Source organism: Saimiri boliviensis, chromosome 11 (assembly GCF_048565385.1).
Source record: "Saimiri boliviensis isolate mSaiBol1 chromosome 11, mSaiBol1.pri, whole genome shotgun sequence".
Lineage (NCBI taxonomy): Eukaryota > Metazoa > Chordata > Mammalia > Primates > Cebidae > Saimiri > Saimiri boliviensis.
This window is the reverse complement of record NC_133459.1, coordinates 90,177,423-90,321,601: the sequence shown is the minus strand read 5'-3', so window position 1 is coordinate 90,321,601 and position 144,179 is coordinate 90,177,423. Positions and strand designations below refer to the sequence as shown.

General features: G+C 44.3%; 2 protein-coding genes, 1 non-coding gene and 3 pseudogenes across 6 annotated transcripts; 2 read left to right on the top strand and 4 right to left on the bottom strand.

The window, feature by feature from the left end:
- Positions 1-34,963: 34,963 nt before the first annotated feature.
- On the bottom strand, positions 34,964-91,543 carry LOC141579894 (tripartite motif-containing protein 64-like). Of its 4 annotated transcripts, XM_074381164.1 has the most exons (8): positions 91,370-91,543; positions 86,855-87,125; positions 84,192-84,399; positions 83,667-83,780; positions 78,838-78,948; positions 72,721-72,808; positions 36,121-36,533; positions 34,964-35,209 (listed from the first exon to the last, which is right to left on the bottom strand). In XM_074381164.1, exons 5-8 carry the CDS (start codon positions 78,930-78,932, stop codon positions 35,137-35,139), a joined length of 669 nt encoding a protein of 222 aa, XP_074237265.1. In that variant the 5' UTR covers positions 78,933-78,948; positions 83,667-83,780; positions 84,192-84,399; positions 86,855-87,125; positions 91,370-91,543; the 3' UTR covers positions 34,964-35,136. The 4 variants fall into 4 exon arrangements, 3 of the variants coding, with proteins under 3 accessions (XP_074237265.1, XP_074237266.1, XP_074237264.1); XM_074381165.1 differs by lacking the exon at positions 84,192-84,399 and having other exon boundaries at positions 73,827-78,948; XM_074381163.1 differs by lacking the exon at positions 84,192-84,399.
- On the bottom strand, positions 44,017-45,048 carry LOC141580417 (E3 ubiquitin-protein ligase RNF126-like; annotated as a pseudogene).
- LOC141580298 (tripartite motif-containing protein 43-like) lies at positions 53,095-61,914 on the top strand. Its single transcript, XM_074381162.1, has 7 exons — positions 53,095-53,281; positions 55,252-55,666; positions 56,255-56,350; positions 58,451-58,681; positions 59,675-59,697; positions 60,227-60,324; positions 61,412-61,914. Exons 2-7 carry the CDS (start codon positions 55,256-55,258, stop codon positions 61,903-61,905), a joined length of 1,353 nt encoding a protein of 450 aa, XP_074237263.1. The 5' UTR covers positions 53,095-53,281; positions 55,252-55,255; the 3' UTR covers positions 61,906-61,914.
- Positions 91,544-92,937: 1,394 nt separating the features above from the next.
- LOC141580416 (Krueppel-like factor 4 pseudogene) lies at positions 92,938-94,786 on the top strand (annotated as a pseudogene).
- A 4,117-nt stretch (positions 94,787-98,903) lies between these two features.
- LOC141580457 (telomeric repeat-binding factor 1 pseudogene) lies at positions 98,904-100,428 on the bottom strand (annotated as a pseudogene).
- A 4,520-nt stretch (positions 100,429-104,948) lies between these two features.
- Positions 104,949-105,055, bottom strand: LOC141580492 (U6 spliceosomal RNA). The gene has a single exon (XR_012512660.1). It is a non-coding gene; the product is annotated as a U6 spliceosomal RNA (small nuclear RNA).
- Between the last annotated feature and the right edge of the window lie 39,124 nt (positions 105,056-144,179).

Below are 144,179 nucleotides of genomic sequence, written 5' to 3'. Positions count from 1 at the left end.
ACGATAAAGGGGATATCACCACAGATTCCACAGAAATCCAAACCATCATCAGAGATTATTACAAACAACTCTATGCACATAAACAAGTAAACCTGGAAGAAATAGATAAATTCCTGGACACCTGCATCCTCCAAAGCCTAAACCTGGAAGAAGCTGAAACTCTGAATAGACCAATAACAAGGTCTGAAGTCGAGGCAGCAATTAAGAGCCTACCACCCAAAAAAAGCCCAGGTCCAGATGGGTTCACAGCTGAATTCTACCAGACATACAAAGAGGAGCTGATACCATTCCTTCTGAAACTATTCCAGACAATCCAAAAAGAGGGAATCTTTCCCAAATCATTTTATGAGACAAACATCATCCTGATGCCAAAACCCGGCAGAGACTCAACAAAAAAAGAAAATTTCAGGCCAATATCCATGATGAACATAGATGCAAAAATCTTCAATAAAATACTGGCAAACCAATTGCAGCAGCATATCAAAAAGCTCAACCGCCATGATCAAGTAGGATTCATCCCGGGGATGCAAGGCTGGTTCAACATACGCAAGTCCATAAACGTAATTCACCACATAAACAGAACCAAAGACAAAAACCACATGATTATCTCAATTGATGCAGAGAAGGCCTTTGACAAAATTCAACAGCCCTTTATGCTAAAAACCCTCAATAAACTAGGTATTGATGGAACGTCTCTCAAAACAATAAAAGCTATTTACGACAAACCAACAGCCAATATCATACTGAATGGGCAAACACTGGAAGCATTCCCTTTGAAATCTGGCACTAGACAAGGATGCCCTCTCTCACCACTCCTATTCAATATAGTACTGGAAGTTCTAGCCAGAGCAATCAGGCAAGAAAAAGAAATAAAGGGTATTCAAATTGGAAAGGAGGAAATCAAATTGTCTCTATTTGCAGATGACATGATTGTTTATCTAAAAAACCCCATCATCTCAGCCCAAAATCTCCTGAAACTGATAAACAACTTCAGCAAAGTCTCAGGATACAAAATCAACGTGCAAAAATCACAAGCATTCCTATACACCAGTAACAGACTTAAAGAGAGCCAAATCAAGAATGAAATGCCATTCGCAATTGCTACAAAGAGAATAAAATACCTAGGAATACAACTAACAAGGAACGTAAAGGACATCTTCAAGGAGAACTACAAGCCATTGCTCAACGAAATAAGAGAGGACACAAACAGATGGAGAAACATTCCATGTTCATGATTAGGAAGAATCAACATCGTGAAAATGGCCATACTGCCCAAAGTAATTTACTGATTCAACGCTATTCCCATCAAACTACCAATGACCTTCTTCACAGAACTGGAAAAAAACACCTAAACTTCATATGGAACCAAAAGAGAGCCCGCATAGCCAAGTCAATTCTAAGGAAAAAGAACAAAGCAGGAGGCATCACACTACCGGACTTCAAACTATACTACAAGGCTACAGTAATCAAAACAGCATGGTACTGGTACCAAAACAGAGATATAGACCAATGGAACATAACAGAGGCCTCAGAGGAAAGACAACATACCCACAACCATCTGAACTTTGACAAGCCTGACAAAAACTATTAATGGGGAAAGGACTCCCTGTTTAATAAATGGTGTTGGGAAAACTGGCTAGCCATGTGCAGAAAGCAGAAACAGGACCCCTTCCTGACACCTTACACCAAAATTAACTCCAGATGGATTAAAGACTTAAACATCAGACCTAACACCATAAAAACCCTAGAAGAAAATCTAGGCAAAACCATTCAGGACATAGGTGTAGGCAAGGACTTCATGGCCAAAACGCCAAAAGCAATGGCAACAAAAGCCAAAATAGACAACTGGGACCTAATCAAACTCCACAGCTTCTGCACGGCAAAAGAAACAGTCAGTAGAGTGAATCGGCAACCAACAGAATGGGAAAAAATTTTTGCAGTCTACCCATCTGACAAGGGGCTGATATCCAGAATTTACAAAGAACTAAAGTAGATCTACAAGAAAAAAACAAACAAGCCCATTCAAAAATGGGCGAAGGATATGAACAGATACTTTACAAAAGAAGACATACAGGAGGCCAACAAACTTATGAAAAAATGCTCATCATCACTGGTCATTAGAGAAATGCAAATCAAAACCACATTGAGATACCATCTCACACCAGTTAGAATGGTGATCATTAAAAAATCTGGAAACAACAGATGCTGGAGAGGATGTGGAGAAATAGGAGCACTTTTACATGTTGGTGGGAATGTAAACTAATTCAACCATTGTGGAAGACAGTGTGGCGATTCCTCAAGGACCTAAAAATAGAAATCCCATTTGACCCAGCAATCCCATTACTGGGTATATATCCAAAGGATTATAAATCATTCTACTATAAGGACACGTGCACACGAATGTTCATTGCAGCATTGTTTACAATAGCAAAGACCTGGAACCAACCCAAATGCCCAACGATGATAGACTGGATAGGGAAAATGTGGTACATAGACACCATGGAATATTATGCAGCCATCAAAAACGAGGAGTTCACGTCCTTTGTAGGGACATGGATGAACCTGGAAACCATCATTCTCAGCAAACTGACACAAGAGCAGAAAATCAAACACCACATATTCTCACTCATAGGCGGGCATTGAACAATGAGAACACATGGACACAGGGAGAGGAGCACTACACACCGGGGTCCGTTGGGGGGAAATTGGGGAGGGATGGGGTTGGGGAGGTGGGAAGAGATAGCATGGGGAGAAATAACAGATACAGGTGAGGGGACGGAAGGCAGCAAAGCACACTGCCATGTGTGTACCTATGCAACAATCTTGCATGTTCTTCACATGTACCCCAAAACCTAAAATGCAATTAAATAAATAAATACATACATAAAATAAAACTGGAAAATATGAGTCTTCAAACTGTATTCTTCTTTTTCAAGACCTTTTTTGCTAATATGGGACTCTTGCCTTTCCATATGAATGTTAGGATCGTTAGTTAATTTTTGCAAATAAGGCAGCTAACATTTTGAGAGAGACTTTGTTGAATTTACATATCAATTTGGTGAGTATTGTCAAGTTAACAATATTAAGTATTTTAATCTATGACATGACTGTCTGCTTAGAAAATCACAAGGATTTTTTAAAAAGACTCCTAGAACAATAAGTGAGTTTGCAAGGTCACAGGACATACAAAAATCAGTTGTATTTCTAGATACTAGCAATGAACACATGAGCATCTAAATTCAAAATACAGTACCATTTACAAACACTCCAAAGAAAATGAATACTTAGATGTAAATTGAAAGAAAAAGAAACAAGCACAGGAATTGTGTGAAAGGAAAATAAATCTCAGAACCCAAAAACCACAAAGCCAAAGGGAAGGTCAACCTGGGAACAGTGTCAGGCAAACCTGCCTTTCATTTTCATCCTAAATAAGACAGCTACAAAGATTTTAAAAAGTGACATACCTCCTCACCATTTTCCCACAAGGAAATTCCTTGTGGACCAAGGACAGAGGACTCAAAGTCCTCCCTCTGTTCATGGAGACAAATGCATGTCTGATGGCTTCCTCTGGCCTATTGTTTTTCTAAGCCAAACTAAGGAACAAGTGGCTGCTCCTCAACTCCACCACACATGTGTTTTTGGTGAAAGGCTGGCTGATCAGAGACTCAAAAGAATGCAAACATTTGTCTCTTGCCTACCTCTGACCTAGAAGCCCCTTTCCCAGCTTTGAGCGGTCCTGCCTTTCCAGACCGAATCCATGTACACTCTATACATATAGATTAATATCTCATGTCTCCCCAAAATGTACAAAACCAAGCTGTACCCAGACCACCTTGGGAACATGTCATGAGGATCTCCTGAAGCTGTGTCATGGGTGTGTCCTTATCTTGGCAAAATAATCTTTCTTAATTGATTGCAATCTGTCTCAGATACTTTTAGGCTCACACCTGTATCCTGAAAACTACACAGCACTGCTTTAAAGGGTAAGAAGAACTAGAAGAAGAAGAAGAAGAAGAAGAAGAAGAAGAAGAAGAAGAAGAAGAAGAAGAAGAAGGAGGAGGAGGAGGAGGAGGAGGAGGAGGAGGAGGAGGAGGAGGAGGAGGAGGAGGAGGAGGAGGAGGAGGAGGAGGAGGAGGAGAAGAAGAAGGAGAAGAAGAAGAGGAAGGGATAAGTAAATAAAATATTTTTTAAAAAGAGAAACAAAACACTGCTTAAAGAAATCAAAGGAATTCTTAATAAATGAAGAGATGTGACCAACTCATAGACTGAAATACTCAAAAAGGATGTCAATTCTCTCCAAATCCTGCCAAAATCCCAGGAAAATTTTTCTGAAGACAGACAAAATTATTCTAAAATTTATACAGAAAAGCAAAGGGCAAGAATAGCTTAAGATAATTTTGAAAAAGAATAAAGTGGGAGAAGCAGGAGTAATTACCCAATTTTACTGCTTGTAAAGCTGTAGCAATCAAGACTATATGGTTTTCTTAGAACAAACACACAGATTAATAGAACAGAGTAGAGAACTTAGACACACACATATTTGCCAAACTGGTTTTTGACAAAGGTGCAAAAGCAGTTTAATAAGGGAAAGATAGGCTCTTCAAAAATGGTGCTGGAGCAATTGGACATTCATAGTAAAAAGAAAATAGACTAGACCCTGGATGTAAGTACCTAAGTCTTATACATGAAGAAGAAACAATATTAAAGCGGAATGTAATTTTAAATGCTAAATGTAAAGCAACTATAAAAATGTGAGAAAATATTTCTTAAAATAAAAATTGATTAATTTGACTTAACCACAATTAAAACTTTTTGCTCTGTGAGAAACCCTGTTAAAAAAAAGGAACACACAAGTTTTAGAAGGTAAAAAAAATTCAGCTAGACACAAAAAATTCTCAAAACTATAAAGTAAAAGACAATAACAATCAAATTAGACACAAAGAGACATTTTACCAAAGAGGATATATATCTGATATTAGAAAAATAGAAATTTAAAAAGATATATAGAAATTTAATCAATCAAATCCACAACCAAAAAGAAAACCCCAGGGACATGGATGAATTAGGAAGCCATCATTCTCAACAGAATAACACAGGAACAGAAAACAAAACACCGCATGTCCTCACTCATAACTGGTACTTAAACAATGAGAACACATGGACCCAGGGAGGGGAACATCACACACCAGGGCCTGTCAGGGGTGGGGACAAGGGGAGAGAGATCATTAGGACAAATATCTAATGTGTACAGGGCTTAAAACCTAGATAATGGGTGATAGGTTCAGCAAACCACCATGGCACCTGTATACCTATGTAACAAACCTGCATGTCCCGTACATGTATCCCAAAATGTAGACTAAAATAAAAGGAAAAAGGAAAAAAGAAAACACCAGGCCCTGTAAATTCAACCAAACATTTAAGGAAGAAATCATGGCAATCGTATGTTTGTCTAGAAATCATGCCAATGATATACAAGCTCTTCTAAAGAAAACAAATATAAAATGATTATTAAGGAGCATAAAATGGCCTCAATTCATTTTTGAGACTAGAATTACCCTGAAACTAAAACCTGACAAAGTAACTCTCAGTCATCAGCATAGACACAAAAATTCTAATTAAAAGATCATAAACAGAATTCAGCATGACCTAATCAGGTATATGAACAGAAATGTCAGTGTATTAGTCCATTCTGACACTTCTATAAGACATATCTAGACTGGGTAACTTATAAAGAAAAGAGGTTTAATGACTCACAGTTCTGCACAGCCGGGGAGGCCTCAGGAAGCTTACAATGGCAGAAGGCAAGTCTTCATAGGGCAGCAAGATAAAGAAATGAGAGCAGAGTGAAGGGGTGTGACCCTTGTAAGCCATCAGATCTCCCAAGATTTCACTCATCATTATAAGAACAGCATGGGAGAAACCATGCCCATGAGTCAATATCTTCACGTGGTCCCACCCTTGACACATGGGGATTATTACAATTCAAGGTGGGTGGGTCACAGAGCCAAACCATATCAATCAGGTTGCTTTGACTTCAGAAAACAATAAATATAATTAGGATAATTAGCATTTTTTTCTTTAATAGAAAAATGTATGAGCATTTCAAGAGATACCAAAAAACCATAAAGTTCAAAAGCCATTCAAGTTAAAGATAGCTAGGCAAGCTAGTAGTGCAAGGGAAGCCTTTTTTTTTTTTTTTTTAGAAAAAGTCTTGCTCCATGGCCAGGCCAGAGTGCGGTGGCACAATCCTGGCTCACTGCAACCTCTCACTCCCTGGTTCCAGGGTTCCAGTGATTTTCCTGCCTTAGCCTCTTGTGTAGTTGGGATTACAGGCATGTGCCACCAGTTTCAGCTAATTTTTGTATTTTTAGTAGAGACAGGATTTCACCATGTGGGCCACAATGGTCTCAATCTCCTGACCTCGTGAACCACCCACTACAGCCTCCCAAAGTGCTGAGATTACAGGCATGAGCCACCACACCTGGCAGGGAACTTTCTTTTAACAGACACCAGATAGCCACAAAAAATGACAGAAAATATCTTACATGTCTCAATGCTTGAAATACTGAAAGCTTTCCTTTTCTATAAGAAGCAAGCCCATGGTCCCACTGTCACCACTGCTGCCCTACATTGACTATGAAGTCCCAGGCAGGTTAGCAAGACACAGACAAGCAACAAAAGGTATAAGCATCAAAAAGGGAGAAATTTTCACATATCACCTTTCACAGATGATAAAATGGCATAGGCAGAAAACCTGAAATAATCAAACGTAAATTATTCCCAGCAGCTAAACATTAAGAAACATATAATTCCAGCACTTTGGGAGGCCGAGGCAGGCAGATCACCTGAGGTCAGGAGTTTGAGACCTGCCTGAAAACCTGGAGAAACCCCATCTCTACTAAAAATACAAAATTAGCTGGGCACTCAGGAGGCTAAAGCAGGAAAATCATTTGAACGCAGGAGGCAGAGTTTGTGGTAAGCTGCATTGCACTCCAGCCTGGGCAACAAAAGTGAAACTCCTTCTTAAGAAAAAAGAAAGATGTTATCTCATTCATACAAAATCTAATGTGAGTTGGTGAAAACCCCTTCAGTTCTAGACATCCTTCAAGCTGTTGACCATCGCCTCACTGGTGGCCTCCGAGATCACCACAATGAAAGACAGATTGTTAGAGAAACACATCAACTTTTAAACATTTGGCCCAGAAGTGATCCATGACACTTCCACTCACATTTCATTTGCTAAAACTAGTCACATGGCCCCACCTAACTACCAGGAATTAGGAAGTGTTAACTTTCTCTGTGTCCCACTGGTCATTCTTTTACCCATATGCAGAACATACTTTCACTTTCTCAAGAGAGAAAATCTGACTTCTGTAAGTCAGCAAATCCAGCTTGAAATTGAGGGTATTCTTAGGCTGGGTTCAGTGGCTCACATCTGTAATTCCAACACTTTGGGAGACCAGGGCAGTGAATCACCTGAGGTCGGGAGTTTGATATGAGCTTGACCAATATGATGAAACCCCAACTCTAAAAAATAAAAGAAAGGAAAGAAGAAAAAAAGAAATAGACAAAGAGAGAGAGAAAGAGAGAGAAAGAAAGAAGAAAGAAGAAAGAAAGAGAAAGGAAGAAAGAAGAAAGAAAGAGAAAGAAAGAAGAAAGAAAGAGAGAAGAAAGAGAAAGAAGGAAATAAAGAAAGAAAAAGAAAGAAAGAGAGAGAAAGAAAGAAAAAGAAGAGAAAAAGAAATTGAGGGTCTTCAAGTGAACTGCTTTGTGCTCTCCATCAGGTTTATACCCGCCTCTTCTTGTTCTAGAGATTTCTAAACTAGAAGAGACATATTACTTGCCTCCTATACAGACCCAATACTCAATGATAGAGTAGGGTTAGGACAACTGCAATAAACACTTTTACTTTTAAATGGAGAGAATGAAGACAGGAAGGGGTAACAATTTTGAAATTCTTCTGAATAGGCATTGTGAAAGTTCCCACTCTCGTTAGAGAAAGTTTCTTGATTAAGCTTCTCTAGGAAGAAGTGCTTTGTTCCTTGCTCTCCCTGGCCCTTCTGTCATTCCATCACCCTCCTTGGCCACATCTCAAATGGATGTGGTAGAATATGCTGTGCTTAGGACTGTGAAACTCAGCTGCTGTTGGCCCATGGAAAATTGAGGAGCCATAGCTTGTTATAAGTCATTAATAGTCTGTGCCTTTTTTAGTTAAAACTGTGGGTTTCTTTTGTAATACGTCCTTAAAAACTTAGTCTGTTTTTGATTTGTTTCCAAAGGGTTCCCTGTACCATCACTCCCCAAAAGTTCTTTCTGAGATGTAGACCTCAACTTCTTTATCCTCTTGTCTACCTACCCATCACTGTCACACACAATATCATGACATTGTGAGTCTATCTGGATATTTTCAATCTGCGTTTTGCATGGAAATAGTTTGGGTCTTTGTTGCTCAATGGTGGTGTCAATCCTGTATCAAGTTAGTTGGCATCTGGAAGCAGTCCACTTTTTAATTTTGCTAAGCCCTAACTTTTTGGACTTTATTTCTTTTATTACTGCTCACAAACTAGGCACTTATTTCTTGAGTTTATGTCTTTCTTGTAAGACTTTGTTGAATAGCACCAACAGCCAAGATATGCTTATGATAGCCTTCTTTCTTAGCTTTCTTAATGCAAGTATGCCATTTAACAAATGTGGTACCATTAATAGCACAGATTGCCATGCCCCAGCCTCCAGCATCAGTGTCCTTGGCACCCACCACTGGCCACTAAACCAATGCTGTATATTTTGGCTTTTTGATACAGCAGCATCAATGATTAATCAGGATAGTATTGGCTATGCTGAGGTAAAAAACGAAGGGTTGTGTATTGCTCACACAAAGATGATGCAATCAGGCAAAGCTCCAGGGAAGAAACTCTCTTCCATAAAGTGATCAGGGATCCAACTGCTTTCATGTTATGTCTCCACAATTTTAACACAAAGGCTCCCTGCAGTGAATGTCATGGAAAGGAAAACAGAAAATAAAGGAGGCACTCTTCATGACCTCATCCCAGAAATAGTGTTATATATTACCTTCCTAAAACTCCCCACATTAAAACATGCTACAAAAACACTATGACCAAATTGACATGTCATTAGCATAAGAATGACAGATTAGAATATAAAGTATATGTGAATATGTAATAATTGAATATAACAAAAGTAGCATTTCAATATAGTGGGGAATTATTATTCAATACGTAACTATTTTGTTTTTCACTAAACCACAAACATTTAAATGGCATAACATGCTACCTATCCAGAAACGAAATAAAACTGGACTCTTGTTCTAACCATATACAAAGATAAGATTTATATTAAAGGCTTAAATGGAACAATAAAAATTCAGCAAGAAATTCTGAAGAGTTATATGAACACTCTCAACATAGGGGCAGGTTCCTAGGTTCTAGACCACATACCTGGAAGCTATAGAAGAAATTATAAACATTTGGTAATGCAAAAATTAATTTTTGTATGACGAAATATGATGTAAAGTCAATATATAAATGAGATTTGGAACACAGAGCCATGTGTAAGCCTTAATTTTAATATTCAGAAAACATCCACAAATTCACAGGGAGGGAACAAATAACCCAAAAGAAAAACCAAGAAATAAGTCACAAAAAGAGGCTAAATGGCACCCAATATGTGAGAAGACCCTCAGACTTACTGAAATGGTGGAGGGAAGCCAGTTGAAATAATGAGATACCATTTTATGCCTATCAGACTGGCAAAAAAATAAATCTACAAATCTACTCTTGGCAGCTATGTGAGAAAAGGGTATTCTTATGTACCACTGCTAGAAATGAGAATTATAACTTCTGTTGAAAGTGATCTGAAAATATCTGGTAAAATTTAAAATGCACATAGCTTTGAACCCAGCATGAATAAAATGGAATTCAATGGTAGAATAGAAACAAAATGATGTTTTTCAACAGCAGACAGACTTAGAGGTGTGCTACAGAAGAAAAATGCATATATATATATATATATATATATATATATATATACACATATATCATATATATGCACATATCATATATATGCATACATATATTTCACATATACACATGTCTATATTTATTATAAAATTTATTAACACTAAAAGATCTGTGGCACAAAATTAACAAATAATAATATATGATACTCTGTATTACAAAATGTATATACTCAACTGATCCTCACAGAATGCTTTTTTGATTCTGCCAAAATCTTGTATCTGCAGCCAACTGATAGCTGCAACCAATAACATAATAAATATAACATAATGTTACCCACAGACAGTTCAGTCAACCTGGAAGAAAAACCCTCTTGGGGGTTGCCACTGAGGGTTTCACTGGGTTCTCATCCCAGGGAAATGAAAACTCTGTGCTACATGATGAAGTGCTTGGACCATTGTGGTCCTTTGTGTTTCCAAAGACAATCACCACAATATTTCCCATACCACATTCACTGTTGTGATGTTATATTGCCACTTCCATCAAAAGGTGAATGTTGTATCTCCTCCCCCTGAATCTGAGAGGACCCTGTCATCGCTGTGGTCAATAGAGTATGATGGAAATGATGGAGCTCCAGCTTTTGCCTCTTGGAGTGCTTCTTAGAACTCAGTCACCATGCTGTGAGGAAGCCCAAGCAGCCATGTAGAGAGGTCCACATAGAGGAGAGTTGAGGTACCCCCCGCCGATAGGCCCAACTGGGCTCCCAGCTTGCAGCAATCACCAACCCTCAACCACGTGAGGGAGGTTATGTTGAACCTGGGGCCCACGGCAGGGAGCGAGCAACTGCCATGTTGCAGGTCGGGTCCCGGAAGCGGGTGCCACTCCCGCCTCCCACTCCAGGCTGCTGAAGCTTGGTCACAGCTCCTCATTCACGTTTGGGGCCCGGCTCCTGCACTCCAAGCACAATCAAGGCACTGTCTTGGGCCCAGCTCAGCACTGGGGCTCCTCCATGGAGAACCTTGCAGTTGTCCCTCTGGCGGACCAGTGACCCCAGTCACGCCACACAGCAGTGGCTCCTAGGGCAGCAGGTCCCGGGACTGTTTGCCTCAGTCAGCATCGGTGCTAGAGGACCCACAGCCTCTGCCGGCACCATGGCAGCTGCCGCTTTGGACAAGCTGCCACTGCCATCATGGATGCTGGCAAGTCTCACTCCAAAGGAAGCAGGGACCAGGACATGTGACTGCCCAGTCCTGCTTTGTGGAGTCCAAAGCATGGGAAATCCTGTGGCTCCCAGAAAAGTGTGGGGGCACCCTCCCTCTGGTCCTTGAGTCAGCTCTGAAGAGCACTCATGGCAGCGCTGATGGCACAGCTCTGGAGTTCAGCGGCCTGGGCTGGGAGCTAGCCCTTCTCCTAGGGCAGCTGTGTATCCAGGGGCTTCCATCTCCTCTACTGCAAGATGAGGCAGCACAGCACCCAGCTTACAGATCCATGGTGACAAATGAGGGTCCTCAATCACAACCAGCATGTCCCTGAGTGCACAGAGACCCTGGGGAGGAAGGCAGAGAGGACAGGAAAGGCAACAGGAGGAAGCAGTGGTCTGTACATCCATCTGCCTTTTGTGGAATCAGCGACAACACAGGCACAAAAAGTCAGGCCTACAGCCTCCCACCCATCTAACCAGAACCATGGGCCCAGGGCCACTTGAGGAGCATTTCTCTGGTCTGGGACAGCAAAGCAACAGCTTCTGAAGCTCTGTCCAAGCTCTGGGGCCTCCAGCCTAACTGTGATAACAGGCACAGGCCCTGCCCCGTCCCTGCATGTCCCTCCCAGCACGCCCCTCCCAATGCACCCCTCCCAGTGCATCCACTCCCATCTCTCTTCCAGTTCACCTCTCCCAGCACACCTCCTACTAAACCCCTTCTAATGAACCCCACACAACACACCACATTCCAACTCACCCCTTCAAGGATACCCCTCCCAGCTCCCTCTGAACCCACCCCAGCCAGCCACCTCCCAGCACTCCCCTTCCTAGAGCACCCTTGCTGATTCAGGGCCCTGAGATCAGGGTTTCTCCTGGCTTTCCTGGGGGGAGGGTCACCACAGTGTCAGCAGGCGAGGTGCAAGTGGCATGGTGGCCTGGCCACTCCCAGGGCCCATCCTGTCAATGTCAGCTGCACCTTGGCCCAGTGCTGGAGAGTGTGTGAGTGTGTGTGGTCATGTGCAGGTGTGCATGCAGTGTGGGAGTGTGCAAGGGTGTGCATGGGCATAAGGGAGTGTGTGCGCTTGTGTGGCAGCCTGCACTGGCATGCGAGGTTGTGTGGGAGTGTGCATGGGCATGCATGTGAGTGTGGGAGCATGCTTGGGGGTGTGGAAGCATCCATGGGCATTCAAGGGCGTGTGGGAGTGTGCAGGGGGGTAGAAAAGTGTGTGTGGAAGTGGGAGTGTGTGAAGGCAAGTGCAGGTGTGAGTCTGTGGCAGCATGTGCAGGTGTGAAGGAGTGTGCGTGGGAGTGTGCTGGCATGTGCGAGTGTTCACCAGTGTGGGGGGTGTGCAGGAGTGTCTGTGGGCATGTGTGGTGGTGGTCATATGTGGGAGGGTGTGCAAGCGTGAGAGTGTGTCATGGCATTCATGGGATAGTTGTGTGGGATTGTGCACGGGCATGTGGGAGTGGGTGTAGATGTGCCAGGGCATGTGCGCATGTTGCAGTGTATGCGGGCATGTGGGAGCATGCATGTGTGTGTAGGAGTGTGTGCGGGCATGTGAGAGTGTGCATGTGTGTAGTAGTGTGCATGCATGGGAGTTCGTGCAAGCATGTGGGAGTGTGCATGTACGTGTGAGTGTGTGGGTGGGCATGCCAAGGTGTGTCTGTATGTGGGAGTGTGCAAGGCAGGTGGCATGGTGGTCCAGGTCAATCTCACAGAAACCCTCCACTCCCAGGGCCAGTCCTGCGAATGAAGGCTGGACCTTGGCCAGGTGCTGGAGAGCTCCTGGGACACCACAGGGAGCGAGGCCTAAGCTGCAGCGAAGGCTCTGCAGCCGGGAGCTTGTCCTGCCAGTGCAAGGGTGGAGGTGGTACAGTCGACTGCCTTGGGAACATGGGGACAAGGGACCCATTACTGCCATGGCTACTCCCACGGCGCCCCTGCTGCCCTCTCTGCCACTTTGCAGCCTGGGGCAGGGCTCCAAACCCTTGCTGGGCAAGGGCTGGTGTCTGGGAAGGGGACAACATTGCCACGAGTTCCCCACTGCTGCCCGGTGCTCCCCCTTACCTCGCTGGCAACCCTGCCAGGTAGCACCTCTGGGAATGGATTAGCACCTGGACCTGGCCATCCCACTCCAATGCTGGGTGGATCCTGGGGATGCAGTCTCAGGCCCCGTGCTGAGCCTACAGCCTGGGAGCAGCAACATGGTGCCCATGGCAATGAAGGCATAGCAGTGAACAAGTAAGTCAGAAGAGCCTGAAGGTGGGACCCTGAAAGATGAATGTGATGCTGACTTTGATAGTACTTCAGAAAATGGGTTCTCTCATTACAAAAATAGATATGAAAAGATAAGCACAACCTGGAAGAATGAATGTATCTCCCTGGGTTACGTAAGTCCTTGGGAGAATCTGACTTAGTTTCCTAATTTAAACACACAAAAAAGGCAGAAGTCAGCCCAAATCACTGTATGAAGTCTTTTTCAGCTTTGGGTTGCTATTGCTCTATTTGAAATTACAATGTATACTGAACTGAACACTAAAGAACACTAAAGAACTGCCTACTGAACACTAAAGAACAGAACTTTCTTCAGTATAGTCATTGATTTTCCACATCTGTAATTCTGATGCAAGACCCGGTACTAACAGATCAATTATAATTTCTCAGATGTGTAATAGAGAACAAGTTTTCTTTTTATTCTCTTCTTCTAAATACAAGTTTTTAAAGCAGATCAATGAAAAAAGGCATATTCATGCTGAGAGGACATTAATAGCTAGTAAATTAGTTTGTTCTTCAGATCTGAAAGAACAGTATTTCAGCACTTTCCATTTAATTGGATTTTCTCTAATTAGATCATAAGTATTATTACTTATAAAGAAATTGAGAATTTTAATTTTAAATAGAAATATTCCATATAAAAAAATAACCAAAATAATTGTGCATGAATGACTCCCAAGAAATCTTCAAATAAAGAACCTATGATCAAAAAGAAAGAAAGAAAGAAAGAAAGAAAGAAAGAAAGAAAGAAAGAAAGAAAAAAAGAAGGAAAAGATCAGCACAAGCCAGTAGTGAACCAGGCATAGGGATATAAAAGGTGAAAACATAAATGCCACTGTGGGTAAATCAGGGACAGAGAGAACAGGTGGGAGAATGGAAAAAGAAAGGAGAGGTACCCACTGATGACAACAACATTTGTCATGGAGAATGTGAAATTAAGTTAATAGTTCTTCATAATGCCCTGGCCATCCATGTGAGGACTGATTGATGTTTTTGAGGTAGGACTTCCTCCCAGCCCAGACTCTCTTTCTCTTCCCTTGCTGTCTAGGTGAAGGGGTTGTCCAAGTCCACATTCAATGAGGAGCTCAAAAGTGTTACTCTTTCTAGTTTGACCATTTTCCGTTGAAGGTCAAGACTTCTCTCTGTCCTCATAGGGTGAAATTTGCCATGCAAATTACTTCAGATTGCAGGGCTTAATATAACAATCATGTCTCCTCTCCCAGCTCTGGAGGCCAGAAGTCTGAGATCAAGATGTCTGCAGGGCTGGGCTTCCTCCAGAGACTCCAGGGTGAGGGTCCTTGCTGCCTCTCCCAGTTCTGGGGGCTCCAGGAGTGTTTGGCTTGTGGCTGTTTCACTCCAGTCTCTGCCTCCAGCTCCACACGGCCATATCCTCTCCTCTGAGTCTCTAAATCTCTCCTTCTTGTTTTTGTTTGTTTTGAGACAGAGTCATGCTCTGTCATCCAAGCTGGAGTCCAGTGGTACCATGTTGGCTCATTGCAACCTCTATCTCTTGGGTTCAAGCAATTCTTGTTCCTCAGTCATCCAAATAGCTGGGAATACAGGCATGCACCACAATGCCCAGATAATTTTTGTATTTTTGATAGAGATGGTGTTTCACCTCGTTGGCCAGGCTGGTCTCAAACCCCTGGCCTCAGGCAATCCTCCCACCTTGGCCTCCCAAAGTTCTGGGTTTATAGGCATGAGCCACCAAACCCAGCCTATGTCTCTCCTTCTTAAAAGGACACCAGTGATTAGATTTAAGGCTCACCCTACAAACAGGATGTTGATTTCATGCCAAGATCCCCATCATCTTTCAACTGCAGAGACCCTCCCTATCTCTGAGAAGGTCACTTAACTTCTGGGACGACGTGAACTTTTGGGGGACACTATACAACCCACTGCATTCAAGCATTCAATACACATTCTATTTCTTTACTCTCTTTCTCTTTCTTTCATTCCTTTCTTTCCTGTCTTTTCTCTCTCTCTCTCTCTCTCTCTCTCTCTCTCTCTCTCTCTCTTTCTTTCTTCCTCTCTTTTCTTTCTTTCTTTCTTGTAGCTTTTTTCAGAATTTCACTCTTGTTGCCCAGGCTGGAGTGCAGTGGTGCAATTTCAGCTCACTGCAACCTCTGCCTCCCAGGTTCAAGCAATTCTTCTGCCTCAGCCTCCCGAGTAACTGGGATTACAGGCATGCGCCACCATGCCAAGCCAATTTTGTATTTTTAGTAGAGATGTGGTTTCTCCATGTTAGTCAGCCTCATCTCAAACTCCTGACCTCAGGTGATCTGCCCACCTCAGCCTCCCAAAGTGCTTGGATGACAGGCATGAGCCACTAAGCCTGGACTTCTTTTCCTTGAGTTGAAAATTACCTACACTTAGAATGAACAGGAACAAGCCCTTACACATGCAATCAACATTCTCATTGACTAATTATCCTTTGGTTTTTCCCTGCAGTTTCCCCCACCCCACCCAAATCCCACCTCCATCATTTCCTCCGTTCCTTGATTTGCAGTGTTGCTGTTTTGTTTGCACATGTATGAGCTTCAAATCCTCTCTGGACCAAGGAAGATGGGTGGGAAGGTTTAAATAACTTGACCATTGACAATTAGGCTAAAAATTCATACTTAAAATGGGCCCACTAAAGGGTTCAAAAGTATGATCTAGGTTGGGCCTGATGGCTCCTGCCTGTCGTCCCAGAACTTTGGGAGGCTGAGGTGGGTGGATTACTTGAGGTCAGGAATTCAAGACCAGCCTGGACAACATGGTGAAACACCATTTCTACTAAAAAGTCCAAAATTAGCCAGGCATCATGGTGCACACTTGTAGTCCCAGCTGCTAGGGAGGCTGAAGCAGGAGAATCACTTGGACCTGGGAGTCCAAACTTGCAGTGAGCTGAGATCTCACCATTGCACTCTGGCCTGGGTGACAGAAATAAAATCCTATCTCAAAACAAAAAAAAAAATGTGTGACCTCAATAATACTTGGGAGTGGTCCTCTTGGGATCCTGAGTAGAGTGTGGGGACATTTCTGGTTGTCACGACTAGGGGGAGGTCCCAGCATGGAGTGGGTAGAGGCCAGGGATCCTGCTAAGCATTCAGCAGTGCTGAGGATAGTCCCACCCCAGAGAAGCATACAGCACCAATAATGTCCAGAGCACAAAGCTGGGGAGATCTGTGTTCTTTACTGGAAAAATATCAAATCTGGCCAGGCACGGTGGCTCACACCTATACTCCCAGCACTTTGGGAAGCTGAGGCAGATGGATCATGAGGTCAGGAGTTTGAGACCAGGCTGGCCAAGATGGTGAAACCCCATCTCTACTAAAAATACAAAAATTCTCTGGGTGCAGTGGCAAATGCCTCTGATTCCAGCTACTTGGGAGTCTGAGGCAGGAGAATGACTTGAACCCGGCAGGTGGAGGTTGCAGTGAGCTGAGATTGTGCCACTGCACTCCAGCCTGGGCAACAGAATAAGACTCCACCTCAAAAAAAAAAAATTGAATCTGTCCCTTGCTCACACTGGACACCAGAATAAACTCCTGATGAGGCGGATGGTGTAAACCAGGGAACCCCAGCTCCCGTGACTCTCTTTCTCTCTCCCTCCTCACTCAGGGCGTGGATTTCAATGTGTGCAGCCTCCTGGAACCTCAGCAGGGCAGAGGATCATGGGACGCAGAGTCTCTTGGGGGTCTGTGGAATCCCCTAAGATTCCAGTGTACCCTGGGAGCAATTCTGCACCCCCCCCACCAGGGTACACTAAGTAATGTCTCGGGACATCTGCTCCTGGCATGGAGTGGGTGGAGGTCAGGAATGCTGCTCAGTTCCCTGCAGTGCCCAGGACAGCCCCATCCCAGAGAAGGATCCAGCCCCAATGTCCACAGTGCATGGGGGGAAATCCTTATTGCAGGAATTGAAGATGAGTGTAGCTTTCAGCTGAACAGAAATCATGAGTATTCATCATTTAAAAGGAAATAAAAGGGAGGGGTGCAGTGGCTCACAACTGTAATCCCAGTATCTTGAGTGGTTGAGGTGGGTGGTTCATCTGAGGTCAGGAGTTCCAGACCAGCCTGGCCAACATGGGGAAACCATGTCTCTACTAAAAATACAAAAAGTAGCCAAGTATGGTGGTGGGCACCTGCAATCCCAGCTACTCGGGAGGCTGAGGCAGGGGAATTCCTAGAACCTGAGAGGCGGAGGTTGCAGTAAGTTGAGATCGTACCACTGCAGTCTAGCTTGGCCACAGAGCAAGACTCTGTCTCAAAAAAAAGAAAGAAAGAAAGAAAGAAAGAAAGAAAGAAAGAAAGAAAGAAAGAAAGAAAGAAAGGAAAAAGAAAGAGAAAGAGAGAAAGAAAAGAAAAAGAAAGAAGAAAGAGAAAGAAAGAAAAAAAGAAAGAAAGAAAGAAGAAAGAAAGAAAGAAAGAAAGAAAGAAAGAAAGAAAGAAAGAAAGAAAAAGAGAGAAAGAAGAAGGAAAGAAAGAAAAAAAGGAAGGAAGAAGGAAGGAAGGAAGGAGAAAGAAAGAAAAGAAAAAGAAACCCTCTGTAGATGTGTGTTCCTGGGGTTGAGCAGGTGTTCCTGGGACTGAGCAGGTGGGGACCCTGGCAGCTCCTGGGCTGCAGTGAGTCAGGGCCCAGCCTCTGTGTGAACCTGAGGATCCCAAGGGTGTCATTGCAAACACCTGAGTGGGTAGAGGGTGTAAATCCCTGCCCCGGATGCTGATTTCTTTCTGAGAAGTGGAATGTAGAGAAACTTCTAGGAGAAATATTGGAGGAAGGGGATTCCCCACAGGTCTTCCAGAAGAGCCTTTGGTGAAGCTCAAAAGCAAGGCTTCCTGTTTCTTGGGCTGCCCTGGGGAAGCTGCCGCTGCTGGGCACTTTGCTCTCAGATGCTTTTCAGAATGCAAAGAAGAGAAAGAAGCCAATGTAATTTCTGTCCTTCTGAGAGAGGCTCTTGTGGGCATTGTGTGTCCAAGAGCACTGAGAGGGCCAGGCTGGGTGGCTCACACCTGGAATCCCAGCACTTTGGGAGGCCAAGGCGGGTAGATCACTTGAGGTCAGGAGTTCAAGAGCAGCCTGACCAACATGGAGAAACCCTTCTCTACTAAAAATACAAAAATTAGCCAGGCATGGTGGTGCGTGCCTGTAATCCCAGGTACTCAGGGGGCTGAGGCAGGAGAATTGCTTGAACCTGGGAGGTGGAGGTTGCTGTGAGCCAATATCATGCAATTGCACTCCAGCCTGAGCATCAAGAGTAAAACTCCATCTCAAAAAAAGTGTGCTGAGAGCCAGTAGGGTCAAGGACTCAGGCCAGGGTGCAGAGAGGAAGGGACAAGGGGAGGGCAGGGCCCCTCCTGGGCACAGAAGGGCAGTGGTGCTGTTGGAACATGTCACAACTGTGACATGCCCTTACCAGGGTCTCCCTGGGGCACCGTGGACACTGGGGCCTGGCTCATTCTCTGGGCACTGCAGGGTGCTGAGCAGCATCCCTGGCCTCCACCCACTCCATGCCAGGGGCACCCCCAGTCATGACAACTGCAGATGTCCAAAGACATTGACCAGTGTTCCCTGGGAGCAGAACCACCCTAGTTGAGACCCCCTGGGTCAGGGGATTCCACAGACCCCCAAGAGACTCTGCGTCCCATGATCCTCTGCCCTGGTGAGGTCCCAGGAGGCTTCACAGATTGAAATCCACACCCTGAGTGGGGAGGGAGACAAGAGGTGAACCCAGGACATTGGGGTCCCCTTGTTTACACCATCTGCATTGGGAGCTTATTCTGGTGCCTACTGTGAGCAGAAATTGAACTCAATTGTTTTTCCAAATCATTTTTTTGAGGCGGAGTCTTACTTTGTTGCCAGGCTGGAGTGCAGTGGTGCCATCTCAGGTCACTGCAACCTCCACCTCCCAGGTTCAAGTGATTCTCCTACTTCAGCCTCCTGAGTAGCTGGGATTATAGGCACCCACCACCACGCCCAGATAATTTTTGTGTTTTTGGTAAACCTGGGGCCTCACTGTGTTGTCCAGGCTGGTCTCAAACTCCTGATCTCAGGTGATTCACCCACCTCAGTCTCCCAAAGTGCTGATATGACAGCTGTGAGCCACCACATCTGGCCTTTTCCCAAATAATGAGTTCAGGGGACCCCCTGGGCCTTGTGCACATCAGGGCTGGAATCTTCTCTGCAGTAGGGCCATCCTGGGCACCACAGCGTCCCTGGCTTCAGCCCACCCAGGAGCACCCTCAAGTTGTGACAACCACAATGTCTCCAGCTGCTGTCCAGGGTCCCCTGGGGGCCAGGTCACCCACAGATGAGAATCACTGCCCCAAGGGAAGGACTATGTAGGACACAGAAATAAAATGTGGGAGTTCAGCGGTCCTGCTTGGGCCCCTAAGGAGGGCCAGACCTCCTCTCCTGAGGATCAACCCTGGGGGTTGGTGGGAGACAGACCTGTGGCATGGGGTGATGTGTGATCTGAGGTGGTCCCTTCCTTCCTGCCCTGAGCACACTGAAGAGACACAAGGCAGGAGAATCACTTGAGCCCAGGAGATTGAGGCTGCAGTGAGCTGATTTGTGCCACTGCACTCCAGGGTGGGTATGTGCTCTAGTCCCCCTCATCAATCACGGAGTTTGTATTTGCAAATTCACCTACTTGATGGTATTTGTGAACCCCAAGTCAATGCCTGGAGCACTTTCCCTGTCATGCTGGGACACGCTCAGAGGGAAAGAAATTAGTCATGGCCAGGTGTGGTGGCTCACACTTGTCATCCCAGCACTTTGGGAGTCTAAGGCGGGTGGATCACCAAAGGTTAGGAGTTTGAGACCAGTCTGACCAACATGGAGAAACCCCATCTCTACTAAAAATACAAAATTAGCTAGGTGTGGTGGCGGGCACCTGTAATCCCACCTACTCGAGAAGCTGAGGCAGGAGAGTTGCCTGAACCCAGGAGGCGGAGGTTGAAGTGAGCCAAGATTGCACCATTGTACTCCAGCCTGGGCAACAAGAGGAAAAATCCACTTTTAAAAAATCAGCGGGGCGTGGTGGCGGATGCCTGTATTCCCAGCTACTCTGGATGCCAAGGCAGGAGAATCACTTGAGCCCAGGAGATTGAGGTGCAGTGAGCTGAGATCTGTGCAACTGCACTCCAGCCGGGGCAACAGAGTGAGATCCTGTCTCAGTTAAAATAAAAAAAAAAAAAAAAAAGAGGCCGGGCGCGGTGGCTCAAGCTTGTAATCCCAGCACTTTGGGAGGCCGAGGTGGGTGGATCACGAGGTCGAGAGATCGAGACCATCCTGGTCAACATGGTGAAACCCCATCTCTACTAAAAATACAAAAAATTAGCTGGGCATGGTGGCACGTGCCTGTAATCCCAGCTACTCAGGAGGCTGAGGCAGGAGAATTGCCTGAACCCAGGAGGCGGAGGTTGCGGTGAGCCGAGATCGCGCCATTGCACTCCAGCCTGGGTAACAAGAGCGAAACTCTGTCTCAAAAAAAAAAAGAAAGAAAAAAAGAAAAAGAAACAAATACAGAACAAGGTCACATATTGATCAGATAAAGCAAAGGAAAGTTTTGAAAGTTCTGAAACTCAAAGGAAACTAACCTAGCAAGAATATTCTCTAGGGGCAATAATTCAGTATTCACCAACTCAGCTTTTGTGATGATTTCACAGAAGAAAACTACCACAAATAATGAGAATTAAATATATCAAAATATATATCTTCTTTGTGACTATGAAAAGAATATAACTGGCCAGGTGTGGTGGCTCACACCTGTAATCCCAGCACTTTGGGAAGCTGAAGTGGGTGGATTACCTGAGGTCAGGAGTTTGAGACCAGCCTGGCCAACATGGTGAAACCTGGTCTCTACTAAAAATACAAAAAATAGCTGGGTGTGGTTGTGTGCACTTGTAGTCCCAGCTACTTGTGAAGCTGAGGCAGAAGAATCACTTGAACACTGAAGGTGGAGTTTGCAGTGAGGCAAGATCATGTCACTGCAGTCCAGCCTGGGTGACAGAGGGAGACTCTGTCTCAAAAAACAAAATTGATGTTCTACACAAGGTTTGTTCATCTGCCTTTAAAACCTTTTAGCTGGCCAGGTGCAGTGGCACACAGCTGCCATTTCAGCACTTTGGGAGGCCAAAGTGGGAGGATTGCTTGAGCCCAGAAGTCTGAGAACAGCCTGGAACATGGCAAAACCCCATCTCTACAAGAATAAAAATTAGCTGGGAGTGGTGGCATGCACCTGTAGTCTCTGCTACCCAGGGGGCTGAGGAGGGAGGATCTCTTAATCCCAGAAGTTGAGGCTGCAGTGAGCTGTGATCACACCACTGCACTCCAGCCTGGGTGACAGACCCTGTCTCAAAAAAAAAAAAAAAAAAAAAAGACACGGTGCCCATCAATGGCAAGGATGATGAAAAGAATAGTGTGCTGATGAAAAGTGATATTTTCAGCCACCTAAAAGCAAGCCTGAGAAAGAAATGCACCAAGCCACCCCATCAGAATGAGGAGCTGTGGTTCCCTGGTCAAGGGCCATGGCCTGGGGTGGGGTCAAAATCCTATTGGTTCTGTGGCTGACCCAGGGATGCAGGTGAGGTGACTCCATCATCCTCAGTCACTGTCCTGATTCTATCGATCAGGAGCTGAGGTCACACAGGGCTGGCCTGAGGACATCACACTTATTCACAGTTTGTGATGGCTCAGAAGTCTAATTTTCCTTCCTTCTCTACTGCAGTCCTGGAACGCTGCTATGATCCATTCACTGACCCAGCCAGGGAGGGCCTCTGAGTCTTCTGTAGTCCAGGTGCCTTCAGGCAAGAGGGAGGAAAATCCCAGAAGCCTCTAGTGTCTTGAGTCTGTGCATGTTCACTAGTGGCGCCCTGCTTTAGAGGCAGGACTGGGTGGAGGCTGTCTCTCCTGCGTGTATCTGTGTGTGCGTGCACATGTGTGTGTCATGTGTGGATATGTGTACCTGTCTGTGCACTGTGTGCACGTGTGTGGCTGTGTGCATGTGTGTGTCTGTATGCATGCAAGCGTGTGTGTCTATGCATGCACGTGTGTATCTTGTGTGTGCACATGTATATCTCTGTGTTCAGGTGTACATGTGTCTGTGTGTGTCTGCATGTGTGTGTCTGTGTGTCTTCAGACAAGTGTATTAAAACTGCCTTGGATACAAGGGGCCCTATCACTTGTAAAACTTGTCGAATTTCATAAATAATGATTGAAAATTAGAAAATTACACAGAAAACACCCTTTAGTAAATTGACCTTTAAAATAATCTGAAATGAGGTTCTCTAAAGGGAGCCTTTTAGACAGTGCTTTCTATGTGTTCTGATTTCTGGGGGGGCCTGGGGCGAATACACGTGTCTCCCCCAGCCTCCTCCTGGGAGCAGCCTGGACAGACAGCTTGGAGACGTCCTTGGCCCCGTGGTCCTGGGAGCTGCAGTGGCGCGATGTGCAGCTGGGCCGCCTCCCACTCGGTGCCCAGCCCCGCGGCCTCGCCCTGGCCCCTGACCCCGCAGTGCCCACTAGGGCCCTCACGACGTCTTCTTCCAGGGCGGCAGGTGCCTCTCCTTCTGCGCCTTGGCCTGATGCCTCTTTATAGCCTCCCTCTCAGCCTCCTCCGCCTTCCGTTTCTCCTGCCTACTTGTAAGGTCACTTGGGGATCCGCCCGTGGCCGCTGTCCTTGGTGCTGCCCTTCCGCGCTGGTCTCTCGGGCTGGAAGGTGGGCGCAGGCGCCTGGCTGAGGCGGACCCCGCGCACCACCAGGCTGGGCCGGGCGCTGCTCCCCCAGCAGGCACTGCAGGTGCAGGAGGCTGGCCTTCCGCGTGGCGGGGTGGCGGGACCCCGAGACCCGGCAGAGGGGCAGGCAGGAGGCTGGCTCTCTAGGAAACCTCCCGGGAGCCCTCGCTGCCTCCTGCACCTGGGGGCCCCCGCGCCGCCGCGCCGCCAGGATTTCCTGCACCGCCAGGCCACTGACAAGTCTGACTGCCAGCCGCTCTGCAGCAGGCACTGCAGGGGCAGGAGGCTGGCCTTCTGCGGGGCGAGCGGCGGGATCCTGGGACCCAGGGTCCCCCATGCCGCCCACGCCACCAGTATTTCCTGCACCACCAGCCGCCTCTTCCCCCACTCACTGGGGGCTCTAGGGGCACACGGTCTGGCACACGATGGCCACGGTGGGGCTGCTAGAGGCTCCTGGTCATCCTGCCCATGTGGTCCAGGGCGCCCCTGTCCTCCGGACCCCACACAGAGCATGGCATCAGCACGGGAAGCACACAGTCCTGGAGCCTCTGCAGGAAGTTCTTGGAGCCGGCGGGCCTCCGCGCTGTGTTGCGGGGTGGAGGCAGCTCTGGCGCCTACTTTTCCCGGAACTGCTCCAGGCAGTGGTGCTCCAGCAGCCTATGCATGAGGCGGACATGTGAGTGCCCCACTCCTGCGGCGACGTCCCATGGCGGGGTCCCTCACGTGGACATGCACCCTGCTAGCATCAGGTCTGGGATGCAATCCGTTTGACCCTGCGTGGCAGCTTTCATCAGGGTGGTGAACCCCAACGCATCCCTGCTTTCAAGGTCAATACAGGGGACATAGTTCAACAAGTAGTCCATGATGATAGCGTGCCCTGATTGGGTCTGAACAGCTTCTTCAGTAAAACAGCACAGGAAAGTCATGAACAGATGCTCCGCTGCTTTCTTCATTTTCACTTTAATTCCGCGATGCCTCTGTGCCCGTCTGACATCTCCCCTGGGGTCTGAGGCTCTGCTGCTCTTCGATGTCCACTGGTTGGGGGGTGCTGGCAGTCATCAGGCATGAAAACCTCCAAGCCCGCCATCCTGACCATGGGGTCCCTGGGCCAGGGCATCAGCCACACCTGGAAATCTGTGGATCTGCTCATTCTTGGGCCCCACCCCAGGTCTATTCAAAGACTCCAGGGGCAGGGCCTGGCAGCCTGTGTTTCCACCAGATCTGTGTTAAAGCTCAAATGAAACAGCCCACGCGATGCTGATGTGGGAAGTGTAAGGTTGAGAGCCAGTGTCTAATGCACCTGTGCCCGTGGGGCGGGGCAGCCCCTGCCTGCGCAGCTGTGATCAGGGCTGTGTTCCTCTTGCTGTCCTGTGGTTGACGTCAACATGGGGGCACTCAGCTAAAACCATTACGGGATCCACAAAGCCGTGGTAGCAGGCAACAATAACGCTGGTCTGGCCACTGTGATCAGTCTCCTGTGCCTCCTTGATGCTCACCCACGCGGCCCCAGCATCTGCAGCAGGCACCCGCCTCCGGAATGCTCTCCAGGACACTCTCCGCACTCTGGACGCCCTGCTCCTCCTTTTCCTGGAAAGAGTAAAAAGAGTCATCCAAGGCGATGCTGCTGCAGGCGTAGGGCCGATTCCAGAAGTCCTGGAACTCTTCTTAGCCAGCGCTGCCCTCGATCTTCACACCATGAGGTGGGCATGGCGGTGGTGGGGTCATGCTGCACCTCCTGCTGCCCTCTGGCGAGGTCCAGGTCAGCAGCACCATGCAGGCTTGGGCCGGGGGCAGGCAGGGAGAGGGGGGTGAGGAGCGCAGGCCTACTTTTTGCTTCTGTGTCCCCAGAGAAGACATGGCTTATGTGCTCCAACCCGAGGGAAACCTACCTTCTTTCACATTATTGTTTCGTCTTTTAATTTTCTAAGGACATTGATAAAAATTACTTCTGATTTTGAGATTAAAAATTAAATAATTTTCTATTTTATGCTTTTAAACTTTTCACAATTCATTTTAACGCTTTTATTCTCCTGTAAATTTTAATTATTGTAATTTATATCCTCAATTCTTATGTAAAATTTTTATAAAACTCTTTTTTTCCCTATCCAGTCTATCATCGTTGGGCATTTGGGTTGGTTCCAGGTCTTTACTATTGTAAACAGTGCTGCAATGAACATTCGTGTGCACGTGTCCTTGTAGTAGAATGATTTATAATCCTTTGGATAGGGAAAATGTGGTACATATACACCATGGAATATTATGCAGCCATCAAAAACGAGGAGTTCACGTCCTTTGTAGGGACATGGATGAACCTGGAAACCATCATTCTCAGCAAACTGACACAAGAGCAGAAAATCAAACACCGTATACTCTCGCTCATAGGCGGGTGTTGAACAATGAGAACACATGGACACAGGGAGGGGAGCACTACACACTGGGGTCCGTTGGGGGGAAATGGGGGAGGGGCGGGGGGTGGGGAGGTGGGAAGAGATAGCATGTGGAGAAATGACAGATACAGGTGAGGGGACGGAAGGCAGCAAAGCACACTGCCGTGTGTGTACCTATGCAACAATCTTGCATGTTCATCACATGTACCCCAAAACCTAAAATGCAATTAAAAAAACCTCTTTTTTACATAATAAAGATTAATATATAAACTTTTATTCTTTTCTCTATCTCAAATGTCAACTTAAACTCTAATATTTGAGAACACTTTATGTTTTGAGACTTGTTACTTATTTGACATTATAACTATTATTCTTCACTCTTCTAGTGAATTTTTAATGTCATTCAAAAGGTACATCTTTCTATACTGAGAATTAACATAGTTCTCAAGAGAATTCTATTTAGAAGCTCATTCGCAGTATTCCACCTCCCACTGGCATGTTAAGTATGTTCTCCTTTCCTTCCGATGGATATTTTTCCCCCAAACGTCCCATGCTATACTCCTTATTCACCCTCCATTCAAGATATGATTTTTTTTTATTTATTAATGAAACAGAGTCTCACTCAGTCTGTCACCCAGGCTAGAGTGCAGTGGCATGATCTTGCATCACTGCAATCTTTGCCTGCAGGGAAAAGTGATTCTCCTGCTTCAGCCTCCTGAGTAGCTGAGATTGCAGGCATTTGCCACCACACCTCACTAATTTTTGTATTTTAAGTAGAAACAAACTTTTACCATGTTGGTAAGGCTAGTCTTAAACTCCTAACCTCAAATGATCTGCCTGCCTAGGCCTCCAAAATGCTGGGATTTCAAAAACAACAAATAAATCCCAGAATGATGACTGGGAACTTGCCTCTTCAGTAAAACAACACAGAAAAGCCATCAACAGATGCTCAGCTGCTTTCTGCAATGATTACCCTCCTTATAACAAAGCAGAAAGCCTTTCTCAGAATTATCTGGGCTGTCATCACTCATTGCCCAGGCCTGTTAACAGAATCCTGAAACCCAGTGCTGTGAGGTTCAAATGTGCTCCTGCAAAAATGCAGTAGAAGGCCCGAGATTCAACATAATAGTATCCTTGAGTCCCTGGAGATGTTTAAGGCTCCAGAATGTATAGATTCTATGAACTTTATGTTTTCTAAAATCTCAGATTATGGTGGTATCCACCATTGAGACAGACAACCAGTCTAAAAAATTATAATACCAAGGTCCAGAATGAAAAAAAAAAGTTTTCCTTAGAGCCTCCTTATAACTGCCTGATTTTTCTGTAGATATAAGAACTAGAGGTCAAGCTCTGCCTGATGTAACTGACGTAGGCATACGTAGATTTATTAATTGTAGAATGATATCTTTAAGGTAAAATGGCTCCATAAATTATTGAGTTGCTGTTTTTGAGACAAGTTCTCACTCTGTCAACCAGGCTGGAGTGCAATGGCACAATCACAGCTCACTGCAGTCTCAAACTCCTGGACTCAAGCAATCCTCCCAACTCAGTCTCCTGAGAGCTGGGACAACAGGTGCACACCACCACACAAGGCTAATTTTCTTTTTCTTTTTGGTAGAGATAAGGCCTTTGTATGTTGCCCATGCTGATCTCAAACTCCTGGCCTCAAGTGATTTTTCTGCCTTGGCCTCCCAAAGCACTGGGATTATAAGTATGGCCACTGTAGTCAGCCTTAGATCACATTTTTTCATACACATAGCTTTCCAACTAAAAATATTTTATTAGAATCCTCTTATTTCAGCAAAGCAATGTTATTATTGACCCAATCTTCACTTAATTTCAGCTTACATACAGGAATAAAATTACCTTTATTTTTTAAATTATGTTTTGTTTTATATTTTTAGGTGCATATGTTGTTTGAGAAGCAAATCCATAATGAAACGATTACTAAACCCAGGCAGATTAACGAATTCCTCATATCACTTAGCCATGCTTTTTTTTTTAATGATAAGAGCGCCAAAAATCTAGTCCCTCAGAATATTTTCCAAACACAGTACAATATTATGAAAAATACCTACAGGCTGCACATCAGACTCATCCTACAAGACTGTGCCTTTACAACGACTGCCCTTCATCTACCTATGTTCTTCCAACCGCTCTAACTAACGTCACTTTTCTACTCTCTGGTTTTATGTATTCAACTTTTAAAACTAGATTTCAAATATGAGTGAGACCATAAAGTATTTTTCTTCCTGTATCTTATTTCACTTAGGAAAACTACCATTTCCATATCTCCTAAATTTAGTACAGAAACATAGTGCTAGCCAAGAATGTGCTCAGTTTTGTTAAATTATTTTTTCCAGGTTATTCTCTTTATCAATTTTTTCTTTCTGTACTAGAAAAGAATCAAAATTCTTGAATTAAAAAAATCTGTAACCTGGCTATTGATAAATAACTTCTTTTAGGGATATAAAACAGGAAGTTCAAGATTTCTAGATTAATGATTGACAACGTTCTTAGCAGTGTCTTTGATTTATTTCAATTGTAAGTAAGTCTTGGAGATAGTCTAACATAAATTCTGGAAGGTGAAGAGAATAAATAAATTATGTATCTCTAGGAGCATCAGTAGAATAAAATTCTCTTGGCTAAATGGCTAAGAAAATATGCTAAATAGATACAGTACCTTTTTTATCTTCCAAAATCAGAGTCAAATACTAAATGATTTTAATGTCACTAATTCTCTACTTCTGTAAAAGTAAATCTTAGCTAAGTTAGAGGAATGTCAGGAATAAATTTTTTCTTGAAAACTAGGAAAAAATAAGAAAATTAAATTAGGAGTCATTGACTGTTTCATAGAGAGTTTTAGCATCAACAGAAAAGCTCAGGAAACACAGGTGAAAATCAGAAAGGAGTGCTGGGTTGAAGTTCTAAGGGTAATAATTTCATCATCCCAATCACTTGGAAAAAAAAGCAGCAAGTCCAAAAGAAGCCAGTGATCAGCTTTCTCTCTGCTAACTCCTAATGTGCTGCATGAAATATGTAGAGGGAGAAGAGAGACAATTAATATAGAATCTGTATGGTACGGAGTGAAAGAATCGGAGACCATTTCGGGTAAGTATTTTCAACATTTGGAGAATTATTCCTATCTAAATCATCCACTTAAGGGACTAAAATACAAGTAAGATGTTTCCTGCCACCTAACCCTCAGCTAACCAGGCTCTGACAGGAAAGCAACGGACACCCTGACAGTTGTAAAAAGCAAGGTTAACCCACTCTTGAATACTAAGACCTGGTGCTAACCTTAAGCAACACCTTATCTGTTTTGTTGAGGTCCTGCTTTGTCTCACTGAACCAATCTCTTGGGTTATTGTCTGTTGTGCCAGTCATTTAATTTTTTTCTGAACCAAATGATAAAAATAAGTATCTTTTGTGTGTAGACAGGATTCCCAGATATACCTCACAACTTCGTGTGCCACATGTCTAATTTTGAAACTACAGGATGGGAACAAAAGTGTTGTGAAAAACATCAGATCATTTCCTTAAAGACAAGTACTCTTGTCCTTCCTGCTTTTCTTTCAGCTTTTCTGTGCATGGGGCATGGCATAAATGGCAGCTTCTTCCACACAGAGATAAAATTCAGTTGTTGAAGATGTCAGTCTTCTTCTTGACTAACTCCTACATTGGCCCAAACAGGTGAGAGAAATGCACCCTCTCAATCATTTCAAATTTGAGGTCTTTGTTAGAGCAGACAAGCTGGTGCCCTAGGAGACATAGCTATTACATTCCATTATACAAGGTTCCACTCTATATCTGGATTCTTATTTGAAACGTAAATTAATTTTGTTCTTTCTACTGCATAAAGAGGTTCATACCACTTTATGCTTAGTAAGTAATTAAATGTATATGTCAGTTGGAATAATGACAGTCTCTATTATTCTAAGTCCTGTTCCTGTTCCCCATCATTTTATATAGGAAACTTCATCTTTCACTAGTTCATATTAAAAAGCCTAAGACAATTGAAATCAACTTTATAGAAAAAAATTATGCTATAATTATTTTGAACTCTAACATAATAGTATTATCTTTGACTATAAATCTAAAAATTGATCTGTTGTCTTTTGATAGCTATTCATTAGCATGCTCTATCCTGTTTTGTTACTTACATTTTGGAAAAGTTTTCCAATGTTAGAATAATACTTGTACATATTAACACCCCTACTTATCCATTTACGCATCTTATTTATTGTGTATTCTAAAAATTGCATTGATAATATGTTAACAAAGAAGGCAAATACTGCTTTTGCCTCCTTGAAATTTCCAATCTGGTAGTAATAAGAGTTTTCTGAATATTATAATCTGATATAATGTACTCAGAGAGGATGAAATAGTACAGCCACCCAGCACTGAAAAACTATTGTATGAGCTGAAATGTGATTAATAATTAGGATTATAAGAAGTAAAAAAGTCTGTGAGATCAACTTAATTTGGTCAGATGTAAAAAGAAAATAAGCCTTCTTCTTTATTATTTGTAAGATAAGATATCCAGCACTTCATTTTTTTACCCCAGCCTGGTTCAAATACACAAGTAAGACAAATGGTTTGCAATGTGTACAAACTTTGAAAACACACTCTGAAAAAATATCAGATTTTAAAAAACCCTCATATAGTATGTTTTTTTTAACTGAATGCACAAATTGAAAAGCAGATTAAGTGTTATGAAGAAATGGTGGAGGGTGAATGGAGAATAAATGTTAATGGTTATTGGGATTCTTCTGGAAGTGATAAAAATGTCCAGGCAGTAGGTAGTTCTGATGGCTGCACAAGTGTGATATACTAACAACCTCTGAATTAAATACATTAGAACAGGACTTTCGTGGTAAGGGAATGGATCTCAATAAACCTGTTACAAAAAAAAAAAAAAAAAAGCTATAATTGATGTTCTAGTAAAAATTACACAATAATTTATTAAAATAACTTAATTAACAAAGGTATACAATCAAGGTGGTTATTTCATTTATAACCATAAAGTAATTACATTCCATGAAGTTACAATGAGCTCACAGGCTCCCACACATAGGCCTCTTTCCTCACATAAGGTATCAGAACACTATTTGCCTCATTTATGGGGGGAGGTCACAATAAATCATCATGAAACCAAATTTTCATGTGGAACCAAAACAAAAGAAAGGCCTCAGAGGGGAAGAGAAGGAGGAAAACCAAAGATAAGAGAAGCTTTATAAACATCAAAGAAACTCACAGCTCCATTCTCATAATCCAGAAACACCCCGACCCAATCCCGAGGCCTTTGCACATAATGAATTATAGGTGGAGAGTCTATAGTGATTGCTACTCTTTGGGGAAAATTTAAAAACAAAACAAAACAAAACAAAACAACCTTTCATCAGAACCAATAATGATATTGGTATCTGCTGTCCTGGAATCTTTGCAGACTCCCAGAATGCAGCTGGGGAGTAGGTCACATCCACTTCCCAGTAATGCCTGCAGGAGGAGAATGCTTGAGCTCCCCACGGCACAAATCTCTCCACTCCTGGGGGATCCATGACTGCACTGCGATGGTCAACTCCAAATATCACTTGTCTCATGTCCTCAGAAAGGCTTATAGAGCAAGGAACCATTTCTGTACTCAGAGAATTACCCACTGCCAAAGAAAAAATACTGCCAAGCACTCAGTGAGTGCTACGAGGGGCAGGGGCTCTGTGGTCCATTTATTCACTTCATTTGATCTTCTTCTAAGAAAATGCAGAATGAAAGAAGCCAAAAGAATTCAGCCCCATGCATCCATGAAGATGAAATGTTACTACAACTCTACAGCACATACAATTATGTATTATTCTGTAAATGACAGAGAAAAAAATGTGACCATATCACTGGGTGGAGTAATGATTTAATATGTATCTCTACATAGTTTGTTTCAGGACATATCTAAAAATTTTTTTAGTAGAAAATTCTTGTTTTGTCTTTAAGATCACCAACAGGTAGACATCACTTTATTGTGATGCATTTATTGGAATGAAAATTATCAAATATTTGGTAGAAATTAACACATGTAAAGTTTAGAAGTTTCTGAAAATAATATTCTGGCTTTACATTATCTGTTTAGCCCCTGATTCAATCTACTCTGGGTTCCTGCCCTTTGCTACCTAGACCTGCTCTCTTGAATGGACCTAACATGGTTAGGCCATGTTCACAATTCCTCACCTTTCAGTGATTATGAGAAGTATCTGATGGTATCAGAATTGTCCTGATTATGGATATGTTAGTCATTTTCTATGTTGATCAAAACTTTCTGATTTTATAAATAATAAAGGTGCTTGTAGAATGTATATAAATGTACTTAGGATGGAACCAATTAAAAGCCATTGTTCCAAATCTAAGGCTTCAAAATTGAATTATTATGAATAAACATGAAATATTGATGCCACCATGAGAACTAATGTCTTCATAACTATATAAGTGGAATATTCTTTGCCCTCTTATTCTGCAGATACAGTATGTATCTCATTTTACATTTTCTTCAAACTGTAAGTCGGGAAATTGAGTTTTGATCATTGTAATATTACTATGCATGTAAGGAAGATGCAGATGTTTTAGTAAACTCTGTATTACCTGCATGTTAGAAATAATGAAACAAGCTAGGCGCGGTGGCTCAAGCCTGTAATCCCAGCACTTTGGGAGGCCGAGGAGGGTGGATCACGAGGTCAAGAGATCAAGACCATCCTGGTCAACATGGTGAAACCCCATCTCTACCAAAAATACAAAAAAATAGCTGGGCATGGTGGCATGTGCCTATAATCCCAGCTACTCAGGAGGCTGAGGCAGGAGAATTGCTTGAACCCAGGAGGTGGAGGTTGCGGTGAGCTGAGATCACGCCATTGCACTCCAGCCTGGGTAACAAGAGTGAAACTCTGTCTTACTACAGGCCCAGAGCTAATCACACGGTTGTACAAAGATACCATATGTTCATGCAAGATGTTTCCTCAGAATTTTGCCAGTTTTGTTTAACTGCATATACATTTTATTCTATTCTCTTGGGGACATGAGGATGTTACTTTTTCTAAATTTTACTTGCACAAAAACTCACTTTCTCCAGATATATTATTCTCAGACATGACACAATTTCTAAAGGCATTAAAAGTCATTGCCTCCCTCTGCCCATCACACCCCCTGGGAATATACAGAAATTCTGGAAATATTACAGAGAGCAGAAAACTCAGACCAAAACATTTGTGACATCAGCCTGCAGTTGTCACTAATGCTAGTCAGTGTCTAACAGAGAATGTTCCATGAGACAAAGGACTTCATCTTTTGTGCAAAACAAAGGAGTCTAATTCCAGCCTGAAAGCCCTGCTGCTGAGGGTCCTGGGGTGACCATCTTCCCGAGGTCTTTCCTACAACTGTGTGTCTTGTGATGGAGCAGGTCTGGGATGCTTTTGGGAACAAACCTCCTTCCTCAGCCCATCCTTAGGGAATCTCCCTCCTACCTCTGTCTTTTTTACCTCCCACCCCTCTAGAATAGAAGACATCGCTATGATTCCTCAGAATAATTTTTTATAAAGATCTGTGGGTTAGAGCTGGGCAGGATGGATGAATTGGGAAGAACAAACTTCAGAATGGCAAATCGTTTTTAAATATATTTGAATTCATACAAATTTTAAAATGAAAACTTTCCAGACCAAAGAGAAAAAGACGTCAGGGCCTCTTTTGAAACAAAATAAAAAATAGCCACTGAGGATGATTTTAGTAGCTCAAAATGTATACATACACTTCATTAACAAGAGAATGACCTGTTCAGAAATAACATTATTTTAGTGCAAACTCGCCTTTTGAATACATTTCCCACATCCTGCAAATAATTAAAAGATATGTTAATTGTGAAAGTATTTTCCTTCTGCACATTTTCCCATACTTTTGTGTCTTTTTGGTTCAGTGTTTTAATAATGTATATTTTCTTATTCCCCTCTAAGGAATCATTCCAGGCTATGTTAATAATAGAACCTCAACTAAACTATGAAACACTTCATCGGCAGACATTAAGAGCAAAGGAGCTCAGCAAGAGATTGTGGAGTAAATCAAGGATACCTGGGTTTCCAGGGTCATTAGTTTCCTAATCTTATTCCCATGGAAAGTTCTGACCGCATATGACAGCTATTAAGACAAAACAGAGAACTATACGAGAAACAGAGTATGCTGACACTGATGAACAACTTTTACAAACCTTGCCCAGGCAAGGGGAAAAGCCTCAATAGCTTCAGTAAATCACTGTTGTATGGGACATCAGAGAGTGGGGAGGAACCAGGGCACATAAATGGAGTATTAGTAACCTTCCCCTCACCTGGGGTTCTGTTGACCTTGGATAACCTCTCTGTGTGGATAGTACTCCTAATTATATTGAAGAGAATGTTTTCCTATGTTAGGTACTAAAATGGCAAAAACTTCCCAAAGATTACCAAAGTATGCAGTAATAAATGACTGGACAAATGTAATGATGGGTGTCAGACAGCAGTTGTTACTTAGCAAACAGTAGTGACCTATGCAGGTGACATACCATATCCTGGCAGCATTGGCCAGCAAAGGCTTCCTGTCTCTTAGGATGGACCCTCCCTCCTCACCTGGGGCAGCTCCATGCCAGGCATGTGGCTCAGCTCCCACAGCTCTCTGTACATGTCTTTCATCCTTTCTAAATGCTGGGTCATTCTCACTTGACTGTTTGGGAGTGGTTGGAAAATCTCTTCTCTGTCCAGTGCCTGTAGATGAAGTTGCTCCTCCTCTTCAAGAAATGGATGCATCTTTTGATATTGAATATTGGTTATCACCTGCCTTAAATCCACATAGTCCTGCAGAGACATTTGGTTAAAATGATTACATGTTGTCACTCTCAACAGAAAACTGCAAATAATTATATTCTGGGTGTAATCAAGCAATTTGATAAATTTTCTGCCTACTCTTGCAAAGAGTCTTGAGTATTTGCCATTTCTTCTATCATTTAAAAAAAAATGTTCCTATTCTCTTTCCCTGTTTAAATCGAAACCTATATAAAGACTCCTCATTTCTCTCCCTGTGATGCTTCTTCACAGTTCTTATCAAGTCAGTTATTTCCCCTATTAATCTTCTGCCTTTTAGGTTTTTTCCATGCCTGATTCACTTAAATGTTAAAAAACATTTTAGCCATACACCATATTATGCATACAGGTTTTTTTTTACTGTATTTTTCCTTTACATACTATTCTATTTATTTCCTCTTCCTCACACCCAACCTTAGTAAAATATTGTCTCATTTCCAGTGTCTGAAAATGTTTATACCAACCTTCGAATTTGAGCTAGGAGACATAATATTCCATTTATCCAATATATTAAAATTACTTGGCTAGCTTGTGTGGGCTTCTCTATTTGTGAATCCTATTATATCAATTGAAATCATTATATTTTTATGGGACGAAACCACTATCTTTTAAGTGGTAGTTTGAATTTAGCTAAAAATTATAAGCCAACATTGTGTTTATTTGCATAAAAACAAAAGGAAACATTTTCATTCTTACCACTATCAAACGAGTGTTGCTAGTTTCCTGATTTAGATTGTTTTCTGTTTCTTGATTGATTTTCCATAGTCCATTTCCTTTGTGAGTTTCTTCTGCATCATAAACAAGAAGCTTAACAATAATGAGGACAGTATAGGAGATTTCATCCCATTACTGATTTTTTTAAAAGGCTGTATTTGAAAGAATCATGAATTTAAGTTAGAGTGCAGTGGTCAGATTTTTCCATGTTAAACAAATTTGTTTCCAATAATTTGGAAGTGAAAAGTAATAGAAGCATAATAGAGTGTTTTAAGGGCAGATAATAGCATTAATTTTCTGAGAAACTGGCTTTTATATAATCTGACTTTGAAAAGTGTTTTGCTGCTGGCCGCCTGCTTCACAGCTCCATACCACATATTTGAACAATGTTTCTAAGGAAATCTGCTTTAGTGAAGGCTCAACACAGCTTTGATTAGAGTGTCAAATTAGTCAGCAACATTGAAATGACACATTTCTTTTTTTATTGCATTTTAGGTTTTGGGGTACATGTGAAGAACATGCAAGACTGTTGCATAGGTACACACATGGCAGTGTGATTTGCTGCCTTCCTCCCCTTCACCTATATCCGGCATTTCTCCCCATGCTATCTCTCCCCAACTTCCCACCCCCCACTGTCCCTCCCTTATTTCCCGCCAACAGACCCCAGTGTGCAGTGCTACCCTCCCTGTGTCCATGTGTTCTCATTGTTCAACACCGACCTATGAGTGAGAACATGTGGTGTTTGATTTTCTGTTCTTGTGTCAGTTTGCTGAGAATGATGGTTTCCAGGTTCTTCCATGTCCCTACAAAGGACATGAACTTATCATTTTTTATGGCTGCATAAGGACACATTTCTGCTTTATGATTGCCGTGGAGTAATCACCACCGCCACCATCTGCATTCCCATCACCGTCATTAGCATAGGCCCTCATCTTTGTGATTTAAGATTCTGTAGATTTCAAACTGCCTTAGAGGCATCCTGTACCTGCAATCCTCAGCAGCCCATCCTATTGGGCTGTGGCTGTGAGCCATGAGCTCTGGTGACTCAGAGCTGAGCGCACAGAGCAATCTCCTGTCAGCCTCGCCAAAGAGCTCCTTAGTCTCCTCATGTCGCACACAGATCTTGTCTGAGCTGTTGATGTTTCTCTGAGGTCTGGTCTGTCTGGCAAGGAAAGCCAGCTTTTTGAGGGCCACACTGGTTTTGAATTTGGACTTCTCTGAGATTTTTCTGCACACAGGGCAGTGCATTGGTGCTCTGCCTTCTTCCCAGCGGAGGCAGAGGCAGGGCCTGCAAAAGTTGTGCCCACAGGCAATGGTGACTCGGTCTATGAAGCAGGTCATGCATATGGTGCAGGTGACCTCATTCTGGAAGGCCTGCAGGCTGCTGAATCCAGGTTTCTGAAAATAAAAAAAAAATTCTGAGAATTTCTCTCTATTTTATTTGTATTTTCCCCTATAATAGGGGGAAAAAAGGCTGATAGACAATTTTCCTTGTTTACTTGACTTCTGTCCAATCTATTCAATAACTTAGCTCCAGTACAAACTGAGACATAGTAAATTAGCAAACATGCTGAATTTATGAAGTTTTTCCTCAGTAGCCACTAGAGATTGGGTCCAGGGCTCCCTGAGATACCACAATCCTAAGATGTTCAAGTCTCTTTTTAGAAAATGGTGTAGGATTTGCATGTAACCTAATCTACCCTCCTGAATACTTAATCTTTAGATGACTTTGAATACCTAATATAATGTAAATGCTGTATAAATACTTGTAATGCCATACAGTTTAGGAACAGCGAGAAGATTGTTTAGGAACAGCAAGAAGATTGTTAAAAATATGTACATGTTTGGCTGGGTGCAGTTGCTCAAGCTTCTAATCCCAGCACTTTGGGAGGCTGAGGTTGGCAGACCATGAGGTCAGTAGACTGAGACCATCCTAGCTAACATGGTGAAACCTAGTCTCCACTAAAAATACAACAAAATTAACTGGGCATGTTGGCATATGCCTGTAGTCCCAGCTACTCTGGAGGCTGAGGCAGGGGAATCGCCTGAACCCAGGAGGCAGAGGTTGCAGTGAGCCAAGATCTGGCCACTGCACTCCAGCATGGTGACAGAGCAAGACTGTCTCAAAAAATGCATGTACAGCTGCTTTTTCTTCCTGCAAATATTTTTTATCTGAGATTAGTTGAATCCATGGGTATGAAACCCATGGATATGAAGATTCAATTGTGATTCAAATGGGAAAATGAGACGAGAGTCCTCATGGTATTGTTGTTAAACAAGCAGTGCTCTCAATCATTCCCAATTACTTAGACAAGCTTAAATCCTGGGAAGAGGGTCAATGTGGGGATGCTTTCCGAGTCACTTATATAAGCTGATTAATGAAGAAGCACATTCTGAATCTCTTCCTGTCTCTGTCATTCTATCTCTCTCAATGATTCCATGATGATAATATACGAAAGACACTTAGTATCTACGCTATTATTCTATACTCCCTGCCTCCAAACTCACCTGTGAAGTTTTCTTAGACAACTATGAATAGGTTTTATCTAAGATTGATTAATCAATCAAAGTGGACTTCAACTGTCGACTCCCAAAATTATCATTCATTGAATTAGTCCTTTTAGCTTTAACATCAAAACTCTTCCTTTCAATAAATTAAATGTAAATAATGTCTTAATTTAGAAACTTTTCCATAGTCAATTCAGATGATCAAAGAGAACGCTTTCACATTCTGAAATAGTATTTAAACTATAATAGCAAGAATTCATACAGAACTAATAAATTATCTTCTAAAATAACAAAAAAGTGAAGACATGCTTTAGGTTTTCTGTGCTCAACTAGAAAATTCAGAAATGCAGTTAATGGAAGTGTAGCCCCCAATTCTTCTTCCTTCCTTCCTTCCTTCCTTCCTTCCTTCCTTCCTTCCCTCCTTTTTTGTTGCAACCTTACTGCAACCTCCAGCTTTCAGATTTAAGCAATTCTCCTGCCTAAGCCTCCCAATTAGCTGGTATTACAGGCACCCACCACCATGCCAGGATAATTTTTTCATGTTTTCAGCAGAGACGGTTTTCCACCATTTTGGCCAGGCTAGTTTCTAACTCCTGACCTCAAGAGATCTCCCAGCCTCGGCCTCCCAGAGTGCTAGGACTACAAGCATGAGCCAGCACACTAGGCCAGTTAGATCTATTTTTAACAGCTTTCAAGTGTAGTCTGCAAACTGAAAATTGTGAAGAGACAGCAAATAGGACTTTTCCAACAAGAATTTTCAAAGCAATTCAACATTTTTAACTTTTACTGTGGTGAACATAATAACCATTACTACATTCCCACATTTCAGTGAACATTTTAGGTATTTGATGGGTTCTATCACTGCATGAAACCCTGGAAAGATATCTTTTCATACCTAAAAAATCCAACAATACAGAAAATAGTCACATTAAAAAAATCAAATAGCAAGGGTACAAAAATGCTGTTACAAATAAAAGACACTTTATCTTGATTCGATGTAAAATCACTAGGACAGCTACTTGTTTGCTTAGAAAAGACCCAAGCATTCTGTCAGGTAAATTTAAAGTATTTTTAAGAGAAAAAGTAAGCATGATGGGTTTACTGTAAATTTGATACTCACAAGACTACTATGAATGGTCTCTTTCTAGAAGCTCTGTCGATAACCAGATTAGAAGGAACTCCTGGTGCTCCAAAGCCCAAAAGCCAGAAATCCAGTGGGTCCTCACTGAAGGAGAGGTCTGTGGATGGGCATCCTTTTAGTGTGTAAGGGCCCACACAAGACCACACCCACTTCCTGAAACTGATTAGATTGCACAGGAAGGGGTAAATTGGCTGATTAGATTTATATAGTACAGAAAACCACACTTGGGGGCTCAAAGCTTAACAGACAAGTTTGGGATGCAAGAAAGTTGACTTTATACAACTTGTTCAAAGAAATATTTTATGTAAAACAATTATTTCATTAAATATGTTTTTATTTTGCACATGCTAACTTTTATTTATTTATTTTTGAGACAGTGTCTCATTCTGTTGCTCTGGTTGGAGTGCAATGGCTGAATCTTGGCTCACTGCAACCTCCCCCTACCTGGTTCAAGTAATTCTTCTCCTGCCTCAGCCTACCAAGTAGCTGAGATTACAGGTGCCCATCATTATACCCAGCTAATTTATGTATTTTTAGGAGAGAAAGGATTTAACCATGTTGGTCAGGCTGGTCTGGAACTCCTGACCTCAGTTGATCCTCCCACCTCAGCCTCCCAAAGTGCTGGGATTACAGGCATGAGCCACCATGCCCAGCCACACGCTAACTTTTAAAATTTTATTTCTTACTGTGAGTTTTAAAATTATAATTGCTTAAGTGCCTAGCCATTATTTATCAGAATATGTCCAAAGATAAAACATTAACTGGGATTACAACACATCTGTACTGTGTAACTCTCTTGTTTAAAAAAGTGTTGGAGGAACTCAATTGTGTTTCATATAATTGTATATATAATGCTTAGTGGAATTAGTTGTATTAAGCTTTTTTTCTTATTTTTACTATTTTATGACCATTTCATAATGATTGTTTTATATAATAATAAAATATTTTTTCAATTCGTATACCTTTTTGAATAATTTCACAACAGATACTTTACATATATGTACATAAATATCTAAAGCAATGTATGTATTCATATTTTTTAAATTATATAATAGTTATTTACAGAATAATAATCATTAGTATTACCTTTTTTTGAGACGGAGTCTCCCTCTGTCACCCAGGCTGGAGTGCAATGGCATGATCTCAGCTCACTGCAACTTCTGCCTCCCAGATTCAAGCAATTCTCCTGCCTCAGTCTCCCAAGCGGCTGGGGTTACAGGTGTCTGCCACCATTCCTGGCTAAGTTTTGTAATTTTAGTAGAGATGGGGGTTTCACCATGTTGGCCAAGCTGGTCTCAAACTGCTGACCTCAGGTGATCTATCTGCCTCCAACTCCCAAAGTGTTGGAATTTCAGGCCTTAGCCAAGGCACCCAGCTGCTATTTACAGAATAATTATATGCATAATTATCTTTAATAGTGTATAAAAGATATTTTTTAACACAGTCGCCATACTAGCAGATTTTGTCGTTGTTTACCATGATTTAATAAATCACCAATGTTTACACATACTTGTATTAACAGATTATCTAAAGTTTGCGGATTTTGGTCATTTCTATAAACTAAAAATTAACAAACCTTGCTAGAAACTGAAAAAGTAAAAATCTAAATAAAAGTCACCATTTACATATTAACAGACATTAAAACAATTATAAACCTTATAAAAGCATGTCCTAGTAAAAGATGCAGTGGCTGTCTTTTTAATCAATCCATGGCATTGCAAATTAGTATGTTTTCTGAGGTGTCATTTGATCAGCATTATGCTTCAAAAGATAGATCCAAAAAAGTTAGAAAAGGTAATCATAGATACATATATGCAGAGTCTTCCATAAATGTTGCTTTTTGAAAACTGCTTCAAACACTTCTTAAAATGTTGTATATTATCTACCTAAGTGTAGAAAAGAAAGGCTTTCTACTACTCTCACTTTTCAGTAAAAATTCAATGCTGTGTTGTGTAGAATGCCCTGAATTAGACAGAAATAAACAATGAGCACTTATGAGATGCATAAAAAAGAATGAGCAATCGTTGCAAACTTTAGTGCTAGAGGCTGAAGTTACCATCTATTATACTACAACTGTGTCATCACGCAGAATAGGTAAGAGAGAAAAAGCAGTATTTCATTACCCAACTAAAAAATACTGTCATTCAAATGAAAATATCAGACATTTATTAATTACAAATTATATGCTAAAAACTGTTCTAAGTACTAGCTTACTTAATTCTTACAGCAACCCCATGAGATAAATAATATTTCATACTCATTTAAAGATTAATAAATGTAAGAACAGAAAACTTCAATAATTTGAATAGTTATATTCAAATTAAGTAGGGTTTGAACCCAGGCAGTCTGTCTCTGAAAACTGTTTTTCTCTCAGTGATATTAAATATGTTGCCAAAGTATGTTCCTAAGCCACAGAACTGCATACAATATTTTGCGGGAAATGCTTCTTGCATGCTGGCAGAATTGATTGGAAGTTTACACAGCTTTCAAGTATTGTGCAGGTTTTGGTGCATTTTATAGAATAATAATATTCACCTTGTCCCACATCTATAACACTGTCCAACTCTCTATCAATGACATCACAAAAAGTCTGTTGGCATGCTCAGCCAAACCCCATAACAAAGGCATTGTGCAATTCCTACAATGCAGTGTAGCTCTTCCGTTCAAAGCCCAGAATGTCTCAGAGGATCTCATGTGTGCACTTCTCTGGTTACTCACAAAATGAGTGTCTACTATGGACTCTCCATATTGGTAGGGATTGGAGCCAAAATAGTAACAAACCTACATGTTCTGCACAAGTCCCGAAAATTAAATTTTTTAAAAAATTTAAAAAATGAAAACTCAATCCTTAAGGAGCTCATGGTCTAGTAGGTGATACAAAGGAAGGGACAGTCATCCTGAAAGTCTTCCTAAGAGAAGTAACACCTAAACTGAAATCCAACAGATGAGGGTAGTCTTATCTTTTCTGAGGGTAAAGTTTACGTGACAGCAGTTGCCATGAGAAAAGATTTTAGGACCTGGAATAGTGGCTCATGCCTGTAATTCCAGCACTTTGGGAGGCCTGGATAGATAGACTAGTCAAGCCGAGAAGTTCAAGACCAGCCTGGGCAACCTGGTGAAACTCCATCTCCACAAAACATACACACACACATACACACACACACACACACAAATTAGACAGGCATGATGGTGCACGCCTGTAATCTTACCTACTTGGGAGTCTTAAATTGGATGATTGCCTGAGCCCAAATGACAGAGGTTGCACTGAGCTGGGGTTGTGCCACTGACTCTAGTCTGGGCGACAGAGTGAGACTGTTTTTCACACACACACACACACACACACACACACACACACACACACATTAGTTCTGTTCTCTTGCTGGGTTGAAGCCCTTCTATTTCATCTAGGCCAGAATGCTTTCTGAAATATAAATGTGCCTATATTCCTACCTGCTTAACCTTATTACGGGATTTTGATAAACTACAAGAAAGTAGTTACACTCCTCTGGATGTCTTCCAAAACTTATTTGAAGTATTTGATGCTCAATGTATAAATTGTTCTTCCTTCAAATCCCTTGGATTTTATTTTATTTATTTATTTTTTGAGGCAGAGTTTCGCTCCTTACCCAGGCTGGAGTGCAATGGTGCGATCTTGGCTCACCACAACCTCTGCTTCCTGGGTTCAGGCAATTCTCCTGCCTCAGCCTCCTGAGTAGCTGGGATTACAGGCATGCGCCACCATGCCCAGCTAATTTTTTTGTATTTTTAGTAGAGACGGGGTTTCACCATGTTGACCAGGATGGTCTCAATCTCTTGACCTCATGATCTACCCGCCTCGGCTTCCCAAAGTGCTGGGATTACAGGCGTGAGCCACTGCGCCCCTTGGATTTTAATAAGAGTGAGTTATTTATATTTCTTTAACTTGCCACAATCAACCATACTTCTATTATTTTTATGTAATATGATTACCCTGTTAGTAGAAATATAAATGAAATCACTTTAAAACAGTAAGTGGCATTGCTCAGTAGAATTGACAATCCACAAATTTTATAACCCAGATATTCCACCTATCGGAAGATGCTGTCAGGAAAGAGAATCTCTTGATTATTTGCATGAGCAGACATGCTCACAAAACCAAAATACAAAAATAAATCCAATGTACAACAGCAAAAATGAATAAATTTATTATGCACCATTTATCCAAACTTGGGTTATCCACTACAAACTCGCTCTTGATTATTTACATAAATAGATCTAGACCCTTTATATATATATATATATAGTCAAGTGTTAAGATGTCAGTCTTTTTTAGTAGAAGACATTGGAGAGAATTCCAAAAACGTGCTTCCAGTCTGCTTTGGAAATGACATCTCCGGTATCTGGCCCAGATGGTATGCAGGGTTACACCAGTTCCCAGATTCTGTAGTTAAGGCTGCTGCTATAGCACTCACTTCTTCAAGTTCATGGTGACCAGGAGAGCTCAGCAGCCAAGAGCTTCTTCTGATACTGGCCTTTTTTCAAATTTGCAGTGGAGCACCTCAGAGATGACGTTTCTACCTAAACAGCTTTACAAGTGGCCCAGAAGGCAAGTTTCCAGGGAGGGCTGAAGTGTGGATTGAAACCAAGTTTGTTTTTTTTTTTTCCTTTGTAAGCGGTGCATTTTAAATAACTTTCAAGATACACATATTTTTTCCTTTAAAAAAGTCTGCTGTAGCAGTTTTGTTCTTGAATTTTGCTGGTCATCCTCATGGTCCCGAGCCCCCAAACTCTGGGTTGTGGAGGCAGCCGAGGCAGAGGCTGGGGGGCCCACACGGCCTGTCCTGGCGGTGCTCGCAGCACTGGTGGAGCAGCTGGGTCCCATCTTGCCACAGCTCATGCATGGCCAGCATGTGAGTGAAAACGTCCATTTATTTCAAAGCAGTAATAATTTAAAATTATAAAAATCTTTCCGCCACTGAACGTTTAGAAGGTGCGGTTAGACAGAGAGGACAGGGAGGCTGGGGTGCCCCAGCAGGGGGCCGTATGACCCATGCCTTCCCAAGCCAGGGGGCCCGTGGGCCAGGCTCGGGTCTTGCCCTGGTACAGGCCGGGCCTGCGGTGCTGACCAGCCAAGGGCGGCGCCGCTGGCCCACACGGTCTGCGAGGGCCACGTGGAGCCGGCTGAGGGTAGGGGGCAGAGGCCCCACACTTTCCCCAGAGCCTCGGGTCCCCCGGGCAGGAGTGGGTGCGGACAGGGGTGGGTGCCGGCAGACGCGGGCTCAGGAGTTACTTGCGGCGTTCTCGTTGCCGGGCGAGCTGGAGGCGGAGGAGGACGAGGAGACGCTTACCCCCGCCAGGCCCAGGGGGTTCGTGGCCGAGTTCTGTCCCGTGAGGCTTTTCCGGCAGACGGGGCAGCCGTCGTGCTTTGTGGGGACAGAGGCGAGGGCGGGAGAAGGGGCAGGTTGGGGCTGGCGGGCGGGTGGGCACTGCCCTGCTCCCGCCAGGGCACCACGCGGCCGTCGCGGACCATGGGGTGCAGGGCAGCCGCCGCCCGCGCTGGCCCGGCGCACAGTCGTCCTTGCACACGGGCACTCCCGCCCGGAGCCTAGTGCTCCTCGGGGCCGGGACGGTGGGGAGGGCCTGGGTCTTCTCTGTCTGCCGGTGGGGGGCCCGCGTTTTCAAACGGATTGAGTTGAGCGGCTGTGTGAGGATGGCGTCCAGGCCGCAGTCCACGGGGTTGGAGGGCAGAGCTCCCCAGGGACCGAGGCTGGGGATGGCGGCGGGCGTGATGTGCCGTCAGCGCCAGACGATCCCCTCCAGCGTGGGGGCGCCTTCGTGTCGGCCGGTGGCCCACCGCGTGGGGAGGCGGCGCGGGGCTGCCAGGGGCGGGTGCCGGGACTGGGGCTCTCGCTCCCCCCGGCTCTCGGGGTCCCTGCCGTCGTCAGCCTGCGCCCCCGGAGGGAGCGTGGGGATCTCGAAGCTGTCGTCAACGATGCCGAAAGCAAACTGTAGCCCTGAGGTCCTGAGGAACTGGTCCACGTTCTCCAAAGGCAGCCGGTTCCAGTCCGTGAGGGCTGCGGAGGGGGCAGAACCATCTTCTGTGCTCCTGGTCTCTTCTGGAAGCTCCTCGATGAAACCAGACTCGCATCTTGGGCAGATATAATCCGGCAGGCGTGGGACGATCTCCACGGAGCAGCAGTGGCAGAAGCACCGTCCGGGCTGTGGCGACGCCTCGGCCATGGCCTACTCTGTGCCACCCACCCCCAGTACTTCAAGTCCAGGAAAGTAGACATATGAGCCACAAAAGGCTAGATTACCAATAATTACACATTTTCTCTCGCAGTAATAAGAAAGTTCTCCTAGCCCAGACACTTTTTAGAGTGATTGTGCTTAACGAAGACTAGAGTTGATGAATGAAGGTTCTGTGTATTGATTTAAAGGAAAAAATAAGTCCTTTGCTTCCTCTTTTTCAGAAAATTTCTGATGGTTGTTCACCGATTTGTCTCTCTCTTTCTCAAGTCGTTCAATCTCCAGAGACAGCTTATACATCTCCATGACCATTTTCACATCATCTGGGCTTGGCAGGCACTGCATGAGCTTTCTACCTGTGAGCACCTGCTCGCAACCTACGGATACCTCCCAGTCACATCCGGGCACTTCTGGGTACCAGGTACCAGGTTCTTTCCTCTGAGCAAGTGATACTTTTCAGACTGACCAAAAGTTTTTCACGTGCAACACCACAGCAACTTTCAACATTCAGTGAGGGCAAGATGTGAGGGGACTCTTCATTGGCTTCTCAAACTTCACCCTGGAAACAATGGCAATTCCTTATATGTGCTCATCACATATTATTTAGACTTCTCCTTACATTTTACTAGACAATATTTCATTGCTCAAATTCTCTTATAATTAATCATTCTTTATATTAATTTTCCTTATTCACATTATTATGTATTTTTTCTGTCTTGATGGTCCATGAATCTTATTTTCATTTGAATAAATGCTATCTATCTATCTGAACACTTAAAAACCTGTGGAAAAAAATCAAGTACCATAAAAATATACATGGCATGATTGCATTTATAAAAAATAGTAAACTACATAAAACACAAACATAAAACATGTAAAGAATAAAGCCATGTATGATAAAATCATAAAGAATAACAGGAAATAAACATAACAATTCAAGAAAGTGAAAAAGCACAACTGTCATGAATACATGGGGGACCCAAAGATATTGAAAATATTATTTTCTTAATATAGCTAGTAGGTTCACAAATGTTCACTTCATTACTATTTTTCTCTACCTTGTGTGTTATATGATAGTGTTTTATATAAATAAAATACTTTTAATAAAAAATTATTTCTTATGCTATAGAGTGATTACATTTACTAAAAGTGTAATTTAATTAGTTTCTCAACCATGTGCTGAGCTAGTGATCCTCTGAGCCCTGGGGGGCCAGGCAGGGCGTGAGGCCTCCGCCTTGGAGCAGTTGTGCATGTTCCCCAGTGCGCTCTAGGACACACTGATGCTTTCCTATGTGTGAAGTGACATGAACAGATTAGACTTGATTCCCTGATAATGCCAGATGAGAGTTTTACCATATTTACCCATTCCCCTTGGATGTTTTACTGAGTTTGATTCTTCCATTTCAGAATAATTATTATTTTTTTGCCTGATTTTTTTTATTTTTAGTCCATAACAAGGAAATAAAAGAAAAATATATACACAGATAAATATATGAACACTCACATGACTGTATATAATGTCTAGCTTTATTTCTAATATATTCCTTTAAACTTCACCAATATACCCATCATAAGCCTTTCTGAATGATATACCACAAAAATCTCTATGGATTCTCTAAAGAACCCTCTCAGGCTGCTTCTTTCAAAGCCTCTGCAGCTGCCTGCACTGTGAAGGCTGCAACAGCAGTCTTTCTCTTCACTTCTCCCTTAGTTTTGCAAAGATCCACTTTGGTTTCAATATCAAACAGAGCATCAGAAATTCCTGAAAATGACTCCCTTGAATACTTGCTGTGGCTGCTTGAAGCATGGATGACATGCCTGTTGATAAAACAGTATGGTCTTTATTAGTTGCCTAAATGTTACAGAAGAGAAACACAAGAGCATGCTACCATTTTAACATTGAATATTTCTAATTTAACAATTTGAACAAGTCACTTGTCAACTGAACTTCCACATTCAATCATCTCTAAAGACTAGTCTGGCCAGGGAAGGTAGTACAAGCCTGTAATCCCAGCCGCTTGGGAGCCAGAGGTGGGCTGATCACAAGGTCAGGGGTGCGAGACTAGCCTGGAAAGCATGATGAAACCCCGACTACTAAAAATACAAAAAGTTAGCCAGGCATGGTGGCGCATGCCTGTAGACCCAGCTACTCAGGAGGAGGGAGAATTGCTTGAACCCGGCAGGCAGAGGTTGCAGTGAGCTGATTATGCCACTGAACTCCAGCCTGACCTATAGAGAGAGACTGTCTCAAAAAAAAAAAAAAAAAAAAAAAAAAAAAAAAAAAAAAAGATAGTCTGTGAAATACATATTAATTAATTATATTTTCACTTTGAGCAAAAACTTAAAGTGGTAAGTGGTTCAGTGCTACAACAGTAACAATATAGAAAACACAGCAATCATTCTTGATAAGAGTATTTAGTTACAATTTTCCAAATTCTTCAAAATAAATTACACACAGTTTGTATTAGTATTTCACAGAGAAGAAAACTGAGGTCTGAGAAATCAAGTGACTGAAGTATCTGTCTCAAGGCACATTACAAATAAGTCCTGATTTTTTAATGCATTATAATAAGTTATAGCACAACAGTGATCATTAAAGTCTTGTTTGTGATTAGCCAAAATTTTATTTTTTTGTTCTTTTTTAAAAAGTCACACTATCATGTTAGAATATGTGACATAAAACATGAAGAATCATCAGAAACAATTTTGTAATGTTTCACATGACCACGGCAGAAGAATATTTTACAGTAGGAGCTAAGATAGTTCATGCAATAGACCGGGAAGAGAAGAACAAACTCTGACGTAAATAAATAAGCTCCAGAGCAGTGGCTCATGCTTTTAATCTCATAAATTTGGGAGGCTGAGGTGGGAGGACTGCTTGAGGCCAGGAGTTGGAGACCATCCTGAGCAACATAGGGACACCCTATCTCAACAAATAAAAGTACAAATGTTAGCTGAGCATTGTGGCACGTGACTAGTCCTAGTGATTTTGGAGCCTGAGGTGGGAAGATTGATTGAGCACAGGTGTTTGAGGCTGCAGTGAGCTAAGATTCCACCACTGACCTCCAGCTTGGGAGACAGTGTGAGAACCTGTAGCTTAAGAACAACAACAAAATAAGTGGGGCAATGGGTAAGTTAAAAATATGCTGCCATTGCCCAACCAATCAAACTTTCTAAAACATCCTCTTATTCCTGAGCCCAACTCTTTGATAATCCCTGGACAGAAAGACAGAGTCATTTCTGGCTGTCCAATGACCTAACCCCTTCTGCGATACATATAAGATCAACCTGGAGATGGTCAATGTTTGGTAGAAAAAATTGTGATAGTCAAGATGTAGGAGGAAAAGCACCTCTAAATACCAAACATAGAAAAAATATATATATATATGTTTATTATATACATTACATATAGAAGGATTTACTGGGTTTTGTGTATACATAAACAAAAATATATTTAAAATAGGAAAGGGGCCAGAATTGTACACATAAGAATATAATCCTTTTATGATTTTTCTGATGGAACTAGAGAGATGTTTAATTTCTGCCGTGGCTTTCTTGATCTTTACATTTTCTAAAATAAACATATATTCTTTTAAAATAAGAAACAGAAAAATTCTGAAAATAAAGATACGCAAAAATTATATTACGTTGCATGAGAATATATTATATTTATCATTTACTACATATATTTTGAAATGTTCTAATGGCTTACAAGAAATCAACTATGATATTTTTCCACAGGACAAAAAAGAGGAAAATTGATATTGTAAGAGGGAGTCATTTTTTCTTTTCCTACCTATAAAAAAGTCTATCTGGTAACCCTAAAGATCAATAAATGCTCATTACAGAAACATCAGGTGATCATTAATCATTCTCAAAAATATTGGAAAGCAAAATAAAACGAATATAGTTTTAGTTTCATGAAAATGTATTTCCATACACAAAATAAAATTTCAGAACAAAACTGATTTTAATCAGTCATCTATGGGGATTGGGTCCAGGACTTGGATAAATATCAAAATTTGTGCATACTCAAGTCCTGCAGAAAAGACATGCATATATAAAAAGTTGTCCCTCTTCTGTGGAATTAACAGGCTGACGGTGAACAAACCACTCAACAAATCAAATTGATATATCAGTATAATAATCCAGATGGTAGTGAAAATTATTTAATATTTCATCTTTTCGAGTGATTTTCAGAATAATTTAAGTACAGCATTCACAGAGCCAGATAAGATGTTCTGGATCACCTTCCCGTGCCTCAGTGAGGAAATGTAGCTGAGTATGTGGAATCTGAAGCCACATCTCGTCCCCTTGGGCTAACTAGCATAATATAACTCTCACCACATGCTTCATGCCCTTTGACATCCTGATCTTCACATTGTTAAGACAGTGAAGTAGGCAATAATATAAAACAGAAAATAATTCCAAAAATCATGTCTAAGAGTCCAAATGGAATGTATCAGTTCTGCTTTATTTTTTTTGTTTGTTTTTAGAAACACATTCATAATTCTCTTATCTTATATTTTTTGTTAGTTCTTTATTAGCTACATCTGAGCTTCTCAGATTCAGGCTCGTGTCCTGAGTATCATTCTGTGATGAAAGTTGTAACATAACAAAGCTAAATGAAAAATGATTGTTGAGATTTGTTCCACAGAAATAAAGTCACTCACTTTAGAGCCTTTTTACTGGATTTGTGTCTTTTCTACTTTGTGATATTTTTAGCAAAATCATTTTCTGTATGCAATACTAATATTTAAAAATATGTTTGAAAACAAAAAAATAATTTGGCAAGTTATAGTTCACCATCTTTTTTTTTTTTTTTTTGAGACGGAGTTTCGCTCTTGTTACCCAGGCTGGATTGCAATGGCGCGATCTCGGCTCACCGCAACCTCTGCCTCCTGGGTTCAGGCAATTCTCCTGCCTCAGCCTCCTGAGTAGCTGGGATTACAGGCACGCACCACCATGCCCAGCTAATTTTTTGTATTTTTAGTAGAGACGGGGTTTCACCATGTTGACCAGGATGGTCTCGATCTCTTGACCTTGTGATCCACCCGCCTCGGCCTCCCAAAGTGCTGGGATTACAGGCTTGAGCCACCGCACCCGGCTAGTTCACCATCTTTAAAAGTAAAATGTTGGCCATTCACATATGTGGTTCCTTGCTTTCAATACTGTATTGTATTCTGTTTTCTTAAAGAGATAGATCTCTCACCAGGCTGGATTGCAGAGGCTTGCTCACACCTCACTACAGCCTCAAACTCCTGGGCTCAAGCAATCCTCCTTTCTCGATTTCCTAAGTACCTGGGATTACAGTGAATAATACTGTATTTTCTATCCACCCTTACTTGCTGATGCAAAATATACAGATAGAAAGGGCTGACTGTATTTATTTTTAATAAATAATGTGCTTAAGTAGACCTGTACAATTCAAGTCACTATTTTGCAAGCATTAAATGTATATTTTAACATCCTATTATAGGCAAATTAAGAACGATAGCATACACAGGTACCATATTTTTAAGTCTTACGAAACACTATTGTGCTGAGGCTTTTAAAAGCACAGAAACAGCTGCATATGCCAATGGGAAAAATGATAGTGATTATTATTTATGCCAGAATAATAAATAACTGATAACCCCAGATATGCAAATACTGACAAGACTTTCTTCACCTAGGTATCCTAGTAATCTACTCACAGAAGTAATATCAATATTAAAATAAGACAACCTACTAATGTTTAGTAAGATGCCTGACAAATTGTAAGTATTTACCAAATGTTAACTAATAATATTCTTATTTTTAAAGCTAAACCTGTTAGGAACATGCAACATAGCATTTATTTCAGTCTTTCTACAATATTTGGCTGCCTGCTGTGATTTAAACACTTTCACAGAACTCACATTCCAAAAGGAGTGATGGGGTTGCTATTGCCATAAGAGTGATTCAACATAACTGAAAGTGTGTCAACATGCCCTGAGTAGATGAACTCTGAGTCACTGAATTCAACATACCAATTCCGTCACAACTTAATTAACCAATGAGAAGCAATCATTCCATTAAGAAAGGATTAATTATGTTATTCATTAATTTAGCACTTTCATTTTGTAATTTAGTTTTACTAACAGTTAGCATTTACAACTGGCTGATCATTTTCTATGAGCCAATTATTGTATTGAATATTTACACAATATGTGATTTTTAATCTTCAGAGCAATTCTGCAAGTTGGGCAGGGCAGAAGCCCCATTTCGTAGCTGAGACAAAAAAAAGATCAGGAGTTAAGTAACTTGCCTAAATCAGTACTAGTTTTAGAATGAAATAGGAGGTCCATATTGTTATTTCAGTTGTACCCTGTTGACAAAGGAAAAATATAAATAACTAAAACCCCCATAATTTGAATTTTGGCTATGTTCAATATTTATGAATTTAGTATCATGAACTCACATTTTGTAATAGTATATGGTAAATGAAACACAGAATCCCTGTTAGCAGCTCCCATAAACAGATGAGACAATCAAATGAAACATAATTTTAATAAAATGCTATGGGCTTCTGAATCAAAATTACAAGGCATTGCTACAAATACAAAAATTGATGTGGTTACCATATGTAAAGCATGTACACATATAAAACACACACACACACACACACACACAAATTCTCTTTCTCTGTATCTTGTGTTAACACGCTGTATCCTTTGTTACAGGGGAAAGAAATGATAGAAGAAAAGAAGGATGAAGACACAGTTCTTCCTTTGGTTTCAAAGGTTTGGATGGAAATTCAACATTTAGCTTAATTTACTTAGTGAGAAATTATTATGTGCAATGCACTGCTCAGTTGTTTCAGGAATTGTAAACATCAAATAGAGACACAGACTGGATCTTTACTATTATTTGGAGAAAATGAAACAAATATAGAAATAAGGAAGAAAAAGCTATGTGTCCTAAACAAACCATGTTTCTAATGATGAGGCATTTTGTCAAGGAGGGAAAACATCATTTTTCTTTTCAAGTTAGAAAATCAGCTTCATGGAATACACCGTGTTTGAAATCTACTAAAAGTGTTATTCTCGTTATTGACTTCTTACCCACAAAAAAAAATTGGGAAGAATTATAAACAATAAGAAAACAATTCTCCCAATATTTCCCTAAAGATAACACAATTATTATACTAATTGATTGAATCCCTTTAATTTTTTCTATATTTGTTAAAGTAATCAAATTCTATTTACAATTTTATATGCTTTCTGCTTACTTTATATTTTGTCATAAATATCTTAGTATATTGTATTCCTAATCATCAATTTTTTTATATTTATTTATTGATTTATGTGTTTTGGAGACAGAAACTCACTATATCATTGCAGTGGCATGATCTCGGCTCACTGCGACCTCCACCTCCCAGGCACAAGCGATTCTTCCGCCTCAGCCTCCATAGTAGCTGGGACTACAGGTGCCTGCCACTGCACCTGGCTAGAGCTTTCTAGACTTTCTCCCTATTCCCCTTGAGCTGGGATGAGCAGAGCCAGGTAATATAGGAGGGAATCATATGTCCCACGGCTGCTGAGAGGCCCTTGGAAGGCTTCATCTGTAGCACAAGGAGAAGGAGAAATATTCCTTCTGGAGTGGGGAGGCCAGGAGTATCCTTAGATTAAATTCTTACATTACCATGAAAGTGAATTGCTGGGGGCTGTGGCTCGGGCTGCAATTCCAGCACTTTTGTAGTCCAAGGCAGGCAGATCACTTGAGATCAGGAATTCCAGATAAATCTAGCCAACATAGTGAAACCCCCTCCTACTAAAAATGCAAAAAAAAAGTTAGCCAGGCCTGGCAGCGGGCACCTGTAATCCCAGCTACTTGGGAGGCTGAGGCAGGAGAATTGCTTGAACTTCAGAGGCGGAGGTTTCAGTGAACTGCGATAGCTTCACGGCACTCCAGCCTGGGCAACACAGGAATTAAGGAAAACACGTCATTAAGGGAAAAAAAAAAAAAAAAAAAAACCTTTTGTTTTGAAGAAACTTAATCAACTATGTTAAGACCCACCTACGCCCTCTGAAATCCAATTAGAGGAAAGGGGTGTGGTCTTCAGAGACGTATAAAAGGACACCGCAGGAGCCAAGCTCATTCTTCTCCAGCACCCACAGAGTGGCTTTGCAACTGGCCTTGGAGACTTCCAAAAGCTACCGCCACTGCGCTGTGAGACCCTGATCCCTGAGCTGACTTCATCTTTTTGGACAGCAAGCTTTGGTGAGAACGTATATCTATTTCTGAGGTAAGTGTACACTTTCCAGAGTAGGAGCTGCTATTAGGTTACAAACCAAAACAAACAAAATTTGGGGACTTTATCTGCAAACTTAGGTTTTTTTTTTTTTTTAGATGAAATGATATCATTTTCTGAGTTTTAAAAACAGCTCCATTTCTTTTTTTAAATTATTTTAAACATAACCCATAGGTTTACAAGCTCCATTTAACCTATTTACAAATTAAACATTTTTGTCATCTGTCTTGCTGCATGATTCTCAAATTAATGTTATGATTAATTTTTTACTTAACGTATTTTTTAGTTGTTTTATAGATTATAATCATTTTGCAGTAGTTTCCAAATATCTAGTAAATCTTCAATCTCTGAAGACTCTGTAAATGGGTTAGGAGTGTTGTAATCTATGTGTATAAATGTGTTATATTCTACTCTACTAGGGAAAATGTGCCTATGTTGCAATGTATGCCTGTACATAGGTAGAGTGCTTTGAATGATTTGGGCAAACATTTTTTTCTAAAACACGGTAAAAGTCTCTTCAGAAACCTCAGTTCCTCTGTGGAAGAAAGTCAGAAATGGCTATCCATGTAGGAAAGTCTCACTGGCAACTATGCAGAAATATCAGAAATAGAGGGTTTCTGTATTTATACTGTGTAGAAACCAGGATTTTAGATTTTTCCTTTCTTTGTCTCTTTCTTTGTTTTAGACAGGGACACACAGCCTAGAGTGCAGTGGTGGAAATAATCCTCACTACTGGCTCTACTTAATACCTCAAGCAATTCTTCAGCCTCATCCCCCAAAGTAGATGGGACTACAGGCATGGACCACCATGTTGGGCTTTACATATATAATCTATATAGTGTGTGTGTGTGTGTGTGTGTGTGTGTGTGTTTAAAGATGGGGTTTCACCATGTTGGTCAGGCTGGTCTTGAACTCCCGACCTCAAGTGATCCACCTGCCTTGGCCTCCAAAGTGCTTGGATTACAGGCATAAACCACCAGGCCCGGCTGTGTGTGTGTGTGTTTAGAGACAGGCTGATCTAGACACTTTGCCATCATGTCGCCCAGTCTAGAACTCCTGAGCTCAAAAAATCTGCCTGATTTGGTCTCCCAAAATGCTAGGATTACAAGTTTGAGCTACCTTGCCTGGCCTACGTTTTCTTCCCCCCCCACCCCTTCCATTTAAAGCACCACCTTACTGTCTAGTGCCTTTCATTATTGCATGATACTGAGTATTTTTCTGACTGTGTGAAAGAGTAATGACAATGCTTCCAAAGGGCTTAGAAAACATTTCTATCCTCTGTATACCCTTCTATATTTTATCAATGTATCCCCAAACTAACAGACAGTCCAGGAATAGTAAACATACCACAAAGTTTTTGTTGATTGAATGAACACAGCAGCCTAAAAAATGATTGTTTGTTCTATCTTGGAGAAGTACCTATACCTTGGTTTGTTTTGCCTTGGAGTGTAAAGGCTAGCTTTGCCTGATTTTGGACAAAGAATGACTTCTGCTTTATTTTCAAGCAGGGGCCCTCTGGACAACTCTGAGGGATCCTTGTTACAGTTAAATCAAACAATGAGAGTAGAAGAGCTTAGTTAGCATCCCTTCTCCAAACCAGTCCCTGGCAATTTAGAGTGTAACTACCCCATGAGTTGATAGCTTGATTAAATCCTAGAAGCCCAAGCAACTTGGTGGACACTAACACCTCAAAAAACTGACATTCTTCTGTGCAAAAGAGTAGGGTTCGGAAAGCTGGTTGTGCGTTGATTGGAGAACAATCACATTTTTCTACAGAGGTTGATGGCTCTTAGTGCCTCAGTTTTCTATTTGTCCTATCTCGGTCATTGCAAATGAAAGCCAATTCTTCTCTAGGAAAAAAAATAAAAAAAAGATGTTATTTGATCACAACCTGATTGAAACTTTGCTTGGATCTTTGTCTCTCCAAGGCAGAAGATTAAATTCTTGTGGTTTTCTTCCCTCAGGAAAATGGACTCAGACTTCCCACAGGCCTTCCAGAAGGAACTCACCTGTGTCATCTGCCTGAACTACCTGGTAGACCCTGTCACCATAGGCTGTGGGCACAGCTTCTGTAGACCCTGCCTCTGCCTTTACTGGGAAGAAGCCCAAAGTCCTGCCAACTGCCCTGCGTGCAGGGAACCATCACACCAAAAGGATTTCAAAACTAACATTTTTCTGAAGAATTTAGTGACGATTGCCAGGAAAGCCAGTGTCTGGCAATTCCTGAGCTCTGAGACACAAGTATGTGGGACCCATAGGGAAACAAAGAAGATGTTCTGTGCCACGGACAAGAGTCTGCTCTGCTCACTGTGCTCTAACTCTCAGGAGCACGGGGCTCACAAACACTGTCCCATTGAAGGGGCAGCTGAAGAACACCGGGTAAGACACAGTGCTGGGATCACCTGCAGGCTGGAGGGTGGAGGAGTTAAAGAGATGAGAAGGGAGATGAGAACCATTGTGGTGATCACTCCATCCTTTACTGAGTGCCAGGTGCTTTTGGAGGTACCAATGATGAAATTTTGAATTCAATATGCAACTATACCTGCCTTCACAAAGCCTGCACCCAAAAAGAGGGTGATTAAGTGAATGTCACTATTACTTTGACTCTACAGTATAACACTAAAGGCATCGAAAAGCTACCAAAACTACAAGAACAAAGAAAATACATTTTGGAAATATATTTAATATTACTGGACAAATGACAAAAGCAGGCGGCCAGCATAGTGGAAGGGTGTTTCACTGATCATTACCTAGGTTACAAGAAATCTTCACTCACCAGTTCCCTAAACTGTTATACATCTGAAACCTCAGATTTGAAAATACTGAGGATGAGCAGTGAAAAAACTTGGTTTATTTTCCTCTCTCTAGTCTGTTCATACATTTTAACCCTTGCCTGCGTATCTCACTCAGAGTATGGAATCTATGGTATTTGATTTTCTGTTGCTCACCCTCATAATTCTTTTGCAGGAGAAGCTCTTAAAGCAAATGAGGATTTTATGGGAAAAAATTCAAGAAAATCAGAGAAATCTAAGTGAGGAGGAAAAAACAAGCATCCTCTGGAGTGTAAGTATGAGATCATGTGTCTTCAGGACATGTTTGAGACAGGCATGCCGAGAACATTTATATTAGCAACTTGAGTTGAAATTCTCATATGCCAGATTTTGTCATATGTTTATTTATAGCCTGGAAAACAACCTGACTGTTCAACATAACAATTGTTCAGGTGTTCTGGAAATGTTTTTCAGATAAGTAAATATATATATATATACATATATATGTAAATTCTGAGAGGCCAGTATGTGCTTAAAATTAATCAGTATTTCAGGCAGAGGTTTCTGTATGAGATGAATTATGTAATACTGATTAAATAATACATAAATGAGAAATAAAGGCATTTAGCAGTAAATATGATGCTGCTCCTAGGGAAAAAAGTGGGTGGAAACAGTAATTTAAGAACTATGCCCGTGCTAGTGAAATCTGATAGCAAAGGACCCAGACCATGATGGCTGTTTGAGTAGGCGAAAATGTAACATGATGAAAAGCTGAGGAGAAGAAATGAAAATGACTAGGGGAGTGAGAGAATAGTTTGTCAATATTGGGAGGAGAAACACAATGGAATGGAGATTCATGTTCTTAGAATGGTGAGGTAAGACTGTAGCTTTAGACAGAAGAAGGGAGGAGACAGAGCAGAGGTAGTCAGTTTCAGAGATGGGGGCTACAATGTTTATTGAGATCGTTTTTGTGTGATGGCTTCTGACCCTGATTAGAATATACTGACAACATTTACTAAGAATGACTGTTTAGGCTGTGAAGTACAAAGATTTGAGGCTACAGACTAATTGAGTAACAAATATATATATTGTTGATGATGATGTAACAATCAATGATAAATTTTACTTGTTTTCTAGTGGTATTTCAGATTTGAGAGGACATATATTTAAACATTTAAATCTAAAGGGCTTTTATGCAGGTGTTCAAGAATTGATGAATTATAAACATTTTGAAGGAAGGTCTTTTTTTAGGTTCTGGGGTACATGTGCAGGTCGTGGAAGATTGTTGCAAAGGTACATTCATGGCAAGGTGGTTTGTTGCCCCCATCCCCCATCACCTATAACTGACATTTCTCCCCACGTTATCCCTCCTACCTTCCCTCCCACTATTCCCCCCAGCACCCACAATGGACCTCAGTGTGTGATGCTCCCATCTCTGTGTCCACATATTCTCATTGTTCAACATCCACCTATGAGTGAGAACATGTGGTGTTTGATTTTCTGTTCTTGTGTCAGTTTTTTGAGAATGATGGTTTCCAGGTTCATCCATGTCCCAACAAAGGACACAAACTCATCATTTTTAATAGCTGCATAGTATTCCATGGTGTATATGTGCTACATTTTCTTTGTCCAGTCTATCATCAATGGGCATTTGGGTTGGTTTCAGGTCTTTGCTATTGTACACAGGGCTGCAATGAACACATGTGTGCATGTGTCTTTATAATAGAATGATTTCTAGTCCTTTAGGTATACACCGAGTAATGAGATTGCTAGGTCAAGTGGAATTTCTATTTCTAGATCCTTGAGGAATGGCCACACTGTCTTCCACAATGGTTGAACTAATTTACACTCCCATCAACAGTGTAAAAGCATTTCTATTTCTCCACATCCTCTCCAGCATCTGTTGTCTCCTGATTTTTTAATGATCGCCATTCTAACTGATGTGAGGTGGTATCTCAATGTGGTTTTGGTTTGCATTTCTCTAATGCCCAGTGATGATGAGCATTTTTCATGTTTCTTGGCCTCACATATATCTTCTTTTGAAATGTATCTGTTCATATCCTTTGCCCACTGTTGGATGGGTTTGTTGGTTTTTTTTTCTGTAAATCTGTTTTAGTTCTTTGTAGATTCTGGATATTAGCCCTTTGTCAGATGGGTGGACTGTGGATATCACTCTGGTTCTGTGTCTCACTCAGTGGGAGCTGCACTCCAGAGAAGCTTCCTTTCAACCATCCTGGTCTCCCCTAAGGAAGATCTTTTTTGTTTTACAAACACTATCCTAGTGTTTGTAAAGAATGAAAATTAAACGAAGGAAAGGTCAGGATGAATTAGTGGGTTCTGTGAGGTGGATGTAGACCTGGGTATGTAACCTACAAAATCCATGTCTCTCCAGGTCTATGCACTTCTTCGTGCACAGATGATCAGGGTTGAGTATATGAAGCTGCATCCAGTTATTCATAAGGAAGAAAAACAACATTTAGAGAGACTGTGCAAGGAACACCAAGAGATATTTTCACAACTCCAGAGAAGTTGCATCAACATGCATCAAAAGAAGCAGCACTTGAAAAAAATGTATCGGGAACTAATGGAAATGTGTCATAAACCAGATGTGGAGCTGCTCCAGGTAAGAACTGAGGATGTCCCTTGAGACACTTCATATTAGCTGACATTTACATCTTTGCTTTTCATTGGGTACCAAAGACATACTTCATCTCCTGCATTGATGGTGATAGACATTCCCACCTAGTTATAGAGATAAACTACAACTCCTAACCTAATCATAGAAACAAAGCTTTATGGAGCTGTGCAGATAGATTTCCACAGAACATTTTCCACCTCAAGCTTTCTTCTCCAGTTCATTTCATTAAAACTCTGGAAGAGAAAACATTCATGTGAAAATAATATTTTTGTCTATGTTGGATGATACATAGAAATTATGAAGAAACTAACATTTCCTTCTTCCTTTTTTTGGGCAGTCCTAGGTTTGAAATGCCCTTGACTTGAGCCACATTACCCCTCAGGAACTAGCCCTGAAAAAGACCACATTGTAGACAGCTGCAGCAATGCACAGTCACTACTCAACCTTTCTCTCTCACTCAGATCCAGGGTCCTGAATTTATCAGAAACAGATTCTGTCAATTGGTCTTACTGGTATTAATGTGAGAAATGAGAATACATTTTAAAAGACCTGCAGTGATAGTATGTAGTACTTCGAAAGTTTTCAAAACCTAAAGACTAGACAGGTAGAATCTAACAACTTGTGTGTTCATTTGCTTCCTTCTTTTGAGACAGAGTGTTGTTCTGTCACCCAGTCTGAGTGCAGTGGCCTAATCTCAACTCACTGCAACCTCTACCTCCTGTGTTCAAGCAATTCTCCTGCCACACCCTCCCCAGTAGCTGGAACTACAGGCATGCACCATGACACCCAGTTAATTTTTTTGTATTTTTATCAGAGATGAGGTTTTGCCATGTTGGCCAGGCTAGTCAGGATCTCCTGTCCTCAGGTGATCCATTCACCTTGGCCTCCCAAAGCGTTGGAAATACAGATATGAGCCACTACACCCAGCCAGAATAACAACTTTCTAAAGAAGTATCTTTTTTCTCTCTCTCTTTACAGGATTTGGGAGACATCATGGCAAGGTATGTTTTTGGTCATCATTGCAGGCCGAAGCACAAGGTGTGCTATGAAAAACATCAAGCTGTTTTCAACAAAGTGAAAACATAATTTGTTAACATAATGTGTCAGTGTGATTGTGTGTGTATGTGTGTGTACTCAGGTGTCTGTGTGTTATGTTGAATGTTTTCTTATGCCCTGTATCAGATTTTAATCTTTTCTTACTTTCCCAAGTGACTCAGGGGGTAATGTTTTGAAGAGTTCAATGCAGAAGTTACTAGGATATAGTTGCCTAATTTTAAGATTCAGAATCATAATTAGAAACAAACTATTTGGTGGCAGATAGAGAGAGAGGCAATTATCTTTCAGTGGTAGTAGGTTAGAAATGGAGTGAATCCTTAGAAAGATTCCCTAAGAGAGCCATAAACCCATCCTAGGATTGTGGAGTTACATGACAATATCAGAAGTGGGTTTGAATGAAGGATTTCCTGTTGGAATCTATTTCTTAAACACAGACACCAGAAAGGTTAACCAACTGCACCTGCTTCCTTGCAGGAGCGAGTCCGTGCTGCTGCACATGCCCCAGCCTGTGAATCCAGAGTTAACTGCAGGGCCCATCACTGGACTGGTGCACAGGCTCAACCGCTTCCGAGGTGAGTGTCGCCGTCTTGCTGGGATAAACATGTAATGTCTTCAAGTATGGTTTCTATGGGCAGTTTTCCTAGTGTAATGATATTTCATCTGGAAGAAACTAGTTTGTGAATATGTCTTTATATTTATAGTTTCACTATCATCAAAGAGACTAAACTAAAAGCTGGTAAAATGTAATAAGAATCAGCCATATAACAAATTACTTAGAAAAACATAAAACATGCAGAATGGCTCCTTAGGACTTAGAAACATTCTCTGACAAAATTTCATGTATACAAGTATTACATGAGGTATACAGAACTGAGTTAATTCAGGACATTTCAACTTCAAATTAAGTGCTGTTAATGATTGTGATTTGGTGACAGTGTTTTTTTTTTTAAGTAAACTTCAGGTGAAGTTTCATAGCATTTGTAATTTTAATCAACCAAAACACCCATGAGTAACTTAAATAACAATGCAAATCTGAGAATCTGCAAACAATAGGAAAGTGATTTGGTGGTTGATGAGCCCTTAGATAGAACTCCAGGACAGATCATGATCAATCAGGCAGATAAAAGAAGTCTGTGCTGAAATCCAGCATGAAAGTCAGATAATTCCTGCAAGGAATCTGCACTTTCCAGAAGATGGATTCAGATTTTCTCTTTAAGTATGAATTTGCTTACTTAAGTGGCAGATCATATTTCTGGCAAAGTGATAATTTATTTAGGTGTAAGAATGGCTCTCCACCTCATCTCCTGTCCCCAGCCTCCTGCTCTTCCCTGACAGGGAAGAGGAAATGCACATATATTTTATTGCCATGGACTTGGATGCAGTGCAAGAGCTTCCAGTTTTTCAGTTGTTATAAGAAGTAGCTGACTAGACTTAGGCATGACAAACCTCCCCTTATATTTTTGAGTTTATAGAAATTGTGGTCCTTGTAGTTTAGCCATGTACTTATGCAGATATCCTAATACCCTCTGATTCCAACATTTTTCCAGACAAAAGTTGCCTTTTAATCTTGACCTGTGGTTTCTAGTGAGAGTCTCTTTCTTATCTGAACCTAAGAATGTAGAAGCTGCTTTTCGCTGGAACGTTCTCTTTTTTCTACAGTGGAAATTTCCTTCAATTATGAAGTAAGCAATCACAGTATCAGCCTGTTTGAGGATGCGAGAAGTTGGATGTTTAGACCTGAACGGGAAGGTGGATCTGTGAATTCTGACAGACCTGACTATTTTGCTGCATGGGGAGCCCAGGCCTTCTCCTCTGGGAAACACTATTGGGAGCTGGATGTGGACGACTCTTGGGACTGGGCTCTGGGTGTCTGTAAGGACTCCCAGACAAGGAAGAATGGCACCATGATTACATCTGTGGACATATTTCTTCTTTTGTGTGTGAAGGTGAATCATCATTTCCATCTCTTGACCAGCTCTCCAATGCTTCCTCACTATGTAGAGAAACCTCTGGGCCGGGTTGGTGTGTTTCTGGATTTTGAAAGTGGAAGTCTGAGTTTTTTGAATGTAGCCAAGAATTCCCTCATATGGCGTTACCCGGCTGGCTCCTTAAAATTCCCTGTCAGGCCTTTCCTTTACACTGGCCACAGATGATCAAGATAAAGAAAGCTGACTGTTTGGGAACTGCATGTACAAGGGAGTCCTTCACTGTTCAAGCAAAGGAATCATACTGTTCGGGCTTTTTTTCTGTTTTAGTGTCACTTTATTACAGTTAAATAAAAAATACGTAAAATGCAAAATATTTTTGTATGCTTTTCTACAATTAAAATAATCTCTGATGGCCCATTACCTAAAATGTATATTGTGATTTTCAACTGCTTTGTGAATTTATTGGATGGAATTCTGGAAATATGTGGGTGTGTGATTCCAGCTGAATGATCTCAGGCAGGAACATAATTTGCACATCATGGACAGACAGGATTTTGTACAATGCATTTGCAAGTGTGGGAGCTCCCTCCTATTGATACAATAAAGTCTGCACCTCATCACTTTAGGGGGAACATTTATTTTACACCTAAATTGTCACTGAATCTTTGGGCAAAAATGAGGATTTAACAGGCATGTTTCCTATGGTGACAAAAACACATTCTGAGAAATGCATTATTAAGTGATTTTTATCACTGTGTGAACATCAGAGTGAACTTACAAAAACCTAGATAGAACAGCCATCTGCAGACATGGGCCAAATGGTGCAGCCTGAGGAGCCTTGCTTCTCTGAGAACTTGCCAGCAATGCCTGAGCTAGAACCCAAAAGGTTTAACCCACATTGACTTCTGTAGCTGTTTAAAAAAGCAAACAGCATCACCCAGGAGAAAATAGACAGAGGAGCAGACTGTCTGCTTTAACATGTGTTTATACTTAAAATTCACACAGATTGTGAATTCTCACTGATAACCTAGACCTGAGACATCATCACCTCATGTTACAGTGGGAACACATTAGTGTCAGGAAAAAAGAAAACAAGACAAAACAAGCAAAACCCAGTTCTGATAAGAACCCAGATTCTAGTGAGTCAATTGAGTCTGTCTATCTACCAAATGGTCATTTTCATGATCACCAATTAAATAATGGCAACAGATGTTCTCCCAGTCTAGAAGATGATCCTGACTGATGTCTGGGGTTCCTCAGTTGGGGCTGTTACCTCGAATATATTCAAAGGGCCTCTTCAGGTAGCCACTTGGGCTTGCTCACAGCATGTTAGTTACCTTTCCACAGTGAAGATTCCCACAGAGTCAGGAGAAGTGTTATTATGCTAGAGTAAAACATCAGCTATAGTCACAACACTACACAAAGTAAAGGGACTAGAACATTCAACAGTAGCAGTCTTGAAGTTACATCATAGGAAGAGAATGTGGGATGGAATGTATCTTTAAGAAGTGGACATTGAGGATCTACATCCAGAGACTGTGGTGCTATAAAACATGAGATCTAAGAAGCCCCTTAGATCTGCCCCAGATTCGTGTAAAAGGGCAATTGACATATGAGACCAAAAAAGAATTAAATATTCTTTTGGAATTTTTTCTCAAGATTTAGTATCAACTGGACAATCATTATGAAAACAACATGGCAAAACCATTGAGGAGGATGCACAGGATGCTGAAGTAGAGGGAGGGAAGGATGATCCACCTCCTTCAAGATGACCAGAGTCAGACCCACTAACTCTAGGACAGTGAGATGAAAAAGGTCAGTGCACCCTTGGCAGGAACCCCTCTGATGTCTCTAAGTGGCTGGAAACTATTAATGTAGGCCTTCTGAGTGCCTTGTACTTTTCAAGATTTCTTGATGATAAGAGCCACTAACCAGATTCCATAATACATAGAATACCTTCAGCATAGAGGGTGAGAAAGTCTTTCCTTCAAAAGCCAGAAGTTCAGAAACTTGTAGCCACGGCATCCAATGGACCTTACTGTAAGTGTGGACTAAAGAGAGAGAAACATTGGCTTTAACCTCAGATACAAGCTGTTCCATTCTCACTGCCCTGTGACTCCCATACTCACAAGGGAAGGTGAGGTTAGGTGCTGTGGCTATTCCTTCTTCTGGACTGTAGAAATTTTTGATGCTGACTCAGAGATATGTTCTCTGTTTATTAAAATCTAATGCCTATTAACATTCTGCTGTGAAGGAGATAGGCTGTGTCCTGTCACAGGCCTCTCACCCTGTGCCCATATGTTCCACTCCTCTGGCCCTTAGTGATCCATGATGCCTGCCAGAATCACTGAGATTCTTCTCCACCTCCATCAGTCTTCTGGCCCAGGTCTCGGAACACAGGTCCCTGTCTATCCATTTCTCATTATCTGCCCTTGTCCTTCAAATTCACAACATAAGAAAAGTCGGTCATCAAAATATCCTGGAATGGGAAACAAGGGTTTCCTCTTTGGCCTGAGACCCAGCAATGCAGATGCAGGATTCAAAGGCAGGAGGAGGAAGCAAAAGTGGATGCCCTTGAAACTACTCAGTCACATCCTTGTGACATCTGAAAAGGTAAAAGGTATTTGGGGTTAAACAATTGGAACGGAGAAAGAGGACAGTCACGTTCAGGTGTATATGGAGAAAGAGAGATTCTGTCAGTGCCTTACACAAAGTAAAACTCTCTTACTTTAATGGGATGTACGCATGCATGTGTCAGAAAAGTAATCCTAGGTGAGAAAAAGCAAAGTCATAGTAAAGAAGGGATCCAGATAAAGAAGGGAACAGGCAACATTTCCTGCACATTTCAAAATGATCATTTCCCGGAATTAGCATGAAGTGTCTGTTGTATATCAGTATCCAAAGTGAAAAAGACAGCTGAGAGTAATATGGTGTCATGGTTTAGAGCAATGTCTTGAAGTTAAACTGCCTCACTTTGATTCCCACACCCACTGCTTATAAGCCTCATTCCCAGAACAAAGTGCCTTTCTCAAAGCAATGTGTGTGGATGTGGACTGCATGGGTGTGTTATGCATATATTTACATAATATAGTGTTGATATATACACAGTAATTGTGTATACACACACACACACACACACACACACACACACACACACACACACACATCCTGTACCTATATAAAATAATTGTATCAGTACCTTGCAAAATGGTTAAAATTTACTTAAACAAACAGCTATAAGACAGATAAACTGTAAAGGTAGTTCAGCCAAAAAAAAAAGCAAATAAATGGGAATAAGAGAAATAATAGAAACTTATGAGGAGGCAAGGAAAAAAAGAGCAAATCATTGAGAGAGAACCCAAATTTAAGATAGCAGTAAGTGAAAGTGCCAGAAAAAGCATTTTAAAACCCAAAGAACTATAAATCGTTCTACTATAAAGACACATGCACATGTGTATTCATTGCTGCCCTGTGTACAATAGCAAAGACCTGGAACCAACCCAAATGCTCATCAATGATAGACTGGACAAAGAAAATGTGGCACATATGCACCATGGAATACCACACTGCCATGAAAAACAATGAGTTCATGTCCTTTGTAGGGACTTGGATGAATCTAGAAACCATCATTCTTAGCAAATTGACACAAGAACAGAAAACGAAACACCACATGTTCTCACTCACAGGCGGGTGTTGAACAATGCAAACATGTAACTCAGGGAGAGGAGCATCACACACTGGGGGCAGTTGGGGGAGGCTAGGGGAGGGACAGCAGGAGGTAGGGAGTGTGGGGAGGGATAACATGGGGGAGAAATGCCACATATAGTATGCACCTATGCAACAACACTGCATGATCTGCACATGTACCCTAGAACCTAAAGTAAAATTTTAAAAAATTAAAAAAAATTAACAAAGTGCTTTAAAACTTCTAACATTTGCATTAGAAGATTGATTAGAGAAAGAACACATTTGCATATCATCTGGGATGGAGGTTTCATCTGGTTCTCACACTCAGGGTTCTAAGATGCCATGATCATGACATGCAGCAGTCACAGATCTCAAGGATCACTGGAGCTCTCCATCCTGCCTCAAAAGAAAGCAGAAAATGCTGAAGGTCTCGGCTAAGGGATTCACAATCTAGGACTTGGGCTTTAGCCTGTGAATCACCTTCCTGTATGTTGTCCTCAATTTGTAGAGTTGTGACACAATGCTACTTTTCAGCTCCCAGAACATCTCAAATGACACCACAGGCTGCTCCCCCAGGCTCCTAAGCCTTGCTGTGTCTCCTAGTCTTAGTTTGGAGAGCCATGGTGGTTCTCAGTCACCCTCAGAGTATGTGAGGCAGACACCCCAGCCAGTTTATAGTGGAGCCACAGAAAAATGGGAGACTTAATGAGGCTGTGTGAGGACACTGGGAAGATGAAGTATAAAGGACTGAACCCCTATGTTCTGGCTTCAACATTTTTCCCAATCACCCAGGTGTACACCCACTCAGGACTCAACTTTCCTTTTGTTCGGTGATGCCTGTCAAATAAGCTTTAAATAAGCTTCCATAGATTAGGGAGATCTAGCTCTTAGCTTAACAGGTTCAATGAAAGACTTCACATGACTGATTATCTGTGAGAAATGAACCCTGATTTCCTGGGGTTGAGAATATTATAGATTTTATAATGTCTTCACATTTCAGTCCACATTTATTTTATGAATATGCTCCAAAATTTGATTCACTTTCTTTTTTTTTTTGAAGATGTGTTCATATTTCAGTCCACCTTTATTCTGCAAACTATGCTGAAAATTATTTTACTACTTTCTAACTCTCTCTCTCTCTCTTTCTCTTTTTCTGAGACATGGGTATCTCATTTTACTATAAAAATCTGCATTCTCTATCTACTATTCTTTCAAATGTAAATAGATTTTGTACTATCCATTCCATAAGTAATTTATACTGCCTTTTACTTTGTAATTTACTATATACATTGGTTTATTACACTTTGTGTTTCTATAACAGAATTCCTGAGGTTAGGTATTTTGTAATAGAAAGAAGTCAATGCCCACAATCCTGGCTACTGAAAGTCTAAGACTGGGCAGATGGACCTGGTGAGGGACTCTGGTAGAGTTCATTTATTCCAGGAAGTGGAGAAGAAGCAGGCAGGTTCAAAGACATTACGTGGTGAGATAGGAAGCAAGAGAGAGAAACCAGGAAGACAGATTTTTTTTAAAACAACTTGCTCTCTCAGAAACATATTCATTCCTGCTGAAGCTAAACTTCACAACCCCATCTCACCCCAAAAACATGAAGGCATTCCCATGACCCAAATACCTCGGAGTAGGCCCTACCTCTCAACACTGATAAATTGGCAATCATCAGCTTCAACATGGGATTTCACAGAAAGGAGTCAAACCATAGAACATATGATAGTTTAAACGATGGCAGCCTCCTCATTTTAAGTTTTATTTTCTCCTTCCCTATCACTTTATCTTTTTTTAATAAATTGAAGATCCAGGCAAAGTTTCAAAATCAGCACTATGAAATAAAATTTTGTTGTAATTATTTAAAACCTAAACATAATGATATTTTCTTAGACTGTGAATCTGGCATTCAGTCTATTTCTTGATTTTGTTGGCATTCGTCACTTAGAATTTTCATTCATTATGTTCTTGGAAACTTCAATGCAATTATTTATTTATGTTAGGTCTTTTATTTGTTCATATATTTGTTAGCTGCACATGTAGTATGTATTATGTTCTAAGAATTGCATTAGAAAGTGAGAATATAGTGGCAAATAAGACCAATTCTGGCCTTACCATTTTAGAATGTACAGTTTCATAGTAATATCTACAAATTGAATGAGAATTTGTTGGATATTATGAGGAGCTAGCATAATATTCTTAGAGTGTGTAATAATAACTGTCTGGTCTACAGGTGGTGGAAGGAATTTCCTAAAATGCTTTTGTTTGAGGTTTTCTGAAAAGTAATGAATGATTAGGATTTAGAGACATAATTTGCCAGATACTTGGATCCACCCATCTAGATCAGACTTCAAGAGAAAACTAAGAGCTCTAGTGAGTTCAGTAACTGAGATATTCAGCACTTTATTCTTCTACCCCAACTTAGTTTAAATAGGTGAGTAAAACACATTGTTTACAATAGGAATGGCTTGGATAAATTATGTGAAATGCCAGAAACAAGACACAAAGAACCACATATTGTATCATTTGATTTGCACAAAATGTCTACAATGCACAAATCCATAAAGATCTAAGGTATATATACTTATTTGTAGCTCTAACTCTCACTATGCATATAAAAAGAGACAGTTATAAACAAGAGACAAGAATAACACAGAAGAGATAATTCTCAGATTTTTCTCAAGAACAAAAACAAAGGTTCTCTAATGACAATTATATATATGGACTGCAATTCTTTATTTTTCAGATATGGTTGAGCTTCCTTGAAGAGACTACATAGTTAAGTGTGTTGATTAATACCCTGCAATGGAGATTGTATTGCTTAGGTAGAGTATCTTTAAGGTCCCATGTAATTGTTTTAAAAGGTATAAACCTTAAAAACTATTTTGAGTTTGTTTCATTTTGTCTTTTAGCCACTCAATAATAAATTTTCTGTGTATTCTTTTCCCAGTGTCGTAGAGACTAGAAGCCCAGAACATCTATTTCTTCATAATTCCTGTCAGCAGAATTTTAGACTGTATTCCACAAATACAAGGCATTAACAAAAGCATTGGAGAGGATAACAGAAGCAAGTATCATTCCTGTTCACGTGGATGCAGCAAAGAATCACATGGGACAGGACATGCATATGACAGACATAAGGTTTTGCTAGTGACTGTGGACATTGTCTATCAAAATACTCCCACTAGTGCTGCAGCAGTCTGAGAAAACCAATGACTACTTCCCATGTTAACTAAAAAATTTTGATCTTCTAGAAGTCACTGGCAGATTTCCTTGGCTTTTTCTTCCTCAGCTTTTCTATAAAACAGCTGTTTTATAAGAGCTGTTTCTAAATTCCTTTATTAAATATCTTTCTGTTTGCTATAGCTACAGTGCTTTCTGTCTTCATGGTCATAGCAAGACTTGTTGAGAAAAAATGTGCAAATGACATACCAATAATACAACATGTTTATAAACAGCAACTTTTAATATAATATGCTATATTTTAATTTCTTATTGGTATCATCATTGATGCCATGTTCTACTTCACATGTCAAAAATATTTTAAATTGGCTATAAATATATATGCTTATATTTAATCTGTGAGAAAAAAATGAAATCATTAGCTTAAGAGCATGAATTATTGTCACTTCTAGGAATCACTTAAGGAATAACCATAATAGATTGTTGTAATAATTATGTTTTTTTAATTCACAGGTAGCCTTACTTAAGCATATTCTGATTTTGTTTTCAATGGGCTAAACAAACAAAATTTTATGTCTTGATTTTCTCACTTTCAGTTTGTAATACATATTTAATTTCCATAGTCACTGGGTAACTATAACATGGAAAACACAATATTTCTAAAATTAGCTATTTGTGTTTAATATCATTCATTAAATAAAATGTAGTTTTTAAAAGAATTGCCTCTGATGGCAGTGGTGGCCTATCTGGAGCAGCCTCTGTGGGGGTGCCAGCTGCAGTCGGAGAGGCACAGCCAGGGCTGCACACTCCATGGAGCCAGCGGGAGCCGCCAGGAACAGGTGGGAACCCTGCTCCCTGCTGAGTTGGTGAAGCAGAAGAGCTAGGCTCAGGGACACAGCTGCAGCTATCCAGCTGCAGCTCCAGACTCAGAATCCCTGCACTCTTGGGGACCAGGAAGCACCTCTCCCCCAAGTGGCTCAGATGTCTCTGTTCTTACTCCCTGGACTCTGCCTTTCCCTTGGCACCTGCAATAATTTTGGAGGAAAGCTGTGGTCAAGCCCGAGTGCTGTTGCAACCTAGCCAGTTGTGCACATACTAAAGACAGCACTGACAATATCCTCCACCACTGCCTTGGTGTCTTCCAGATTTTGGGTGCCAAGGAGCACAGGAGGGAGACTGGAAGGGGCTAATGGCAGCTTGGCACAGGGTTGCAAGTTCTCCTCTGTGAAAACAGAGTGGGTTGAGTTGTACTGAATGCAGATGGTAGCAGGCAGACAGGTTCTTGGGCACAAAGGGTGGGTCCCTGTTGAAACTCAACCTTCAAGCCAGGGATGGGTTACCAGTTCCAGGTGGAGTCTGTGGCTTGGAGTGAGAACTTACGGTGCTTTTTTTGGCTCATCCATGGCCACCTATTGATCAATCAGCACTCAATTCCTCCCTTCTGAGCATATAAAAACCCCAGACTCAGCCAGACTCACACAGACATCGGTACTACCAGCTGCAAGAAAGAGTTACTCACTTTGGATCTCTGATGAGCTGTTTTGTTGCTCAGTGAAGCTTCTCTCTGTCATGCTCACCTTCCAGTTTTCCACTCATTCTACTTGGACGTTGAACAAAAACTCAGGACCAGACAAATGATGGGACTGAAAGAGCTATAACACAAACGGGGATGAAACATGCCCCCTACTCATCACTAAAAGGAGAGAAGAGAGAAGAGCAGTGGCCCTTTTGGAAGCCTAGACCTAGGTGCTCCCCAAGCCAGGGCTGACACTCTTTGAGGCTCTGCAGTTTCTGGTGTCTCCAAGCTGCCTGGCACCCACAGTGGAAGCTAATTTTAATACACCTGGTCCAGCCACAGCCTCACTGGGTGCCAGCACCTGTGCCAGGGCCTAGAGCTGCCCACTCTGCCACAGCTGGCACACCTGGCTGTGAGCAGTGGCCAGAACCCACACTGGCTTACACACACCTCACTGCTCTATGCCTTGCTCACCCTTGGCAGGCACGGAATCTGAGCTGCTAGCATGAGCCAGGCACAGCCTGCTGGGCCTAGTGGATGGAACCAGCCCCGTGACCTGAAAAGAGCTCAAGCAAAGATGCTACCAGCTGCAGATGGAAAAGTGGCTGGTTCTGAGCTGGAAAAGTGACACCCTAAGGATCCTGTGACCCTTCCATCATATTTCCTACTTTGAACTCAAGAAAAAATATGTAAAATTAAAAGTCCAGTATTAAAGGTAACTGATTCCATATTTCTGTTAATATCTACAACTGTTATTTAAAATCTGTTCTAAATTTTTAAATTATACCTTGACATTGTTCAATTTTGTGTTTATAATTAGGATATGCTTTATTTACTTTGGGTTTCAAGGAAATTTAAATATTACACAGAAATGTGACACTAATAAAAAACAAATATGCTTTCAGAGCAGTTTGATTATTTAGGACACAGGACTATTTAATTATTATAGTCTCCTAGATAGCAGCTCAATATATTTTTCATACTTTACTGCACCATTCTGTGATACATAAAATGTAAAACTAAAGATATATATTAAATTGTATTTGAGACTATTTTATTTCATTTGATGCATTAATAAAAATTCAGGTTAGTGTATACATGACTATTTTAAGCAACATGAATATGTTTCCATTGTTAATGTTTTTGCAATATAATACATAAAGTGTATAGTTCTCTATGTGAACAGATATAAGTTCAATGTGAGCATTAAACGTCAAATTGTATTTTATTTAACTCATATAATTAAATTTCATGGTAAGGTGTTGAGGTATTATCTGATGATAAATATTAAAATAAATATTAAAATATTAATGAAACAAATTTTCTTTGAAAAGTGTTTAAATAATTTTTAAAAATAGCATGCTCTTCTTGTCTGTAAATGCTATGGAATTTAAAGTTATCTTTTTATGTCTAAATGTTCAAAGACCCTCAAATTAACAACCAATTTAAAATTTGTAGTTTTCTTGAAGGTTTTAGTAGCATGCAACTTTTATAAAATGCAGAATGTGAATTGAAGATTTATGGGTCTGTAAAACTCATTATGGAAATAGGTTCATAGTGTTCCATCAGAAAACAGCACCTGCTTTTGTTTAAGTTCTATTTTGTGAGAAAACAAATTTAATCTATTGCAGAACTAATCCAGTTACATGCATTTTGTGAAATATAATACATAAAAACAAATAATAGAAAATTTTGACTCAGATATTCCTGTTTCTGTAAAGCTTTGCCTTTCATTCTCAACCAAATATGTTGCTGATATCATGCTTATCAAAAAACATGTTTCATGAAGTTTGTATCTTAAAAAGAAACTTTACAATTGTTTTTTTTTTTTACTTTTATTTTGAAAACACTTTATAAACTTAAGGAGATGATAATCTGAATGTAATTTACAGGATAATGCACCACATTAAAAGTAGAGGGAAGAAAGTGAAAAATATATTCAATAAACCAACTTGCAATTCTGGATTGTTCCTAAATATAGTAAGCTTTTATAGCCAAATAAAAATTGAAGGACATAACTTTTTTTTAAATCAAACCCTACTTCTATATAGAAATCTGAGGTTTTAGAGACTAGAGAAAACCATATATAACAGACAGAATTTTAAAGAATAAATGAGACATTCTCTTTGCGTGGCCTGAGCTATATTTAGTGTTTAAAATATGCATATGTAATATTTTCTCTTAAATTATTAATTTTCACATAGACATATACATGATACAAAAATAGGTTCAAGTTTGATTTGATAATCAAATGTTTTTCTCAATTTAAATGAAGGACTTTTTAGGGCTAGAATAATATTTTAGATTAAATCATTGATATCTTTCTAATGACAGCATGTCATACTGGTTCATTTTTTGCGTTTTGCAAACACGTTCTTTTAAAAATTTTCCAAATGCACATATGAAGTAGAGATTACAATGAACCTCCATGCAACAATTTCCCAACTATCAGTGCTTTCTTCTGTAGTAACATATGATCTACTAATCTCATCTTAACATCTCTATATTAGCTTTGACACTCATTCTGACACCACAACGTGGGATAAAGTTTCCATCTCAGTTTTGAAGCAGATGTTGGAGAAAAGCATGGCCAAACCACCATGAAGCTCTTCAAGTTTCTCTGCAAAATGGTACAAATCAATTTTTCTTACTTTTTTTGGCCAAAGCCGGTTGCCAAAGGTGGCCAGGTTCAGCTCAGTAGGCGTGGAAGTCTTGTCCCTCAGTGAAGCACTGCAAGTCCTGTGGCAATGGTTGGGATGTATTAATTATTTTCCAGCGAGCATAGTGAATAAATTATAAATTTGTCAGTTGACTTGAACAAGAGTAACATTATTTTTTGGAGTCTTCCTATCCAAGGGTATAACATTTATTTTCAATTTGTTCAAATCCACTTTGTGTGTCTTGGGAAGTTTTCTTATTTATGTAGCAAAACAACAACAACAACAACAACAACAAAAACGCTTTTGTTACATACACTATTTAGATAACTTCTCATTATTATTATTATTATTATTATTATTTTGTTTTTTTGAGACAGAGTTTCACTCTTGTTACCCAGGCTGGAGTGCAATGGCATGATCTCGGCTCACTGAAACCTCTGCCTCCTGGGTTTAAGCAATTCTCCTGCCTCAGCCTCCTGAGTAGCTGGGACTACAGGCTGTGCCACCATGTCCAGCTAATTTTTGTATTTTTAGTAGAGATGGGTTTTTACCATTTTGACCAGGATGATCTTGATCTCTTGACCTCGTGATCCACCCGCCTCAGCCTCCCAAAGTGCTGGGATTATAGGCATGAGCCACTGCACCTGGCCTCCTTTTTATTATGTCAGATAGAACTTATGATTGTCTTTTGAATTTAAACCATTTTTATTTTATTGTTTGTATTAACTTTTTAATTGCAGCAAATTTTTTATAAACAACAAGCAGTGTGAGAGGCAATATAAAATGTGCAAATAAGTAAATATGTGTTCATGTTCTTAAGCAGCTCATAATTACAAAAGACATAAGATATATCTAGTTAGTGACACTTTTAATACTACTTAAAATAGTAGGTAACAAATATATAAAATGGTTTGACTATGAATGTGATTGATTTAGACATATGTTCCTCTGTGGAGCAATGTATTTAATTGAGCTAAGTAGATTAACAGTGTGTGGCTCTTTATTATTCCCTAAATACCTCTCATGAACTACAAAATAGTATTCAATAATATAAATACATATGTGAAAAACATTTTTCTGACCAGTGGCATACTTACAGAGTTTTAAATAAATATGAGATATATACAGGATGCTGTGGAACAATAAAAATTTGATTAAATTCTTTTGTCATCGAGGCTAAAGTTTAGTGCTAAATATTTTATTTTAAATTATCTGAAGATAAGAATTTAATAATATTGGACACTGTTAGAGTAGATCTCAATCACTGGCACTAAAATACTTACCTCTGTCTGTTGAACTCTGAAATCTTACCAGTATTCCTTTTCTTGTAAGGTGCAGCTTAGGGAAGATTGGCCCCATTGCCATGCAAAGAGATGTAAAGTGGATTCTACTCAAAGCAACCTTGAATTTGAAACTGGGTCTTCCACTGTTTCAAAGCTGAACTGCAGGTCCAAATGTGTACATATTTGGACCTCATTATCTTCATCAGAATCCTCAGGCATGTGTCCTCAAGGACTTGTGTGTCAGCAGTACTCAGCATAAAGTTATTTCTCATTATGGCAAATTATAATTAATTTGCCAGTATATAATTCATTATCAAGATAAAGTTATTTATCATTATGGCAAGGACAAATTTAGAAGACTTACTAAATTTACTTCTTTGTTTCCCCAGCTGGAAACAGTCAATAGCTACTGATATCACCAGTGTGATACCTTGGCTGAATACCTTGGCTGTGTTAACTGCTTTGACTCAACATGGAGCAGAGGTATTGGTGTACTGCACCTCGAGATGCTGAAATATGGCTGAAGTCCAGGGTCACTGGCCCAGGCCATGCACTGAGGTCATCCCATGCGGCATCAGCCACTGGTTCCGATGAACCCACCATCACTACACTTCTCATCAGTCACCAGTCACTAGACTGAGAATTGTGTGAAAGCTGGGATCCTATTTTACTCACCTCTGTGGTCATGGTTCTTAGCTAAGGGCCCAGCACAGAGAGGCCTCTCAGCAGTGTTCATCCATGACTGAATAAAATTGATTAGAAACTTCCGACTCTTTCACCTACATTTCTGTCCCCTATGTCTTGTAAGGATGCTCTTTCTCTCAGAATGCTGCAAATCCCCTTCCCTAAAGAGGCGCCTGTCCTACACCATCACTGCCCCAGGATCCTCTCCTGTGGGAGCTTGAAGGAAGACAAGCCTGTTCTGAATTTTTTTTTTTTTTTTTTTTTGGAGGTGGAGTGTCGCTCTTGTTACCCAGGCTTGAGTGCAATGGCATGATCTCAGCTCACTGCAACCTCTGCCTCCTGGGTTCAAGCAATTCTCCTGCCTCAGCCTCCCGAGTAGCTGGGACTACAGGCACACAGCACAATACCCAGCTAATTTTTTTGTATTTTCAGTAGAAATGGGATTTCCATTTCTACTGAAATGGTCTACCATTTCATGTTGACCAGGATAGTCTCAATCTCTTGATCTTGTGATCCACCCACCTCGGCCTCACAAAGTGCTCAGATTATAGGCGTGAGCCACTGCACCCAGCCAATCTGAAAAAATGTTCTCTTACACCTCCCCCTGTCATTAGGAGCAATGTCCTCTGACATACCCTCCCATCTTCCAGGCTGCCACAACACCTCAGTTGGGTAGAACTACCGTATCTTGTTGAAATGATCTGTGTGTGTTCTTCCACTCACTGGCTTGTGTTTTTTTAGAGACATTAAATACCTGAATCACAAGTGCTTAGCAAAGTATAAAGAAAAGTAAATAATAAATATTTATGGGAAACTTCCCTCAACTGAAGATGCAGAAGAATAGTATAAGTATCACTGCTTCATATACAAGCAAGGGACACTTACTCTGGCACCTGACCTAGGACAGAGCTGTTTGATTAAGAATGAACATCTCCAACCTTTCTCCAAGCACGGTTATTCCCTCTAACCCACACTGACCTGAAGAGCATCCACTGCTACGGCAGCCCTGAGGTCGAGGCTCCTGGGTCTGGGGTGAGGGCTCATGGTCACATCCTCCCGCTCCTGGAGTTGAAGCTGCCCCTCACTATAAACCAGCTCTGATCTACCCTATGCCTCTCTGGACAGACGTAGGAGATTCCTGTGGAGTAAGTTTCCCAGTCCCCACTGCTCAGCTCATGCTGCTCCTTGAGAATTTAAATTATCACAGGCAATGCCCATTTCCCTTCAGGCTTCTGTCCCAGTTTTCCCTTATTCTCCCATTCTTTGGTTTTCATCTACCAATGGCTTGTCCTTTGGGGATTATTCTCATCCCCTAAACCTGCTGTTTCTTTATTCCACCTGTTCCCTGATCTCTGGGATTCCAGTGTGTAGACTCAGCTCAGCCTTCTGCAGGAGACACACAGAGTCAGGTCTCAGCTGAAGGTCCCAGGCAGTATTGAAAACCATCTCAATTCCTCAGAGATGCAGAGAAAACAGAGCAGGAAGTGACCTCGGAGAGGTACAAAAAGCCCCTACCTTGCCGATGAGGAACCTGAAGCCCAGAAAGACTGAGACTCTCCCAGGCTTCCTCCTTCACCACTTGGTGGCAGCAGATCCCACACACAAGCCTTGGCCTAAGCCTCCCTGCGCAGAGCAGGTAACTCACCCTCTAGAAGCTCGCTGCTGCCTTTCAGAAACTTTAGATGAAAAACAGCAATGTCCACTGTGATAACAAAAAGAGTAAAAGCCCCTTCCATTGGACAAACCCTTTATCACAGTTGTATAGTCCTGGTGTTTATACTCGGTCAGCTGTCATTCACTAGCTGCTAGATTGGGGCAGGGAGCACATAGGATTAAATAGCATTTCACACAACCCTGCTTTCCCGGCCTGGGCTCTCAGCTCCTCCATTCTTCTTCAAAAACTTTCTTCTGCTCTAACTGCTGGAGAGTCCAGGCCCTCATGTGAGTCATTTCTCCATGAAGATCCCTGTTATTTTCTTCCTCTCCTGGAGATAGAGAGGGCAGAGATTTGTTCTGGGACTCCATAGTCTTAGGTTTTCTCCTAAGCCAGCCAGGGCAGTTGAAAGGAATCATGACTGCGAGAGGTCAGGACAGTGAAGAGGAGCATGGGCTCACAAGGACAGCCCCTCGTGAAGATGGTCAGGACCATGCCACCGGCAATATCTGACCAATTCTGCTGGGATGATGCAACAAGGATTAAGTGGACGATGCCGCCATGAGAAAGGGGAAGAACCAAAAGAGTGGGGGAAGAAGAAAAATAAAATGTTTTCAATAACGATAGAAAAATATGCAGAGCCCAGAGGCAAAGCCCCCTGTCACAGAGGGTTAGTTCCAGGCTGAGGAGCCCAATCAAGAAATCCCTGCTGGACATTGCTCAGCTCCATTTCAAAATGGTTTTGGATCAGTGACTTTGTTCCCTCCACTTTCCCTCTTTTTGAACAAGAATCACTAGCGTCGTTATTCTGTGACTGTCCCACCAGTGCACATTGAGGACAGATAAGCTGTTTGTTCAGTTTCACAGGTCAACAGAGGTAAGGGAATTATATCAAGGATCTGTATTTGGGCCAGGCACGGTGGCTCATGCCTGTAATCCTAGCACTTTGAGAGGCCTAGGGGGATGGATCCCCTGAGGTCAGGAGTTTCAGACTAGCCTGGTTAACAGGGCAAAACCCCTTCTCTACTAAAAATACAAAACAATTAGCTGAATCCAGTGGTGCATGCCTGTAATCTCAGCTACTCAAGAGGCTGAGGCAGGAGAATCGCTTGAACCCAGGAGGCAGAAGTTGCAGTGAGCCAAGATCACACCCCTGCACTCCAGCATGGGTCACAGACCAAGACTCACTTTCAAAAACAAAAACAAAAAAGAATCCGTACTTAATGGACACCCTCAGAAGCCTCATTCACACTTGGTGTAGATGATTTAAATGAGATTTTAAACTTTTGATCAGATTAGAGCTACATGACATTTTTCACTTTGAACTAATGCATTCATGACACGAAACTTGGAAACCTTAGGTGAAAGGGTGAATGTATTTTGCATCTGTGAGGGATGTGAATGTCTGGGGAATAGAAGTTAAACTGTGATAGGTGGAATTTCTAAAATGGTCTCCAAACATGCTGTACCCTTATCTCTGGAACCTGTTAAGCTGATAAGATATTCCTGTGATTACATTGTTACATGGCAGTCATATGACTTTAAAGAGTGATATGGTTTGGCTCTGTGTCCCCACCGAAATCTCATGTTGAATTATAATCCTGAGTGTTAGAGGTGGGGCCTGGCAGGAGGTTATTGGATCATGGGGAAGGTTTCTAATGGCTCAGCACCATCCCCCAAGTGCCATCGCATGAGAGTTTCCATGAGATCTAGTTGCTTAAAAGTATGTAGCACCTCCCCCCGCTCCTCTCTCTCTCTCTCTCCTGTTGGCCATGTGAAGATCGTGCCTGCTTCCACTTCCACCATGATTGTAAGTTTCCTGAGGCCTCCCCAGAAGCAGAAGCCTGCACAGCCCACAGAACCATGATCTGATTAAACTTCTTTCTTTATAAATCACCCAGGTCATTAATTATACACTGCAAGAACAGACTAATACAAAGGTTGTGCCTTCCTGAGTGCACTGGATCTAATCACATCACTCCCTCAGTGTCAGAGATTTCTCTAGTGGGTAGGAAAAGAAAAAGTCAGAGAGAGGATAGGAGCTGGAGAAGAATTCCATGGGCTGTTGTTGGTTGGAAGATGGGAAAAGTGAGAAAGAATGCAGGTGGCCTCTGGAGTCAGGGTGTCTCCTGGCTGAGATCCAGGAGCACTGAAAAAGGGATCTCAGTCCTCCACCCACAAGAAGAGAAATTCTGCCGATACATCTGTAGTAAACTTGGAAGAGTAGCCTGATCTCTGGATGAAAAACACAGGCAGCCCATAAATGGATTTCAGCCTCCTAAGACCCCGATCAGAGAACCCAATCTTTCCTGATTTCTGTGGTTTCAAACCACTAACTTGTTATAATGCGTTAATAGGTAGCAACAGAAAACTAGTTACAGGTGCCTATCTGTACTCTTTTTATATTTTCACATACATGTATGCTAATCCCTATAGGCACAAAAAAGAAAAAAAAAGCAAGGGACTACATTAAAATGTTATACTTACCTTTGTGGGAGCACTGTAAGGGCTGTTCCAGAGCCCTTGCAACTAGAAGAAGATAACGAAGGGCATTTCAGGCAGGTGAGAAGTGTCTCTTCCATGTTACCAATCCAAATTCTGAAAGAAAAAAAAAGATGTTAAAATATTTAACTCCCAGCCAGGTGTGGTGGCTCATGCATGTAATTCCAGTACTTTGGGAGGCTAAGGTGCGTGGATCACCTGAGGTTTGTACTTGGAGAGCAGCCTGACCAACATGGAGAAACTCTTTGTCTACTAAAAATACAAAATTAGCCGGGCGTGGTGCTGCATGCCTGTAATCCCAGCCAACTCGAAAGGCTGAGGCACAAGAATCACTTGCACCCTAGAGGTAGAAGTTGCAGTTAGCTGAGATTGCACATAGCACTCCAGCATGGAGGCTCATGCCTCTAATCCCAACACTTTGGGAGGCTGAGGAGGGCAGATCACCTGAGGTTGGGAGTTCAAGACCAGCCTTACCGACATGGAGAAACCCTGTCTCCACTAAAAACAGAAAATTAGCTTGGCATGGTGCTGCATGCCTGTAATCCCAGGTACTCGGGAGGCTGAGGCAGGAGCATTGCTTGAACCCAGGAGGCAGAGGTTGCAGTGAGCCGAGATCGTGCCATTGCACTCCAGCCAGCACAACAAGAGTGAAACTCCGGCTCAAAAACAAACAAACGTAACTCTGCATAACATTATCTGCAAATTCATCATCTACATTTCTAATAGAAGGATTTATTTTTTTAGCGCTTTCACTTGTGCCCACCGGACAAGGTTTGATTGCAACTATCTGCTACCAGCATAGACGAACCAATTCAAGGAGAGCAATAAATGGGACTAACTACTAAGTTCCCATAAAGAAAGTCCTTAAGAATAAAATATTTCCTCTAGTTGACACAAGATTAAGACAATGGTCCATTACATAAAATCCCAATCTAATAAAAGCTGAAATGTAATGTTGTCTGTTTCCCAAATTTTAATTTTGTTCAGGCTCTGTCATGATGACCAGGGATTGGAAAATGACTGCAAAGAGCCTCTGGGGAATCTGGGGAGGGAAGAAAGGTAGTCTGTATTCTAAGAGGGGACTGAGGTGATGGCTACAAAATTCTACATATCTACGGAAATTATTCAATTCTACATTTGTGATTACTGACTTTCATTACAAGTAACTTGTTCAGTAAAATTTCTGGTTTCTACTCCAACCTGCAAGGAGCCAGGACGTCACCACTTGTCCTCACAACAAGAAAAAAGCTGAACAAACTGAAAATTATCAAATCTTATTAGAGGGCCTAGAAGAGAGGTCACAGGGCAAATTGCCATGCTGAAAACAAGACAGATAGGCAAATACAAGGAACAGAAGCTGCTGAAGCCAGCACTTAAATGGTACTGACAGATTACTAGAAGCTGAGGGTGGCCTGCCTTGAGCATTCAAAACTCCTTGGGGCCCAGATTTAGTGGGGATCTCACATTTTTCTAAGTTTTACCACCTGGAGCCCAACCAGGTTCTCATAGTGAAGATCAGAAGAAAAATGCCCACAGAACTGACACTGCTGACTTCAGCACTAATTATAAAGCTACAGTAACCAAACAACGTGGAAATTGGTGAAGAAAGAAAAAAAGCAGACAAATAGGTCACTAGAAAAGAATACAGAGCTCGGAAATAGACTAACCTTTGAGAAAGGCACAAAGGCAATTTAACAGGCAAAGGATAGTCTTTTCAACAAATGGTGCTAGGATGACTAGATATCCACATGTAAAAAATATATAAATCTAGACACAGATTTTACACCTTTCACAAAATGGATCTTACACTTCAATGCAAGGTACAAAACTGTAAGGCTCCTAGAGGATAACATAGGGGAACATCTAGGTGACCTTGGGTATAGCGATGACTTCTCAGATACAATGTCAAAAGCACAACCCAGGAAAGAAAAAATTGATCAGTTGGACTTCATTAAAATTAAAAACTTCTGCTCTGGGAAAGACACTGTTAAGAAAATGAATAAACAAGTGATAAACTGGGAAAAAATATTGGCAAAATATAGCTCTGATGAAAGACTGGTGTCCAAAATACATAAAGGACTCTTAAAACTCAATAATAATAAAGCAAACAACCCAATTTAAAAATGGGCAGAAGATCTGGATACTTCACCAGAAAAGACATATGGATGGCAAATAAGCATATGAAAAAGATGCTCAAAATCATGTGTCACTAGGAAATTGCATATTAAACCAAAGAGATGCCACTACACTATAATATATACCTAATAGAATGGCTCAAATCCAAACAAGTGACAATACCAAAGGCTGCCAAAGTTGCAGAGCAGCGGGAACTCTCATTCACTGCTAGTGGAAATGCAAAATGCTAGTCACTTTGGAAAACAGTTTGGCAGGTGTTTTTGTTTTGTTTTGTTTTGTTTTTGTTTTTGTTTTTTGCAAAGCTAAAAATAGCCTTGCCACATAATCCTGCAAATAGCAGTTTTAGGTATTTACCACGGTAATGTGAAAACATGTTCACTCAAAAACTTGCATCCAGGTATTTACAACAGTTTTGCTCATACTTGTCAAAAACTGGAAATAACCAAAATGTCCTTTACTAAGTTAATGGCTAAACAAACTGTGGTATATCTGTGCAACAGAATATGATTCCGTTATAAAAAGAAATGAGCTATCAGGCCATGAAAAGACATGGAGGAACTTTAAATACATAATGCTAGGAAGAAACTAGTCTAAAGACTCTACACACTTATGATTCCAACACTAGGACATTCCAGGAGAGTCAAAATGGTAGAGATAGTGAAATGATCAGTGATTGCCAAGCGTGGAGGAGGGATGAATTGGTTGAACACAAGGAGGTTTTCAGTAGTGAAACTCTTCTGTGTGATACTGTACTGAGGATTCATGACACTAGGTAATTGTGAAAACCCACAGAACTATAAAACTCAAAGAATGAACCCTAACGTAAACTATGGAGTTTAGTTAATAATAACATATCAATATTGATTGATCAATTGTAAACATCTATCACACTAATGCAAGATACTAATGATAGAGGAAATTGTGTTCCAGAGGACAAGAGAGAATAGGGGAATTCCCTGTGCTTTCAGCTCAATTTATCTGTAAACCTAAAAGTACTCTAAAAAATAATATCTATTAAATTTTATTAAAATTCTGACATGACAGCCTCAAATCAAAATGTTGGTGGTATCCTGTTACTGTGTGGTTAATAATGGGCATTGGGGTGGATCAACCTGGAGTCAGAACGGTCGGAGATAGCAATGCCTGTGCCTTCAACCTCTGGCTCTGCGGGTGTCCCTGGAATCCAGAGAGCAGATCAGTTGGCTTGAGACAGCCTCAGTGCTCCAGATAGTGCAGGCTTCTGGTAAGGACAGGGAGAAATCATCTCAGGGCAGTAATATGGCTGATATAGATTTTATTTTGGACGTGGGTGAATCTTGAAGTCTAAAAAGTATATAACTTAGAAGACAGATACTCTCTGCTCATGACGTTAAGAACAAATTTAGAATTGTTGTTAACCTTACATCTTTATTTCCCTAGCTGGCCAGGACCTCATCAGTAGCTACTGATGTCTCTAGTGTCCTCTGATCACCTTGGCAGTGATAACTGTTTTGACCTAACAGAAAACTGAGGTGTTGCTTGTACCTAAGATGCTGACAGCTGGCAGAAATCCAGGGTCACTGTCCCAGAGCAAGTCAGCCAGCTGTTGATAACAACCAGAAGGGGGACCTGGTCATCCACTGAGGTCATCTCCATGCAGCATGAGCCACTTGCTCTAATGAAGCCACCATCACTACATTTCTCATAACTCGCTATTCACTAGACTGAGAGTTCTGTGAAAGCTGAGATCATATCTATTCATCTCTGTGTTCATGATTCCCAGCTTAGGGTCTGGCACTAAGGAAGGTCTCAGCAGTGTTCACTGAAGATAGGATAAAACTGACTATAGATATCCAATCCAATCACCAACATTCCTCTCCAAAATGTCCTACCAGGGATGCTATAATTTCTCCCAAGATGCAGCAAGCCCCCTTCCTACACCTGTAGACCCCTGCTCTACACCAGTCACATCCCAGGATCTTCTGTGGGACACTGGAGGAAAAACGGGACTACTCTGAAGAATTCCTCTTATGGTTCCCCTTGTCATTAGGAGCAATGTCTTCACCTACACTCCCATCCTCTGGGCTGCCATGACACCCCACTTTCAGAGAACTACTATATTTTCTTGAAATCATGTCATTGTGTTCTTTCTCTCAGGAGCTTGAGTTGCTTGGGGAAACACTACTATTTGAACCCCAAGTACACCCAGTAAATACTCATATCATATAGAGACCTTCCTCAACTGAAAGTGCAGAGGAATAGTGTAAGTATCACTGCTTCATATACTGGCAAGAAACACTTACTCTGGCACCTGACCTAGGGCAGAGCTGCTTAATGTAAGAATAGACATCTCCAACCCTTCTCCAAGCATGGTTCTTCTCTCTAACCCACACTGACCTGAACAGCATCCACTGCTATGGCAGCCCCGAGGTCGAGGCTCCTAGGTCTGGGGTGGCGCTCAGGGTCAAATCCTCTCCCTCTTGGAGTTGGTGCTGCCTCTCACTATAAACCAGCTCTGATCCCCCCTTTGGCTCTTCCTCACCAGGGTCAGGAGACTCCTGTGGATTAAGTGTCTTGCCCAGTCCCCGCTGCTCAGCTTGCGCTGCTCCTCGAGTGGTCGAATGATCACAGGCCCATTGCCCATTTTCCCTGAGGCTCTGGCCCAGTTTGTCCTTATTCTCCCCTTCTTTGTTTCTCACCTGTTCTAGCATTGACTTGTCCTTTACAGGTTCTTCTCTTTTTCAAAACCTGCTGACTTTCTTCCATCTGTTCCCTCAGTTCTCAGCTTCCCAGGTGTGAACTCAGCTCAGGCTCTGAAGGAGAAACACAGGGGTCAGAGTCAGGAGTCAGACCCAGAGAGGTCAGAGGCAGGTTACAGGTCCAGGCACTGTTAAAGACCATCTCAGTCCCTCAAGGACTCAGAGAAAACTGAGCAGGAAGGGACCTCAGAGAGGTACAATTAGCACCTACTTTACTGATGAGAAAACTCAAGTCCAGAAAGACTAAGACTCTCCCAGGCTCCCTCATCACCCAGTGGCAGCAGATATACCATGAAAGGCTTGGCCTCACCCTCCCTGTGCAAAGCAGGTAACTAATCCTCCAGAAACTCGCTGCTGCCTTTCAGAAAACTTTAGATCAAATACAGCAATTTCACCTTGCAAACAGAGTAAAAGGGTCTTTCCTTGGACAATTCTTTATTATGGTTCTATAGGCCTATTACTTACTCCCAGTCCGTTGTCATTCACTGGCTAGTAGTTTGGGGCAGGGAGCATGTGAGGATTAAACAGTGGTTAACACAACCCTGCTTTCCCAGTCTGGGCGTTCAGCTACTCCATGCTTCCTCAGGGAGTTTCCTCTGCTGTAACTGCTGGAGAGTCCAGGCCCTCACGTGGGTCATTTCTCCATGAAGATCCCTGTTATAGTCTTCCTCTCCTGGAGATAGAGAGGGCAGAGAATGGCTCTAGGACTCCATAGTCTTAGGTTTTCTCCTAAGCTAGCCAGATCAGCTGAAAGCAATCATGACTGAGAGAGGTTAGGACAGTGAAGACGATCTCAGAGGAGCATGGGCTCACAAGGACAGCCCCTTGTGGACACAGTCAGGACTGTGACACGGGCACTATCTGACCAATCCTGCTGGGGGTGATGGACCAAGGATTAAGCAGAGGATGCTGCCATGAGGAGAAAGGGGAAGAACCAAAGGAGTAGGGGAAAATAAGATAGACAATAATGGTTTCAAGAAATGCAGAGCAAAGATCCCAGAAGCAAAGTCCCACAGGATGGAGGGTCAGTCCCAGGCTGTGGATCCTACTTAAGTACCTCCTGCTGGATTTTGCCCAGCTCCATTTCCAAACTATTTTGGATCAGTGACTTTTTTCTCCCTTCCATGTTCCTTCTTTTTGAACTAGAATCACTGTAATTGTTATTCTGTGCCTGTCCCGCCATTCCACATTAGGAGCAGATAAGCAGTTTGTTCAGTTTCACAGGTCGACAGAAGTAAGGCAATTATGTCAATAATCTGTACTTAATGGACACCCTCAGAAGCCTCATTGACACCTGGTTTTAGATAAGATTTTAAACTTTGGATCTGATGTGGCCTATGTGACATTTTTCATGTTGAACTAATGCTTTAATGACATGAAATTTGGAAACTTTAGAGGAGAGGATGAATGTATTTTGCAGATGGGGGAATGTGAGTGTCCAACTGTGGTAGATGGAATTTCTGAAATGGTCCCCAAACATGCCATACCCTTGTCTCTGAAGCCTGTTAAGGTGATGAGACACCACTCCTGTGATTATGTTGTTATGTAACAGTTATATGACCTGAAGATGATGAGGTTACCTGCATGAAGTGGACTGAATCACATCACTCCATACATGACAGAGCTTTCTGTGGCTGGTTGGAGAAGATGAAGTCAGAGAAGGAAGGAGCTTGAGAAGGACTCCATGAGTTGTGATTGGTTGAAAGATAGAAAAGACACGTAAAGAGGAAAGCAGGTGGCATCTGAAGTCAGAGTATATCCTGGCTGACAGCCAGCACAGAAAAAGGGCCCTCAGTCCCCCACAAACAAGAATAGAAACATTTTCCAATATCTGCAGTGAACTTGGAATAAAAGCTTGAGCTCTAGAGAAAAAGCATAGCTAGCCCATTTCTGGATTTTAGCCTCACATGACCCTGATCAGAAAACCCAGGAAGGAAGGAAAAGAAGGAAAGAAGGGAGGGATAGGGGAACAGACAAACTTACATGAAGATGAGGAGATCCAAGGAAACTTACACCACCGATATTTTCAATTAACAGGAACACGCTAACTAGTTATTAGAGAGACACACTACTATAAATCCATATACTGTTTCCATGGCAGACAATCCTTCCTGCTTCTCTGAAACACTTTCTGTCTCTGCCTTGCTGTTGTTAGAGACACTGAGTCTTCCCTTTGGACAAGTTCTGGCACCCACAGAAATGAGATGAGACAGTGAACCCCAGAACACCAAGCCACAATGTTCCCTTGTCCACTCCAGAAGCTGCCCAGCTGCAGGGGAATGTGAGCCTCAGCTCCTGGGTCTGACATCATCCCTTTGCCTTTCTCACTGGGCTTCTCTCCTTGCACTGGCTCCCACTCCCCCAGGACCTGGCAGGTGACCACGTGAAAAGAACACAAACAGGCCACGCCCCTTTCTTTCTCCTCTCAATGCGTGCAGTGGTGGGTTCCATGGGGTAGTGATATGACATTTACTCATTATGGTGCCCCTAGCCCAGAGCAGGGCCTGGCACCTAATAGCCACCATGTGAATGCTCAGTGAAAGAAGGTGACCACCACAAGGTCATGAGGAACCAAGAATTCTACTGTGGCCCATCAATTTTAAGTCCTACAGAATTCTAGAATGGGAAATGTGAAAGGCCTTCAAAAGTGGCCACTCTCTGAAACCATTATACTGGCAGCTGAGCCATGTTTCCCTATCCTGGACACATCTAGAGGGCACCACCTAAATCCAGACACATCTCCCCACACAGGACAGCTCAGGGGCCTTAGCCTGGGAAATGTGGGTGGACAGGGAGTGGGGAATCATGAAAGTTGAAGAGGTGAAAGCGGGTGAAAGGGAACAGCAAGGTGGAAACAGAGAGAGAGATGGGGATGGAGACTGGGGGATGAGAGGGGAAGAGAGAGGAGAGGGACGCAGATCCAGCCACTGAGGAAAAGGACTGAAGAGAACACTGTCCTCTCCTGAAGTCAAATAAATTCCACCTGACCATGCACTGCAGCTCGTGGGTGGCACATGCGGGTCATGCTGCAATGTTTAGGGCCTATGGAATCTTCCCTTCTCATCTGAATCGTAATGGAGAGAGGACTCTCTGACCCCATCCAGCTGGCAGTGCCTCGTGATTTTTACCTGTTAGATCTGGCAGCTCTTCATGTCAGCCCACACCGCATGAGGCTGCTCTTGGTGAACCGAATGGGGAAGATTCTACATCAGTGCCTCGGAGAGTCCACTGGAAGCCCTGGACAGCAGGAGTCAGTGGTGCCCCAGCATGGAGGCCAAGAGCACACAGCACTGAAGCTCCAGACACCCTCAGGAGGACAGTAAAGGACGATGTGCTGGTGAGAGCCCGGGTCAGCAGGAACCTCCGCCTGGGTCTGAACATGATTGGCCTTCATACGAGCTATGACGTAAAAGAGAGAAATCAAGGTTAACATTAAGATTTGGGGCTTGGGGAACTTGAAGGATGGAACTGCCATTTGTTGAGACTGGGAAGACTGAGAAGGGAGCAGATTGAAAGGCGGTGAGGAACTAGAATTGGCTGGGTTTCTGTCATATGCAATCAACAGTCCTGACCAGCCTGGGCAACATAGTAAGACCCTGTCTCTGAAAATAAAAAGTTAGCCAAGCATGGTGGTGCACACGTGCAATCTCAGCTACTCGGGAGGCTGAAGCAGGGAGATTCCTGAGTAGCCAGAGAAGTTTTCACAAAATAAGTAATATTTGGGGCAGATCTTAGTGAACAGGAATTCCATTCTTTCTGTTAGGAAATTAAGAGAGTGTGCGTGTGGTTAGTTAATGATGATTGAACTATCTTTGGAATCTCATCCACTGGTCTATCTGGTCTATTTATATATGTATATTCTATCTGCAGTCTCACTGAGCTTTGCTAGTTTATGTTGCAGTAACAAAAGCCCCAAAATCTTAGCAGCTACACATACAAAGGTCTATTTTCCTTGACATTTCCTTTTATGGCAGGTTAACTGTGACTCTATTCTATACAAGCTATTTTATTTGTTAGACAGTGAAAGCTGTGATACTTAGAGAATTGTTGAATGTGGTTCATTCATTCATTTAACAATTATTTATTGAATATCTGTTTCATACCAGGCAAGGTCAGGCACTGAGAATACAGTAGTAAGTAAGAGACAAGATCTCTAATTTCCACAAGCTTATTTTGAAAATGAGATTAAACACTTACAAAATAATCATAACAATATTACATTCATAAATAATAAATATTTTAAATTAGAAAAATATAAAGTTATTAAAACTAAAATGGCCAGGAGTGATGGCTCACACCTGTAATACCAACATTTTGGGATGCCAAGGTGGGAGGATCATTTGAGCCCAGGAGTTTGAAAACAGTCTGGGCACCATAGGAAGACCCTGGATACAAAAAATAAAAACTGAGCCTGGCATGGTGGTGCATGCCTGCAGGTACTAAGAAGGCTGAGGTAGGAGGACTGCTAGAGCCTGAGAGGTCAAAACGGCAATGAGCCATGATCATACCACTGCACCACTGCACTCCAGCATGGGCGACAGAGCGAAACCTTGTCTCAAGAAAACAAAAAGAAGAAGATGTGTTCAAACTATATGCAGGAGTAAAAAGAAGAAGGAAGAAAGAAGAAAAGAGGAAGAAGGAGGAGGAGGAGGAGGGGGGAGGGGGAGGGGGAGGAGGAGGAGGAAGAGGAGGGGGGAAGAAGAAGAAAGAAGAAAGAAGAAAGAAGAAAGAAGAAAGAAGAAGAAGAAGAAGAAGAAGAAGAAGAAGAAGAAGAAGAAGAAGAAGAAGAAGAAAGAAACAATTTCATTGATGCAGTCCTGAAACTATTATGTAGAATACTATTGTCTACATTACATCACGTCAGTCCTTTAATGGCTTAACAATTAGATATGATCCATAAAATTTTCCTGGTAATTAGGTATACTTAAGAACAATTAAGTATAGAGTTACTGCCTTGACAGGAAGATGGTAAAGTTTTTTAAAAGACAAATAAATAAATAAAATAAAACCTGTAGCTCTGTGAGTCTCAAATAACATCTAATTGAAGTCAGTGAACATCTAGCAATCATTCTGAACACATAATTCTCTTAATACATGTTGCCTAAACTCCCAACAGATCTGACTTACCAACACTTGCATGTAGCCAAAAACTGACAATCATTTATAAATTATCACCTATGACTCCATCTTCTCTACCCACTTAAAAACATTTTACATCTTTATTTATGACTTTTTGTAGAGATGGGATCTCACTATGTTGCTCAGGTTGGTCCAGAAACAGACCCACACTGATTTCATAAATCAGATGATCATACAGCCATCTGATTTATGAAAAAAAGTGCCACACAGTCCAGAAGGACAAGGATGTTCCATTCAATATATGGTGCTACATCAAACAGTCACATCCATGTATTTTTAGTAGAGATGGCTATTTTTTAGTAGAGTAAAAAGTGAATCATGGCTGGGTGGGGTGGCTCACACCTGTAATCCCAGCACTGTGGGAGGCTGAAGTGGGCAGACTACTTGAGCCCAAGAGTTTGAGACTAACCTGGGAAAATGATGAATGCCCATCTCTACAAAAAAAAAAAAAAAAAAAAAAAAAAAAAAAAATTAGCCAGGCATGGTGGCACATGACTATGGTCTCAGGTACTCAAAAGGCTAAGGTGGGAGGATCGCTTGATCCAGGAGGTGAAAGTTGCAGTGAGCTGAGATTATGCCACCACATTCTAGTCTGGGAAATAGAGTGAAAGTCTGTCTGGAAAAAAAAAAAAGCATAAACTAAAGTAAAATTGCTATGAAGTTAACACAGAAAAAAATGTGTTCATATTCTTAGGTTAGGCATTGATTAACAGGACACAAAAAGCAGTCACCATAAAGGAAAAGATTGATCAAGTATAATTTCATTAAAATTAAGAAACTCAGGCTGGGTACACTGGCTCATGCCTGTAATCCCTACACTTTGGGAGGCCAAGGCAGGTGTATCACTTGATCCCAGGAATTCCAGACCAGCCTATGTAACATGTTAAAACCCCATCTCTACTAAAAATACAAAAAGAGCTGAGCATAATGGTGCTCCCCTGTAGATCCCAGCTACTTGGGGGCTCAGACAGGAGGATCACCAGAGCCTTGGGAGGTCAAGATTGCAATGAGCTGTAATTGTGCCATTGCACTCCAGCCTGGACAACAGAGTGAGATCCTGTCTAAAAAAGAAAAAAAAAAAAATTAGAGAATCTCCATTCATTTAAAAACACCATTAAAAGAGTGAAAAGGCAAGCTAGAGTTTGAAAAAAGAGAAATGCAACACGTGTATATCCTAGAAAGGACACATAACCAGAATAAAGTGTTACAAATCAACAGAAAAACAAGCATATCCTGAAAACAGGATACAGAGATTTAACAGGCACTTCACAAAAGAGGACATATAAATGGCAGTAAAAAAGACTCAACCTCAATACCAGGAAAAGGCAAAATGAAACCACACTGATATATTACTGCACCTCTACTCCAATGGCAAAATAACTTTTAACTGACAAGCATCAGCAAGGATGTGGGATAACCAGAATATCCTGATAAGTTTTACAACCACTTTGGGAAAATGTTCAACAATATCTGATACCTCTAAAACCAACAATGTGACTCTTACATATATACCCCAATCTAGTAATGTTCTATTTCTTGATCTGTGGTGAATTTTACTTAGTATAAATTTATTACCTGTACTTGTTTTTTTTTTTTTTTTTTTAGGTTCTCCCTCTGCCATCCAGGCCTGAGTGCACTGGCAAGATCACTGCTCACTGTAATCTCAACCTCCCAGGCTCTGATAGATCCTCCCATCTCAGGCTCCCAAGTAGCTAGGGACACACCACCACATACAGCTAATTTTTGTATTTTCAGTAGAGATGGGGTTTTGCCATGTTGCCCAGGCTGGTCTGGAACTCCTGGGCTCAAGTGGTCTGCCCACCTTGGCCTTCCAAAGCGCTGGGATTACACGTGTGATCCACTGCCCCCCGACCACCTGCACATTTCAAATTGTCAACTTCCACAGACTTCTGTAACTTTTCAAAGATTTCTTTGACACAAAGTTCTCAGAAATCTTAAAGCTAGCATTTTAGAATAGAAAACCGAGCTGCTGGTTCACAGGTGAAATTTTACCAATAAAATTTAACAACAAAAGAAAGCTACTAACGCATATCAGCTCAGAACAAAGCTTTAAAAGGACCAGCAGATCACTTTAACTTCCTCGAGCACTGGGAGTCATTCCTTCGGGTGAACAACACTGTACCCCAAAGAAATGAGAGCACTTCAAGAAAAGACTTCCTGGGGAAAGCAGCTTTACCAGAAAAAAAAAAAAAAGTAAAGCGAGGACACCACTCCAAAAGTCTTGCTGAGCTTTGGTGAAAGGATACCAAGTGAGATCATCTGAGAAGCCCCAAAGACCCGCTCCCGCCAGCGGGATTCTTCCCGGCGCCCCGACAGGAGGGCTGCTGCGGCCGCGGGGAGAGGAACCCGGCGCAGGGACTCCAGCCCGGCGGCCGCCCCGGCCAGCTCGCCCAGCAAACGTTGCGGAGGCCCCTGCGCGCGTCAACCCAGCTGCGCGCCGGGGTCCCGAACTCCCTGCCCGCGGCCTGGGGCGGCGCCCTCACCTCACAAACGCTGGTGGACTTCCCGGCAAACCTTCACTTCCCACAGGCATGGCGGCCGCCACGCCCCGCGCCTCCGCCCTCCGCAGCCCGCCCGCCTGTCCTGCGTTTCCAGAAGCACCGCACTCACTGAGGGGCTCCAAGCGGCGGCGCCACCCTCCCCTCCACTCCCCTCCACTCCCCTCCCCTGCCCTTCCCCTCCCCAGTCCCTCCCCCGCCACAGCCCCCACCCCTCCCCTCCCTTCCCTTCCTCTTCTCCTCCCCCGCCCCGCCCCCTCACCTCCCTTCTCCTCCCCTCCCCAGCCCCTCCCCCTCCCCTCCCTCCCCTCCCCTCCCCTCCCCTCCCCTCCCCTCCCCTCCTCTCCCGGCACCGCCGCTGTCTCAACCGCAGCCCATCGCCCCCCTGCGGCCGCTTGGTCCTCCGCTCCGCCGAGAGCCCCAGGCGCAGGCGCAGCGGGGCCTTAAAGGGGCCGGCCACCTCCACCGCACAGCCAGGTTAGGCCAGAGTGGGCAACAGCTGGAGCCCAGTCCTAGGAACAGCTGCGCTCCCAGAACGGGAGATACCCACTCAAAGGTTTTGGGTTCAAATAGAGCAGAAGATGAAGAACAGAGGAATTAAAAGTGAGAATCCCTCCTCAAAGGGTGCCTGGGCCGTGTTCCTTGGCAGTTCGGGTGTATTTGCAGTATTGATCAGAAATGCTGCAGCTCCACGGGACGGGACGTGTTTTAGGATGCGGTCCTTGTCTTCTGCATTAGACGCGCCCTCGGGGGCAGCCTCGGTTTCCGGTCCCCGTCCATTGGCCACCTGCCCTGTCATTGCTTTGAGGGAAGAGGAAACAATTTTCAACATTGAAACTTGCCAGGGTGTCTAAGAACCTGTCTGTAGATGAGCTGCCTAAAGATCACCGGGGAAGACTTTTTTAATGCAGATTTTCTGTTGCAAGAATTTATAATTCTCTAAATCTACATTAAGGCCCGGAAAGAATCAAGAAGGCCTAAGGAATCTGCACATATTAAGAGTGTTTCCAAGTTTCCCAAACAGAGAGAAGGAGCGGGCGCGTGGGGAGCAGAGGCCGTGGCAGGCAGCGGAGGCACCAGGAGCCGCCGAGTGACCTGCCGCCCCTCCGGTCCCCTCCCCACCCACAGGCCCGTGACCCGAGCCTGTGGCCTCTGCGCACCCAGACTCCGTGCATCCAGACTCCAGCTCCCCAGACTCCGTGCCCTGCAGCACCCACCAGTTCTCCGCCGGGGCAGTCTCACCGAGTGGCACCTCCTGCCCACTGCCCTGGCCACAGCCCCTGCGCCCACGGCAGCAACCCAGGTGACCATGATAGTGGTGGAGGACGCTGGTGAGTGGAAGAGAGGGCAGCCCGGCCACCAGGCCTACTTTCTTGCCTTGCTGATTGTCTATTTTTATAAGATTGTCTACTTTTCCAAGAACTTTGTAAACAAAGAAACTTTTTTAAAAGGATGACTCTAATTTATATTTAATCCAAAGAAGAAGGATGTCGGGCAACTTGGGGGTTTGGGTTTTGGCTTCGTTTCTAAGTCTTCTCTTCGTTGACTTTGGGGCTCAGGTGCCCCAGCTGCTTCGGGCTCCCGAGGACCTTCTGGGCCCTCACATTAATGAGGCAGCCACCTGGCGAGTCTGACAGGGCTGTCAGCGAGGCGCTGCTCCCACCTTTCTCCACGTTGGCGTCTGGCCGGGCGGGAAGGGAGAGGACACTGTGTTAAGCAGGTGCTCCAAATAACCCGATTAACCGCTGGCAGGAGGAGCTCTCCCACATGAAGGACTTCCCCCCAATGCTTCCTGGCCACGCCAGGACCTAGTGGTGGCGACCGTGGCCACAGACCTGACGGAGCCCCTGCAGCTTGCGGCGGTAGCAACCTGGCCCCCCTGCCCCGGAGAGAGACCGAGGAGTTCAACGACCTCCTGGACCTGGACCTTGTCCTCTCCAATTCGCTGTCCATCAGCAGTCGGTGGCCGCCACTGTACCCTTGTCAGCATCCGCGTCTTCCTCGTCGTTCCCGTCGAGCAGCGGCCCTGCCAGCGCACCCTCCACCTGCAGCTTCAGCTGTCCGATGCCGGCGGGGCGACCCAGGCGTGGGGACCCCACGGGTGGAGGCCTCCTCTGTGGTAGAAAGTCCGCTCCCCCTCCTATGGCTTCCTTCAACCCGGAGAATATCCACAACATGAGCCCCTCTGGCAGCTCTGTGGCGGACCTGCTGCAGCCGCAATTGGAGCCGGTGTCCACTCCACCGCTGCAGCTGCAGCTGCCAGCTGTTGGGGTGACTGGCAAGTTCGTGCTGAAGGCGTCACTGAGTGCCCCCGGGCAGCGAGTACACAGCCAGTTGTCATCAGCGGCAGCAAAGACGGCCCTGACAGCAGCCACCTGGTGGTAATGGTGGCGGCCCCCACAACGGCGGCCCGCAGCGCCCGTACCCCAAGATCAAGCAGGAGGAGTCTCCTCGTGCACCCACTCAGGCGCTGGACCCCTCCCAGCCATGGCCACGGCGGGCTGCACACGACGTCCCCCTGGGGCGGCAGCTCCCGACCCCTGGGACCTGAGGAACTGCTGAGCAGCAGGGACTGTCACCCTGCCCTGCCACTTCCCCAGCTTCCATCCCCACCCAGGGCCTGATTACCCATCCTTCCTGCCTGACCAGACTCAGCCACAAGTCCGCCACTCCATTACCAAGAGCTCAAGCCGCCCAGAGCCCAGGCCAAACAGGGGAAGACGATCGTGTCCCAGAAAAGGAAGGCCACCCACACAAAGAGTTCCCATCCCAAGGCACACCTGCGAACCCACACAGGTGAGAAACCTTACCACGGTGACTGCCATGGCTGTGGATGGAAATTCATCTGCTCAGATGAACTGACCAGGCACTACCGTAAACACACTGGGCAACGCCCGTTCCGGTGCCAGAAATGCCACCGAGCATTTTCCAGGTCAGACCACCTCGCCTTGCACATGAAGAGGCATTTTAAATCCCAGACAGTGGTTATGACCCACACTGCCAAGGGAGAATTCAGGTTTTTGTTTGTTTCTTTACCTTTTCACCTGGTCTTCCCGATGAGGGGCGGAGCCCAGCCAGAAAGCACTACATTCATGGTCAGGTTCCCAGCTGAGTCAACTTGTGAGTGGATAATCAGGAAAAAGGAGGAATCCAAAAGACAAAAATCAAAGAATCGATGGCGTCTGTGACTGGATCTTCTATCATTCCAATTCTAAATCCAACTTGAACATTCCCGGACTTAGAAAATGCAAGGGGGTGATTACCCCCTTTCTCTAAGCAAAGTGTAAAAAGGAATCAAGCCCCTTCTTCTGGGCCAAGAGAATTTTGAGCGTTAGCTGTCTCTTGGTCACTGGCAACAAAGAACTCCTGATTCTATCTCAGAATGTGGCACTTTCCTTACAACTCACTTGGTTACAACATTAGCAGTGTGAAAACAGACTAACGCCTGCACACATAGGTCTAAGTTAAATGAAAATTGACGGAAGAAGCAATGTCACGTGAACAGTAAGCATAAGGGGGTTGAAAGCATTATATTGCTACCGGTTATATTACTACCAGTAAAGAAGAGATTTTCAAATGAAATGTATTACCAGAGATTAAAAAGAGAGAGAGAGAGACATTTCACAATAACAAAAGCTTCAATCCAACAAAAAGACATGCAATCAGAAATCCGCCCAATGGCTTAACTTCAGAGTTCACAAAAAAATGGATAAAATTACAGAGAGAAATGGAGAATTCTATGAGCATGATTAGATATGTTAAAACTTTAGCAATAAATTTAAAAACTATAGAAAATTCCAACAAAGAACTAGAAAAACAAAAAGCATTAACCACACAGACTTTATGTATGTAAATACATATGAACATCAGTGAAAAAATATATATTGTCTCAAGTGTGAATTATACATTTACCAAGAGAAACTATATCTCAGGCCATCAAACAATACATTTGAAAATATTGAAATCATACAAGACGTATTTTCAGACCATATGAAAACGCATTAGAAATTGGTAGCAATAAGGTGATCCTGTGGACTGAATGTTTTGGTCGTTCCCTAAGTTCATATATTGAAACCTAATCCCTAATGTGATGCTGTTTGGAGGTGGAGCCTTTAAGAGGTGATTAAGTCATGAGGGCAGATCCCTTATTAATTAGGTTACTGTTCTTATAAAAGGGACTTCATTCAGGTCCTTTGCCCCTTCCACCATGTAAGAACACTGAGAAAAGACACCATTTGTGAATCTGGAAACACCTGAATCACACACTCATTCTGCTATTGTCTTGACCTTGGACTTCCCAGGCTCTGGAATTGTGAGAAATAGATTTCTTTTGTTTATAATCCACACAGACTATGGTATTCTGTTACAACAGCCGAAATGGACTAAGATACATGATTGTAAAAATACCAAGTATTTAGAAATTAAACATCAAAACTCTAAATGACAATTTTGTCAAAGTAGAAATTACAAGAGAAATTAGGAAATCCTCTAAACTGAAGGATATTAAAGTAAAATAAATAAGAATCTATGGGGCGCAGCTGAAATAATAGAGAAAAAATGACATTTTTAAGTACCTCTATTTAAAAAGAAGAAGATGTCAAATTAGTAACTTAGCTTCTGCCATAAGAAATGAAAAGGAACATGCAGAGGAAGGAAATAATAATGAAACTGAAGTCAATTACTTAGAAAGATAAATAAAATTAACAAATCCTAAACTTGCTTGTATGGGAAAATAATCAGTAAATTTTATAAAACCCTAACTAGATTGATCAAGACAAAAAGATACAAATTAACAATAACAGGAATAAAAGAACATCAGACCACTGTGACCTTCAGGTCAAGAAAAGGAATATTAACAATTTTATGCCAATAAGTTTGACATCCAAGTGAACAATTTCCTTGAGAGAGAAAATTCATGAAAACGGATCTAAGAAGAAATAGAAAATGTGACCAGCCACATATAAATTGTAGAAATTGAATTTGTAATTGAAATCCTTCCCATAGAGAATACAGAAGATCCAGAAGGCTTTGCTGATGAATTATATGAAACACACAGTTGAAAATAGCATCAATTTTACACACACCTTTTTAGAAATTAAAGGAGACAACTCTTTTCAACTGGATTTATGAGGCCAACATTACTCAGATTAAAAAAAGAAAATGCAGACAACAAAATTAGAAGAAAAAAGACCCAAGAACAATTATTTCCCTTGAACAAAGACCAAAAATTCAGTGCAAGATGTTAATAAATTCAAATACAAATTTTAAAAAAATATGTCACTCCAGATTGGTTTATGGGGAAGTGTTTGATTCAAATAAACTGCAAATTAAATAACACAACTCAATTAATACAATAAAAAACAGGCCGGGTGCAGAGGCTCACTCCTGTAATCCTAGCGTTTTGGGAGGCCAAGGTGGGTGGGTCACTTGAGCTCAGGAGTTCCAGACCAGCCTGGCCAACATGGCGAAATCCTCTCTCTACTAAAAATACAAAATTAGTCGAGCATGGTGGTGGAAGCCTGCAATCCCATGTACTCAGGAGGTTGAGGCAAGAGATCTTTTGAACCCAGGAGGCAGAGGTCGCAGTGAGCCAACATCACGTCACTGCATTGTACCTGGGCAACAAGAGCAAAGCTCTGTCTCAAAATAAAAATTAGCAAAGTAATACCATGTTCAGGCATCAATTTTTTAATAGTGTGTATAATTTCTACACTAAAGTCTACAAGCACTACCGACAGAAAGTAAAGAAGATCAAAATTAACAGAGAAATTGCGTATTCAAGAAGTGGAATATCCAGTGTTATTATTTCTCCAAGATTGAGCTATTAAATTAAGTGCATTTTCAATTAAGACACCGGTGAGCTTTAAAAGAAATGTTAAAAGAAATTGGCAAGCTGAAGCTACCATTTCTATGAAAATATAAATAAGTTTGAATAGCTGAAATAATTTTAAAAAGAAGGAATTTGGAGGATGCATACTGAGTAATTTCAAGATTTACTATAAACCTCTAGTAATAAAAAGCAGTGCGACATTGTTATAAAATAGGCTTAAATCAATGGAATAGAATAAAAAGCCCATGAATAGACCCACACAGACGCGGCCGATCCCAACCGTGACATGGGGTAGGGGCGCCCTCTTGTGTTCAGACGCCTTTCCTGCTGCCGGGAGCCCAGGGAGACCCAGGGGAGGTCTTGGCTGAGCAGGTGAGGATGGAGCTAAGGGCCACCGTTCTTAGCCCTGTGGCCACAGGGGGGCGTCGCCGCGCAGCTGTCAGATTCTTCTTTTAAAAAATTATCCATGTTTCTGATTATATATAGTATATAATAAGATAACAAATTCAGGAACTATGGGAAAGTAACATATAAAACCTTAATAGGAAGTAAAATACAGATTACAACACACTACCATTTGATTTTTATGCAAATGCTTTATTATTCCAATATTTTTACTCATTTGCTAAATAAAGCACACAAGTCAAAATGCTCAATAATTCTGTGAGTTTAAATCTTTAAAAAACGCAATGTTAGTGAAAAACCAAAACTGCTTAGTAAGGTATGTATGGCCTTGTTTATTACCTATCATAGACGTCAAGGTGCTCGTAGTCAATAGCTATTTAAACTTTACAGAATATTATTTTTGGTCCGATATTGATATGTTAAATGAATGTATCAGAGAATCTTATATTTATGGCATCAGGTTATATTATGTTTATGGCATCAGGCTATACAGATCTATTCAAAACCATTTTTGTCAAAGTTTAAACACTGGAACAAAAGTCAAATTGTTTCCAAGTGAGACGCAAAATGACTCTTGCTAATAGTACAGATTTTGTTCCATGGGTAATAATAAAAGTTATTTTTATTTTAGATTCAGGGAGCACATGGCAGGCTTGTTAGCTGGGTACACTGCACTGCTGAGGTGTGGGGCACAGATGATCCCATTGCCCAGGTAGTGAGCAGAGCACCCGGTAGGCAGTTTTCAGCTCTCACTCCCACCCTCCCTTCCCAGTGTCTATTGTTCACTTGTGTCCTTGGGTATTACTGCGTTCAAGTTCTTTTTTCTTTACATGAAACCATTGAAAGCAAAAGAATGTCATGCTTATAGGTTACTTTGTACATTTATCATTCTATTAATACATGTCTTAAGTAATTAAGTAGCATATTAAGGCCATAAACCAAGTCATTATCTCATACCAAAGGACTATTGTTATTCAATCATCTAGCAAATTCATTTTAATGGGTTACGTTACAGGGTTGAGGTCAGCCTACAGATACAAAATAGGTTAATTAAATTTTTTTATATCAGCTTTTAATTTTTTCATTGGAACAGGATTTGTGCGTGGGAATGCTAATGTAGCAGGCTTCAACAAATTTACAGTTTATCAAAATAAAGTTCTTAAAGAATACGATAGCATATACTTTAACTCTTATAGTACAAACCCTTATATTAATTGATGGTCACAGAAAAATACTGTAACGATTTAAAGTTTTAAAATACATCAATGATGCAAGTTTCAAACAAAATGTAGCAATCAAAATACTTAATTGTCCTTTCACCAAGCTTTTACAAACACAATGAGTCTTCACTGTCTGAGCAAATCCATTTTAGTTTCTTCATTGTACCTTTTAACATGACATTTGTCAGGTTGTTGAATTTATACTGCAACAGTACTTTAGATGTTACCCTCTCGAAATTTCCTCACTCCAGAGCTCAAATTCTTGTCTTCTTCCCAAAGACACATCTGTCTTTTTCTAGCTCAGTGCTTTTCAGGAGTCACCAGCTGACCCTTTGAAACAGGTATCGTACTTTCACTGACTCTTCTGCTTTCTTTTTTCTTTCTTGCACTTTGAAGAGTTCCTGCTCTTCTTTCTTTCTTATTAAGGTCTTGTTGCTGGGTTCCATGTTTCAACTTAGATAAGCAAAGATTCTTGTGAGACCTTTTTCTTGTATCCAAATTAGCTTCGGTTTCCATTTCAGCATCATTACCATTGGGTTTCTCTTGAGAAGTTATTGTTCTTGCTCTTTTACTTTCTATGCTTTTGCGCCTGCCTTCATTAGAAAGGTGGATGATTTTTCACTTAGCACATAATTCACATAACTCTTCATTTACTCCATGGAATGAAATGTATCTTTCTGAGAGATTATCATAAGCAATTTCCTTTTTAAAGGCATATAAGAATTTGGATCACCAAATATTCTTTTTTTTTTTTTTTTTGAGACTGAGTTTCGCTCTTGCTACCCAGGCTGGAGTGCAATGGCACTATCTCCACTCACCGCAACCTCCGCCTCCTGGGTTCAGGCAATTCTCCTGCCTCAGCCTCCTGAGTAGCTGGGATTACAGGCACGCACCACCATGCCCAGCTAATTTTTTTTTTTTTTTTTTTTTTTTTTTTGTATTTTTAGTAGAGACGGGGTTTCACCATGTTGACCAGGATGGTCTCGATCTCTTGACCTCGTGATCCACCCGCCTCGGCCTCCCAGAGTGCTAGGATTACAGGCATGAGCCACCGCGCCCAGCCCACCAAATATTCTTTCAAAGATTTCTGCTTCTTTAAAGTTGCCATTTTCCGTACAAACAGCGATAGCCTGAATTTCGATTAAATTCTCTATTTCTTCGTGAAGTTTGTCCTGTTCCTTTTCCACTGAACCCCAGATCATCAGGGCTGTTCCAAGGGTGTCATTCGTTCATCATTTTCAAACTGTGCATCCAGGTTTTTTTCCTGCTGCAATTCGTATCAAAAACTGACATATGTGTGCAGTTCTCAATGGATAAGCGGTTGGACTGGGTGGTCCGTGAAGAACAGCCTCGGTGCTGCCAGGGGCGAGCGTCCTCCGAGCGGCTGAGGAAACAGAGCACCCAGCCGGCAGCCACGGCCTTGGCCTCGGCCGCAAAGCCGGGCCCTTCCCCTGGGCGCCCCCAGCCGCGCCTGGCACCGAGCGGCTCCTCTCCGTGTCGCCCCGTTTCTGCCCGGCAGCTCCCCTATCCCCACAGCCGCGGGCCGCGCTCGGATTCTGCGGAGCAGCGGAGGGAGGAGTGGGGGTGAGTCAGGCAGAGACACGGAGCCGGGCTGGGCATCGGCGGGGTGAAGCAGCCTCTGGCAGCCAGGGACCCCACCCGCGGGAGGAGCGGGAAGCTCTGGAGCCGTCCCTGAGGTTTCTGTCTCCTCATCCCCTCTCCAGCCCTCCGGGCCCACCCTCCAGAAAACCGGAAAGAAGAAACGTTTTCTTCTGCTCCTTCTTTCTTTTCAGCGCTCCTTCTTCCTGTGACAGCAGTGACACGTGCGCAACTTCTTCCCGGGAAGGGCGCCCGAGGCGTGATCACGCGCTCATTTCTGGCAGAGGAACTGGGGTATGGGGAGGGAGGAGAACATGGTGAAAAGTCCCTCTCGTGGGCAAGGCCCTCTCCAGTGACCGCCCAGTTTACCCAGGTGTGGCTGTGCAGTGGGGCCAGACCGAGGCCCTCCCAGGCATCACGGTTTATCCAGCACCCCAGGTGTCCATACCTCAGAGCCTCTGCACAGCCACTCCCCTGCCTGGAAACTCATCTCCAGGGCTCCCTTCCCCGCCCCCCACCCCACGTTCTCCTCATGCCCCCCGGAGCCTGTCTCTGCACTGCCCACTTGGCATCTCCCATCCCCCTCACCCCACCCTGCTTTGTTTTTGTTCGCAACCCTTTTACTAACATTTAAGAATTCTTTACTTATTTGTTTTGAGAGACAGGGTTGTGCTGTTACCCAGGCAGGAATGCGGTGGTGCAATCTTGGCTCACCATAGCCTCAAACTCCTGGGCTCAAGTGATCCTCCCACCTCAGCCTCCCAAGTAGCTGGGACTACAGGTGTGTGCCATCACACTCGGCTAGTTTTGTATTTACTTTTGGTACAAACGGAGTCTTGATATGTTTCCCAAACTGTTCTCAAACTTCTGGCCTCAAGTGGTCCTCCCGCCTCAGCCTCCCAAAGTGCTGGGATTACATACATTTGTGCCCAGCTATGAATGTATTTATTTTAATTGCTTATAGTCTTTCTGTCCTCTAGCATACATGCTTTATGAGGACAAGGACAGTGATTTTGATTGTTCACAGCTGCCTCGAATAGTGACTGTTACTTTAAATATACTTGTTGAGTGAATAAATGAATGAATGAATGCACACATAGACTCATACACCAATGCACACAGACAAAAAGATGTTGTCACACATATTGACACACATTCTTACTTAGACACTCTCGACACAATGACACATCCACACACAACTGACATTCTCATGCACATGCTCTTGAATGCTTTTAAAGGCCTGATATATTTTTTTTCTTCTCTCTCTCACTCTTTTTTTTTGAAACATGGTCTTGCTGTGTCACTGAGGCTAAATTGCAGTGGTATGATCACAGTTCACTGTAACCTTGAACTCCCAGGCTGAAGCAATGCCCCCACTCAGCTTCCCAAGTAGCCAGAACCACAGGCACCTGCCACCAGGCTCATTAATTTTTTAGTGTGTTGTAGAGATGGGGTCTCGCCATGTTGCCCAGGCTGCTTTCAAATACCTGGCCTAAAGTGGTCCTCCCATCTCAGCCTCTAAAAGCTCTGGGATTGGATATGAGTCACCTCAGCTAGTCTTGAAGTTTAATTTTCATTCAACATGACGTTGTGAACATTTCTCATGTGATTATGTAGTATTAGCTTTAATTTTTTTCTCCAAGTTATTTAAAAATTTTCAGAGTCCAAAAGTTGGAAAGAATACAATTGTCACCATAGATCTAATTATTTCCTTTGTGTATGTAATAAATTATATTTCCACGATTTTTGCTGAAACATTAGGCAATCACTTGCCAACAGCATGACCTTCATTTCTAAATACTTTGTTGGTCATCTCTTAAAAAATAACATGTTTCCGACAACAATGTTATTATTACACTGAAGAGAGTTACTACAATTCCCTAATATTACAGAATTTCAAAGTGATGTGAAATTGCCTTAACCATTTCCCGCATGTCTTTCTTGTGGAGGTGAGCAGCGCTTGGGAGCTCCAGCCCTCTCTGAGTTTCTGTTCTCCCTGCAACTTCTCTCTCCAGCCCCTTGAGACCAACATTCAGGGAAACTGAAAAGTAGAAAAATTTTCTTCTACTCTCCATTGCTCAGTTGTATTTTTTTTTTTTAGGGTCCCATTTACTTAGTTTTCTTTTATTTGAGAAAAACACCTCCACGTCCACATAATATTCCAAGGTGCGGAGATATATATTGGCATTATGAAATCTGAGCACAGCTCCCCTGGGCCTTGGTCCCCTCAGCAGGGCAGAAGAGGGCTCCTGTGCTGGGATCCACGGGGGACCCAGAAGTGGCACCCCCTGAAGAAGGCATCAGGGTAGACCTGAGACCTAGAATGAGCTCACTTCCTTTCCTTGGGGTCAAGAATCAATCCTCTAAGAAGCCCGCTGTGTCAGGAACTCCAAACTGTCATCAGGTGGTCAAGAAAGGTCCACACAGCACGGAGACCCAACCACTCCACCATCCTCACTTCCATGGACAGAGCCCAGGTGAGAGCCACCCCTTCTCCTCCTCCCCTGCCTCCCACAGCCTCAGCACCATCGTCTTCCTCAAGCCCACCACGACTGAGCTTATCATGCCCTCTCCCTGTTTGTGTCAGTCACGCTGGGTCCCCCACATACTCTGCACTTGAATCCACGAGGCTCTGCACACTCCTCTTCTGTCCACATCATCCTCCCTCCCCAACTCCACAAATCTTCCCACTGCACCCCCTGGAATTCTCAGTCCATGATCAGCAAAACCTCCACATTCTCTCTCAGGATGTCCCTGCACCTCGCAGCTCCAGCAGAAACCTGGGTTTCCTGGAGGACACAGAACCTTGTGTCCTCCTTGAAAATTTGAAGTTTAAAAATATGGACTGCTTCACGAACTTGCATGTCACCCTTGTGTAGGGACCATGTCCTTGTGTGTTCCTTGAAAACTCTGGACATTAGACATTGTCGGATGGATAGATTGCAAAACCTTTCTCTCACTTTGTAGCTTGTCTGTTCACTCCGATAATAGTTTCTTTTGCTGCGCAGGAGCACTTTTATTTAATTAGATCTCATTTGCTAATTTTGGCTTTTGTTGCAATTGCTTTTGACATTTCCTTCATGAAATTGTTGACTTTTCCTATGTCCTGAATGGTATTGCCTAGATTTTCTTCTAGAGTTTTTATAGTTTTGTGTTTTACAATTATGTCTTTAATCCATCGTAGTTAATTTTTGTCTAAGGTGTAAGGAAGGGGTCCAGTTTCAATTTTTTGCATATGGCTAGCCAGTTCTCCCAGCACCATTTATTAAATAAGAAATCTTTTCCCGGTTGCTTGTTTTGTTAAGTTTGCAAAGATCACATAGTTGTAGATGTGTGGTCTTATTTCTGAGTTCTCTGTTCTGTTCCATTTGTCCATGTGTCTGTTTTTGTACCAGTACCCTGCTGTTTTGGTTACTGACCTTGTAGTACAATGTGAAGTCAAGTAGCATGATGCCTCCAGCTTTGTTCTCTTTGCTTAGGATCATCTTGGCTATACAAGCTCTCTTTTTAGTTCCATATGAATTTTAAAGTAGTTTCTTCTAATCCTGTGAGAGATGTCAGTTTCATGAAAACAGCATTGAATCTATAAATTACTTTGGGCAGTGTGGCCATTTTCACGATATTGATTCTTCCTATCCATGAGCATGGAGTGTTTTTCCATCTGTTCGTGTCCTCTCCCATTTCCTCGAGCAGCGATTTGTCATTCTCCTTGAAGAGGTCCTTCAATTCCCTTGTTAGCTGTATTCCCAGGCATCTTATTCTGTCTGTCTGTTTGTTTGTTTTGACATGGCGTTTTGCTCTTGTTGCGCAAGCTGGAGTGCAATGGCACCATCTCAGCTCACTGCAACCTCCCAGGTTCAATCGATTAACCTGCCTCAGCCTCCTGAGTACCCAGGATTACAGGTGAATGCCACCATGCCCAGCTAATTTTTGTATTTTTAGGAGAAACTGGATTTCACCAAGTTAGCCAAGCTGGTCTCAAATGAGATCTCAGGTGATCTGCTGGCTTCAGCATCCCAAAGTGCTGGAATTACCGGCATGAGCCACCACACCCGGCCCTCTTATTCTGTTTGTAGTAATTGTGAATTGGAGTTTATTTATTATTTGACTCACCGCTTTTGTATTGTTGTTGTATATAAATGCTTGTGACTTTTGCACATTGATTTTTGTATCCTGAGACTTTACTGAAGTTGCTTATCAGCTTAAGAAGCCTTTCTGCTGAGACAATCAGGATTTCTAGATACAAAATCATGTCATTTGCAAAGACAATTTGACTTCCTCTCTTTTTATCTGAATATCCTTCCTTTCTCTGACCTGATTGCTCCTGCCAGAACTTCCAACACTATGTTGAAGAGGAGCAGTGAGAGAGGCCATCCTTGTCTTATGCTGATGTTAAAGGGAAATGCTTCCAGCTTTTGCCCATTCAGTATGATATCCGTTGTGGGTTTGTCATAGGTGGCTACTATTATTTTGAGGTATGTTCCTTCAATACCTAGTTTGTTGAGAGTTTAAAAATATGGACTGCTTCACGAACTTTCATGTCACCCTTGTGTAGGGACCATGCTGATCTTCTGTGTATCATTCCAGTTTTATTCTGCATGCTGCCAACGTGAGAAATGATCACAAGCTCTTAAAAGTGGAGATAACTGAAGAAATGTAGGTGAGAGGGAGTGTTGGATTTCATCTGCGTCTGGTGAAATGGGACCGTCTCTGTCTTTTATTCTTTAATGAAGTGCTAAAATGCATTACAGATAAGTTAAAGTATTCTTGTATTCCTGGAATACATAACCTGGGCAGGATTTTTAAATTGTTTATAGCTCATTGGTGGACACCGTCTACTGCTGTTTTTCTCAGTATCTTTATGTCTAATTGCTTAGAAGTGCCTATCCTATCATACTTTTCTCTTATCTATTCTCTAGCTGGCTTTAGAATCAGTGTTATTGGTGCATAAACAATAATGAGTTTTCTAGCTCTCTCTATGTTTCCTTATTCTCTTGGATATTATGTATAAGTTCAGTAAACTTCATTGAAGATTTGGTAAAACTTATCTTCAAAACAGCCTGGATATGCCTGAAGGGAAAAAAAGTTTTAAAACCATTTTAACTTCTTTACTGATAGTAAGTTCTTCCCGTTGGTATAATCTTGTTCATCATTTCAAAATTATTTAAACCTCTACTATATCATTAGTGGCATATTTATCTGTCATAATGCTATTTTATTCAGAATTACCATTTCCTGTTTTGTCTCCATCCAAAGTAACAGCTGCTTTTGGCAGGCTGGGCCCTCAACGGTGGCAGCTGCCAGGTCAGCCTTGTCACCAAGGTGGTGATGCGATTGCTGTGCCCATGCAGTGTCCATCCCAGCCACCATGGCCACTTTGTGCAGGGACTCCATGAGCAAGCCCTGTGTGGCTGAGTGGCATCACCCGTCAAGCCATCTCACCAACCTGATCACAGGGAGCCCCATCCCCAAAAGACCCTCTAGTAAGCATCCACACACAACCACTATCTTCACACATTCTGTGTGTAGTAAGAGGTCTATGAGTACCTCTCTCCTCTAAATACCAATTTTTTAACTCTATTTTCCCCAAGTTCATGACTTGCCAGCCAAGCCCAGAGCCACTGCCCATGACTCATTCATTCATGCACTCCTGGGGCATCACTTCACATCCTTCACCTCCCTTAGGCTTCTCTGTATTTTGATTCCTGGTTCCTAGCTCGACATCCATTCCCAAAGCTTTTGTGGTGTCAGCTCCCAAGCCGACTGCTCTTGTCGTCAATTCTCCTCTTTATATGTACTTATTTCCTGGAAAAATTGCACTGATTTTTTCAGTATTTGCAAGAATGTGCAATAGGAGCAATTCTTCTTATCATAGACAGAATTGCTTCAAAACACCAGAAATGTATATTTGAGTGAAGGACAACATGCATGGAGAAAAGAGAACAATCCTCAAGCGGGCAGCGGATTTTCACAAAGTGAACCCTTCGGCAAACAACACCCACATCCAAGCACAGCAATCACAGCCCCAGGGAAACACTTTTGGGTCCTACTCAGCCATAAACCACCCTCCCCCACCCCAGAGGAGCCACTCTTGATTTCTAACACAAATTTGTTCTTCAGGTTCTGGCTGAATGGCATTACACAGTCACCATCACGCCCCTGGGGCTCATCATCTGTGTCTGTGGTCATAGGCTAGTCATTCTCAAGGCTGTCAAACGCTGCACTTTATAAATAGCTCACACTTCCTGTCCCTTCACTGTTGATAGACGATTGTGTTATATCCAGATTTTACAAATCATGCTGCTGTGAATACTTTCATATATTTTAGTACACACATACATGCATTTCTATTGGTTTATAACCAAGAGTGCAATTGCTGGGTCATAAGGGAGTAGATGCTTGGCTTAGTCTCTCGATGAACAAGTTTCTAGTCATAAACAAACAGTAGAGGAGGGTAAATCTCTTACTTTAGAAATTATTCAGATAATAAATGAGGAAGGAATGAGGTACTGGGACTATAAAAACTGTTTTGCAACCCATAAGGAATTAACAGATTTAGCCATTGAACAGCAATGGCAATTAACAACACAATAAAGAAAAAAAAAGCTAATGTTAGGTTCTTCCTCTTGATGGAAGAACGCAGTAGAGACAAGAGCAAGTGAAAAGGAAATCAAGCCTGAACTAAGCTAACCTCCATAGCCAGTCACCGACTTCGAGGCAATACAAACCATAGAAATACATATCCAACTACACCTTGGGGAGCAGTCAGCAAAACGCACACTGTGGGAAACTCTACCGCAGAATATGTATTTTGAGAAGGAATCTACAGAATAAAGGAGAGCAAAAGCATAGTTCTAAAGGTAAAACTAAATTATAATTTGGGATTATAAAAATATAAAATACAACAAGAAAGGATGACCCTAAAAGTCAGGATGTGTTTTTATTTGGGGGAGGAAAGAGTTTATTGCTGAGCTGGGGCAAATGATGGAGCTTTTGGTTTGCCCTGCAAACATCTATCCCTGGTGGCTAATGGGCGTTTACTTTTTATTAAAGTACACAAATTTTAGACAGTTTTTTTTTTTCCCCTCTGGAGTCCTACATTTTATGACACAAAGCCTACTGAAAAAAATAATTCAGAGAGTATAGTTACTGTTTGGAACAAAGCCTCTTCCTCATCCTGCTCTCTGGACACTGAGCACCCAGAACAACCAGCAGCCCAGGGACCCCCAGCCAGGGTGACCTCACTTCTAAGTGTGCATGCAGCACACATCACCAGAGGCCATGCACAGGTCTACTCCTTGACTCCTGGAAAAACCTGCGAGGACAGGGCTGAGGGGAAGCCTTCCCCGTGGTCTGCAGGCTCTTGGTTATCAGTGTAGATAAAATGGGTCCTCACCTCTCCACAGGTGCCTTTATGGCCAGAGCCTCCTCTCTGCATGGGGTGGAAGCCCGGGCTCTTCTCCTGAACACGGTGACATGGATCACCCCAAAGGTGGTGATGACACCATTCTTCCCCCAGCAACCTCACGCTTCTTTTGCTTTACAGGAAAGTTGACACAGGCTGGTGTCCACTGAAGAAGTCCCAGGTGCCTAGGAAGGAGAGGGCTGTGCATGATCTGCAAAAGGAAGTGCGTGGACCACCAGGTGGTGCTGCTGCGCTGCTCCTGCTCCCAGGAGGTGGACGCCCAGGATGGGCTTTCAGGTGGGGAGGGGGATGTCATTGCTCAGCCTCCAGGTTCCAAGTAGAAACCTCCCTGCCCAACCCATCTTGTTCTCCCTGAATCCTCAGCGCTAATGAGGACTGTCTCCTTCTCACCTCCCTGGACTGGGCTATCACTGGAAAGTGGATGCGATTTCTAGTTTCAGCGTGTCCTGGCTTATTGTGCTGCCAGGAAAATAAAATCAAAATACATGTGGAATAAATAATAAATTACACATAGTGAGCAGAGGCTTACGATGTATTTTTTGAGTCAAGATGTCACTCTGTGGCCTAGGCTGGAGTCTCATGGTGCAATCATGGCTCACTGCAGCCTTGAATTCATGAACTCAAGGGATCTTCCCACCTCAACCTCCCCAATACCTGGAAATACAAGTGCCCACTACCATGTCCAACTAGGTTTACTTATTTGCTTTTTTTAAGAGGAGGGTCTCACTATGTTGTCTAAGCTGGTCTCCAACTCCTGATATCAAGCAATCCTCTTGCCTTAGTGCCCTGAAATGCTGGGATTATAGGAGTGAGCTGTCATGCCTGGTTTGTAACATACTGACACCATCAAGATTTTCTTCTCCTCCAAGTGTGGACACAACAGCAGACACTCCTTGTCTCTTGGGTCAGGACACTGGGTAGAGTGGAACAGCAAGGCAACAGAGTCACTGCAGAAAGTGCCCACGTGGAAGAGGTCCAGTAGGGAGGGCCAGCTGTGCCAGGGCCACCATAGTTAGGGATAATTCCTCTTTCTGGGCAGGACTGTTCTTTGATTACTTTTGTATTTATGATAGTTCTGACATCATAGGATAAGACTCAAGACTTGGTAGGATGTTTTTTTCAAAAAACCATCTTCAAGATTTGTTGATCTTCTGAATGTTTTTTTTTGTGTGTGTCTCAATTTTCTTCAGAACTTAACTCATTCTTAACATTTCACAATCCACTTTGAGTTAATAATACATTAGTACCCACAAATATAGAAATCTTACAACCATTTATCCTCTATAAAACATCCATTTTTGTGGTATATATATATATATATATATATATATATATATTATATGTAATATGTCTCCGTAGGTTGTAAGTCTCATAAGAAAAATGTTTTTCTTTAAACAGTTCGATGAATATAAAGTAAGAGTAAATGAGGGGAGCAAGATAGCCTTTAGCACTTAGCTCAATATTTATTTTTGATCACCTTCATCTTTCTTGATAATCTCATTTTCCACCTGGTATCATTTGTCTCTAGCCTGAAGAATTTTCTTCACCAATTGTTATTATGTAGACCTGCTGGCGGCAAATTCTCTTAATTTTCTTTTACCTGAAATATCTCCAGATTTTGCCTTTTCTTGAAGGACATCTGTGCTGGATATAGAATTCTTAGTTGACCTTCTTTTTCTTCCGGCACTTTAAAGATGTTATTCTACTTTCTTTTGTTTCTATGGTTTCTAATAAGTCATTGGTCAGGACAAGAGCAGCAGAGAAACAGGAACTGGAAAGCCAACATGGTAGACCTAAAACTTATCATATCAATAATGACAAAAAGCTACACAAATCAACACTCCAGTGAAGGGCAGAGATTGTGTGACTCTGTTTATGAAAAACACCAGAACCCAACCATATGCTCTTTCCAGACATGCACTTTTTTAAAATTGACCTTTTATTTTTAGTTAAGGGGTACATGTGCTGGTTTGTCATATAGGTAAACTTGTGTCATGGGGTTTTCTTGTTCAGAGTATTTCTGTACCCATCAGTACTCACTCAGGTATTAAGCCTTAGTACTCATTAGCTATTTTTCCTGATCCTCTCCTTCCTCCCAACCTCCACCCTCTAGTAGACCTCAGTGTGTGGTGTTCCCCTCTACATGTTTATGTTTTCTTATCATTTAGCTCCCACTTATGAGAACATGTGGTATTTGGCTTTCTGTTCCTGCGTTAGTTTGCTAAGAATAACGGCCTCCACCTCCATCCGTGTTCCTGCAAATGGCATGATCTCATTCTTTTTTATGGCTGCATCATATTCTGTAGTGTATATGTGCCACATTTTCTTTATTCAGTCTATTATTGATAGACATTTTGGTTGATACCAAGTCTTTGCTACAGTAAATACTGCTGCAATGAACATATGTGTACATGTAAGTTGTGCACTTTCTTTTTTAAATGTATTTTATTTTACTTCAAGTTACAGGATACATGTGCAGAACATGCAGGTTTGTTACATATGTATAGTTAGTCTGCTATGGCCGTTTTCTGCACCCTTTGACCCATCCTCTAAGTTACCTCCCCTTTCCCCCTACTCCCCAACAGGCCCTGGTGTGTGTTGTTTCTCTCTCTGTGTCCATGTGTTCTCATTGTTCAATTCCCACTTAGGAGTGAGAATATGTGGTGTTTGATTCTTCTCTTTCTATGTTAGTTTGCTGGGCATAATGGCTCGTAGCTACATCCATGTCCCTGCAAAGGACATGAACTCATTCCTTTTTATGGCTATGTAGTATTCCATGGTGCACATTTACCACATTTTCTTTATCCAATCTATCATTGATGGGCATTTGGATTGGTTCCATGTCTTTGCTATTGTAAATAGTGTTGCAATAAACATACATGTGCATGTGTCTTTATAGTAGAATGATTTATATTCCCTTAAGTATATACCCAGTAATGGGATTGCTGGGACAAATAGTATTTCTGGTTCTGTATCTTTGAGGAATGGTCACACCATCCTCCACAATGGTTGAACTGGTTTACATTTCCACTAACAGTGTAAAAGTGTTCCTATTTCACCACAGCCTTGCCAGCATCTATTGTTTCTTCACTTTTTAATAATTGCTATTCTGACTGGCAAGAAATAATATCTCATTGTGGTTTTGATTTGCATTTATCTAATGATCAGTGATATTTAGCTTTTTTTCCCCATGTTTCCTGGCCATGTACATGTCTTCTTCTGAGAAGTGTCTGTTCATATCCTTTACCCATTTTTGATGGGGCTGTTTTTATTTTTGCTTATAAATTTGTTTAAGGTCCTTGTAAACAAACCTGTACGCTCTGGTCATTCTTGTTAAAACACGAAACAGGCATCCTAACCAGTGCAACATGACAAGAAAATGAAAGAAAAGACCTATAGAAGGACCAGGCATGATGGCTCACACCTGTAATCCCTACATTTTGGGAGGCTGAAGTGAGAGGATCACTTGAGTTCAGGACCTTGAGACCACCCAGATCATGAGACCTCATCTCTACCAAATAAAAATAATTTTAAAAGAAAAAAGATCAACAGATAAGAAAGAAAGAAATAAAAGTCTTTCTTTGACACCAGCTTCATTGTATATGTAGAAAACACTAGGGAATTCTGAAGAAGACTCTGGAATTAATCACTGAATTTGCAAAACAGTTCTTAAAATATACGTAATAAGTCACCTAGATGAACATGAAAAGATAACAAACAATACTGGCCATCAAAGTAGTGCAGGTTAAAACCACAATGAGAAACCGTCACGTGTCACCTAGAATAGGTACAGTTAAAAAGACATACGATAAGTCTAAATACTGGCAAGAATATGGAAAAAATAGAAATGCATGATATTCATGCTAAGAATGCAAAAATGTTGCAGCCAACTTGTAAAGCAGTTTTGCAATTTCTTATACAGCTGCCCATTTCATTACCACGTGACCCAGAAGTTCCACAAATATGTATTTATCCAAAAGAAATTGTTCAACACCCACCTATAAGTGAGAACATGTGGTGTTTGATTTTCTGTTCTTGTGTCATTTTGCTGAAATAGGGGAGGGACAGCAGGGGGTGGGGAGTTGGGGAGAGATAGCATGGGGAGAAATGACAGATATAGATGATGGGGAGGAAGGCAGCAAATCACACTGCCATGTGTGTACCTATGCAACAATCTTGCATGTTCTTCACATGTACCCCAAAACCTAAAATGCAATAAAAATAAATAAATAAATAAACACCTTTTTAAAAAGAAAGAAATAAAAATGTAAGGCCACACTTGTAAGCAGCTATTTATAGTGGCTTCATGAATAACAAACCATAATGGAGTAATCCCCATGTCTATCAACTGGAGAACAGAGAAACCAGTGAATAAATAGGGATTCCAGCAATACTCGGCAGCTGCTCAGCAACAGAAAGGAATGAATGGTATCATCCCAAACATTGTGAAGCTAAGAGAGAGATCAAAAAAGGACTACATAATGAATGATTGCATGTCCATGAAATTCTAGAAATTTCACTATTGCAGTGACAGAAAGCAGAGTGGTGGCTGAGTGAGGGGAAGGGGTGAGGGTGGGAGGCAAGGACTAAATAGAAAGGGGATGAAAGAAGTTTTTAGGGAAAGGAACTGTTCTCTACAGTGCCACAGTTCAGGGGGTGACTGGGCGGTGGGAATTGAGGGGAGAGGAGGGTCTGAGGGGTGACAGGGCAGAGAGAAGGGCTGGGGAAGCAGGGCATGAGGAAAAGGAGCAGGGGAAGGACACTAAAGCAGAGGAGGAGCCTAGCAGGGGGTTCTTTGCATTCAGTGTTTCTCTACTGGGTAGTGTGGTAGGTACACCACTATAAATAATTACTGATATTCACCAAACAGCACAACTAAAACTGGTGAATTTTGTTACATGTAAATGCCCTAATAAGAAAAAAAAAAAAAGAGGGAGGAAGAAGGCAAAAATAAAGATCATCAAAACCATAAAATTCATTTACTTGGGGGCTTGCACTACATATTATTTTAAAGGAAGTTTGACAGGCTGAAGGGAAATGATACTAGATGTTGACCCAGATACAGAGAAAGGAAGAATTAAAAACAGAAACGAGGCACATATACGTATCACATACACACTCACTCAATTTCCTGAGGACATACGGCTGCTTGTCTAAAACAGAAAGTATTACACTGTATCATTGAGTTTATAATGCATATTGATATAACACATACAATAATAATAGCGTAATGGTAGGTTCAATAAAACTATGCTGTTACCAATGTCTTTTATTTCCTTGGACGTAGTTTAATATGACCTGAACTTCACTGTGAAAAGTCAAGGAATAGGGTTTTCACTCTTACAACAATAAAAAATTAGTGGAAAGAAATGTAGCTAAAAGCCATCAGGATAATTAAAACCATCAACTAAAAAATGTTTACTTGACATATATGAAAAATAGCAAAGGAGGAAACGAAACAAAAATATTTGAGACAAATTGGAAACAAACAGCAAAATGGCAGACCGAAATCCAACCGTGGTAAGCGAAGAAATGACACAACCTGAGTCACATTAGCAGGACTGGCGAGCACCGTGAGGAGAAGAGACACGGGCAGGAAGTGAGGGACGGTGTTAGTGCCACAATTCAGGAGTGACAGGGTAACAGGGACTACGGGAGAGGAGGATGTGAGGGATGAGAGGGGCAGAGAGAAGGACTGGAGAAGCAGGAGGGGAGGAGAGGGAGAGGAAAGAATTCTAAAGCGGTGCAAGAGCCTAGCCGGGGTTCTCTGCATTCGGTATTGAATACATCTTGTGGGAATGCCTAAAAACTAATGGCCTCCCCATGATTAAAAAAAAAAAAAAGTTACAACGATACCAAGTGTCCAAATAAAATATGCACACTGCTTAGATGTGCCTCGTTCACGAAAGCAGGCAGCGCTGGAGGGTAGGGGAAGAGCATTGGGACTGCCCGGAGCACTCACAATGCTCAGGTGGTGACTACAGGCTCCTGCCATGTACAGGAACGCACCCTGCTTCTTTACATTCAGGAGATGTTCTGGACGCACAAGGGGAAATGCCAGCTAGGGAATGAAGATTGTTTTAAATGCAACAACCCAGAGTCACAGATCCAGTCCGGGAAAGTAAAACTTAGAAGCTTCGAGAGTTTAATTGCAATGCTGTTTTCACACAGGTCTTTTATTGATTGGAATCTTAATCATTCAGGGATTACCAATATTGTGCTACCTGCTGTATTAATAAACTAAAAGGAAACTCGTCTCCATGTGAATCTCTATCCGGTGACTTCAGACAAAACTTCACCAGGTTTGAAGAGAAAACCCCTCTTTATACCTTCACTCCCAGGGCGAGCTCACTCTCCGGCATCAGGTCATCCTGGTGAGTTTCCTTGTACAGGAGTCGAAGGGGAGAGCCACGGGGTGGGAGGCCCCAGTCCGGACGGGGATTCCAGGACGAGAAGGGAAGGGGAAGGGGAAGGGGCTGCGCGCAGCCTGGGGGTCGCTCCCTGGTTTCCACAGACAGATCCTTGCCCAGGCCTCAGGCAGACAGTGTGACAAAGAGCCTCTGTGTAGGAGGAGAGGGATCGGAACAAAGTCCCAGGTGCCGGGTGTGGCTCTCAGGGTCTCGGCTCCGAAGGCCGTGTCTGCACCGGGGAGGCGCAGCGTTGGCGATCCCCACTCCCCTGAGTCTCACTTCTCCCCACCCGTGTCTGCCCCTTCTTCCAGGACACTCTCGACGCGTCCCCAGTTCCCACTCCCATTGGGCAATCTGAGTCTCCGGTCCCGGTTCTGAAGTCCCCAGTCACCCGCGGACTCAGGTTCTCCCAGACGCCGAGGATGGGTCCATAGCGCCCGAACCCTCCTCCTGCTGCTCTCGGGACCCTGACCGAGACCTGGGCGGGTGAGTGCGGGGTCTGGAGATAAAAGGCCTCTGCGGGGAGGAGCGAGGGGCCTGCCGGCGGGGGCGCAGGACCCGGGAGCCGCGCGGGAGGAGGGTCGGGCGGGTCTCAGCCCCTCCTCGCCCACAGGCTCCCACTCCATGAGGTGTTTCCGCACCGCCGCGTCCCGGCCCCGCCGCGGGGAGCCCAAGTACCTCGAAATCGGCTATGTGGACGTCACGCAGTTCGTTCGGATGGACAGCAGCCCCGCGAGCCAGGGGATGGAGCCACGGGCACCGTGGGGGGAGCAGGCGGGGTCGGACATTGGGACCCGGAGGCTCGGAGGGTCAAGGCCAGGCGGGGACTTTCCGAGGGAACCTTTGGACCCTGCTTCGCTGCTACGACCAGAGCGAGGCCCCTGAGTGACCCCGGCCGGGGCGCAAGTCACGACCCCTCCCCCTCCCCGGCGACGCCGGGTTCCCTCGAGTCTCAGGTCCGAGATCCACCCAGAGGCCGCGCGACCCCCCAGACCTCCGACCCGGGAGAGCCTCAAGCGCCTTTACCCCGTTCATTTTCAGGGGATTCCGGGACGAGAAGGGAAGGGGACGGGGCTGCGCGCAGCCTGGGGGTCTCTCCCTGGTTTCCACACACAGATGCCTGGCCAGGCCCCAGGCACACAGTGTGACAAAGAGGCTCCAAAGTCCTCGCGGGGTGGGTGGGGCGGGGGCGGGGGGCCAGGGTCTCAGGCTGTCCGGTCGATGATTGGCTGCCGCGTGGGGCCCGAGGGGGCCTCCTCCGCGAGTGTGACCCGCAAGCCTAGGACGCCGAGAACTTCACTGCCCTGAACGAGGACCCACGCTCCTGGACCTCAGATCACCCAGCGCGAGTGGGAGGTGGGCCGTTTGGCGAAGAGGGTGAGACCCTACCTCGAGATTGAGTGCCTGGAGTGCCTCCACAGATAACTGGAGAACGGGGAGGAGACGCTGCAGCGCGCGGGTCCCAGGGGCCCTGGGGAGCCTTCCCCATTTCCTATAGCTCTCCCGGGATGGTCTCCCGGAGGAGGGGAGGAAAATAGGATCACAGAGAATATCGCCCTCCCTTGCATGGAGAATGGCATGAGTTTTCCTGAGATTCCTTTGAGGGCTCCCTCTGCTCTCTAGGACAATTAAGGGATGGCATCTCTCAGGAAATGGAGGGGAAGAGTGTCCCTGGAATACTGATCAGGGGCTCCCCTTGAACCCTGCATCCATCTTGAGCTTTGTGAGTTTTTTCCTCAGGCCTTGTTCTCTGCCTCACACTCAGTGTGTTTGAAGGTCTGATTTCAGCTTTTGTGAGTCCCTCGACCTCCACTCAAATCAGGACCAGAAGTCACTGTTCCTCCCTCAGAGACTAGAACTTTCCAAGGAATAAGAGATTATCCCAGGGTGCTGCGTCCAGGCTGGTGTCTGGATTCTGTGCTTTCTTCCACACCCCAGGTGTCCATTCTCAGGACGATCACAAGGACGCTGCTGGGGTGTCCCATGAGAGATGTGAAGTGCCTGACCTGGCAGCAGGATGGGCAGGACCAAACTCAGGGCACAGCTTGTGGAGATCAGGCCAGCAGGGGATGGAACCTTCCAGAAGTGGGCGGCTGTGGTAGTGCCTTCTGGAAAAAAGCAGATACACATGCCATGTGCAGCATGAGGGGCTGCCAGAGCCCCTCACCCTGAGGTGGGGTGAGGAGGGGGATGAGGGTCACATCTCTTCTCAGAGAAAGCAGAAGCCCTTCTGGAGCCTTCCAGCAGGGTCAGGGCGGAGGCCTAGGGTCAGGGACCCTCACCTTTCCCTCCTTTCCCAGGGCCATCTCCCCAGCCCACCATCCCCATTGTGGCCTAGCTGTCCCAGGAACTCTGGTCCCTGGAGCTGTGGTTGCTGCTTTGATGTGGAGGAGGAGGAACTTAGCTAGGGAAGGGGTGAGGGGTGGGGTCTGGGTTTTCTTGTCCCATGGCAGTTTCAAGCCCCAGGTAGAAGTGGTCCCTGCCTGGTTACTGGGAAGCACCATCCACACATGGGCCGACCCTGCCTGGGGCCCTGTGTGCCAGCACTTGGTCTTCTGTGAAGCACATGTGACAATGAAGGACAGATTCATCACCTTGGTGATTGCGGTGTTGGGGTGATTTCAGGATTCATGAGTCAGGGGAAGGTCCCTGCTAAGGACAGACCTTAGGAGGGTGGGTGGTACAGGACACACACCTGCTTTCCTCATGTTTTCTGATCCTGCCCTAGGTTCTGAGTCATAATTCTGGAAACTTCTCTGGGGTCCAAGACTAGGAGGCTCCTCTAAGATCTCATGGCCCAGCCTCCTCTCTATACCCTCACAGGACATTTTCTTCCCACAAGTGGAAAAAGAGGGAGTTAATCTCAGGTTGTATATAAGTGGGGGGGCAGGCATGTGGAGGAGCTCACCCACACCACAATTCCTCCTGTCCCACGTGTCCTGCAGCCTCTGGCCAGGTCCTGTGCTTCTTCCACTCCAGGCACCAACAGTGCCCAGGACTCTGACATGTCTCTCATGACTTCTAAAGGTGAGACTCTGGGGGTCTCAAGTGGGTGGGGGTGGGGCAGAGGGGAAAGGACTGGGTAAGGGAGATTCTTTGATTGGGACGTTTCCAGTGTGTGGCTGCTCAGAGTGTCATCACTTACCATGACTGACTTGAATTTCTTCATTGTTTTCTGTAGCCTGAGACAGCTGCCTTGTGTGGGACGGAGATACAGGATTTCTTCACACCCCCACTTTGTGACTTCAAGAGCCTCTGGCATCTCTTTCTGCAAAGGCATCTGAATGTGTCTGTGTCCCTGTTAGCATGATGTCAGGAGGTGGAGAGACAGCCCACCCTGTGCCCACTGTGACCCCTGTCCCCACGCTGACCTGTGTCCCTCCCCAGTCGTCTTTCCTGTTCTAGAGACTCAGGGCTGGGCATCTCCATCTCTGTCTCAACTTCATGGTGCACTGAGCTGCAGCCTCTTACTTCCCTACTGAAAATAAGAACCTGAATATAAATTTGTTTTCTCAAATATTTGCCATGAGAGGTTAAGGAGTTAATTAAGTAAGTCAATTCCTAAAATTTGAGAGAGGAAATAAAGACCTGAGAATCTTCCAGAATCTGCGTGTTTGCTGTGCCGAGTTTGTTGCAGGTGGGGGTGGAGAGGGCTGTGAGGAGCCGAGTGTGGATGGGGCCTGTGCCCAGTTGCGGTTCAGTCCATCATGGGATTCATGTGGTCAGTCTTCAGCTGGGTTAGCTTCACGGCTCCACTGTCCTTGTCCCTTCAGTGGAAACTTGTCCAGTTGGAGCTGTGATCACAGAGGGTCAGACATCACCCAGGGTCTCCCCTGCACACAGGAGTCTCTGCACTTTCTGAGACAAATGTTCAGACCATTTCAGCTCCTGCCCTTCTTCCAGGGCTCCTCTTCTGCTCTGCTCTCCTGCCCTCTGCCTGCGCTGGTTCCAGTATTCTTGCTGCTGGCTCCAATACCCAACTCATGACTCTAATCAGAGTCTAATTTAGATGTAGATTTGTTTGTGAAATTGGACCCATCCTCAAGGACTGTTCTTCCCTGAAGAGAGAAGGCTGATGGTGAGCTGCAGTGTTGGGGGGAGGGTTGGTGTGGGAGGAGACATGGGGGAGGGGGACATACAAACAGCCCTGCTGAGAAAAGCACAGGTGGCCTCAATGTCAGTGTGAGGGGACCTTGTGCTGTAGTTGCCACAAAACAGCATTTGGCCTGAGGTTATGTTAATAAAGCTATTGCCTTTAGAACAGGGAGGTCCCCTGCAGTGATCACTCATTCAACTGTCCTTGGTTGTCGGTCAGACACAGGACAGAATGGTTCTGCACCTGGTGAACATAATTGAAGTCAAATGAGAAAAATCTCTTACCTTGTGGAGCATGTGTTCCAGTGGGAAGAGGCAGATGATGGATACACTGTAGCCAGAGCAAAGAAAGAAAGTGCTAGAAGGTGGTGAGTGCTGTGAGGCAGGTGAGCCAGGGTGTGGGGAGTGGGGACAGGGAAGGCGGCTGTTGTGCTGGGTGGACAGCGTGTGCCACATTGCAAAGGTGACCTTTTAGGAAAGAGTTGGCCACAAGGATGTCTGGGGACGTCCTTTCCCAACAGGGGAACCTCCAGTTCAAATGCATTAGTGCAAGAGGGTGTCTGTGTTCCCAGAAGAGGAAGGAACCCAGGAGAGCCGGACAGAGAGAAACTGAGGTGAGGGCAGAGGGACAGCCAGAGCAGGTGGGCCTGCAGGGAGTGGGGAGGCATCTAACATTTTCTCTGAGTCAGCTGGGGTAGTAGAGGACAGTTTTGAGCAGAAGAGGGACATGGTACAACTTCTCCTTTAAAAGATCTCTGACTGCTATGCTAAGAACAAAACTAAGAGGTGAGGAACAAGAGAGGCAGAAGGGAAAACAGCAGGAAGTGAGTGCAGTATTCCAGGCTGGAGATGTCATTACCTTGACTGGGGTGTGAGCAGGGGAAATAGTGGGATGTGAGGGGATTCTGGACGCATTTTAAGATGGACCAACAGCTTTTGCCAATGGATTGTATCAGTGGTGTGAGGAAGATGAATCAAGGACACCCATCGTTGTAAAAGGAGTGAGTAGACGGAAGGGTGGAACTGCTGTCAGTGGACATGGGGAGGCTCTGGCAGAAGCAGACGGAGGAGGGCACATCCCAGGCACTCAGTGGAGAAAATTCTGCTAGGAACGCAGGTGAGGGAGCTCACATGCCAGTCGGACAGACAATTCCAGAGTTTAGGGGAAAGGAAAAATATGCTGGGCTGGAGAAATCGATTTAGGAGGTCACACCATATAAATGATACTTAAAACCTCAAGCCTGGATGAAGGCACCAAAGGAGTGACCCGCTGTGGAAAAGAATGAGCCCAAGGATGGAACCCTGGACCTCCAGTTCTAAGGGATCTCATCAGACTATACCCAGAGCAGACTGCATGGTTCTGACCCCATGTCCAGAGGACACTTAGACAAGGAACTTCCTTGAGCACAGGAATCACCTGGACATGGTGCTGAGATCCAGTAAATCCAGAGCCCAGCAAGAGATTCTGGATTTACGGCAAGGCTGGAGCTCATGTTTCTGGTCTCCAGATCTAGAACACCAGGATCCCACGTGTCTGAGAATTAGCCTCACTTGTAGCATTTGTTATGTAAGTGATTACTTGGTCTTGTGCAGAAGACTCTGAGACAGGTGTTCTAGGAAGCTGCCTGAGTATTTTCTAATCCCCGCCAGCAATCCTGTTGCTCAACCAGATTGGGATCCACGGAGATCAGAGATCAGAGTTCCCAGGGTGGGTGGACCGGGTGGGTTTTCAAACCTCATTTAAAAGAGCATTCTTCTCGTAGAAAGAAAAGGGAGGACGTATATCATCAATTATGAGACATGAGATTCCCTGTTGTTCTCTCCACTATGGAGCAGAGGCCAGGTAGACAATTTAGGATGCAGCTCTCACACAAAGAACACCTCTCAGTGCTGCTCTCTGACACTGGTCTGCAGACTGATTTCTCGCTTACTTCTTGGAGCAAACTACAGAAAACAAATTTCTGTAATTTACACATAAACCAGGATATCTGGTGTTGGGGGCTAATTTCACTGGGGGGAAGGCCACAGAACCAGGCTGGAAACTACACATCCAGGAACAGAATCCGCAGCCCACACTAGAGCAGGTTCCACCTAGGGACACCTGCCCCTACTGCACAGATACCGCAGCTCAGACCTCTGACATCCTGGTGCTGGACACTGAACCCTGAGGTGAGGTCAGATGTCACTGCTGCATTTGGAAACTGGAGATCACTACTGCCGCTCAGACATCTTTACTACAAAGCATTCTGCACAGTCCAGGTTCTTTGTGCCACCTCATTCTGGCTCAGACTCTGTCAATGATATAGGAGTTAAGAAAACATTATTTAGGCAGATAGTGAGATGGCGGAAGTCCTGGGTAAGGTTTTTCCTTTTAATGAAACGCAGCCCCCAAACATTTTCTTTTCTAACAAAGAGCAGCCTGTAAAAGTACTACATTTAATCAGAGAGATAGACTCCAATACAATAATAGTGGGGACTTTCAACATCCAAACCTTAGGATTAGACAGGTCATCTACACAGAAAATCAAGAAAGAGCGGGATTTAAACTGAACTTTAGACCAAATAAAGCTGACAGATATTTACAGTGCATTCTAACACTACAGAATGTACACTCTTTTCATGAACACAAGGAATGTTTTCATGTTTTCTGGCAGAGGGCCTGTGTTCAGCCACAAAACAAGTTTCAATCAATTTTCAAAAACTGAAATCATATCAGATATCTTCTCTGGACACAATGGAATAAAACTAGAAATGTACACCAAGAGAAACTTTGGCAACTAGACAAATACATGGAAATTAAACAACATTAAAGAACATGTTGATTCAATGAATAATCATTGAGTCAACAGAGAAATTCAGATGGAAATCAAAAAGTTTCTTGAAACAAATAAAAATTGAAAGATAACATACCAAAACCTGTGGGATACAGCTAGACAGGGCTAAAGGGAAGATTACAGCCAGCCATTTCAAATCTGCTAGGCCAATGCTTCCTTCATTTTTTATTTTTTTAAGACAGAGTCTCACTCTGTTGCCCAGCCTGGACAATCATGGCTCACTGCAGCCGTGACCTTCCAGGTTCAAATGATCCTCCCACCTCAGCCTCCCAAGTAGCAGGGACTACAAGAGCATGCCAGCATGCCGGGCTAATTAAAAAAAATATATTTTTTTTGAAATGAAGTTTTGCTCTTGTTGCCCAGGCCAGAGTGCAGTGGCACAATCTCACCTCACTGCAACCTCCGCCTTCTGGGTTCAAGTGATTTTCCTGCCCCAGCCTCTCAAGCAGCTGCGATTATAGGCATGCACCACCACACCCAGCTAATTTTGCATTTTTAGTAGTGACAGGGTTTCTCCGTGTTGGTCAGGCTGGCTTGAACTCTCAACCTCAGGTGATCCCCTACCTCAGCCTCCCAAAGTGCTGGGATTACAGGCACGAGCCACCATGCCTGGCCTTTATAATGTTTTTGTAGAGACAGGGTCTCCTCCTGTTGCCCAGGCTGGTCTGAAAGTTGTAGGTTCAAGTGATCTTCTTGCCTCAACCTCCGAAAGTGCTGGGATTACATGTGTGAGCCACCATGCCCAGCCTAGATCAATACTGTAAAATCCAAAAAGGCCCTCCGATAAACTCGGGAAAAAAACTTACATCGTATAATGGTACCTATATTGTAAAATGACACAAGACGATGAGCTTATTATACCTAAGAGGCCATTTGCAAACCTACAAAGGATGAAGTCTTAAACAGCTGCCTGTAATCTGGATGTCCTCACTGCAGTGCCCAGTTCTAATTCCAGCCACCATGCCCAGCCAGTGAAAATCTGCATTTTTAACAAGCTCCCAGATGATCCTGATGTTGGTGGTCAGGGAAACACACTAAGAACCACTGCTCCAGCCAGGTGCAGTAGCCCACGCCTATAATCCCAGCACTTCGGGAGGCCAAGGCAGGAGGATCCCTTGAGCCCAGGAAATAGAGGTGGCAGTGAGCTATGACTGCACCACTTCATTCCAGCCTGGGTGACAAGCAAAGTAAGACGCTATCTGAAAAAAAAAGAAAAGAAAAGAAAAAGCCACTACTCTAGATTGACATTTTTTTTTTTTTTTGAGACAAGATCTCATTCTGCCACCCAGGCTGGAGTGCAGTGGCATGATCGTGGCTCACTACAGCCTCCACCTCCTGAGCTCAAGTAATTCTCCCATCTCAGCCTCCAGAGTAGCTGGGTTTACAGTCATGTGCCACCACACTTGGCTAGTTTTTGTGTTTTTTGTAGAGATAGGGTTTTGCCATGTTTCCCAGGCTGGTCTCAAACTCCTGAGCTCAGGTGATCCACCTGCTTCAGCCTCGCAAAGTGCTGGGATTCAGGTGTGAGCCACAGCACCTGACCTCACTTTTTAAAAATAGTGGTACAATATACATAACAATATTTATCATTTTTACTATTCCTAAATATGCAATTCAGTTGCATTAAATAAATTCACATTGCTGTGTAACTGGCACCACTATCTGTAACCCAACACTGTTTATCATACCTAGCAAATATTCTATACCCATTAAACAATATCTTCCCCTTTCCAACTTTCCTCAGCCTCTGGCATTCTACTTTCTATCCCTATGAATTTACCTCATGTGAGTGAAATCATACAACAGCCAGTAGGTACCTCATGCAAGTGGAATCACACAACAGCTGCCCTCCTGTGTCTGGCTTGTTTCATGAAGCAGAATGCTTCCAAGGTCCATCATGGTAGAGGAAATATCAAGACTGCCTTCCTTTTAAGGCCGAACAATATTCCATTAGATGTATATGTACCGTTTTGTTCATCTATTCATCTATTGATGGGCACTCGAGTTACTTCCACCTTTGGCTATTGAAGAGATTGCTGCTGACCAGGTACAGTGGCTCACACCTCTAATCCTAGCACTTTGGGAGGTAAAGGTGGGCAGATCACCTGAGGTCAGGAGTTTGAGACCAGCCTGGCCAACATGGTAAAACCCCATCTGTAATAAAATTACGAAAATTAGCCAGTTGTGGTAGTGCATGCCTGTAGTCCCAGCTACTTCAGAGGCTGCGACAGAATTGCTTGAACCCGGGAGGCACAGGTTGCAGTGAGCTGAGGTCACACCATTGCACTCCAGCCTGGGCAATGGAGTGGGACTCTGTCTCAAAAGAGAGAGAGAGAGAGAGAGAGAGAGAGAGAGAGAGAGAGAGAGAGAATCAGAATAGTGCTGCTATGAACATGAGTGTACAAGTATCTCTTTGAGGTGCTGTTTCAATTCTTTTAAATATATACCTAGGAGTGAAATTTCCAGGTAATACAGTAGTTCTATGTTTAATCTTTTGAGAAACTGCTAAACTGCTTTCCACAGTGGCTGCACCATTTTACATTCCTAACAGCAACGTCAGCATTTGCTGTCCATTTTGTTTAGTTTTGGTTCTAACCATCCTAGTAGGTAGTGCTGAGCCGTTATTATTATCACAACTTTTGATGTGGGCTTTTGCCAATACTTGTAGCACTGTAAGGGCAGCACGACAGCAGTGAGAGGTTCTGACCACTTTCCAGCTTCAAACGCTTCTAACAGTTCCATTCAAAACACAAGTTTTCACAGTTGCTTCTAATTTTTTTGAAAATTACCTCCAAGGTAATTTTCCAGCTTCATTTCAACTTACCAAGCTTCATGTCAACTAAGGAAATGGGCTGGGCATGGTGGCTCGCATTTGTAATTCTAGCACTTTGGGAGGCCAAGGTGCGTGGATCACCTGAGGTCAGGAGTTTGAGACCAGCCTGGCCAACATGGTAAAACCCTCTATCTACTAAAAATTTTAAAATTAGCCTGGTGTGGGGGCTCATGTCTATAATTCCAGCTACTTGGGAGGCTGAGGCAGGAGAATCACTTAAATCTAGGAGGCAGAATTTGCAGCAAGCTGAGATTACAGCACTGTGCTCCAGCCTTGGCAACAAGAGTAAAACTCCATTTCCAATAAATAAATAAATAAACTTGTTTTGGAAAATTTTCTACCTCAACTTTCTTATAATTGACACAAGTTGAAAAAAAAATCCAGCTTAAAAACAGAAAAGAAAAAAAAAAAAAACAGGCAAAATGAAAGTACTGTGGAAAAACAATTTCAAAAGCTTTGTCCCAGATATTTCATATACTTTCCCATTATACTCACTGTGGTACTTAAGAGGTTAAACTGTACATTTATAAGACTATGGCTCCAGCTGGAGTGCAGTGGCATGACCATAGCTCATTGCAGTCTCAAAGTCCTGGGCTCAAGCGATCTTCCCACATCAGCCTCCTGAGCAGCTGGAACAACAGGTACATGCCACCATGCCCGGCTAATTTATTTTTATTTTATTACTTCTGTAGAGATGGGGTCTTGTTATGTTGCCCAGGTTGGTCTCAAACTCCTGGCCTCAAATGTTCCTCCCGCCTTGGCCTCCCACAGTGCTGGGATTACAGGCATGAGGCACTGGGTCTGGCCAAGATGAGTTTTCATAAAGGCCAACAGCAGAGCTTCTATTCTGAGAGGTACAGCCAGAGGCTTATATGAACCCCCCAACTTCATTAACCTCATTAAATCATATAATTTCCATCATATGGAAATGCACATTAAACAGTGATACCTCAGGACAATAAATAACTGGGAACAATGTAGCCACACCTCTATAGGGAAACTTGTGAATGGCTGAAACCAGGAATGTTGAACCCACACATGTCCAGGGAGAGCTATTTCCGGGGTGTGTGTGTCGTCCATAAACACACGTGGTTACTGGCAGATGAAGTGCACTGGAGACAGCACTGAAGTTAACCAGGAGAGTGAGTCTCAGCGTTTCCCCTACCTCGGAATAGCATCCCTGTATCTTACAGATAATCCCCCTAAGCAAAGCAATACCTGCTTTGTACGTTATGTGAAGAACAAATATTTTAACAGTTTCACTCATTCTTCAGCAAACATGTTAGTTTTCTTGTTTTCTGTTTTCTTTCCAACTTTTATCTTAGGTTCGGCGGCACGTGTGCAGGTTTTTTACGTAGGTAAATTGTGTGTGTCTCAGGTTTTGGTGTACAGATTATTTTGTCACCCAGGTAATAAGCACAGTACCCTATAGGCAGCTTTTTGACCCTCACCCTCCTCCCACTCACAACACTCAAGTAGGCCCAGGTGTCTATTGTTCACTTCTTTGTGTCCATGTGCACTTAATGTTTAGATCCCACTTACAAGTGATAAAGTGGGGCATTTCTTCCTCCTCCTCCCATTCTTCTTCTTCTTCTTCTTCTTCTTCTTCTTCTTCTTCTTCTTCTTCTTCTTCTTCTTCCTCTTCCTCTTCCTCTTCCTCTTCCTCTTCCTCTTCTTCTTTCTCCTCTTCCTCCTCTTCTTCTTCTTCTTCTTCTTCTTCTTCTTCTTCTTCTTCTTCTTCTTCCTCTTCTTCTTCTTCTTCTTCCTCTTCTTCCTCTTCTTCCTCTTCTTCCTCTTCTTCTCTTTCTTCTTCTTCTTCTTTCTTCTTTTTTTTTTGAGACAGAGTCTCGCTCTTTTGCCCAGGCTGAAGTTCAGTGGTGCATGATCTTGGCTCACTGCAATATCTGCTTCCCAGGTTCAAGCAATTCTCCTGCTTCAGCCTCCCAAGTGGCTGGGATTACAGGCACCTGCCACTATGCCTGGCTAATTTTGGTATTTTTAGTTGAGACAGGATTCACAATGTTGGCCAGGCTGGTTTCAAACTCCTGACCTTATAGAATCCACCTGCCTCAGCCTTCCAAAATTCTGGGATTACAGGTGTGAGCCAGCATGCCTGGCTGGCATTCAGTTTTCTATTGTCGCATTAGTTCGCCTAGAATAATGGTGCCCAGCTACATCCTTGCTGTGAAAGATATGATCGTTTTTATGGCTGTGTAGTATTCCATGGTGCATACGTACCACATTTTCTCTACACAATCCACTACTGATGGGCATTGAAGTTCATTCCCTGTCTCAGCAAACATATTTTGAGCCTTCCAATGTATACTAAGAATTCAGAAGCTCGACTCCCTGTCCTCACTGCACATAACAAGTCCTCCTCCTTGACAGTTACTCTCTAGTTTTATAAGTGCTTTCAAAGAAATAGAGGGCAATTCCTCAAGGATAGAGAGCTCCAACCCTGATAAACAAGGATCTGGCACATACCAAGAGATGATAAATGATTGCTGATTGAACAAACTGTATTTCTGCTTATGATCTACAAACATTTCCTCTCAGTTGACATTAACATGAAAAAGGATTGATACGTAAAAATCAACACTGTGTGGTGATTATCAGGAAACAGAGACCCTTCATACCCACACTCAGAAACATTTGGAGGTACACGTACTGAAACATCACAATATGTATAATTATTATGTACAATTATAATTACGTACAATTATGTAAATTAAAAAAGCATAGAGATAGGGTCTCACTCTTTGCCCAGGCTGGGGTGCAGTGGTGAAATCATAGCTTCAGTAACCTCAAACTCTTGGGCTCAATGGATCCTCCTGCCTCAGCCTCTCAAAGTGTTGGAATTAGAGGCTTACACTACCACGCCTGGCCAAAAACAATAATTTTAAAAAAGAGAAACATTTGAAGGGGAGAAATTAAAATGAAACCACATTATCATGCCATGGCAAGGCTCAACAGTGTTCTGCCTATAAAATTCCTCTTTGTCCAGTGCAGCAGCTCACACCTGTAATTCTAACGCTCTGGAGGGCAAGGTGGGAGGATCCCTTGAGCCAAGGAATTTGAGACCAGCCTGGGCAACACAATCCATTTTATTATTTTATTATCTATTAAAAATAAATACAGGAGTGCACCGAGACGGCCCAGCGGTGGAGCCACGAGGGAACAAAGGCGGGTGGAGAGGAGACCCAAGCTATGACGGCTGAGCAGGGCTAACTGCCTCCCTCCGAGCCTGCCCCCTCGCCCAGCAATGAGGGACTGCCCTGCACCTTCCTGCAGAGCCAGCGCAACCTGTTCCACATCCTGGACGACCAGCGGCTGCTGCACCTGCACAAGATCGAGTCCCACTGACAGAATGCTGACGCGCGCGAGCTGCTCCGCGGGGTGCTCCAGGGTCTGTGCCAGGTTGCCCCGGCCAGCAGTGACTTGATCTTCAAGCACTGCGTGGCCGGCCTGCACACCTCGCTGCTGAGGCTGATGGAGCCCCGGGCCCCAAGCACGCCATGGCACCCCAGGGTACCAGCCGCTGCTGCCCTCTGCCGTGGCTGCAGCTCCTGGTGTTGGTGCCCCCCTACTAGCCATGGCCTGTCCTGGAGAGGAAGGCCCTGCCCCTGGGCATGCGTGCTCTTTGGCCGGCCCCAGCAGTGCGGACCCGCAGCCCGGAGCAGCTGTGTCCCCTGACCAGGCGACGCCCTGCCCCGCAGAGCCCTAGTAGCCCCAAAGCGCGGCGCTGGAATGGAGCCAGAGTGCAGAAGCAGGTGCAGCGGCCTGCAGGCCCTGGAGACGGAATCAGGGGTTGCCCGGCAGCCCGGTGCCCGAGGGGAACGTTGGAGGCTCACCATCACCGGCGGCGTGGGCTTCAGCCTGCCGAAGCAGGTGAAGGAGCTGGAGCAGGAGGAGGTGCTGCTGCAGGGTTCGGAGATGATGGCTCAGGGCAGCGACTGGTACCAGCAGCAGCAGCAGGAGTGCCAGAGCGCCAGTGCAGCCTGGGTCAGAGCTGAGGCTGCACGGACTTTGGGGTCACAGGGAGTCCCCGGCCACTGGGGGGCTACTGCCCGAGGGACACGAGATGTCCCGGGGCCTGGGGGAGCTGCTGGCTGTGGCCTGTGCCAGCTGGGCCCTGCCCACTCCTCCTCTGGGCCCCCCTGCCCTGCCCTGACGTCCACCTCGCCCCGTGCTGGCAGCAGCAGACCATCCTCATGCCAAAGGAGCAGAACCGACTCCTCACCCAGGAGGTGGCCAAGAAGAGTGAGCGCATCACGCAGCTGGAGCAGTAGGAGTCACGCCCATTAAGCAGCTGTTGAGGCCCCGTCCTGAGCCAGCAGGACGAGGGGGACTCTGGACTCCACCTTCATCTAGCCCCAGGGCCCCCAGGGCCGGCCTGGCACTCAGCCCTGCGACAGCAGGCACCCCGTCGCACTCATCCTCTCTGTCTGGAGACCCCCGGCAGGCCCAGGCGCAGTCCCTGAGTTGGCGCCTGCCTGCCCCCTTGCCATCGGGCTCCCCAAGCCTGCCCCAGGCTGACCTCGCGCCGAGCCCTGGACTCGGTTTTGGCCCCTGGTGTTGACATGGGCTGGGGCTCTCTTGAGTCTGCATAGCCTGCAGCTACTGCTGCCGCTGTCAGTGGACATGGGGTGGGGTGAACCCTCGATGAGTTAGCAGATCTCTGGCCACCCCAGCAGCTTCCAGCGGTTTCCAGCGGTTTCCAGCGGTGCTGCCCTGGGCCCCCTCTCCAGGGAAAGGCGCCGCTCACGCCAGGCTGCACCTCTGAAAACGGCCAGCAGAGGGTGCGGGAGGCTGCGATGCGGGTCCAAGGCCAGCTTTCCCCTCCCCAGGGCACCAGGACAGGGTGGCTGTCACTTGGATGGGAGCAGATGGAGGGGGTGGGGTGGCCTCTAAGCGGGGGTATGCTAGCCTGGCAGGGATGGCCCTCGGATTTCTGGTCCCGGCCAAGGCTGAGGGAGTCTGGCTGCAGCAGATCAGGGAGCTTGGCCTGTGTGTGCCTCCCGCAGACCCCCAACCCTGTCCTGGCCTTCCTCATCCTGGCCAGGATGCTGCCCCACGTTGAGTCCCACACAACAACCTGTGAGCCTGTCTCCCCAGGAGGGCCCGTCCCCAGGAAGGGGGTCACTCTGCACCCCCAGACAGCTCCCAGGTACGTCATAGGCAGAGCCTTTCTGCCCCCCACTCAGGATTCCTAAGGTCTGGGGTCCTGCTCACCCCCCTTTTTATGCCACGCCCAACCCAGATTTCAGGAGAAGCCACTTCCCTGAGCCAAGGACAATGAGAACCCCCAGTGTACAGGAGGATGCTGGGGCAGGTCCCCTTGGGTATCACTCCCTGCCCCCCGCCCAGGCCTACTCCTGGTGTGCTGGGGTAGGTACTGGTGGGCGGCACCTGCTGAGCCTGGCCTGGAGGTACTGAGCGCCACCAGAGCCAGGGCATGGCAACATCACGGATGGGTTCTGCAGTCCAGGATCCCTGCACAGGGACCCTGTGCAGACCACAGGGTCAGTGTGGGGGGTGAAGCAACCCCAATGCGGGCTCAGTGCGTGGGGCGGTACAGGGATTCCAATGCAAGGTCAGTGTTTGTGGGGTGCAGGGACCACAATGAGGGGTCAGTATGAAGGGGACACAGGGACCCTAATGCAGAGTCAGTGTGTGGGGGTGCATGGACCCCAGTGCAGGGTCAGTGTGTCGGGGGTGCAGGGACCCCTCGTGCCCAGGGCACTTTGGAGCACTGTTCCACAAGGCACCCCTGTCTCAGAGGAGGGGCCCTAGGAGGCAGTGGTCAATTCCTTTCCAGAATCCAGCTCCACTCTCATCTGCCCACTGCAACCCCACAGAGCCATGTCCTCACCTGCATCCGGTCTGCAGGGGTGTCCCAGAACAGGCCCAAGCCAGCCCAGCATGTAGCTGCCCTCCTCCCCTGAGGATGGTAGTGGGCTTTCCTGGGGACATAAAGACACCAGGACTGGACCTCCTGGCAGGAAAGGAAGCGGGTCCTGAAGGCCTGTGCCCCACAGCCCCAGCACCAGGTGGACGGCAGCACAGTGGGTAGGCCAGCGGCAGACCAGGAGAATCCTCCCTCCCTGATAGGAGGCTGGGGTCTGCCCACCAGGGCCTGCCCACGTCTGACTTTGAGGATGCCTCCCATGCCCTGGGGTTTCCCGGCAACTTTACAGGACTGGAAGCAGGAGACAGAACAGTGTCTGTCCCAGGGTGACTTCATCAGGAGACCACCCACACAGAGCTGGACCCTGCAGCTAAAGCAGAAACGTGAGATGGGCTGGCACCTCTGGAACAACTGCCTCTCAGCCTTGGGGTTCCATGCAAGGTGAAGAAAAATTGGTCCTCCAAGTTACAGCTTGAAATCAGGCTACAGTGTGGCCTTGGAGACCATGAGGGGAGAAGGTAGAGTGGCCCCGGGTGGCAGGGTCTAGGTGGCTGGCAGAGGCACAGGCAGATCCTGCCTGGAGCCCGCCCTGGTGACGCTGGTGGGTCAGTCTCCCTGCAGGATATGAGCAGCATCCCTGGTCTCTATCCCTGAAGTGCCCATATCATGTGCAGGGACATACATGTGTGTGCACACACAGCTGTGACACCCAGAAATGTCTCAGGATGTTGAAATGTGTCCTTGGGGGCAGAAGTGTGCCTGGTTGAGAATCTGCCCCAGGGGAACACAACCCACCAGGCCTCAGGATTTTGTGTTGCTCAAGTTCCAAGGAAAAGGAACATCTTGGCTGGGCGTGGTAACTCATGCCTGGAATCCTGGCACTTGAGGCCAGGAGTTCGAGACCAGCCTGGGCAATGTAGGGAGAGACCCCCATCTCTAAAAAAAAGAGAAAGAAAAAAGAAAGAAAGAAAAGAAAAGAAAATGAGATCTCCAGTTTTAAAAACTCAAAAACACCGCAAGGAAACAATACACTCTGAGACCCAGCAGAAACAACAGGTAGACTGCAGACACAGACACTGGAATTATCAGAGAGAACATAAAGTAACAATGCTTTATATAGAGAGAGAAACAAATAGATTTCTGAAAATATGGAAAAAAACATACATAGGCTGGTTGTCGTAGTGGCTCATGCCTGTAATCCCAACACTTTGGGAAGCTAAGGTGGGCGGATCACGAGGTCAGAAGATCAAGACCATCCTGGCTAACATGGTGAAACCTTATCTCTACTAAAAATACAAAACATTAGCCAGGTATAGTGGCACGCGCCTGTAGTCCCAGCTACTCAGGAGGCTGAGGCAGGAGAATCGCTTGAACCCAGGATGTGGAGGTTGCAGTGAGCCGAAATTGCTCCACTGCACTCCAGCCTGGGAGACAGAGGGAGACTCCATCTATTAAAAAAAAAGAAAAAAAAAAAAAGAGGCAGATTTGCAATACTATTAAAAACTGAGATCTCAGCTTTTAATAGTGTAATCTTAAATGTGTAAAGAACACACAGTACTTTTCACAAAATGTTATTTTCACTATAAAAGAAACAGATGGGGTGGTGCGCAGTGGCTCACGCCTGTAATCCCAGCACTTTAAGAGGCTGAGGTGGGCAGATCACCTGAGGTCAGGAGTTCAAGAAACACATGGGCTGGGTAGAGTGCTTCATGCCTGTAATCTCAGCACTTTGGGAGGCTGAGGAGGAAGGATAGCTTGAGCTCAGGAATTGCAGACCAGTCTGGGCAATATAGTGAGGTCCTATCTCTATTTATGAGAAAAAAAATATATAGCTGGACATCATGGCACGTGCCCGTGGTCCCAGCTGCTCAGGAGGCTTTAGTGGGAGAATTGCTTGAGCCTGGGAGGTCAAGGCTGCAGTCAGCCATGGCTGTCACCACGTTCCAGCCTCAGCAACAGAAACAGGATCATTGCACATCATCTAAATCACCCTTGTTTTTCTTTTTCCTCATCTGGAAGCAGGGACGCTGTCTCCCAACACGCACACTTCCCAAGGTTGTCAAGAGACCACGTGAACGTTTGGTAAACTGGGAAGCCCCAGCAGAGATGCTGGAGCCAGATTATTGCGGCCCTGCTGGTTGCTATTATCTTCCAGGCCTGTGTTTCTCTGTCGAGCCAGCAACAAGGCAGGGGGAGGCTCCCAGCTAATCCCAACTTGAATCTCAGCTGTGGGCAGGAGCGCCCTATCTGGAGGCTCTGCAGACATCTGTGTAGGTGGAGAACAGGGAAGATGGGGAGGAGAAAGAGGGGGGAGATGGGGCCAGTGGAGACCTTCACCCAAATTTTTGATTCATAGAGCAGAAGCCTTCTCTCTTCTTTTTCTCATTCCTGAAAAGAAAGCTCTTTTCCTCCAAACACAGTCTTCCAACAGCCCCCCAGCCCCAGGCCCATATCTGTCCAGTAATTAGCCCCTAACGAGGACCAAATGTCCTGCTGACTTGAGAAGGAAAAACAAGGGACAAGTTGTGGAATCAATAGCTTCACCGCCACTGAGGCCAGCCTGGCACGGTCTCCATCCCAGGCCTCCCAGGCTACCCGGATGGAAGTGCTAGGTTTGCCCAGATCCCCACAGAACAGCAGCAACTGGTTTCTTTGTCAACCACAGCAGGCATTTATTGCACCAACTGTATGCAGCAGCCTCTGGAGGGGAAGGTTCAAGCTTTGCCACAAGGGAGGTGATATGTGGAAAGCTGTATGTAAACCACAAATCATAGGGATGTGCAGGATGACAGAAACAGAGGAGAAAGAATAAGCATTTATTGAGCACCTACTGTATGCCAGGCCCTGGGCTAGGCACTTGAGGTACATTAAAGCATTTAATCCTCATCAACCCAATTTCACAAATGAGGAAACTGCCACAGAGAGGTGAGGGGACTTCAAGATTTGACAGCCAAATAAGAGAGCTGGGATTCAAACTCAGGTCTCTATGGTTTCAAGAGAAACCATAACCCCGCGTGGACCTGGAGCCCGCCCATCACATCTCAAAAGTCCTGTCACTCAGCCTGCCAGGGTGCAGTCTGGGCTGTGCCCCACCTCCAGCCCCTGCCCTGGCCCTGGCTTGGACCCTGGCTATGACGGCCAGACTTGCATCTGCAGGTGAGTGAGGGGCCTGAGACCCTGATCCAGCCTGGCGGAACTAGAGGGGTTCCTCAGGGAGGGAAAAAGGACAGGAGGAGCCAGAAGTGGCCCCAGACAGGGAGTCAAGCAGGCTGCGCTTCTCCCACCACAGGCTGGGGTTGCCAGGGATCTCCCCTGGGGTGGACACGGACCCCGCTATCTCGGGTTATGGGGTTTATAGCTAGCCAAGGCTGTCCAGTTGGGGCAAGGGCAGGCGACCCAGGCATGGATGGCCTAGGGCGTGGCTTTGCCCGTTTGGAGTGTCTGAGACACCCAGTGGGGCCACCCCAATGCTGGCCAGACTTCATTTGACAGACAAGTTTGAGGTGGCCATGTTGGAGCCCAAAGGGACCCAGTGAGAGTGAGAAGTGGGTCCTGCAGCCTCAGATGCCCTGGGCCAGGAATGGGCAGTGCTGCAAGGAAGGAAACAAGGAAAGTGCCACCCTACCCTTCCCGTGAGGAGCCCCACACACCCCTCCAGCTACTCCCAAGCTCTGCCCCTTCTCCCTCCACTTGCTCCCCTGTGGACCCATCTGTCTATCCGCCACTCCCCTCTCTTTCTGCCCTTCTCTCCCTGCTCCTGTTGGTGACAGGCGGGACACCCACTCACCACCCTCTCAGCCTCCTAGAGGCAGAGCTGGTGCCCCTCAGATACCCTGTCCCCCCAGCGGGGGCTTGTCCTACAGATAGCCCTGGACCACCACTGCCACACCTCCTCGTCCCAGCACGGATGCCTGACCCAGCCAAGGCTGAATGGAAGTTTGCTTTTGGAGAGATGCAGGGATACATCCCCTCTCTGTCCCGATGCCAGAAACCGCACATGACAGTGTTCTTCCTTCAACCAAGGCAGCTCCAGTTATGCCGTGAGAACTGCAGCCTCAGGGCACACCCATCATCACCTCCCATGCATGATTCAGTGCCTCAGCTACCTCGTCGGGACCATTCCCAAGAGCAAGGTGGAGCAAGGAAGGGCCTGAGCCTCCTTCACCGGGGCCCAGGCCACACCCTTCTCCCCTTCGGATGGAGCAGCCAGCTCTCAGAGGGTTTCTGGAAGGGAAGTGAGTCAAGGGAGGACTCCGTGGGGTGAATCAGTGCTGGATCCACAGGCTCCCTGTTCCTGTCTGCAGGGACCAGATCCCCTAAGATTTCAGGGCCTGAGGGAAGGGCTGGGCCTCCAGGGAGATGGGAAGGGAGGATCCAAGTTGACCGGGGCGGTCAGCTCATCCAGGCCCAGCCTCCAGCCAAGGAGGGATTCCAACGCTCCCATGTCCTTGGGCTTCAACTGAGAGCCATTCTCAAATCTCTTCTCAGAACCGACAATGTGCAGCACGTCCAGTTCCCAGATGCAGCATATACACTTCCTCCGTGAGCGCCACACACACCCTACTCCCCTCCCGCCATGATCGCCAGCTGCCAGGCCCACCTAGTGCGGCCCATCCCCGGGCCCCCAGGGGGCAGCACTAAAAGGCCCTTCTTGTTCTGCCTGGGTGGGCGGGTGTAGGGAGGGAGGCTCAGTTCCACTTGGCTCTGGAACAGTTTTATCGAGTGAGTCTGGGTGGGCTGGGCCAAGGGTGCTGGCCCCGGGGCACTGCCCTGCTCCAGAGGCCTGGGGCGGCACAGAGGTGCACACAAGGCTCAGTGCCTGTCCTGATCACGGTCGGTCCCCCCAAGCCATCCTCAGAGGCAGCAGGATCTACCCTGCTTCAATTTCTTGTACCTGGTGCCCCTTTGGCCCTGCTCACTAAGACACGCCCATCAGTTCTGAGTCCCCCTGCCCCAGTAACACACAAGCCCTCCCTGCCAGGTACACCCACCTGGGTCCCACTTCAACCCCTCACATTCTGCCTTTCAAAGTCAGCAATACCAGGCCAGGGAGGAGGTGTGGGAGTCACCATCCCTGTATGCCCTGCTCTCACTCTGACCCTCAGACTGGAAGGTCACCTCCTTCCTTCTCTGCCTGTCCTTCCAGCATCAGCTCAAATCCAGTCTCCTCCCACACTTGGCTCTCTGTGGGGGCCTCCCACACAGCTCTGAAGGAGCTGGACACCGCATCTGTCATCATGCTCACAGTAGCCCAAGCATAGCCCCCCACGCAGGCTGGGAGCACCCTCAAAGCAGGGCCCGGGGCTCTTCCCGGGCTGCTGAGGGAGTTGGAAATATCCACGACGTCCACACTTACTGGCACAGACAGATGAGGGCACACACACGTGCACACGGCCACTCCCACAGACCTGGCCGAGGTGGCGGAGACCAGGAGCCCAGCATGGCTACTGCCGCCATCTCCAAGTCCCCTACCTTGAAGACCTGGGCCAGTGGCACTTGTGGGAAAGGAAGTGAGCACAGGATGGGGACAGGTGCTACACTGAGCTGTGTTCTATTCAAGGCCAGGAGCAAATGAACAAGAGGCTGTGGGTCTGGCCTGGAGCCTGGTCCCTCCCTGGTCTCTCTGCTCCTTCACTGCCTCACCTGACTCCCACCCCATTCAGCTCTCCTCTTGCCTCCAACAGGCCCTCTGCCCCAGCTGTCAGTTCTATAGAGGCTTCCAGAGCTAAGACTCTTCCTCCAGCTGCGGGTGTAGGCCGGGATTCGAATTTACCGTATTACTCTTCCTACTGAGTTTGTGGGAAAAGTGTTTGAATGAACTGACTTTGTATGAACAGTTTTGTCCTCAGCTCTCCATGGGGCAAGGGTTCCCAGATCTCTCTGCGTCTTAGGAGGGTCCATAATTCCAAACAGGAGAGGCCAGCTCTTTCCTCCAGGGACATCCCAGCGTGCCACTAACTATGTTGTCAGTCCTGCAGCCCACAGCAGTCCTGCAGGTCAGGAAACAATCCCCGCCACCCGCTCATTTTTTATTATTGAGATGAGGTCTTTCCATGTCTCCCAGGGCTGGAGCAATCTCGGCTCACTGCAGCCTCAACCTCTGAGGGTCAAGCGATCTTCCCACCTCAGCCTCCTGAGTAGCTGGGACTTCAGGTGCACACCACCACACCAGAGTAATTACCTTTTTTAGAGATGAGGTCTCACTGTGTTGTCCAGGCTGGTCTCGAACCCCTGGGCTCAAGCAGTCCTGCCTTGGCCTTCCGAAGTGCTGGGATAACAGGTGTGAGCCACCAAACCTGTCCAACATTCCCATCTTACAGATGAGGAAATTGAGGCTCAGAGAAAAGCAGGGACTGTCTCACGTCACTCTTTGGGCACAGAGGTCATGGTGTTCTCACTCACCCCACCAGCTTCCCCACATCAGGCCAGGGGGCAGTCACCCACCAGTGGCTCTGACCCCAGGAGGGGAGAGAGAGAAGTCTGCAGGGACAGACAGCTCCCTGAGAACACCAGATGTTTGTTCCTGTCTCCCGATCTCCCACCCACCACAGTTCTCTCCCTCTCCAACCCCCCCACTTTCTCACAGCCTAAGCAAACCCCCTTCAATAAAGCACCCCCCAAAAGCCAGCATTGCCAATGGAGCCATGATTGTCTCTGATGTAGGGTCATGGCTGTAGGGCTGCCAAGGTGTCAAGGTGGCCTTGGTGGCAGGGGTGGGCTCCGTAGGGACAGATCCTGTCCTGTTGAGCATTCCTGCCCCTCACTCAGCTCCTCCCAGGCCCAGGCCGGCTCCCAGTCTGTGGAAGAGCCCACTGCTGTGCCAGCCCTGGCATTAGCCAGGCCTCCAGCCATCACTCCTGCTTCGACAGGCCCACGTGCGGATCTCCCGCAGCCTAACGGTTTGGGTTGTCAGCGAGGCTGCCTCCCATCCCGGAACTTACTGCAGAAACCCCTGAGCTGCATCAGACCCCCATGGATCCTGGGGAAAGCCCTGGGCTCAGAGAGAGGAGCCTGCTTGTTCAGAATCACAAAGTAAGTTCAGCTGGTTGGGGGTGGGGCTGTGTCCCTGGTTTGGGTGGAAGCTTCACCCTCGGGACCCACAGCTCCCCAGGAGCAGACATGCCACCTGTTGTTCTCAGGGGTCTCCCCATGTTGTAGGCTCACAGCCCAGCCCCCAGATGGGTTTAGAGATCTCTGAGCCAACCTGGGATTTTCAGGCAAATCCCTGAAAGGGTCCTGTACCTGCACCCCTGGCCTTAGCCTGCAGGGCCCTGCAGAAGGAGGACGGACCTCAAGCCAGGACCCTCAGCGCCTTCTCCTGGAGAAAGCTGTGGCTCTGAGAGGCCCAGGGCTGCAGCCAGCTCCAGGCACCAGTGAAGGGAGCCCCAGGACTCCCATCTGGGGTTTACACAGAGGAGTCGGGAGTCGCGTGTCAGAAGCACCTCTGCTTTCCACACTGCGTCTGCTTTCTTCCTCACAACTCCTCCGGGAGCTGGAGCTTGTTCTCCCCATTTCCACAGTGGAAATGGAGGCCCTGAAAGAGTCAGTCTCCTCCTGCACCCAAAGGCAGGACACGGAGGGTGCTGCTGGGGCCTGACCGCCAGCCCTGGGCCTGCCCCTAGGTGGAAGAGCAGCTTGTCCACTACGTGCATGATGGGAGCAAGACACTGGCAGACAGTTTCGTCCCGACGGCGAACGCCTCTGAGACGGACCGCCAGAGCCATCCTGTGGCCTTCACTGTCACCGTCCTGCCTGTCAACAACCAACCCCCCATCCTCGCCACAAACACTGGCCTGCAGGTGAGAGCATCCCTGGGACCACCCCCCATGTCTGCTTCGAGAAAGAGGCCAGCATCCCCTCCCTCCTGGCACAGAGCTCCCCCTCTCTGAGCCTCAGTTTCCTCCTCTGCAAATGGGGAGCTGCCACGTGCCTCACACGGTGGCTGGAAGGAGAGATGTGAGATTGTGCTGAAGCAGAGCAAGGCAGGAGGTTTTGCTGTTGGACACTCGCAGGCACGGCAGGCAGACTTCTGAGCGGCCACACGTGGCTCTGCTGTTTCTTCTCCTGTGGCTCAGGACCAGAACACCTGCCAGAATCACTTACAAGCCCTTAAGGGCAGGTGCCAGAGCGGGAGTCGTTAAGCTTCCCACCTTCACCCCAGCAAGTGAAGGCACGGCCTGGCTCCCCAAACTCCTGCCCCTTGTGCCCCAGCAGAGCAGGGCCCCCATTCGGCAGGGGTGGAAGTGGAGGCCCGGACATGGGCTGGAACCTGTCATGGCTGCACACGTAGTTCTGCTGGAACAGAAGTGGCGTGCGTTTACTAAGCCCACACGGCAGGGCTTTGACCGCCAGCTTCTTGGGGGCATCCTCCGTGGTCAGGAGCCACTGAAGGTTCCACAGAGGGCTGACTTGGGCTGTCTCTGATGTGGGGCACTGGGGGGTTTTGGTGGTCTAGGATGTGCCCGTAGAGGGCAGCCTGGTGGTGGGGAGGCCGCTGAAGAGTGAGTGGGACACAGTGCTCAGGAACCATGGGCCGGGACGGCTGTGTGGCAGCATGGCCACCAGGTGGGGCCATCCACCCGTGTTTGCTCCAGGAGCCCAGTGCTGGGGCCCTGCCCCTCACATTAAGGCCCCTCCTGCCAGCGCTGGGCCTGAGGGCTCCCTGGGGCCAGGGGAGAGGGCCCAGGAATGCCAAAGGGCTCCATTTTCCGGGCATGTGAGCCCCATGCCAGCACTGCCGAGCAAGACCAGATCTCAGGACATCAGGAACCGGCGCCTGCTCTGCTTGAACGTGGGAGGCCTGAAGAGGGATCCCCTTCGCCCAGCATGAGCGGGGCCCGGAACTGCTCTGGAAGCACCTGGCCCGTCCCAGCACTGCTTCTGTGCCGAGGACACTGCCAGCCATCAGCCCCCACGCTTTCCACCTCTCCAGACGTCCCACTCTCCGTGTGTCCCACCCCTCCCTCAGCTGGAAGGAGGGCCCATTTCCAAAATCACCATTCCCACCATGCCCAGCCCCTGCCAGACACACATGGAGGGCCTGAAAGGAGACCCCGGCCCCATCAGCGAGGCAAATTAGGAAGCACTGCTGGTCAGAGTTGGTTTCTGGGGGGTGAGAACTTGGTGAGGGTGAGAGCTGGGGCCTTCCGGGGCAGGGGACACAAGCTGGCCTTGAGGGACATGCGGACTAGGCCAGATGGAGAGCAGGGAGGCTGGGCCTGGAGGGTGGCCTTCCCTGGGGCCTTCCCTGGGGTGACAGGGAAGGTGAATTCGGGGAGGTCCCCTTGTGCAGGGGAGCTGGAGCAGTGCCAGCCTGGATGCCAGCTGAGGTCTGACCTGCAGTGGGGTTGGAGTCCTGGTGGTGGCCCAGGCTGGGGATGAAGGGGTGGGTGAGCGTGGCAGGGCAGAACCGTCACAGGCCCGTGTCCCCAGATGTGGGAGGGAGCCATGGCGCCCATCCCTGCGGAGGCTCTGAGGAGCACAGATGGTGACTCCAGGCCTGAGGACCTGGTCTACACCATCAGGCAGCCCAGTAGCGGGCACGTAGTGCTGCGGGGGACGCCGGGCACTGAGGTGTGCAACTTCACGCAGGCCCAGCTGGACAACGGGCTCGTGCTGTTCTCACACAGAGGTGGGTGCTGAGGGCAGGCCCCGGGTTCCTGCTGCCCATGGGGAATCCCCAGGGTGGGGAGCCAGCTCGGGCCAGCGGACCCAATGCCCCCGTCCCCAGGAGCCCTGGACGGAGGCTTCTGCTTCGGCCTCCCTGACAGCGAGTACGCTTCCTCTGGACACTTCTTCCGAGTGACAGCCCAAAAGCAGGTGCTCCTTTCACTGGAGGGCAGCCGGACCCTCATCATCCGCCCATGTGCCTGTGCTGACCGTGGGCTTCCTGGCTGCTGGGATCCCGGGAGGAGCTGAAGGTCGTACGCCAGGGTGATGCTGCCTCTCTGCAGCCACAGGCCTGGGCCTGGGTCCCAAAGGCTGACAGTCTCTTCTGCCTCTGGCAGGGTCTGTGCAGCCACTCAGCAGCCAGAGCCTCAGAGCCAGCTCCAGCGCCCAGATGACCCCCAACTCCTGCTCTACCATGTGGTGTGATGCCGGCCTGGGTGGCTGTTCTGTGAATCCCCAGCCCCAAAGGCAGCCCCCTTCATCTGTGACTTAGTCTGTTGTAGTGGTAAGCTGACACATCCAGGTGTGACCGTCCCTCTCTGTGGCATGCTCCTGCCCTGTTCAAGAAATAGCTATAAATACTCACATATATACACACACCTCCACGTGGCTGACCGCCTCGCCTCTGGCACTGGGAATCAGTCACTGTGATGTCCTTGTGGTGGAGTCATGTGGCCCAACAAGAGAAAGTTGTCCCCTGACACTGCCTGTCCAAAGTGCGCCACCTCCAGTGAGCCTCCCTGTCACCCGGGCCCCGCCATCCCTCCTGTCCCCCGACAAGCACCGAGGTGCTGCGCAGGCAGCCCTGTGGCCTGACAGTCTCTACCTCTCCTGCTGTCCCTCGACTGAGAGTCAAACCAATTTCTGGACGATGGGGAATGCGTTCCCTGTGGACTGTGTTCTCTCTGGAGCTCAGGGGAAGGGAAAGGACAAGCCATTTCTGGGGTGCTGTTGGGAGCAGTGAAAAGGCCCCACCCTTTCCAAGGAACACTGACTGTTCCGGGAAAGCCCCTGGAGCTCAGCTGGTCTTGTCCCATGCAGCCGGCTCTGGCCACTAGGGGGAAGGAGGGCCACGAACTCAGCCTGGAGGGAGCCTGCGGGGCAGCCGGCACTCTGGAGGGACAGACAGAACAGGCCACCAGGCGCAGACAGGAGAGGGAGGCGGGGTGGGGGGTGGAAGACAGACGCCTGGGGTGGGCGGAAGTCAGCGCCCTTGGGTGCTGGTACCTGCCTTCCCGGCCACCGCTGGATGAGGCTTCTGAGCCTGCTGGCTGTCAGGGCCGGAGGTGCCATGGCAGTCCCCGGGAAATCCCCCAGGTGTCACCAGGCAGCACACAGGTAACAGGCCTGGAAGGTCCCCAACAGCCCGGCTGGACGTGCTCAGACACTCTGGGGCTCCTCGTTCAGTAGCACAAACTCCAGGACCCAGTGAGGGAAACGGGACTACAGCAGGCCGAGTGGTGTGACTAAATGCATTTATTCCAAAATAAAAGGCAAAATAAACAGGTGTTGCATCACCAAGGAGCCACGACCCCATCCCCACCTCCTTCCTCTGTCCTCTGCTATCAATAAATAAGTTTCCCAGCTGCAAATAATTATTAAAACCTCCTCCCCCATGTACCAGCTCCAACCTCTGCCAGGTAAGATACACCGGGCACCCAAAACCGCTAAAATATACGTTACACACATACAATATGTACACTGGGGAAGGGGGGGTCACCCCAGCAGCCCGTACCCTCGCCTGGTCCACAGTTAGTGCCACTATCCTGCCTCAGCTACCTCTCTGAATAAGATGATGGGAGCCCCCTGAGGGAAAAGCTGCTTTGGTGGGAGGAAGGAGGCCATCTGGCCTCCTTTAAACCAACCAACTCCAGCAGCTTCTGGCTCTTAAATAACCACCATCATCACCCAGAGATTTGAGGATTCAGCCCTGGTGAAGGTGGCAAAGGGTCTGTTTGTCTCCCCTCATTAGACAGGGGGCTTGTCTTGCTACCCTAATAATAAAGGCATGACTGGGAAGGGGTAGGAGGGACATGGTGGGGCGGAGACTCCAGCTCCCCTTCAGGCCTTGCTGACATGGGCCTGCTTTTATTTATTTTTATATTTTTCCCCATGATGATTTTTAAAAATCTCTTAACTTCCTTTTCATAAATTTTATACTTTTCATAAAATTTTTCCACATTTTATCCATTTTTTTTACCACAACCTTTACACAATTTTTATCCCATAACTTTTAATCACATTTTTATTAGTTTGTGTTCTTTTAATAAACACACTTGCATAGCTATATTACAATTTCATAAAAATAAAAACACATTATCTCATGCCAAGCGTGCCCAGCATTTGCAGAGTCTCCATACCTTTAATACTATAGTTGTCAAGAAGCACAAAATTTTAAGGCAAAAACAGCGCTTTGCAGCAATTGAATAATTTATTACATTACCGGAGCATCACAGCAGCAGTCAATAATGCCTCTTTAAACAAAAGGCTCAGGATTTACATCTTACATTCTGTTCATAAGAGTTCATACATTGGTAAAAGTCATTCTTAGAAAACCTGGCAACTAAAGCTTTGGACTAGAATTGGGATTTCTTTCTCTATTTTTCCTTCCCCTGCTTTCTTTTAAACTGTGATATTCATATTTTAAAATGTTTTAAGTAATTTCAAAACATTAAGATAGCAGTTACATGTTTTAATAGTTATTTTAAAATGACTCTTTCAGATAAAGTTTTGGAGCAGCTGTATTATGGGTAGGATAGGACTGATTTACATTTTCAAATTTTCTTAAAATCAGCTTTGGTTTCAGAACTGATTTTTATTCATTTCTGGAAAACCTATCAGGTTTAATAAAATCCTTTAAAAATGATTATCATATATTGCAATCTTTAAATAGGTATTTTGATTCTTTCTAAATAAATTCAAATTTATTCAGTCAAACCCACATTTGAAAATTCTATGTATTTTGTAATGACCCCTGAACAGAGAGACGCTGCCATTGAGCAGGCCTGTGGTATAGCAAACATGCTCCATTCAGGAGCTGTGAATATAGCTCTAGGTGAGTCCCTGAATCCATTCATGGTAGATTATGCTAAATAGTGAGATGTTGCTGGAGGTGTGGATGAGGACGTTTGTTGTTGTAATCCTTCTTTGCACCTTATTTTAAAGAATAAATGAAACATTTTTCTGGTTACCTTTCTAAAACTTTAAAATGGAGGGGAAGAATAGGGCAGGGCATTGTTATGTTCCTTCTGACCCTTCAGTGTTATACATTCAACATATAGACTGACAACCTAAATCAATGGTGGAACACTTACAAAAAAAAAAAAAAAAAAAAAAGTATCTGTTCAATGAAAATAAGAAGGTACAACCCAAGTTTTATACTCTGACTAGAGGGATTCCACTTCAAGGTCTGAAAGTAGGACTTTTACCTTAAAAAACAACAACAAACAAAAACTATCACACAGGATGAATAAGAAGATGCTTTAACAGTTTTGCGTGGATCCTGTTGTTGCTGAACTATGGCATGAGCCTTATAGATTATAAAATAGAAATAGTTGAAGCTAAAGTACAGAACTGATTTTTTTAAACTTTGTTTGCTGTTGAAGTCTGTGAAGTTTCAGTTATCTAAAATAAACAGACACAAATAGGAAAAAAATAAAATTCTGTGTTTTTGATGAATGCTAACCTTCTGATGTTGCCTTCTAAGCAAAGAACAGATACTTGGCTGAATGAAGTACTGCAAAGACTCACATGCACTTTGAAGAAAGACTTAAGTCACTGTCATATGATTTCCATTCTTTTTAGCTTTCTCTTAAATAGATGACAATATACCTACACAGAGTGATATTTCTGTTAATATAGTAAATGTATTTCCCAGACTGACATTCAGCTTAAATACGCCCGTATGTGATTTACTCCATAGGTACCTGATGAACACATTCTTGTCAGATTGGGTACAGATGCTAAACACTATGTCAAGGTCATTCCTAGTCATTTATTTTTCTTAGGGTAAAAGTGAAGTGATTTGAACTATCAAAAGACCTTTGAAATAATTTATCAATGTACTAGATAAACTCAGTTTCAGAATGATCAAGAAAAAACGTTAGCCCAGATAATGTGGCTGATTAACAGAGGCACGATTTCTAGCCCGAGGGCTGAATATGGACTTAGAGTAACTGTCTTTAAACTGAACTCACAGAATGCAAATGCGGCAAGTTCAAAAATAAAACACAAGAACAGAAATTTAAGTCCATTTTAAACCCCCCGGCTATAAATTGTACCACTGTTAATTAGCTGCATTATTTGGGCTAACGTTTTTTCTTGATCATTCTGAAACTGAGTTTATCTAATACATTGATAAATTATTTCAAAGGTCTTTTGATAGTTCAAATCACTTTACTTTTACCCTAAGAAATATAAATGACTAGGAGTACCTTCAGATAGTGTTTAGCATCTGTACCCAATCTGACAAGAATGTGTTCATCAGTTACCTATGGAGTAAATCACATGCAGGCATACTTAAGCTGAATGTCAGTCTGGAAAATACATTTACTACATTAACTAAAA

Coding starts and splice junctions, on each gene's coding strand:
- LOC141579894 (XM_074381164.1), bottom strand. CDS start 78,932: ATGGAAGAGACACTTCTCACCTGCCTGAAATGCCCTTCGTTATCTTCT. Junction 72,809..78,837: donor CTTACAGTGCTCCCACAAAG/GTAAGTATAACA, acceptor CCATTGCCACAG/GACTTGCAGTGCTTCACTGA. Junction 35,210..36,120: donor TGGGCTGCTGAGGATTGCAG/GTACAGGATGCC, acceptor TTTATGATGCAG/AAGAAACTCACAAAGGAAAT.
- LOC141580298 (XM_074381162.1), top strand. CDS start 55,256: ATGGACTCAGACTTCCCACAGGCCTTCCAGAAGGAACTCACCTGTGTC. Junction 56,351..58,450: donor AAACAAGCATCCTCTGGAGT/GTAAGTATGAGA, acceptor ATGTCTCTCCAG/GTCTATGCACTTCTTCGTGC. Junction 58,682..59,674: donor CAGATGTGGAGCTGCTCCAG/GTAAGAACTGAG, acceptor CTCTCTTTACAG/GATTTGGGAGACATCATGGC.